Raw genomic sequence first — 144,179 nt, forward strand, 5'->3', positions numbered from 1 at the left:
GAAATAGCAAAGCATCCTTTATGATACAGCCTGTTTGTTTGTTTTTTAAATGTAAACAATCTCCTGAATTTATCTGGTTGAAGATCAGTGCCAGGACAAGCTCATTGGAACGGCTGCAGTGTCATCATTGGCATAGTTCAACACACAGATGAAATTGCTCTAAAAAGCCTGTATGGGGAATAAATGCTTTGAAACAGGCAAAGAGTTACTCAGGCTCTGTCTACACTAGCACTTTTGTTGGTATAACTTATGCCGCTTAGGGGTGTGAAAAAACACCCCCTTGAGCAACACAAGTTACACTGACAGAAGTGCCAGTGTGCACAGTGCTATGTCAGCGGAAGACGCTCTCCCTCCAACATAGCTACCACCGCTCATTGGGGGTGATTTAATTATATCGACGGGAGAGGTCTCTCCCATCAGAATAGAGTGGCTACATGGGAAATCTTACAGTGGCGCAGCTGCATTGGTACAGCTGTGCGGTTGTAAGCTCTCTAGTGTAGACATGGCCTCAGTGTTCCAGCTGAGGCCACATCTACATTAAGAGCACTTTGCCAGTATAGATGAACTATACCAGCAAAGCACTCCTAGGCCTAGTCTTCACTTACCGGCTGGTCCGGCGGCACGCCATCGATGTTCTGGGATCGATTTATCGCGTCTGGTTAAGACGCGATAAATCGATCCCGGATCGATCCCGGAAGTGCTCACAGTCGGCGCCGGTACTCCAGCTCGCCGAGAGGAGTACGCGGCGTCGACGGGGGGAGACTTCCGGCCGCGTCTGGACCGCGGTAAGTCCGGACTAAGGTACTTCGAATTCAGCTACGTTATTAACGTAGCTGAATTTGCGTACCTTAGTCTGAAGTCCGGACTAAGTGGGGACCAGCCCCTAGTGTGGACACGACTTCTACCACCAAAGCTGTGCTTATTCCACCCCCCACCAAGAGAAGGTCCTTAGAAAAGAGGAAGAGCACACACAGTTTTTGTACTCCAACAGCTATGTCAGTTAGGAGTGTGATTCTTTTCCGATACAGTTATACCCGTACAAAAATTAACCACACGGGGGGAGGGTTGTACTGCATTAGCTATACTGGTATAGATCAAGCAGTATAACTTGTGTACACACAAGCTGCCAGTGGTGATTACCAGGAGCTTAGCTAAACACGAGCACTAGAGAGGTTGAAGTAAGATACTAGATTGTGAGGATGGAAAGGAAAGGGAAGGGGGCAGCTCCTCCTGTTAAGTGCTTAGCATTCAAGCCCTGGAAGTAAATCCCTGCTTTTATGGAAGTTGCTATGACATCTGTGTCACCTGAAAGACCACGCTTGGCAACCTGGATATTGGAATGTTGAAGGAAATGGAAATTCCATAGCCAAGAAGGGCCCTTTTCTGTGACTGCTCCATCTCAGTCCCTGCAAGGGATATCATTGGTTTCACCCTCCAGTGTCCCCACGGAGTACAGCTCCCTCAGAGGGGTGTGGATAGAGAAGTCTACGTCCATTTCTGTGGTCTGAAGTCTTGCTCAGTGTGCGCTGCCCATTGGCTTATTCACATTCCCCGTTCCCCAGTTGTCCTCTTTGCAACCTAATTGTGTGGTCTGAGTGGTTGTAATTTTATACTGTTACACTGAGTTTGTTTTAGCCTCTGTTGTTTCACAGAATGCCACTCAGGTTAAAAAAATAGAACTTGCTAAATAAAAAAAGGACTATAATTATGACTTTACTATGCACAATGGTAAAATAAAATTAGAAGAAATTTTAAGATTAATACTTGGTATGTACTCCGTCCAAAAGCCAGAGCTGCAGTACATGCATTCAAAGAGAGTCTCCAGTAGGTGTCTCTGTTATATAGAGCCAGGCTTTGCTCTAGCTGTTACTGCAGATGGTAACGTGTTCCCAAAAAGCAAAGCATTTCCCATTTACAAAGCTGGGGTGGGCCAGATTTGGATCTGCTACACTAGTCGGAATCTGGAGAAATCCACCAAAGTCACTGTGATCAAAACCTGGTCTCTGTTCAAGTAGAGTTACTAGGATATTTCCATTGCTGCAGTTTGATAGCTTACACCCTCTCCTCTTGTCTTTCATTCTCTGATTCTGCTTTTCAAACCTTGCCCCTGGATCACAGAGATAAGGCTGGTAGTGGTGGTGCATTGCATTGGAGGGCATGCTGGGGTGTGTGTGTCAGCCATTGCCACCCACCAAGTGTGCACATATGAGAGAAACTTACATGCAGTTATTTAATCTGTATCGTTCCAATAAATTGAGAACAGGATTTTGTGGGCCTCTCCAACGTATACTGCCCAGATTGTTTGAACCCTTCCGTCGGAACCTTGATTGGACTTTATTTCAGTGTCACAAGCACTATGTCTATATAATCATATATAGAGATACCCTGTTACCTGAGATAAAGGACGTTGTATAGCACAGCACTGGGCTACAGATGGCACCCTAAGACTGCAGAGCACTCTATTCTGAACTCACGCTGCCCTGTGCAGCCAAATGTACTGAACTCTTTACTTACCGAATCAGTAGAAGAACACTTCCAGCACGTGAGAAGCCCTTACCTCTTCCCCTCTCTGTAGAAGGTAACATTATTTCACTTCTGTAGTTCTTCAACCTTCACAGCAACATCTGCAGACCTAAATTCAGAACAAGAGCAGGGTAACTGTCTGGATCACAACAGTCCCACTTAGAGGGCTTGTGTAGATGATCCACAGTACTGCTTGGTTGTTTGACATGAGCATTGTACTGCATCAGGCATCAACCCCACCCTGGTCACTATGCAGGCACTGTACTGTAATATGCTCCATTTGCTTCCTCTGTCCATAATGCTGGTGTCCTCCTTGACCCTGACTTTTCCTCCTCCACACCACCCATTTCTGCCATCTGCCTATCACCACCTCCCTATCATTTCCTGTGTAATGCCACTGCCTGGACTCCAGCTGAAAGCCTATCCATACCTTCATCTCCTCTTGATTTGCAATTCCCACCTCTCCAACTTCCTGCATGTGTGTAATGCTGCTGTCCACCTTTGCACAAATAAACACAACCACGCTTAGCCCATGCCCTTGGATTCTCATCTTATTTCAGGATCCATTAGAAGACTGCTCATTTTGGTTTTAAAGTCCTCCATAGACTTGTTCTACTTGATTTAACAGGCCTTTCTCTCTCCTTCCCTCCCTGCTCATCCAATGCTGTCCTTCTCTCTCCCTTCAGAGAACCGCATCTCTCCTCTTGAAGCTCCTATTGTCTGGAACATCCCACCAGTGCCTCTCCACGTCATTGACTCATCCTGATTATAGATTATTTGAGTATTGACATTGTGCTTGGCAACATATTCAGACATAAGAAGATAAGGATCCCTTCTTCAAGGTCTTCAGATTCTAAATCAGATGCAGGTTAAATCATTCAGACTCCCCATTTATTTTGGTTGATCATCTGAAACCCACTGTTCCTGCCTTACCTCCATCTCCCTCAGGTTTTACTTCAACACTGTAACTAGAGGTGGTTAAATTATTTGTGGTGAATTATACTGGTTGGGAATTTAGCCCTTTTTTGCTCATGAATCCTTAGCAAACTGATCCTGATTTCTGAAAAAGTATTAGATCCTCCTAACTATTGTGACTGGTCTCCTAGCCCACTTTGATTTCATTGCTCACTTGTTACATTGTCGAACAAGCATCTTTGCACTTTCTCCAGTGCTGCCTCTCCTGCTTGAGAGGAGCTCCCTGTAAACATCCCAAAAACCACCTCAATGTCCCCTTTGAAATTCCTCCTTCAAACTCTCCTTTGCTGTGATGCCTACAGAAAGCTCAACAACTGGTATGCTGTGATCTGTGCCTGTTGTTTTGACCACTATCATCTCATTGTTTCCTTCTGCTCCTCTATCTGTTTCTTTGGATCCACCTAAATCTTATACTTAGATTGTAAGCTCTTTGGAGCAGGGACTATCTTTTTATGATGGGTTTGTACAGTGCCTAGCACAACGGAACCATGGCCCATGACTGGGGCTCTTAGGTGCTACCATAATACAAAAAATAATGTTAATAGATTTGTTTCTGCTTCCTGCTTGGAATGGATGAAATTCTGAAACAGGACATTAACAAATAACAGGAATTTCCAGAATGAATCAGACCTGTGGTCCATCCAGTCCGCAGTCCTATGTCTGACAGTGGCCAGCACTAGATTCATCAGAGGAACATGCAAAAAACCTGATAATGGACAATTATGAAATAACCTTCCCATAGGAAAAGTTTCTGTTTAACCCTCATCTGCTTGCTAATGGCTGCCTTATGCCCTGTAATGTGAGGGTTTATAGCCCTTTTTAGTTAAAAAGAAATCCTTTCTAAGATTCATGTTTGCACGTAGATACTTTTGATTGCAAGAGATTATGGATGTTTGTATGAGGAACAGACATTCCCCAACTTTGGCTTTAATTTACTGTGCAAGAGGGAATGATGTACTGTGTGTAACTTTATAAAGCACTTTGGCACACACTTTGCATTAAAGAAGCTATTACAAATAATGTTACACACAGTACATCATTTCCTGTTTCACAGTGATCTAGCACTGTTCTAGAGTAAGTGTGACTGACACACCATCCTTCCCAAGTTTCTGATGTCAGTGAAACAGATCAGTCGGGAGCAATGGGATAGAATAATTTTTCAGGTTGGGTGTCTGGCTGGAAGACACTACTGAGGTTCTCCTCTGAGACTAAGATACACGCCTTCACACACCTATTGGGATCTTCCATTGGGTGTGATCTATCACAACAGAGTGAGAATGTCCTCAGAGATCATTTCACTGTGAACACATGCAATGCGATGCTCAGACACTGATTTTCATCCAATATTCCATAGAGACTGGGTCACCCTCAATGGACTGCTCTGCTCTTACCTGCATTTGCCCACTCATCAAAATGGAAGTGGAAACAGGAAAGAAGGTGGCAGAGCAAGGTGATATGTGTACTAAAACTTACAGCCAGGGGCATCCTCCCTCGAGCTTCTGTGTTGCTGATCCACATACAGGTGCTGATTGCCTTGCGATGAGTCTCCTTCAGCGCCATGCTCAGCTTCCAAAGAAGCTTTGGGGGTGGTTTTCTGGGGGAATCTCCTAGCTCAGTGGCATGTCTTTTACAATCAGACTGCTCTAATGAGGCCTAAAGCAGAGCCGGGTCCATGAATGCAGGTCAAACAGTTACCCCCCAAAACAGGTTTTGGAGAATCCCTAGAATAACCTACCTATTGCCCCCTTAATCTGTCCTTCCTAAGGTATGGGTCTCCAGGGTAGTTAAGGAAATACTTGAAGGACACAGATAAACGATTGACACAGTCAGTCTTCTTCCCAAAAACAAGGCACCTTTTTATTAATGTAACTAATAATCCCTAATATGGTAATACTTTAAAAATCTAAAGAGAACACAAATCCCTTATTGCCAGTTAAAGAGCATTTTAAGCCATAATAATGTACAGTTGAAATGATTCCAAGTGGATCCGCTCTGGAACAGATGGCCAGTCTGTTACAGATCACTGACAGCAGTTCTTAAATTCATGCATCTTTATTAACCTACACACATACTAATGCTATACTATACTATGCTTTGCTAGAATTAAAGCTGGCAGGTTTACTCTGTCCACTGATTTCTGCTGCTGCTGCTTTTCCAGGTCTGCATCTGTTCCGTTCTCCTCAGCTCCTGTTTCTCCAGCTGTTCCTCTCCTCTCTGCTCTCTTCCTTCTCGCAGCTCCTAACCTCTCTCTCTCTCTCCAAGCATCTGACTTTTATACTGTCCTGTTAGCTATCAGATCTTTCTATGCATATTCATATTCCAACATTCCAAGCATTCCATTGGCTATCTGTTACATCATCCTACTTGTTCACTGGTGGCTTTTGTGCTGTGGACCCTTGTTCACTGTGAATGGGATTGAGACTTTTATCTTCATGCTTGGTGAAGATCTCCTGCCACTGTGGTAACAGGGGTTGTGTACCACAACTGTGCAGCCATCGGTGTCCTACAAAGGTGTCAGGTCCCTCCCACTCCTGCCCTATATGCAGAGTCAGTGTTATACATTGGAGGTCGAATCACTCCTACGTATGGTGTTCTTCCCTGGTGGCTGTTCTCATGGCTGAAAAAGAATTAACAGCTGTCACCTGTGTCATGATATTAAAAAGAAAAATCAAAACACCTCAAGACAAAACTTTCCTCTGAGCCTCCACTGTGTTTAAGCTGATGGTTTACTTTGCAGTGGCAGGGACCATGTCTTCTCCTGGACCTTGGCCAGTGCAGAGAACACTGTGGTAGCTTAATTAGTAATCTGTTTAAGGGAGACAGATCCCTTTAAGAATGAGGTTATATGGGAAAGCAGGTGCAGGGTATAAACACTGACTGCACCTGAACATCAGCGGTTGAGTGCTTACAATTGCACTATAGGGGGTGTGCCGGTGGTCTGCTCCCTGGGCGTGTGTAGGAGGCATTGCTGATACCTGACTCCAGATTGTGCTAACTTATGTGGGTTTAGCTGTTCGTAGGCTTTAGAAATGGAATAAGCTGCTTTGCATATAAATGGTCTTGGGAGTAGATCCCTTCCTAGCCTGTATCTCTTTGTGGAAGCCGAATGAGTGAGCTTTTAAATCCTGAGGTGCATTCCTGTCACGGAGAGGAAACATCTGCTGAACATGTGGATTGTGAACAGTGCCCTCCACATTAGTCACCTGGGCAGTGATTAATTGCAAGTAGACGACAAATGCAATTTTTAGCACCTGGAAGAAAACAAAACCAGCTTAAAGCTGGTCTCTTCCTTGTTGGATCTGTCAGCCTCCAGTTTAAATCGAAACATTCTTATATGATGGAAGACACTTGGTTGGACAAACTCTATGAAAAACGCCTTCTTGAGCAATGAACGGGGCAAGATCCAGGGTGAAAATTAACAGAGACATAAGAGAAAGGGAAACACACACATACTGAGGCTGGAGCGTGGGCATCACACATACACACATGCATGCACTTTCTTCTGAGGTTTTTAACCCTGGCCTCTCCCTCTTTTCTTCTTTTCCCTTCCTTTTTCTCTTTCTCCCCATCACTTTCCACTCTTTCCTTTTGGACCTTTTCCCCTCCTTTCTCCCCTGCTAGTGGTTGGCCTCTGTCCTGTCCATAGAGGCTTTGCCTCCCCTTCCTAGTCCTGAAAGGTGTGGCACTTTGGATGCCTACTTTAGGAGGGCAGGACGGTGGGTCAGTGCAATCTCTCTTGATGCCAACGCTACTGCCAGGATCCTGATTTTAAGAACTATTACACTAAATCAGGGATGCGGTTGCTTTCCTGAAAGAAGAGTCTCTGGAGGATCGAATGCTTGTGTGAAAACGAATTGCCAAGTTATTTTAATGAATCTTTCAGGCAGCCTCCATAAGAATTTTTCCAGTTCAGTATTTGCGTCAAGTTGCGAGAGTGACACACCTCCCTATCTGGCCTAATGGAGAGAAAAGGAGGATTTTTTATTTATGTTTTTTGGTAAAGGAGCAGCACGAAGAAAACTCATCCTACGTCCTGAGCTTGGATAATTGCTGCCATCACTGAGCTTTGCACTTAGAAATTTTAAATGGTGTCACCCCTCACTCTACCCCTTTATTCCGGCCCCTCTCAGGAGCCTGGTGCTCACTGAGAAATATGGTAGGTGCTTTTCAAAGGTCACTGCAGGAAATCCCAGTCACCACAGCTCCACTTAGGGTTGTCAATTTTGGTTGGACGTATTTCTGGAAGTTTCATCACATGACATAATCTTTAATTCTGGGGACTCCAGGACAATCCCGGAGGGTTGGCAACCGGTGCCCCACTCCAGACTTAGTTAACAATCTCTTTCTTTATTAATGACAAGTAAACCCATGAATGAACTCATTTACTGTTCCTCTAGAGGGGCGCTCTTTATCCTCCCAAGCACAGGGAAGTCTTATTACAGATCCCAGTTTCAGACATCGTTCTCAGAAGCTGCTGGATCCTACAGCCTCCAAACGTGGTCTTATGGCCTCCTTCTCAGTAACCTGGACCCACACAGTGCCCAATGAGACTAGTCTCTGGTGTCTTGAGAGTCCATTTCTGGCCCCTTCAGCCAGGTCCTGGAACAACCCATCTCTAGCCGGCAAGTCTCAGCTTTCTCTTCTAACAGTCATGGCCCAACTGCCAGCATTTGAACGAGCATCCCATGGTGTAGGGGCGCCGGAACGGGGGCAGGGGGAAGCCTTAGGACCATGGCTCTCCCACTTTTGAAAGTGGACAGGTCTGGCCCATCCACCTTTTGTCAGGGGCCTGGGCCACTCCCCCTCCTCTTCCCCCCACGGCCCTGCCCCCCTGCCAGCAGGGCCCAGCCCACAACATTTTGGCACCTGAGGCAGGGAGCTCAAATGACGCCCCCATGCCCCCTCGCTTGGGCCAAAACTTCGAAAGGTCTCTATTTTGCCTTCTTCCTGTTCTACTTCTCTCATGGTACTGCTCTGCTACCTACCCCAATAAAGGAGAACTAACAACTTAAAATGCCTTGTTCAAAAATTTTAAGTAACACTTAACTTTCAAATGCCTGAACAGCGAATGTAACTTTTCTTGTCTGCATAGTAAACACTGGCATTTTTATCTGTTTGAATAATCAAAGTAGTGCTTTCAGTGCCTTCTTGGTTTTAAAGCTTTGAACTGCTTCCTGAAGGTCCACAGTCTGGGCCAGCTCATGCTCAATTGAGATTGTTGCAAAGCCGACCAGCCTCTCCTGTGTCATTGTGGATGTAGATGTGTTTTTATTAACTTCAGCTTGGAGAAACTGCGTTCTCCACTGGCAACTGTTACAGGAAGTGTTAGAAGTAGGCGCAGAACAACAAAAGCATTTGGAAAGACGGTGGTCACCTTATTTGTGCACATATATTCCAGAACAACCTTTGGAGTGGATCCTGCTGAAATGTATCTTGAAAGGGCTTTCAGTTCATCACCTAAATCACTTGCATCAATATCGCGCATGTCATCATGTGTCAACACTGTCTCTAGTGCCCTGCATTGCTGGAGTAGATCTTCTTCAGGTATAGTGAGGAGTTTTGGAATATCATACAACATCCCAAATATACTGCTGTGTTCCTTGAGCTGCATGAAATGTTCTTCAACTGACTGTATTGCACAATCTAGCACCTGGTTAAAGAATTCAACTTTGAATTGTTGTTTGGGGTCTCTTATGGGATTATCCCGTGCCTTGTAATCAAAATGTCTTCTTCTTCGGTAACTCTTGTATTCTTGAATGGGTGGGAAAAACTTCAGTGTGAAGTTCCTCTGCCAACTTCCGTGCACTCTTCAGAACGTTTTGAAATCCCTCATCTGACCGGTAAGACTGTACGTATGACTTTGCTTTGTCCAGTTGTTTCATTGCTCCAGATATATCAAGGTCAACACCTTGGAGTCTCTTGCTTACAATATTTATTTCAAACAGTATGTCATGCCACAACATTAAGCCACACAGAAATGTGAAGTTATGTATGTTTCTGGTGATTCCATTTCCCTCTGCCTCTGTTCTCCCACAAACAGTTCCTGTCATAGCATTATCCTCCATAATGGCAACTATGGCATCATCTATCTTCCCAAGTTGGTGTTTGATAGGCTTTATCGCCTCCACTCAACTTTCCCATCATGTGGCACTCAGTGGTTTTGGTGTCAGCGAGGATGTCCCCAGATGTTGCTTCAAAATTTGCCATCTATGAGTTGATGCAGAGAAAAATAGATAGATGCTTTGAATTATATTAAAAAATTCAGCAGACTCACTAGAAGCTGATGCTGCATCACTGGCCACCAAGTTCAATGAATGAGAAGTGCATGGGACAAAAAAAGCTCAAGGATTTAACTCTCAGATCTGTGTCTGCACTTCTCTGTTCTTTCCTCTCATGTTGGCACCATTATTGTAGCTCTGACCTCTCATGTCAGCTATCGCAATTCCCATATCTTCCAGCTTTTTAAGAAGCACATTTGTCATACTAGCTCCTGTTGTATCATCAGTGTCAATAAATTCTAGAAAATGCTCTCTGACAGTCACCATTGCAGGGACTTTTTCATTAGGTTCTGTTGTTGTTACAAAACGCACCATTAAAGTCATTTGTTCCATATGGCTGATGTCAGGTGTGCAGTCCAGAATAACAGAGTAATATCTTGCTGACTTCAGATCTGCCACAATCTTCTGTTTGCCTTTTGTTGCCAGTAAGAGTATGATCTCATTTTGAATTGTTTTTCCAAGGTAGTGGTGTGTGTACATTTCTTGGGTGGTGACTCTTCTTAGATGCTCCTGGAGTACAGCATCAAACTCAGCCATCAGCTCCACAATTTTAAGGAAGTTTCCGTTGTTTGGCACATACAGCTGATCTGAAGTGCCATGCAGTGCTAAGTTTTGGTTAGCAAGCATTCTCACAATGGCAATGAGCCTTTTCAGAACATTTTGCCAATAAAGAGACTCTGATGCAATCTTCTCTTGATGCTGGCCTTTAACCTTAGTCTCATCTCAAGCTCTTTCCATCTATGGAATGCTCTCTGGTGATTTGCTGCCTTCTCATGGCATGCCAGATTTCTAGCCAGATTTTTCCAGTCCTTTGTTCCTGTAGAACCCAGTGTGGCTGGAACATTAGACTGGAAGAGTTTGCAACAAAAACAGTATGCAGCATTCTGGGTTTTTGAGTACATAAGCCATGGCCTCTCCACTTTGTCACCATTGTGGATTTCACGGCAGTAATGTGTTGGATGGAAACTTCTATTTTCATTGTCCTTGGGAAACAGGAAGTTTTTCACTTGGTGTGGCTCATGCAGTACAAGGAAATCCTTCAGGGTACTGCTCATGTGGGTTCAAAGTCCTGGATCATCTAGACTTAAGGAACTAAACTCAGCAGCAGCTGTTTCTTGCATCTCCACCACACTCTTCTCTGATCTACACTTTTCTTCAGGACTGTGCATGGTTACATCCATTTGAGACGGAGATATGGATGCTGCAGTAGCTGCCAGGTCACCTGCACTCTGACTAACAGGCATCTCCTCACCACTCACATCCTCACTGGGGCCGGAAGGCTCACCGTGAACATTTGTGTCTATGTATCTCAGGAGAGCTCCTTCCTGCTTAAATAGAAACGCTTCCTTTGCTTTTTTCTTTTTCTGAATGCTGCCCCAGAGGGGCGTTTTCTTCTTTCACTCATGACTGCTGTTCTGTGCCAGCTATATTGGCTCTCAACACTCAATTGAAGGGGACAAATAAGCAGGCTGGTAGCAGGGCCTGAGTGAGGGAAGATATCAGCGTCTTAAGGGCCTAACTGGCTCCTACTAGTTCAGCTGACTGCCTGTTCTCCTCAAGTGGGTTCAGGGAAGCAGCAGGAAACAGGAAGCTCCCAGAGAAGCTGGTGTTAATCAGTCCAGGCTCCTAGGGGTGGTAGAGAGGTACATAAGAGGCTCTTCCTCCTCTCTCTCCATGCAGCTCCTGCTGCTTTCTGTTATTCCCTCTCCCCTTTTCTCCTGCCTGCCTGTTATGTCTCTTGTGCCCTCCTTCCTCCAGCACCACACTCCACCATCTCTATGCATCTAGAGCAGAAAGAATACAGCAGACACAATTTTCTACATTCTAGGTCCTAGTGGCGCCTCCCCACAGTCTGGCACCTGAGATGGCCGCCTCAGTTCGCCTCATGGTAAGGCCAGCCCTGCCAGCCAGCCTGGAAGCTGGAGCCTAGCCTGGGTAAAAACGGCCTGGGGAGCTGCAGACCCTCCAACTTCCCTGGGTGGGAGGTCCGGGCAGCAGGGACACAGGCCGGGGGCTGCCCTCGGGTCCCCCCACCCCAAACAGATGGAGATGCCCAAGCTCCCCTGACGAGCTCTGGCTTCTGGCTTGGCCAGGGGGTGGGGTCTCGGGGGGAAGCGGAGGGACGGGTGGAGCCACGGAGGGGGTGGGACCTCATAGCCTCTCCACTTGTAGGAAGAGTCCATTGCCCCTGCCATGGTGGCTCGTTGAAACCAAATGGACTTCAGAGTCCTCAGAAGTCACATCACCATCTCAACTCCAACTGCAGGTTTTACTTCCCACAACCCCTTACATAAAATTTAATTCAGCTCATCACCTAACGTTCTCCACGCCATGGAATAACATTGTGCTTGATGCCAGACTGACTTTTATTTCCTGCCTCTGTCACATGCCATCAGGTATTATCAGGGCCAGTGCAAGGAAGTTTCGCACCCTAGGCAAAACTTCCACCTTGCCCCTCCCCCCCGCCCTGAGCCACCCCCCCCCCAAGGCAGCTTCCCCACCCGGGGAGCCGTGCGGCAGCTCGTCACCCCAGCTCACCTTTGCTCTGCCTCCTCCCCGAGCAGGCTTGCGGCGCCAAACAGCTGATTGGCACCACAAGCCTGGGAGGCGGGAGAATTGGAGCAGCAACAGCGTGCTCGGGGAGGGGGCGTAGCAGAGGTGAACTGGGGTGGGGAGCCCTGCGGCAGCTCCCCCACCCCGCCTTGAGGCACCCCCGTGGCAGCTCCCCACCCCCCTGGCCCGGGGAGCCATGCGGCAGCTCCCCACCCCAGCTCACCTCTGCTCCGCCTCCTCCCTGAGCACGCCGCCCCCCGCTCTAATTCTCCTCCCCTCCCAGGCTTGCGGTGCCAAACAGCTGATTGGTGCTGCAAGCCTGGGAGGCGGGAGAAATGGAGCGGCGACCGCGCGCTCGGGGAGGGGGTGTAGGAACGCTGTAAAAAAATTAATTGGGGACACCGCTTTTTGGCGCCCCCAAATCTTGGCGCCCTAGGCAACCGCCTAGTTTGCCTAAATGGTAGCACCGGCCCTGGGTTTTACCCCTGTCACATGGCCATGGTCAGTATCCCTTGACATCAGGGGCTAAAGTTGCAGTGGAGAGCCAGAATAACTGTATTGTCTCAGACTTTGTATATGATCAGTTCTCTTCTCTCTAAGATACGTATTTTCATAGTCTTGTCAGCAGACACACATTAGAGATCTTTTCAAATGTCACTGCTGCCTTCTTTAGGAAAAACAGTTCAGAGGATAAGGCAGAGGGTATCTCTAGTGGATCTTTTCTTGACCCAAAGCTATTCAATATCTTTGTCAATGGTCTGGAAGAAATATCAAATCATTTCTGGGAAAGTTTGCAGATGACACACAAATTGGTGGAGTGGTAAATAATAATGACAGTTCAGTTATACAGAGCGATATGGATCATTGGTAAGCTGGGCTCACTTGAACAATATATGTTTTTATACAGTTGTAACCCTTCTGCCCATCTAAGTTGGCAGCAACAAGGGCCGGGTTCTGTATCTAGGGGTTCCGTTTCAATAACGCAATGCAAAACCGGCTCGAGCCCCCACCCAGTGACCTGGGACAATTACATACCACCCCCTGGGTGTCTCTAAGAGGCAATACTTCCCCTCTCGCAAGCACGGAGTCTGAGTGTAGCAGAAAATGTTTAATAACATGAGGTAAACGACATCAGCATTAAATTGGAAAAAACACCACAAACCGGATTCCTAACACAAACCATGAGCAAAAGGCCCAGCCCAGCAAATTGGGCTGTGTTCTTTCCCTTTGGTTCTTGAATCCAGCAACCCAAAAAATCACCCAGAGTCCCCAAAGTCCAACACCCCCAAAGTCTCTTGGGTCCAGCAACCACCCAAAGTCCCAAAAGTCCAACAATCCCCAAAGTCTTTGTCCCTAGTCAGTGCCGTCCCAGAGTAAAAGGGAGGCACGCAGGATGTTAAGGGGCACCTTACATGATCCGAGGCCGGACGTCTCTTTGTGGGGTTCCGCTGCAGCCTTCACCTGTGAGCCGCTCCCACCATCCCCGCAAACAGCTCCACTCACCATTCCTTGGGCCGCTCCAACCATCCCCACAAGGCTCTGCACCACTTGCTGCTCCTCCAGTCATCCCCACAAATTGCTCTGCCAGCTGCTTAGCAATATAGCTTCAGCCTCCCCCACTAGTTAACACATCACTCAGTGATTTCAGCTTTTTTATGATTTCAGCTCATAGTAGAGGAGCCCCAGTACTGGTACATCATTAGCCCAAAGTGAATTCAGCTCAGCAGCCTGTAACTAGATTCCTAATGGACTCAAAGCTAGCCCTAACATTCAACAGTGGAAAGAGAAGATGGTACAATTGGTATTGCAAGCCCTCAAAGAGACATCCCCCTCCCCTACACTCAGGTACAAATACCTGTCCTCAGCCTCACTTGGTTTTGTAACCCATGACCCTTGTCAAGCAAGTGCTACTTAGGTAATGGCGAGTCCTTCTGTCATACAACAGTCACACTGGCCTTGATTCACAGAATCAGGGTAACAAACCTTTATTCTTCCTGCCCCAATAATAGAGAAACTGGGGATCCCACACCAGCCAAAGTAACCACTTTCAGTTGCTGTTCTTTCATGCCAGGCAGGTGGGTGTGGCTATGCAAACAAGATCAGCCCCTGGAGTTCTTTTCCACACTTGCCATAATTCACCACCAGATGTCAGGGTAGATCTCATCCTGACTCTGCTTACACAGTCAATTGCAAAGCCTATATATATGAACAAAGAATGTAGGTCACACTTACAGGATGAGGGACTGTATCCTGGAAAGCAGTGACTCTGAAAAAGACATAGGGTTCATGGTAAATAACCAACAGGCATGAACTCCCAGTGCAATGGTGTGGTGAAGATGGCTAATGCTATCTTGCTATCTTTGGATATATAAGCAAGAGAATATCGAGTAAGATTAAGGAGGTGGTATTACTTTGGTATATGGCATTAATGAGACTATTAATGTAATACTGGATTTCTGGCATCTTTACTTCGGAAAGGCTATTGAAAAATTGGAGCGGGTTCAGAAAAGACCTACAAAAATGATTTAAGGGCTCCTTAATCTAGCAGACAAAGGCATAAGAAGATCCAGTTCTGGAAGCTGAAGCTAGACAAATTCAGAGTAGAAATAAGGAGCATTATTTTAAGCAAAGGTAATTAACCATTGGAACAACTTACCTAGAGACATGGTAGATTCTCCAACACCTGAAGTGTTTAAAGCATGATTAGATGTCTTTCTAAAAGTTATTACCTCTTTTGACCTGAGTGTTTGGCCAATATTAGGAGTCTTGCAGGTTATTTCAGTGAAGAGGAGAAATTGATGATGGAGTCAGGTATTTCTTTGATGCAATCCTGAATATTTACAAAAAATGTAGAAAGTTTTGTTTCTCTGAGCACAATAGGAATCAAACAGCAGGAGACAGTTTCTTTGCTCACAGTTACAAACCTCTTTCAGCCAGTACTCCACCCAAAAAGTTCTCTCTCTCTCTCTAGGCTTTTTCTTAGATCCCGTTTCCTATGCTTGTTCTGGCTGTCCCCTTGGATTTCTGCTGCTTCTCTCTCACATGCACAATCACACAGTTGCAATTAAATCAATCCTCCATCCCAGCATTTGTTAACAGATTCCCAGGAAAACACTTGGACTGCATGGTGCAGCCATTGCCCGGGCTTGCATGTGGTCTAGTCCTTGGGCAGTGGTTTTGCATTGTTTCAGCTACCACTAAACAAAGGGACATTTAATTGCTCCCTCATTTAGTGTGAATGGAAGGCAGCTATCCTACTCAGCTGTTCCAACAAGGTGGTGGTGTGATTGCCTAGCCTCCATCATAACAATAGGCTCTAGCTCAACCAGAATCTTTGGGCTCGATACAGGAACTATTGGGTAAAATTGTGGCCTGTGACAGACTAGATAGTCAGAATGGTCCTGTCTGGCTTTGAATCTATGAAACTTGGATTGTAAACCCTTTGGAGCAAGGGCCTTGGCGTAGATCCTCTGATGTGGATGAGCAACTCTCAGTGCAGCACTGAGATGGGGTGTGGGAATGGTGGCTATAAGATATCTTTATGGTCCCCTGATACTGGGCACTGGTGGGCCCTGGGCTGAGTCCCAGCATAAGTAAGAGTAGCCTTTGGGCTGCTGCAATTGATGCCTGGCTGCTTATGGTGCCAAGGAGCCAATCCAGTAACCAAGACATAGAGATGCTCCATCCATCCTCCCTTGGCTTGGCCCTGTTCCTTGTATGGGATAGCGGAGAAGGAGGGGCCTAGGAATGCAAAGCGGCTGGAATGTCCACCACCAGGATCTCACCCTTTATCTTTCTATATTCTTCTACGCCAGGCACACAGAGTATGCTGTAAAAAAAATAACATTAACGTCACAAACATTAACAACCCAAAGCAGTCCAGCGCCCTTGGGAGAAAGGACAACATTATCCATATTTTATAGGAGAGGAAACTGAGGCACAGAGTGGCTAAGTGACTTCATGAAGGTCAAACAGGATATCTGTGATTAAGCCAGGAGTGAAACCCACATCTCTGGACTTCCAAACCATAGGTCCCATCCTATGAACAAAGCAGTTAGTGATGATAAGACCTAGTAGAGTATTGATTTCCTCTTGGTATGCTGAGCCACAAGTACTTTAGTTTGCTGGGTTGGCAGGCTAAGAACACTTCCACACAGGGGCCTGGGAAAGATAGACAAGTTCTCCCACAGTACACTGTGGAACGATTCCTAGCGTGGCACAGCTCAGTGCAGCACTAAGAACCATGGGCTACGCCCCAGAAATCCTAGCACCTGACTCAGGTTAACCCAGCGCCAGCGTGGACGCAGCTACAGGGGTATGACTTGAGCGTGGCTTAGCAGGGTGGACATTCACACCCAGGGTTGGCTCACCTGGCTGCCTGGACTTGGGTAAACTGCAGTGAAGACATACCCTGAGAGCAGGATACGTTTCCCCGACTGGGGACATATCAGATGTGAAACTGATGTTACAGCCTTTGATGTGTTGTAAGAAACCTTCAGTATGGGGGTTTTTTTTCTACAGAAGGGATAAGGTATTTGGGGGGAAGGGAGAAAACTGCACGGTGGGGGAAAAATCCTAGGAATGTTATTCACCATGACAGGGTGAGGGGGGAGAGAATATTCCTGGGAAGGCTGCAGAAAGGGAGGGGTTAATATGTTTCCACTCTTTCCAAATCCTCCTCACTGAAGCCCCTCCCCTAGTGCAGCCAAGAAGCAGAGGAATTTCACAAAACTTAAAAAAAAAAAAAAAAAAAGTGGGAAAATAAAAAAAATAAAAAGTGCTGATTTTTTTTTCAAAATAACAACTAACAAAGTTCCTCGCTTTCCCCAAAAGGAGGCGCCTTTGATGAGACTAAAACAAACTGCTGGCGGGAGCTCTGAGTAAAGAAGGAATTAGCTGTGTCGTGCCTGTGTCTCATATGCTGACTCGGTGGCCGCTTGCTGCTGCTCTTAAGTAGCTTGGTGGATATTGAGTCCTTTGTAAACGCTCTGCAAAGAAAGCGTTTGGGGGTTTGGTTTTTTCCCCCCCTCCTCCCCTTGAAAGGAAGAATGATTCCTGAAATCAGAGAGTTTTCCTTTTTCCTGGGATTTTTGCTGCTTTTTATTGCCTCTGAGATTGAAGCCAGAGCTCGTAAGTAAAGAGCGATTAAAAAATAAGATATAAAGGAATGATTAAGGATGAGAAGTATGGGAGGGAAGGAATTCAATGATGGGGACCAGGACTGTGCAGTTGTGTGCTGGGGGATTTTTCCCCGAGAGATTCTGTCTCTGTGTCTGGAAGGAATGATCATCATGGATAATGAGTGATAATTAGGAAAGGCTGCATTTGGCAGGAATAAGTGCAGAGATGCATGTATTACTAGCATGTGGTCTCCCTTATGCTGACAGCAGTGGGTACCAGGTCTGAAAACATAGGGTCAGATTCTAATCTGGGTCCCACCTGCGTAAATTCTCTTCACTGGCTCTATTGCTGCTTTCCGCTGGTGTAGCTGAGATCAGAACCTGAGTCACAAGGTTGTGAACAGCTCAGTTGCTAGAGACAGCTTTGCCTTAAAGAGCGTGAGCTACTGATTGATGCTCCGGATTGTACTAACCAGGCATCCGTACTCAGGTGACAGAATGCAGTGTCAGTAACATGTCAATGAACCTCTTGCCCCAGAAGAGACTCTCAGGTGCGGGGAGTTATGATTTTTGAGCAATCAGCTTTTGCACCAGTGATGTTCCAAAGAGAAACGAGCAATGGCACAGCAGCCCTGCTTGTGGCAAGTCTGTGGTAAGGAACTCAGAGCACGGTGTTCCAATGGATTGAAGCTGGGAGGCTTGTCCTTACAGCTATGGAGGAAAAAAAGGTGCCCTTCTGATTAGATTGCATTACTAGCATGCAGGAGAGCTGACCCCTATTCCCAGCACTGCCAGAGGCTTGTTGTGTGTGGCCTTGGGCAAGTCTCTTTACCCCTCTGTTTCCCCATATGTAAAATGGGGCCAGTAACACTGTGGTGTTCTGTGTTTGAGGTATAAGTCATTACAGTCTCTAAAATGCTTAGAGATCCTGTCTTTAGGGTATTGGCTTCATACTTGTCCATAAAGTGCCTTGCATGCAGGCATCAGTGATAATAACAGAAGTGCTAACAAAGTGCAAAGGTTTGTTAATAAACGGATAGAAGTATTTGCGTTGAAAACTAGTGTGGATGCGTTCTCTTCTGCCTAGCTTCTAAGGGAGTTGTTACCTGTAAAGCTTTTGTTTATAATGTCTTCTCTCTCCCTCCCGTCCAAAGTGAGTACAGTGCAGGCTCTCATTAAGTGCAGCGAGCTACTGATGCTCCTTTTCTAGAGGGTCTTGTTTTCAGAACCCACATGCTTCTGGTTCACCTGCAAGCGTTTTCGATATCCCCCTAGCAATAGTCTCATGCTCGCCCTCGCTGCTTTTGCTGAATATCCTCCATGCCTGGGTCTTCCTCTCATGGCAGATACAGGGCTGGTAAGGAAAGTTTTCCAAGGCAAGCCCAGGCAACTGAGAATCATTCCACTTTCTGACAGAGCTAATCAGAAGGCAAAAGTATCACTAACAGAAACAATTCCTAGTATTGTGATAGTTGATACTAACCGAAGAGCTTGGGAAGGGATTTGAAGCCCCATGCTTCAGGGTTTAAGACATTCCCTACCGATTAGGGATTAGGATGAGATTTTCGTGGGAGGGAGGTTCTCCCACATCTGCCCACTGTGGGGTTTCTTGCACCTTCCTCCGACACATCAGGTGCCGGCCATTGTCAGAGGCAGGATCTGGTCTAGCTAGAACTCGGAACTGATCCAGTTTGGCAATCTCTACTTTGCTCTTGCTTCTCAGTGCAGGTAGGAGCTGCAGATTTCCACTGACTGGCGAATAGCCTTTAGAAACAATGGGCCAAATTCCTCTATGAGGCAACACCACAGAAATCAGCCATTATGCTAGGGATGAGTTTGGTACCAGGCACATATAAGATTCTGTTACTTACCTTGCAGAACTTCCTATCCCCACCCACTCCCCCAAGGAGATATTTTTTCGGAGCAATAGTTCCGACTGGAAGTGTGTATCTGAGCCTGGTCAATTGTCTGGCTGTCCTTTACTACTAACGACCTGATTTAGGAACAAGGGCATGGGTGACTTCTTTTTCTAGTCTGCCGTCTTCAGCTTTCCCCTCTGCTCACATTATACAGCAAGCCTACGTTGTGCCTTCATAAACTCATCAGGGAGGTTGTTGTGCAGTGGGACATGAGCATGGGCATCTCTCTGCTGGCCATAATGCAGGAGGAGTTCCTTCTTTGGCATCTAGTCCACTGACATGGGAAAGCCCTATACTCCAACCCCAGCAGCTCCTCGCTTTACCTCTGAGTTTCAGTGAGACAGGCTATATTATTGGTAGGGGATGTTTATTTAATTCACTAGTATTTACTCACCAGATGCAATAACATCCCAACATGCAATTTGGAAACTGGTAAACTACTGGTAATGCAGTTTAGCATATTGAAACTAAGACATAGAGTTTTGTGCCCAAAGCTTATGGCTTCATCTGCTTCTTCTTCTTCCTATTCCACAGCATATAAAAGTGTTAGGGCTTAATCTTGATCTGAGGTATGTGAGTAGATGTTGCTCAAATCAGCGGAGCCACTTCACACATGCTTTACAGCTGATTTTGCAAGGCACATGGCAATTCAAAGCTACATCTCTGAGATCAGTGCTAACTCAGCGGAAGGCTCTCCCAGGTAGCAATGATGGAGGGGCAATGCTAGCTGGGGAGCTTACAAGGTAGAAGTAGGAGCCTTTAGCTGGTGAGCTAAAAGAAAGCAGGACTGACTGTAGACATAACTCTCCTCTCTTTGACCAGAAGAGGTCTCTCTTATACGCAGCTAGACAGCGGCTACTCCAGCTCCTGCACCTGTTAACTTGTCTGCTTTCAGCTGTCAGGCAGCGAACAAGTTCCAAAGGGTTAGATGTTGTTCTAGCCAAGGGCTTCAAAAGTGATTCAATGGCAGCACAGGCTGGTAGATTTTAGTCTGAGTGCATAGACACGGGTATGTACCACTTACTGTGAATGTGTGTGCTGTGGGTTCACGCACCTAGGTCCAGATTCTGCCATCCTTACTCCCAGTGAAATCAGTGGCTTAGATTGTTCCCTCCCAGGTGAAAAGCTGTAGGAGGGGATTTCTTGGGAGGAAGCCTACACGGGAATTTCCTAGCTGAGATTGCCCTGAATCGTTCTCTCATGGGGTGGTAGAGTTTGTTCCCCTGCGGAAAAGCTGCCCCTGGGATCTGCATGAAGCCTTGTAGCTCTGCAGCAGCTCTGTCCCCTCCTGCCCCCTCCCCCCACCAATGCAGCACTACTGGAGCTTTGCTACTGGTTATTATCCCTCTGGCTGAAGTAGCTCTCAAGGATCCGCAGGGGGATCCAGAGCAAACCTGGCAGTTTATTAACTTCAGAGCGTAGATCCTTGGGGTTGGAATGTGGACAGTGCACATCCTCTGCAAATCCTGTCCCTGGCCCACCCCCTGCACCCCGGTGCACCCTGACTCCACTTCCTCCCCAGCAGGGTCGCAGACAGCACAGAGAGGTCTCAGAGTGTGGGTACGGTGCATTGGAGGCCTTGAGCCCCTCTTCGGAGAGGAGGGCTGGTCCAGGGTTAAGGCACTAGTCTGGGATCCAGGTGACCAGGCATCAAGTCCCTGACCTGCCACAGACTGTGTCACTTAGCCCCTCAGTTCCTCATCTGTACAATGGGAGAACAGCACTGCCCTGCCTCACAGGGGTGCTGGGAGGATAAATACACTGAAGAGTGAGACGGGCTCAGATACTGCAGTGTTGGGGGCCATGTAAGCACCTTCGCTTGATCGATTCCACGTGAAGGAAGGAGGATCAGTGCATGGAGCTAGCTGGGATGATCTAGAACGATGAGATGACATGAAAAGTGAGGCGTTACTCAGTGTAAGGGTGGCGAGTCTGGCTGTTAGTGTGATGATGATTTAAGAGCCCAGCCCAATGCACTGCGCTCCCTTATACAATGTAAACCCCACGCTAGCACAAAATAACAAAATCAATCCAATACATACGGTTATTAGCTAGCGAATCTACAAAGAGCCCGGTCGAAACTGGTCATGCAGAGATCCATTTTTAGTGCGCGTGCAAGATCAGAGGGAGCGGCTCCTCGTGCTGGGATTTGGAGATTTCTCCAAACCGGGAAATATTTGATGGACTGGAATGGAGGTTTGTGGTGGGAAATAAGATCCCTCAGAGCTTGCACAAATAGCCTGGAGATGTGTACAGAAGAGGAGGGATGGGCCAGGCGTTAGGATGCTGGCCTGGGACTCAGGCCAAGTGGGTGTTGCACTACAGAGTGTCGCTGCAGAGATGGGAGGGGCTGGCTGCCCTGCGGATGTAGCTAGCATTTCAGATGGGTACATACTCGGGGTAGCCTGCCTCCGAGGTTATAAATCAGTCAGAACTAACTTCTCCAGCTGGAATTTACACCTCCAACTCAAAGTGTAGATGTGCCTGTAGCCTGGTCTACACCTCAAATGTAGGTTGACCTACCTATGTGGCTCAGGGTGTGAAAAATCCCAAGAGACGTAATTAAGCCAACCAAAGCCCCATTATAGACACTGCTAGGTTGACGGAAGGCATTCCAGATGGTGAGCACACAGATTACTGAAACAGGGTTCAAGCATGGTAAATATTTATCAACACATCGCAAACAGTGCACAGCCATTTAAGGCAAGAAGTGCGGAGTAGCTTATTCATTAGAAATGAGGACCAGCAGCTGAGCAGAATGCAGTTACCTGCATTGAAATTAGCGCAGGCCGCCAGGATTTGTAACCATGTTGTTACAGAAAGTGCCACGAGATTTATAATGACCCCATGTGGTCATGATCACAATTTTCAGTCCTTTGAAGGGTGACACCACCCCAGAAACACAGCGCCCCCTAACACCCTGCCAGGGTATTGCTTCAGTGTTGACTCCAGGAGGAGCGTGCCAACTAATGAAACTCCAGCATTGCTTTCTGCAGTGCTCCGGGTTTCTTTAGTCATCTTCCGGTTGGTACAGATCCAGGCCAAACTATCGGAACTGACAAGATCACATCTCCTCATGCATTGTCATCGAAGTATTGCTCACACCACTGTAGTTAACTATTGCCTGGCACAAGAATGTTAATCTGTGCTGGCATAAGTCTTTCATGGAACACGTAGCAAACCTAGACATGGTCCAGTGAAAAGCAAGAAAAGACATGGATTCCCCCATGGGGAGAGGTAATAACGTTTAGGGCAGTTCAGAATAGCAAGGAGATAAATAAAAGCTGATGTGAATGAGGTATATGAAATCTGAGAGGCAGAGTGGTCCAGTGATAAGGTGTTAGACTGGGAGTTAGCAGGCCTGGGTTGTATTGTCTGCTCTGTCACAGACCTGTGGGGTGACCTCGAGGAAGTTACTTCCCCTCTGTTTCCCTTTGTCTTGTCTAGTTACATTGTAAGGTCTACAGGACAGGGACTGTCTGTTGCTGTGTGCTTACACAGCGCGGCCTAGCACAGCAGGAACTCCACTGGGGCTTCTAAATGCTACTGTAAAAAAAAGAATGTCTGGCAGGGGCACCAGAACAGGGTGAACCAGGGGCCATGGCCCCATCACTTTTTACCTGCCGTAAGGGCGAGTGACAGGGGTAGAGGGTCTTGGGAGGAAGAGGTAGTGTGGGAGCGGGGTCTTGGGTGAAGGGGCAGTGTAAGGGCAGGGATTTGGGGAGAATGGGCGGTGCGAGGGCAGGGTCTCGGGGGAATGGCCAGCGGGAGGGCAGGTGCTCGGGGGGAAGAGGTGGTGTGCGGGTGGGGCCTTGGGGGCGGGGCACAGGAGGGCGGGGCCACGGTTCGGGTGCCTATGCCTCCCCCGTTTTAGGGTGCTTCTGCCACTCCTGATGTCTGGTCTAGAGGAGGTCAATGAGGAACACTGATGTATCCTTCCTCAATCCACAAAAACAAGGAGGCACCCTGTGAAATTAAAAGTCAACACACTGAAATCTGATAAAAGGATGTACTGTTTGACACAATGCACAATTAATCTGTGGAATACCACTGCCCTGGGATACCACTGAGGCCACGAACTCAACAAGAATGTGACTGTGGTCGCATGCACTTTGCTAATGTAGAGTGAAACAGAGCCTGTTTCACATCAGTGTCACTGGAGAATCCAGGAACTATTATTTTACCACTGAGCCTGGAAGTCATTTTGACGTGTTTTTTTTTTAAAGACCCCCTTTCCATAAGGCCTGATCCAGCTTCCATTAAAGTCAACAACAAAACTCCCAATGACTGCCTTGGGTACAGGGTTAGGCCATCAGCTGGGAATGGCCCTTTAATGGGGCTGTCCACAGGAGTGCTCCAGTTAAGAAGATTTCACTTTACACTAACGCATCCATGTCTGGTGGGGAGCAGGTCATGAGGCCTCATTAACATGCTTTGAGATCCTCCAATGAGACGTGCTGTGTACAAGTGCAAAGGGAAATTGTTTCCATGTATGTGCGGTAGCTACAACCCGCTAGAAGCTCGATGGTGATGTTTAGCACCAGGACTTAGTGCACGTGTAGAAGTCAGCGCTGATACAAGAGTAGCTAAGATGCAACAGGTCAAGAACCCAGCCTATTTTAACAAGTCCCCTTCACAGCTTTTTCTATACTTTTCCTTTGAAGCCCTCCGTAAACACAGGGCTGTCAGATCAGCTCCTGGACTTTCTGTACCAGATGGCGTTTTTTACTTTTTATTTACAACTGCGCTTGAAACACTGATACTGATCAACACACACTTAAAACAAGGTTAGCTGGTGAGGGCATGACCCTGATGAAAACCTATGGCAACTAAACCCCTGCTCATTTGTCCCCTGCTCTGAAAAGTGAAGAGGGGTGTGGCATGAATTTACAATCTATGGGCATAACAAGGATTGACACAAAAGCCTGAAAAGGCCCAGAAGAGGATGGATTCTTTGTGACTATTGAAATATACATGAATAGAAGGCCTGATCCAGTGCAGTCAGTTGAAATGTGTCCATTGATTTCAATGGGAGCAGGATCTGGTTCACAGTTACTCTGGATTTACCTCAGTGTATTGCCACTGAACTCATTTCATTGATTTCAGATTTTGAAACATTAATTTTATGGTCCTTAGAGATTCCATGGCACTTTTCACAAGAGTATGAACCCCAGCTAAATTCTAATGGCTGCTTACCTAGAATTCCCCATCTCTTTTCCATTCAATACAGTATTTTTCTTCAATCCCTCACCTACACATTAGTGTGCGGTAGCTGCCCATTGTTTAAAGGCTGCTGTGATTCTCCCCAGAAGTGGATGCATGTGGTGGGGAAAGTGAACCTTGTAGCTACAGTAGCTTGTAAAGCACTTCAGGGTGAACAGGGCCAAGAAAAACGTAAGAGATTATTACTACATTCTATTTGAGAAGTTGGGAGTGGAGGTGGGGTAATCCCCTGGGATGTGTTGGGCATCGGGGGGGGGGAGGGGACAGCTGCCCAGTGAAATATTTTCAGACACATGAATGGAAGAGCTGATCTCCATGTAGAATTTATGGGCCTGTTGGCTGAGAAGGGCTCCCCTCCCAAGTCAGGAGGTCCCTTGTATTCTAATAGGTCTAATCCCTTTGCAAGAGTAAGGAGAAAGTCTGTGTGTTTGGCACCCCTTGTGTGGATAATGGGTTTAATGAGCCCAGTTATCCCCTCCCTCACACTGGGGTAACCCCACAGAGTCACACCAATGTGACCCCGGAGTGAGAGGAGACTCAGACCCACTTATCTGCGAGTGAGCACGAGACTTCTCCACAGTCTGATACAGGAGGGGCTGGGAGTGTAATACAGAATTTCACGTGTCCCAGCCAATCCCCTTGCTAGTGTTTGGAGGAACCAGAGGCAAGGGGTTGTGTGTGTATGTGTGGGTGACGTGGACCTTCAGTAAATTTTATTCTTGATCATTTAATATGCCCAGACAGAAGTAAAATGAAAACACAGCTCACCCTGAGTAGGTCGACTCTTTTTATAGCCATAACATTATGTTTCAATAACAGCTACACACACTTTTTTTGTTAATAACCTGGCATGTGGGCTTGGGAACCTGCCCAACAGGGCCTCTCCCCTAACCGCCTGGCCACGTCTACGGACTTTCAGTCCAACCATGCCACTGTCAACTCAGCACTTGCTACAATGACAGACAAGCTGACCAATAAATGCACATTCGTAGACAGTCTCTTTCATTTGGCTGGCCCAGTCCATAACTCGCTGGATACAGGAGCAGCATTGGAAATGGATGCACCGCATTGTACGTGCTTTGGGCCTTAGCCTGAGCTTATGTAAACTGATGAAGATCCGTTGAAATCAGTGGAGCTATGCCATTTACACCAGTTGAAGAGCTGGTCCATTGTGAAGAATTATTGGATTGCTGGATTTCTGACTTGCAGAAATGTAGGACTGGAAGGGACCTCGATAGGTCATCCAGTTCAGTCCCCTGCACTGAAGCAGAGCTAAGGTGGGAGGGATAGCTCAGTGGTTTGTACACTGGCCTGCTAAACCCAGGATTGTGAGTTCAACCCTTGAGGGGGCAAAAATCTGTCTGGGGATTGGTCCTGCTTTGAGCAGGGGCTTAGACTAGATGACCTTCTGAGGTCCCTTCCAAGCCTGATATTCTAAGTGTTATCTAGACCCTCCCTGATAGGTGTTTGTCTAACCTGTTCTTAAAAACCTCCAGTGATAGAGATTCCACAACCTCCCTAGGCAATTTGTTCCTGACGGTTAAGAAGTTTTTTCTATTGTCTAACCTAAGTCTCCCTTGCCGCAATTTAAGCCCATTGCTTCTTATCCTGTCCTCAGTGGTTAAGGAGAACAATTGATCTCCCTCCTCTTTATAACAACCTTTTACCTACTTGAAGTCTGTTATCCTGTGCCACCTCAGTCTTCTCTTCTCCAGCCTAAACAAACCCAATTATTCAGTCTTTCCTCATAGGTCATGTTGTCTAGACCATTAATCATTTTTGTTGCTCTCCTCTGGACTTTCTCCGATTTGTCCATATCTTTCCTGAAATGTGGTGCCCAGAACTGGGCACAATACTCCAGTTGAGTCTTATCAGTGAAGAATTGCTTCTTGTGCCTTGCTTACAACACTCCTGCTAATACATCCCAGAATGTTGTTCAGTTTTTTTTGCAACAGTATTACATTGTTGATTCATATTTAGTTTGTGATTCACTATAATCCCCAGATCCTTCTCTGCAGTACTCCTTCCAAGGCAGTCGTTTCCCATTTTGTGTTTGCACAACTGATTATTCTTTCCTAAGTGTAGTACTTTGCATTTGTCCTTACTGAATTTCATCCTAGTTATTTCAGACCGTTTGTCCAGTTTGTCCAGATCATTTTGAATTATAACCCTATCCTTTAAAATGCTTGTAACCCCTCCTATCGTGGTATCATCCGCAAATGTTATACGTGCACTCTCTATGCCATTATCCAAATCATTTATGAAGATACTGAGTAGAACAGGCACCCAATCCCTGCAGAACCCCACTCGATATGCCCTTCCAGCTTGACTGCGAACTGTTGATAACTCCTCTGTGGGAATGCTTTTTCAACCAGTTATGCACTCATCTTATAGTAGGTTCATCTAGGCTGTATTTCTTAGTTTGGTTATGAGACGGTCATATGACATCGTATCAAAAGCTTTACTAAAGCTGAGATATGGGTCAGCAAAGCTTAACTGTGAGTTTCTCCCATGTCCCCATCTCAAGTCAGCGGTAACGGTACACAAACCTCCAAACCTTCAGAGATTTGGTGGGGATAAACTGCTGAGAGCTGTGATCATGACTTCTGTAACCCAGAGTGTCAGGGACCAGACCAGCCAGGACCAGCTGCTGGCCTGCTCCCACTAACTTCCCTGCTAGCTGCACTGCCTTGGAATTGACAGAATGGCCCAGCCCCTGACTGGCTGCTGGTTTAGCAGCCCTGCTTATAAGCCTGGCTCCTACACCAGATCAGTGACTGCTTGATGCGTACCATGCCTTTAGCTGTGCTTGCCCTTGTTCCAGTCCCTCCAGCCCCCACTTCCCTCCAGCCTCAGACTGCTATCTTTGATCCCTGTCTCTGCCTCTGGCTTATGACTCTACTTAACCCTCTGGTTCTGGCATTTGGCTTCTGTCAGGCCAGTAGTGATCCCTGGCTCCACCTCTGCCTTACGACTGGTTTAACCCCCAGCTCTGGCATTTGGCTCCTGTTGCTCCGGTACTCACCCTGGGCTTGTTTCCTGAACACTGACTGTTAGGCCAAACTCTCACTTCCACCACTAGGCCTGCCCACCATGGCTCGGTCAGTGACATCGAGCTCTTTGGGATCTGGTCATATTTCACAGGCGAAAGCTAGGTTTACATTCCACTGCAGACGATGATTTAGGAGATGAAATGAAGGCTTTGTAGGTTCAGCTTAGAGCAAGAGATTGTTGCCCCTGAAAGAGAAGCAATACTGAGGGCCAGATCTTCAGCTCTGGTGAAGTCAAGGAATCATGCCAATTTGCATCAGCTGTAGACCTGATGAATGTACGACCTCCCGCAACCTAAGAAAGCGGCACATAGAACCCAGGTCTGCACTAGACAGAGAGGAAAAAAGCAAATCAGATTCTTTCCTTATTATAAATATGAGCACCATGTCTGTGACTGACAAACAGGTTAAGCTTAGGGAAGGCTCTTTTCCACACCCACATTTGAATGGTTTGTCACTGAGAACACCCCTTACTGAACTGGGCAGTCTTCCCCAACAGAAGCCATGATTATGCTACATGGGCTCTGCCGATCCAGCTTCATGGGTATAGTTCTAGAGACAGAGTTCCCGGGTGTAGATACAATGTATGCCAACAGCAATAGTCCAACCGGTGTAGTAACACCATCTTCCTGAATGACGTTAGCTATGCCGACAGAAGCACCCACTCAGCGAGCGAGTCTCAGAGCCTGGGTGGAGAGATTTGCTCATATACCAGCTGTATATGTTTAGGCTCTGAAGCCTAGGGAGAGGGATGGGCTTTAGAGACGGATCTCCAGACCCAGCCCAAATGTCTACACAGCTTTTTAGCACTGTAGCATGAGCCTAAGTCTGTTGACCCAAGCTCTGAAACTCGCTACCGCTCGCTGTGTAGATGCACCCTCAATGGCTAGAATAGCAAGTATTGACCAGACACGTTGATTTGAACATTCACATAGTACGGGATCTTCTTCAATGCACTGGTTTCTGCTTGCTGTAGCTGTCCGTCATGGACATGGCAAACAGCAGGGAGAGCTTCCCCTCTTTTGATATTTCAGTTTCAGACCTCATAGGCTATTGTTACGTTCCTTGCAGGGGCTAGTCAGCACTGAACATGTAGAGGTACTTTCCTGACAGCTTTACCTGGGTCTAGAGGGAGGCCATTGTTTACTCTGCAGTTCTCTCTGTCTTCTATTTGAAGATCAAAACCACTTTACCAACGCTAAGGAATTAGGATTTGCAACTCCCCTAATTTAGAGATGGGGTACTGAGGCTGTGATTCACTTGAGGTCACACAGAAAGCCTCTGGTAGAACTCCAAAATTGGTTTCTAATCAGAGATCTATCCAGGAAGCCTAGGTCTGAAATAGCAGTGATTATGTTGTCTTTGTTTTTCCCCTATGGTTAATTATTATTCATTGAAGGGCAGAGGGACAAGCATGGGCATGACTGAGATATGGGATGGCCTGTTTTTACCTAGGATGTTTAAAACATGGGGATACATGGGATCACATTGGTGGCAGTGCTCAAGGTCTGAGAGACGTTTCCATCCAGCATGGTCCATTAGTCAGAATCAAAAGCAATGCCTCCCCAGGCTTGCCATTCAGGAGGCAGTCAGTGACCGCTGTGTTTTGATGAAGAACTTGCTCCTTCTTGAAGCAGATGGAATTCCATCTTGAGAGAGCCAAAGGCCTTTGCTGGAGTCAGACACTCATCTCACAAGCTACCACAGGATGATTAAAAAGGGCCAACTTCTGTGTGCTGTTCCCAGCACAAGGAGCTCTCACCTGCTTCCAGAGAAATCAATGACAAAACTGCCATTGACTTCACTGGGCTCACCAGTGGGCTGGTGAAGGAGCGCACTGCCCCTTTAGGGACAGGCTGGAGCTTACCACCACGACAGCCCGGTGTGGAATGAAGGAAGCCCCGCCCTGCCCTAGGGCTGGGCTATTTAAAGAGGCAACTAGGCGAGAGAGAGGGGAGTAGAGGTGGGTGGTGGGTTCTCTCTCAGGCTCCCGGAGACCAGCCTGATCCAACTCAGAGACTTTGTTTGGTGGACGTTAAGTGTGGCAGCTCTGAACCAGGGCCCTGAGGTGAGGCCCTCATGAACTGTGTATTGTGATTGCTCCTGTCCTGAACCCTCATTAAAAGGGGATGCGCCATTTTGCTAGTGTGTGGTGGCTTCTCCTTGCCACAGGCTGTTAAAGCGAACCCACTGCTGCCGAATCTGGGTAAATCAAGGTGGGGCATACCCCACTGGGACACAAAGGGGCATGCAGGGATGGTACAGGCCTTTACACGGCCCCAAAGGATCACTCTCAAAAAAACACGTGACCTGATTAAGAAGACTGTTGAAGGACATAGGACTGGAAGTGGCCTCGGGGTCATTGAGTCCAGGCCTCTATGGCGGGGAACAGGTGTGAGTGGCACCTTAATTATTTTGTTACATTTCTATAGTCTGCAACAAGGAAGCCATGTGTGGGGCTCTGGGAGGTAACCTGAACACTACAGCTCTTCTTGAAGCTTCTCAGCTCCTTGAGTATGCTACCTGGAGCAGACACAGCCACTTTCTGAATTGGCTTCCACAGGTGCCTTGGCTTCCGTCTCCTCAGCTGGAAGGTGGGGCTGCCAGTACCTTACAGGGCTGTGACATTGCTTATTTATTACATTATCTTTTCAACGTGGACCGAAGAATGTATTCTACCTAACAGGGGCACACCCTCTACTGGGCATCCGGACAACAGGTAAAGCGAACCACCTGGAATCATTGCCCCATGACACTAATAGCAGGCCGCTCCATCCATCGTAAATAAATAGCTGCCACCACCTCCCCTCAGGATCCAACAGTGAACAAACCCCCCTCCATGCCTAAAATGCCCAGGGCTTGTAACACGAGTGGAAGACTGGAGATTCTTGGAGATTTTTAAGAACAGGTTAGACAAACACCTGTCAGGGATGGTCTAGATCAGGAGTTCTCAAACTTCATTGCACCGTGACCCCCTTCTGACAATAAATATTACTACATGACCCCAGGGGGGGGACTGAAGTCTGAGCCCACCAGAGCCCCACTGATCTGGGTGGGGGGGAACAAAGCTGAAGCACAAGGGCTTCAGCTCCAGGCAGGGGGACCTGTAACCTGAGTCCCAGCATGCAGGGCTGAAACCCTCAGGCTTCAGTCTCAGGTGATGGGGCTCGGGCTTCGGCTTTGGCCCTGGGCCCCAGCAAGTCCAAGTCAGCCCTGGTGATCCCATTTTAATCCACTTTGGGGTCACAATTTGACCCCACAATTTGAGAACTGCTGGACTAGGTAATACTTAGTCTTGCCGTGAATGCAGGGGACTGGACTCTATGACCTCTTGAGGTCCCTTCTAGGACTACGATTCGATGATTCTGTAAGATTAACAAATCTCATCTCTGATGGACTGAGGGGCTTGGTGGGGAATCACTGGCTGAGTCTTGCGGTTCTATGCAAGGCATGTCCATTGGAGCCAATGGGAGCAGCAGTAGGGAAGGGACCTGATGCTTGTAAGGTGATCTGTAAATGCTAAGGGCCCAATTCTGCTGTCTCTTACACTGGTGTAAATCTGGAGTAACTCCACTGAACGACACCCAGTAAAGTTGATGAAAATGAAAGGAGGCGAGTCAGTGTTACTGTTATCACTGCCTGCGAAGACGAAGAGGCTTGAACAGCCATTGCTTTAAACCTTGTGGAGTTGTTTATGCTGGCACAAAGTGGGAGTAAAATGCTCCCTCACATAAGGTGGCTGCTCTGTGGCTATCCATGGTGCTACTCAACATGAGCACGGGGATGAGAATCTGGCCCAAACTATTTGTTTTTCATGAAGAATTGTCATCCTCCCAACTCAAGCTCTCTTTCTGCCGGATCCTGCCCTGCTATCATAATCCTGCCCTCTGGTGTCAGCAAATGGACACCGATCTGGGCACATCTCAGATTTGGCTTTGGGACTTCCTTGCAGAAGGCTGCTGGAGCAAGACCTTATTTAAACATTAGCCACACTGGGAATTAGCATGCCTTGGGCCATATGCTACTCTCCTGCGGAAGCATAAAACAAGCACCCCAAATGCAGTAAGGTAGCAGGTATCACGTAAAGACACAGGTTCTCCTTGCTGGTGAGAAGGGAGGATTTTGTGCCAGTTACGCCAGTGAATCTGCAGAGAAATCCACACAGAACAATGTGGACCCTGGCGTACCACTGAGTGGGTCTCTGACCCTCACTTCACTGTGAGGCCTTGGGATTAGGCAGACTGGGAATCATGAGAGCTCAGTGTGTGAGTTTGGGCAAGTCACTTAACTCTTCTGAGTCTCAGTAGTCCCATTTTACAGATGGGGAAAACGATGCTCCTTTGCAAAGTGCTTTGAGATCTATGGAGGATAATTGCTAAGTATTATTCTTGTTCCCCTGCTGCACATCCTATTGGCTTTGGCTCCCAGGACCATACCATTCTACCCTCTCTCCCAGCCGGGCTGTGAGCGTAGAGGGAAGATGTCCTCATCTGCAAAAGGGAGTTTGCCCGTCCAACCATTGCTCTCCAGCTCCAGACCCTGAAGTGACTCCTCCAAACCTCCGCAGCCCCAGCTCCACAGATCATCAGAGAGAGTCCCATGGTGGTGCTCCCACTTGTGCTGATTTAAGGGTGAAGGCCGTCCTGTTTTCTCCTCCTTCAGAGGGGGACATGTGGGCCGCCGTAAGGAAAACCAGTGAAAGCCATTGGAATGGGAAACCAGGTTACGGTTTTTCATTTGGTACTTAATATTTGAAAGTCTTCACCATGAAAATCCTCTTTTTGTAAAACAACGTGACTTTTGTGAGGGTGTTATTGCTGAAGACGGCAATAAATAAGGAGACTGGAGCCCAAGTGGCAATTTACAGCCACAAATGGCTTTTCGCTCAGAGCAAATTGGGAAGATGTCCAACATTTGACCTATGAAAATGAAATTATTATACTGGCATGGGAAAAAATGATCTGAACCTTGAAGCTTCTAAGCCTCCTCCTTCATTACATCTCTGGATCACCTTTAACCAAACATCCATGCGCTTGCTGCCAACTATGCACTGGAGTGCTGCTGAGATGCGGACAAGTGTCTACGGGTGCCTGAAACTACCAGTTCTTTGTAATTTTAATGGCAGGACCTTTACAGACATTAATCAGGCTTGCTTTCTAGGGCTGGATTCAAACCAGGGTTCCACTTGTGAAAGACGAGTGATTAAACATTTAAACCATCCAGCCAATTGGCATGGGGAGCCTGCTAGCTTAGCAAAGCTATGTCATATTAAGGTAACTATATTTCTTCATCTTCAGCATAATTCATTAAGATGCTGCAAGCAGGGAAAAATGAAGTCATTATTCACCCTTTTGAAAATTATTTTTTTTTACTAGTTTCCTGCAGTTGCGTAGATAAACACAGTCCTTGTGCCATTGGTCATTTGCTCTAAGACCTCGTCGTTCCGAACCATCGGGGTGGGAAAGATGAGTTTGTTGATTTGTCTGGTTTGGCGTGAGTTATGTGAGTGGTTTTGGGAACTGAACGACCACAGACTTGGAGAGAATGGAGACCCCCAAAGATCCACCCAGAATGCAGTGCAAACGTCTGCATCAACACTGAATGCCATTCTGTTTGTAATGGAATTTTCTGCTGTAATTGACAATGCGGCCATTGTATCACATTAAACATGGACCGTAAAGCCTGGTTTTTGTGCAGTCACTTAAGGGACTAACAAAAGGTGGTCTTAACACAGAGGTGGGTTTAATCCTCAGGAAGCTCTAAAATCCACTATGGCTCCTGCGGAGACGCATTCACATGGAAATAGAGTTGCAATTCAGTGAGGTGAAAGAGGGTTACGCTGTGCTTGTAGCTCCATTTTAAAACCTCACTTCTGTCTCTGTTTGGTTCTGTGTAATTATAGTGCTGTATATACCAGGTATCTCCATGGCCCTGTTCAGTTCAAGGAACCGAGGGCAACTGTGGCTCAATGTCTGTCTCTATTTTTAAGGTACGGTGCAACGGATAGAGGTCATCCACTTTACCCATCACCACAGTAAGGTACCTAGATGCCAAATGTTATACCTAGAACAGCAGGATTCAGTCAGAAGGGACTTCCACCGCTTTACTAACTGGTTGTTATTACGTGTCTGGAGGCCCCATTGTGATGCAGTCGCCAAACACATGATGAGAGACAGTCTTGGCCTGAAGAGCTTATGCTCCAAATAGACCACCAGACAAAGGGTGAGAAGAGAAGCGGAGGTAAAGTGAGTTGGCCAAGGTCATGGGCAGATCTGGGACTAGAACCAAGTCCTTCCAAGTACCCAATCAGCAGCATCTCCACCACATTACCTGGCCTTCCACTCCCAAAGTGCAATTCATAGATTCATAGAATCATAGGACTGAAAGGGCCTCGAGAGGTCATCTAATCCAGCACCCTGCACTCATGGCAGGACTAAGTATTAGCTAGATCAGTGGTCCCCAAACTGTGGGGCATGCCCCACACGGCGTGGAGGAACTTTTGGGGGGGCGCATAGTGGGGCCCGAGCAGCCCCCACAGGGGGCAGGGAGGGAGCACCACCCAGTCCTGCTCCAGCCCCTGCTCCGCTCCCAGCCCAGCTCTACCCCATTCTCTCTCCACCCCCAGATCAGCTCTGCCTCTTGCCCCAGCTCCTTCCCCATCTCCAGTTCTGCTCGAAACTCCACCTTCAGCTCAAGCTCCCATGCTGAGCAGTAATGGGGGCGGGAGGGGGCATAGACAGATTCCATTACTGGTGTGCGGGGGACGACAGGAAAAGTTTGGGAACCACTGACGTACACCAGTGTCTCTCAACCTTTCCAGACTACTATACCACTTTCAGGATTCTGATTTGTTGTGTGTACCCCCAAGTTTCATATTACTTGAAACCTACAAAATCAAACATAAAAATACAAAAATGTCACAGTGCACTATTACTGGAAAATTGCTTATTTTCTCATTTTTACCATATAATTATAAAATAAATCAATTGGAATATAAATATAGTACTTACATTTCAGCGTATAGTAGATAGAGCAGTATAAACAAGTCATGGTCTGTATGAAATTTTAGTTTGTACTGACTTTGCTAGTGCTTTTTATGTAGCCTATTGTAAAACTAGGCAAATACCTAGATGAGTTGGTGTATCTCCTGGAAGATCTCTGCGTACCCCCAGAGGGCTGCATACCCCTGGTTGAGAACCACTGGCCTACACCATCTCTGATAGGTGTTTGTCTAACCTGTTTTTAAAAATCTCCAGTGATGGAGATTCCACAATCTCCCTAGGCAATTTATTCCAGTGCTTAACCACCCTGACAGTTAGGAAGTTTTTCCTAATGTCCAACCTAAACTAGCCTTGCTGCAATTTAAGCCCATTGCTTCTTGTCCTACCCTCAGAGGTTAAGGAGAATAATTTTTCTCCCTCCTCCTTGTAACAACCTTTTATGTACTTGAAAACTGTTATCCTGTCCCCTCTCAGTGTTCTTGTCTCCAGACTAAACAAACCCGTTTTTTTCAATCTTCCCTCTCATCTGTTACTGCAGCAGCTTCCGGGCAGGTACCTTTCTCCAGATACTGGTCCTGAGGGGGATGCCCAAGCAGAGAAACGATTATCCACTTGATGCTGAAAGTGGCAAGATTTGAGCTCATCTTGCTTTCTGCTGGTAGGGGAATGTGCCTACAAGGTGTGACACATCCCTCCATGTACAAGGCAGCTTCCCTGGTGCAGCTCCCCAGACTGCAGCACGGGTGTTTGTTCCACAGGGAGGATATAGGGCCAGTTGGGGTGTTATGTCAACATGGGTGTCGTGCGCTGTGGAGCAGACGCCAGGGCTCCTCATGGCGGAACAGGCGCTAGGACATTTTAGGAGAAGAAGCAGCCAGGCAGCTCACCTCTGTTCACGAAAAGGGAGGCTGGCTTCTGAGCAGCTGGGCTTTGGGACCAGAGCTGGGTCATTTGTATCCTTCAAAGGTCCCTGCTGCAGCCTAAAGGTGAGATCCTGGCGAAGTCAATGCCATTGACTTCAGTGGGCTAGGATTTCACCCCAAGTGCTGAAAGGGCAGAGTTTTAAAGGCACCTGACTCCTGCTGATGGTCAGTGGGGGTTGGGCACGGCGCCTTTGAAAGTGAAGACATCAGTCAGTACCTCCTGGAACCATCGGACAGCCCCAGACTGGGGTAAGATTTTAAAGCATTGTAAATCCTTAAGGTGGCATAAGAATTTCAGCTGCCCTATGGCAACATCATCACCGGAGCCACCTTAAATCCTCCTGATGACATAACCTTTTTAATCACCTGAAATATGTAGGGTGGCTTAAGCACTTTTAAACAGCTAATAACATACAGTGACAAGTGTGTACTTATTGATGACAGAGCATAAGCCACTCGGTCTCTAGGACTGCCTGCCTGTTGGCATGCATTGAAGTGGGCATGCTTCTAGCCAGATTCTGATCTCAGTTACGCCAATGTGAATCTGGAGCATTTGCACTGGTTCTGGTGGAGAATCTCCAGATTTACACAGGTGTAACTGAGATCAGTCTGACTCGGATCAAGTGATCATATCAAACAACGCATGCACACACATGTGTAGTATCTTTTTACTATACTATATGGTAACAGAGGTTGAATCACATTTTCTCCTGGCCATATGCAACAGTCAGTTTTCAGTCATTCATATGTACTATTATCCAACCAATATGTCTGTCATTGGGGAAAATTCCCATTCAAGTCAATAAGAGTTTTGCCATGGACTTCAACGGAAGCAGAATATGGGCCCTAGCTTTTAGGCTTCTGCAATATATAGACCTGTGAGTTTAATGCTGGCTGGACAATGGCTTTTTTCCTGAGGACAATTTAAACTTTTGATCAAAAACCTGAAAATGTTTTTTTGGTTTTCAGCAAATCTCCGTCCAAAAATGATTGATTTTTCAGGGGGGTTTGGCTGAACTTTTAAAGCCAGAAATTGCCCCAAACTGAAAAATGTTTGAAAATCAAAAATGTTCCAATTTTTGGCCATTTTTTTTTAAATGGAAAAGTTTCCAAGAAAACAGACACTTTCCACTCAAAAAAATTGTTTTGTCAAAACCCCAATTTTCTGTCAGCACAGTTTTGGCCAGCCCTGCTGTGAATATTATTATTTCAGGGTGTATGGGCATTTCAGACACTGGTGCAAAAGTGTGCTGTTTCTGTGCTCCGTTTCCTGTATTGAAATCTAAGAAGAAACACTGGGTGGAAAAGAGTAGATGAGATTCTAAGCCACGCTCTAGAAGTGCAGACAGGCTGCAAACCTGGTATGAGAGAACTGCTGATGATTCCCCCCGTACATGAGAATCATTTTACAATCTAAGTAGACAAGACAGGATTACTGGCCCTACAGACAGGGAACTGATGCTTATATGTGACTCAGCCAGGGTCACTCAGGAAGTCTTTGGCCCTCCTCCGTCCTACTCCACTGCTTAATCCCAAGACCATCCTTAACTCTAGTTTATTGAAAGACATTAGTGTTGTACGTGTAAGCAGGGTCTGAATGAGTTCTCTCCTGACAGCGAGCTGGGAGGGGGAGAGACTCCGGGAGCAAACTGTATTTACATGAACACACCTACTCTGCCAAGATATCCAGCAGATAGAGCTGTGTTGCTCAAAGTGATTGAATTTGCCTGGTGTTGGGTTACAAATCACTTTAGTGCTGAATGCCGGAGTAGTGAGATGCTGTTATCAATGGTGTTGTCTTTATTGTATGAATACAGGGAAGCAGAACTGTGCTTAACTAGTCCCAAATGAGGGGGTCACCCTCAGCTGAAAGTACCTCATTAAGCTGGGGGCTCAAATGCCAGAGCCCTATGAAAGTAAGAGGGGTGGGGACATGGGTCCCAATCAGGAGGTGGGAACCAGGGGTAATAGTGGAAAGGGTGCAGGGAGCCATGTGGTGCAAGGAGGTGCCATTGAGTGTTAGTGAATTGGGCCCATTGAACGTATTCTTCAGGTTATCCTGTCCCAAATGTAGCTGCTGTAACTGCTGACAAAGTGTCCTCGGAGGCACAGTGAAGATGAGGGAAGGAGGCTCCAGTCCTGTGGCTGAGTGGCAGCGCTGAGCTCAGTCGGGTGTCTGATTCCTTGGTCTCGGCCTCTCCCTTCCCAAGCTGGCAGAGTTCAGGAGCCTTGTGGGAGTGGGTCTCAGTGTGCTGCACTGTTCAGCAGCCATCCCGCTAGCCAATGCTGAGTGCAATGTGGGGAGCCCCCTCCAGGATTCTCCCCATGCGCAAGGGAGGCTGCAGTGCTGGGCTTAGAAGTTTGGAGCGAACCCAGATTAAAATACCAGAGGGCTCCTCAGTCCAAGGGTCTGACTGGTCCAGGTGGTGAGTGCAGCTCTTTCTCCTTATCCATTGGCCGGTTCCCTACGGCAGCTGTTAAGGGGTTAAACCCGGATTCTGGATGCTCCTGAGCAGAAAAGACGCCACCTCCCTCTTCCTGTGCACCTGCAGGGAAGAGACCCTGCGCACAAGCAGCGGGGGTCAGGACTGCAAGTGGGGCTGCGCAGCCAAAGGACATGGGGGATGTCAGGCTAGGCCGGAGGGTCAGGGCTGGGAAGGAGGAAGTGCTTGCTGTCCCTCCAAAGCGCACCAGGGCTCTGGGAGCAGCTGCTGGTGTGGTCCCCGGAGCCCCTTGCAGCATGGCTAGGCAGGAAAAGCCTCAGCAGGGTCCTTAGCATGTGACAAAGTCAATGACTGTCCTGGGGTCCCAGCTCTGCCATTGACTCCCTGTCTCTTAGGCCAGCTTTCCCTGATTTCTCCGCGTACTGAGGGACTCGTGACTCTGCTTGAGGTCTGTGGCAGCTGTGTGGGCTCAGTGCCTCTGAAAACCAGGCCCATGGAAACTGAGGAACACAGAGACTCAGACCCACTTGTTCAAAAGGGGCCTTTACTCGTGAGTGTCTCAATTTGCAGGGTAGTTTGAGACACTGCAGCTACTCTAACGTGATACCCGTTGCTGACATTGAACCTTAATAATCCCAAGGAAATCCGCAGGAGCTAGGGGATCGGAATATAGCCCCTTTCTAAAAAGACACTGATGAGGGAAAATTCTTCCCTGAAAATGTCAGGGGACGGTAGATTAACCATCGCCGCTTGTGGTATCCTGGAGCACTAACACCATTTATCCTTGTGCATTACTACTGTTATTATTATTTGTGACACAGCAGCAGCTAGTTGCCCTCGCTAAGATCAGGGCCCCATTGTGCTCGCTACTGTATGACCTCACAGTCAGCGCTAGTCTAAAGAGACAAAGAACAGCTGAAACGTAACAACCTTCAGCTAAAAGTGGTTTCAGATCACCCTACTGAGGTGAAACAGTCATGAGCCAGAAGGCTACGCTGACTAACGGTCCCACAACTGCAAGGCTCCTTTTACCATCCCACAGCACAGAATTCTCTTTACATGGAGACAAGTGCTGGGCCAAATTCACCTGCACTCAGTGAAGATAGTGGAATAACCCGAGGGATGAATTTGGTCCAACTCCAGTGAAGTCATTAGAGTGATGCCAGGGATGGATCTGGCCACTACATTTAAATCTACAGTGACTTCACAGCATGTTATGGGATGGAGTGAGAGAGCAGTTTCCCAATCTCAGCAGCTCTCGCTCCCACAGACGTCCACATTGGCAGAGACTGGCTGGCTCTGTTAAGAAATGCTTGGGGGGATGGAACAAATCTCTCCTAACTGCAGAGCCAGTCTGATCCCTGGTAAGGCCTGTCTGTGCTGGGGGCACATATGGTGCAAAGGATCAGACAAAGGTCTGCACTGTACACAGCAGTGAGAAGGTCCCAGTGGTTTGCAACTGCTACTGAAAAGGGGCCGGGAGAATTATCTTGGGTTTAGAGCAGGGGGCTACAAGTCAGGACTCTTTTGTTCCCAGTGTGTCAGCGATTATACCCACCTACCTCAGAGGGGGTGTCTGGAGACATTAACTGCTTGTCCACAGCTTCGTAGCTGCACAGCACCAGTTCTTATTAGAGGCTGGGGCAGCTGAAGTTTTTCTTTCATAAAGTGGCTTTTCTGAAGACGTGAAAAAAGTTCTGAAAAACATTGTTTCCTCGAAATTTTCTGATTTTTGACCAAAAATCCCTAAAAATGAAACCACAAAAATAAAGAATAAAAAAAATCCCTGCACCCCCAGAAATTTTCAGAACCAAAAAACCTGACAAATGTTCAGTTTTTGATTCTTTGTTTTTTCTTCAAGGAAAACCTGAAAATTTTTGAGGAAAAATTTCCATGGAAGCAAAACCATTTTCATTTTTGTCTACATATTTTGCAAAAAAACCTCAATGTTTTTTCAGCTGGCTTGTCCGTTCCTATCTTGCTTCTTCATCTGCCCTCTGTCCTTCTCTTTCTCTCACAGTATTGCCAACCCCAAATGTTCAAAAATCATGAGTCAGGCTCGCCAAATATCATACGATTGGCTTTAAAATCATGAGATTAAGTACAAATAATCAATTTGGTGTTCTTTTTATTTGCCTTCTGCTTTTTGAAACTTTAGGGGGCACTGGAGTCACATTTTGAAGCTTTCTGCAAAGCCACGAGGGCTAGTGTAGTAGGGTCACGCCCCGCGGGGCTCTACCCTCCGAGACGGAGGGGTGCCACACCGGCTCACTATAGCGCAGACAGTCAAAGCTCAGGTCCCTTTACGTGGGGCTGAGCGGCCTGCAGTTCAGGGAGCTCAGGCCCTTAGGCAGGGGCTGAGCGCTAACCAGCAGTTTAAGCAGGCCCAGGCCCTGGATTAGGGCGGGGCACACACAGTCACAGCTCAAGCCCTTTGGGGCAGGGGTTGAGCAAACAAGCAGTTAAGGAACTCAGGCCCTCTGGGGCAGGGCGGGGCACAAACAGTCACAGCTCAGGCCCTTGGATGCAGGGGCTGAGCAAACAAGCAGTTAGGGTAAGCCCAGGATCCTACACCTGAGCATCGGGTGAGGGGGAAACCTGCCACCCGTGCAGGGTGGCAGGGGGGAAACGCAGGCCCACCCACTCCACTGCGTTCCAGCCCGGGGCCCTAGCAGCGGTTACTACCGGTGCTGGTCAGTGGGGTATCCTGACCGAAACACACTGACACTGGCTCACATGCGTCTGCAGCCTGACCGGGGTCGGCTACCCCCGGGCTACTTCCATGTTCCCCCTCGGGGCCTACCTCATTGGTGATGCTGGGTTGGGGCCAGTCCAGCAGCATCGGTTCCTCGGGTGCGGGGCTTTGGGGCCGGTCCGGCAGCTCTCCCCCAGGGTAGCTGGCACGGGGCAGGCTTGGCTCCTCCTCGGGGTAGATGGTCCGGGGCAGGCTTGGCCAGTCCTCCTCGGGGTAGCTGGTCCGGGGCAGGCTTGGCCAGTCCTCCTCGGGGCAGCTGGTCCGGGGCAGGCTTGGCCAGTCCTCCTCGGGGTAGCTGGTCCGGGGCAGGCTTGGGCAGTCCTCCTCGGGGTAGCTGGTCCGGGGCAGGCTTGGCCAGTCCTCCTCGGGGTAGATGGTCCGGGGCAGGCTTGGCCAGTCCTCCTCGGGGCAGATGGTCCGGGGCAGGCTTGGCCAGTCCTCCTCGGGGTACCTGGTGAGAGGTAGGCTCGACTGGCGGGGGGGGGGGGGGGAGTAGCAGGCGGCTCGCGGCCTGCGGCTGTCTCCCAAGCGGGAGCGTGGCCCGGGACGTCTGCTCTCTCTGGCGGTCTGGGCCTCACTGAGCTCTGTGACCTCAGAGGGGCGGGCCCCGGACCTGGTGGCTCCGCCCATGCTGGGGTTGGAGGAAGCTCGGCCCTATCGGAGACAGAGGGGTGCCACACCGGCTCACTACAGCTAGAAATTTATTTTTTCTTTAAGAATGAAGGCTGAAATCATCACATATTCACTTGACTCCAGGAGCTGGGGCTTTAAGGAAAACAATAATCATCATGAGTCTCATGACAAAATCATGAGAGTTGGCAACACTGCGTCTCACTCACTGTCTGGATTAAACCTTGCATGTCCTGCAAGCTGAGACACTCTGAAGTTGACTCTGTTCTGGCCACGTGTCCCAGTCTGTAACACTGATGGCCCATACATAATGCCATCTCAGATCTCTCTACCCGACACCTTATCCTGGTGGTGCTGCTGGGAACACAGCACGGGGCATCCAAGATGAGGGTGAAAAACAGCCGGTTGGAACATTGCCAATGAAATGAAATTTCACCACAAGATGTTGTTTCATTGAAGCCTAAACGTTGTACAGAGATGTTAGAGTGACAAGGTGGGTGAGGTAATATCTTCTATGGGACCAACTTCTGTTGGTGAGGTAAAAGATATTACCTCACTCACCTTGTCTCTCTAATATCCTGGGACCGACACGGCTACAACAACACTGCATACATCCAGAGATGTATCAGTTTCCACAGTTTCTGGTAAAAAAAGACTGATGTTGCATGGCTGGGTGGTTAAGGCCCTGATCTGGGATGTGGGAGATCCTGCTGTGCCTGATTTAGAGCGATCTGGGATGGAAAACCCTGTTCTGAAGCAGGCAGAGCAGGGACTTGAATGTGGGTGTCCCACGGGTCAGTGCCCGGACCACCAGCTTACACACTCTGAGTCGAAAAGCTTGGGTTTGCATCTTAACATGGACCCTAGGAAGTATTGGCTCAGCCCTGCTGGTCAACTGGGGAAGGAGAATGCGTTTCCAAGAGCGCTCCTGTCTCATGCATAATGTCCATCTGTTTGATTTTCAGGTCCAGATATGTTCTGTGATTTTAATGGCAAGAAGTACGGTCCAGGAGAGAGCTGGCATCCCTACTTGGAACCTCAGGGGCTGACGTACTGCATCCGATGCACCTGTTTGGAGGTATAGCTTCACAGTCTAGTCGGTCGTGCTGATCTACAGTATGAGAACAGGTGTCAATGGTGCTGTTACCAGACTTGTTTATAGTGGGCCGCTGGGCATTAACCTTGCTTTGGCGGCCTTTAATCAGTCCAGTTATGGTGGCAAACTCTATCAAAGAGAAGGGTCTTGCAGTTGCCTTAAGGGTGACCAGCTGCTGGATTAGCCTAATCCTTTTTGGAAACTCATTCCACAACTGAATCCCCTGGATGGTGAAGCTTTATCACTGGCTCTCACAGCTTCGTAAGCTGCATTGTCCCAGAGGCGGGAAGCCACGTTGGTGGATTATGGGTGGAGATGCGGTGGGGTCCTGACCCATTGAGGGCTTTGATGTTCAGGGACAGGGCCCTGGACTAGCAATGGAAGTGGCCTGGGAGCTAATGGAGGGACTGGAGTACAGGGGGTGATGACCTTGCAGCAGCTCATCCTGCTGAGGAGATTAGCTGTGTACTGTACAAGCTAGAGCTTCTGCATTTTCTCCCATGTTCAGTCCTCCTAGACACAGGAAGATCCTGTCTAGAGTGACAAACACATGGGTCCCTGGGGCCAGGGCCAGGAGCAAAGGATGACATTCCCCAAAGAAGACTGAGGCTCCATTGTGCTAAGCCCTGCACAAACACATAAGAGAGAGTCCCATAAACCTGACAGTCTAAATAGGCATAAGAACATAAGAATGGCCATACTGGGTCAGATCAAAGGTCCATCTAGCCCAGTATCCTGCCATCCAACAGCGGCCAATGTCAGGTGCTTCAGAGGGAGCGAACAGAAAATCATCAGGTGATCCATCCTCTGCTTCTGGCCAAGGGTGGGAGGGGAAGCAGTGCCACAGAGATGAGAAGTGCCTGGCCTAAGGTCACAGGCAGAGCGAGGAGTAGATCTCAGGTCTCCTGAGTCCCACAGCAGTGCCCCAGGTACAAGACCACGGAGCCTATTGGACCAGATCAACTTAGTGAAGAGTCAAGCAGTGCAGAGGCTTTGCACCGTTTGGATGAACAGGGAGATCTGACAGGATCAGTGCATGGGGCAGAATGTTTGCAGGCCAACTGGCCCCTCTAGTAACTAGTTAGACAGTCTCATAATCATTGTACTTGTCAAGGATCATACGCTGGTTAGCAGCTTGTGGTGCTACCCAACAATTTAAATACAATGGCCCAAACCCTAAGCTGGGGTAACTCAGCCTAGTTCCTTCCACTTCTGGCTCAGTCCAAAAGGCCAAATAAGGCAGCATCTTCATAAAGGCCTGCAGGGGAAGGATTTTTGTCCCTGAGCAGCCCTGTTCTCTCTCCCTGCAAACAGAATGTGAATGTGAGCTGTTACCAAATCCAGTGTCCAGCCCTGCATTGCGTAAAGCCTGTCACTGACCCACAGCAGTGCTGCCCTCGCTGTGCAGGTAAGTGGATTTCTGGAGCAGATTTCTTTGTTCCACATTTCTGTTTCTCTGGGAGCTCGGTTTCTCTAGATGCTTCTGCTTTTGGACAGTCAGGGCGTGAGGAAAACAGGAATTGTAACAACGCTCTGCACTTATAACATTGTTCTTAGCTCTAAATATTTATATTAGGAGAGGGTCCAAAAGCCCAAGCGGGAATGGGGCTCCTGTGTGCCGGGATCTGTATAAACCCAGAAGAGACAATGCTCAATAGAGCCAGATCACTGACTGCTGTCAGCACAGGACATTAATGGAGCTGTGCCAATTTCACCAGCGGAGGGGCTGGCGCACAGAGCCCCATTTGCCCCCAGCGATGTCAAAACACTTGGTGAAAGCGGGCACAAATTGTTGTCCCCATTTCACAGCAGCGCAGGGTGGCCCTGAGACCCACTCAGTGCCTCACAGCGAGGCAGGGCTGGAAATAGCACCTGGATCACAGGACTTTTTGCGGGGAGGCAGTGGGCACACGCCCACCCAGGCGAGGCTGAACTGGATGTGCAAAGCCAGGTGCCGATCTCCCGTATTAACTCTGCAATGAAGACACACCCTTAGCCTCTCTGTCCCAGTGTATGTGGGGACCGTCTCACGGGGGTACTGGGATTACTGTGTGTAACGAGCTTTCATGGCCAACATCGCTGCAGAGGAACAAACTATTATTATGCCACCTCACTGTTTGAAACAGACGCGCCGTCCGGGCCGTTGTGTGAAAGGACGGGAAAACGTGGAAATCTGAGCCAAAAACCCTGTTGGTTTTCGTCACTCCCCTGCTCCAAACTTATAGCGCTGCATTGTGGCTTAGAGAACGTGCTCACATAGAGATGGATGTGGGGTGTTAAGAATCCTCCCTTACACCTGTGAGCAGGCTACCCGGGGCAGATGGGCCACGTCTAGTGCATTGGTGGGGGTAGGGGACAGAATCAAGGCTCCCCTCATTCCCTGCCCCCTTCCCTGCATTGTGGGGAAGAACGTGCTGCCGGGGCAGGGAAGCAGCTGCTCACTCCCCTCTGAAGCCAAGGGGAGAAAGGGAAGGAATGTGGCTTCCTTATCCACCAGTCCTTCCCTTTTACTATGGGCGTGTCTTTGGCAATCTAACTCTACTTTTAAGATTAACAATAATCTCACAGAGAGGCAGAGCAAACTGTCTTTATGGGCTCCCTTCCAGGCGGAGATGGCCCAGGCCAGGCTGGATCCAGGGCTGAGGGAGGGCTGATAAAAGTGTTCCATGTTTACATCTCCCCTGGAAGATGGTCCCAGCTTCCCATTATTCAGAGCAGTGTCAGTGGAGGGGAGTGGATCTGTTTAGCGTCAGGGTTTCAGGTCCTGCATGCCGGGCCTGGGAAGTGACGAGACTCAGCCGGGCTGTTGCTGTTCCTCCTCTCCCCCTGTAGAGCCGCACACGCCGTCTGGTCTCCGGGCGCCTGTGAAGTCTTGCCAGTACAACGGGACAACCTACCAACCAGGGGAGATGTTTACCACGAGCGAACTCTTCCCTTCTCGGCAGCCAAATCAGTGTGTACAGTGCAGCTGCTCCGTAAGCTATTTTTGAATCAAAGGGAGTCGCAATGCTTTATCTGTCAGGTGGGCCTGGGTTTGAAGGGGGAGGACGTGGTCAGGGAATGCCAATCGTTGTGTTTTAACCTTTATGTCGCTACAGCAGTATCACAATAATCTGACCAGCTATTCCAGCTCAGCTCCGTAAGGGGTGCTCCCACCGGGCACGGCTGGCCTGGCAATGTTATTCCCCATGAGCTGATTCTGGTAGCCATCCCTATGTTGAATAGTACCTCGCTCCATGAGTAGTCCCATTGGCTTCCGTAGGACTATTCAGTGGCATCAGGTAGTGTATCAGAGCCTGTCCCTTTGGATAGGAATTCTGATCTTATGCTGGTGTAAACTGGAAGATCTTCCATTGCAGTCAATGGAGTCACAATGGAGTAAAACCTGCATAAGTGAGAGGAGATTCAGATCCTTCCCCGTTACATGAGAACGATCAGACTTGATGAGAGACAGGAGTTTTCTGGCCGACCGACACCTAGGACTGGATTCTGATCTCTTACACTGGCGTCAATACAGAGTAATCCCATTGATTTCAGTTGAGTCTCTTTGGGTTTACAACACAGTATTGAGTCAAATTCAAAGTCTCAGTCCTTGTCTTCAAGGTGCTCGCTCAATGGCCTGGGCCCATGTCACTGGGTTGGTACACCCCACCACCCTTTGGGGAGAGTGGTGGGGTCATTATAACCCCATAGCTGAGTCTGGATGACTGCCCTTGGCTTCTGAGCAGTACAGTCTAATGGTTGGGGTTAATAGTGTGCCCTCCCTCGCAGAGCTGCATGGCCTAGTGGCCAGAGTCAATATGGATGCCCTCCTCTGCAGGGGTGTGTGGCCAGTGGCCAGACTCAGTAGGGCTACCCTTGACCAGCAGGGCAGCGTGGCCTGGGCCAGGAGTGGCTGGAGAGGTGGGCTGTGCCTTGGGGTGGTGGCAGCCAGGGTAGGGGGATCTGGGCCCTCCCTACTCCACTGGGTCCCAACCCAGGGCCCTGGCGGTGGTGGGGTTGCCCGCCACCTGCTCTGTGGGGATCCTACTAAAACATCCTAAGCCAAGCCCCGGTTCTATGTCTGTTTCCCTGTTAAGTTCCCCAGGGTTATTTCCTACCCGTTCCTCCATGGCTAGTTGTCTTCGGAGTCCCACGGCCTCTCCTCTCTCTGCAGCATTGGGTGCCTAAGGGTCATTGGTCATCCCTTGCTGGCTGGCCTCTGTGAACTGGAGTGTCAGCGGGTCCCTCCGCAGGAGCATGCAGCGCCTTTGCTGGTCAGCCCCGACTGAGCTGAGTTGCTCCCTTTAATATCTAGATTCCAACTGGAGCATGCCCAGCAGAGATGAGGGGGCATGGTCTCCTTGGCACACAGAGTGTGGTTAACCCCTGCTGAACCAGTGTGGGTTTGGTTCATCCCGTCACAACCCAGGATATCTAAAAGAGCCTAAAGCTCCAGGATGAAGACCAGGGTTGACAACTTCACCCTGGCTCGAAAGAATTTAAAGCTCATCTATTCAGAACTTTCTCAGGCGGTGGTCCGGGACTGTGAGATGAACTCCCCCAGGATCGAAGATTGATCGCAAACCTCACCACCTTCTGCTCCCAGTGCAAGATGAACTTCTTCCACTTGCCTTCTCTGATACGAACACAGAGCAGCATGGACATTGCAAAAAATGCCCCCACAACACCCCCAAACAAAACACTGCACTGCACACACAATTCTCCCAATGGGGAGAGGTTGAGAGAGAGAGAGAACGGGTCACACATAACACATGTTGGTCACATCACTTAATGCCCGACTGGAAGGCGCTCAGACACGACAGAGATCGGGGGGGATATGAATCTGGCTAGAACAGAATAGAAATAGAATAGTAACCAAGAGCAGAATCTGCCCATTGAGTGTGAAGATATGAAGAGTGTATTAGGACCAGATTTTAGCCCCCCTGCTTACGCTTAGTATTTTCCTTCCACAAGCAGTCACCATTGTTTTCAATGGGATTACTCGTGAAGTAAGGTGCCACTCAGCGTGAGTAAGGATGGCAGGTCTTTTCACCTGGGAAGACGAAGGGCCCTCCAAAAACTTCTGACCATACCCTGACTAAATAATAGCTTCTTAAAAGATCCAAAAGATCTACCCTGCTACCAGTGCAAGATTGCTCCTTACTGTCCGTTTTCTAGCGCCTTGTCCATCTGATTGTAAACATCCAAAGTTAAGACCAGCAGAGGGGATGGCTTGGAATCACCCATTGGAGTTTACCACAGAGACCTTGCTGGGATAGAAGCATTACTGTGTAGATGGAAGCACTTGGAAGAGGAGGCTTGGCCGTACACCAACGCCTTCGCAACACGGCTCCTGTGTGCTTAGAAATCCACTGAAGCCATTACGTTACCACGCTGAAGTGCAGATTTCAGTGAGAAGCAAGTTACTGACGCCCAGAGCAGCACTGCATACCTTAGTAAGTTACATTGCTACCCAGGGCTTGCTTTACAGCTGTGAGTTTGGGACCATTTGTGGCAGAAAACCCTGCAAGAGGCTGTATCTTTTGCTTTCAAGGCCGATTCTATAGTGAACTACTGTGATTCTCCTCAACTGGTGACCCCAGTGTTGTGGGTGTTATGACCCTCTGTCATTATGAGGCATTGGCTGTGAACAGACTCCTGTCATCAGAGATAGTCTTAGCTACTTTGTGTGATCTCTGTTTAGCTGCTGAAGAGCAAACCATTGGTAGTGGATCATCTTGTCTTTCAGTTTGCAAACATTGCCAATGGGCATTTGATTAATATTTTTCTTCCCAGAAAGCCTGAAAGCCCAGGAGCAGACTCAGACAGGGACTTGGCTTGACTCTGGTAGCCTTCTGCCACAGGGTTTTACCCTGTCTTTGCAACAGATAGTGTTAACGGCCTGTTGAAAACCGCATCCCAACTCCCGTTTGCTTTTCAAACTCTTTACTAGACTGGCGAGCGCACAGTTTGTCCATTGTAAGGCCCAAAGATGGATGTCTAAGGTGTGATGATGCCAGTAAGCTGAGTGTCTGGGGATAGATTGAGTGGCTTCTTCTCATCTTTCCCATTTCTCCAGGAGTAGAACATAAAACGGCAGAGCAACAACCACTCTAAACTTGGAAGACATATGGTAACATTCCAAGCATCAATAACCTCTCTCTGCATGTCCCAAAGCCATAAAAAGGAGACTTCTGTACAGAGATTGCTTTCATTCCATTTATTATATAAAGATATTAAAGGGGGCCAGATGGCTTATGGGGTTGTAATAGGGTGTGGAGCCTTTCAACTCCAGATCAAGTTCAGCATGAGAGCATCCAGAAGTCGTTACTACTTGAAGGTTCTTGGGAAGACTACGTGGAATGAGTTCTTGGTCTCAGACCAGTTCCTAATGGATGGGTCTCCTCATCACATTGGACAGTAGCTCCCTTGTTGGAAGTCTCTGTGGAGAAGCCAAGGACTGAGTAAGCCATGGACAGTGGGGATAGTAAACTAGTGCTAGTACTGCCTGGGTGTTGTTGCTCTATAGATAAATAGAAGGGCCCAGACTTCCGGACTGTCAATTTCACATCGATCAACTGCAGTGAAGTCACGCAAAAATTCATTTGAAAAAATATGAGGGCTTGATTTGTTGTTGTCTTGCACCATGTGTAGTCATTTACCCCTGCGCTAACAGGGCCAGGTCCTTGGTCCTCACTAAGGTGCCTTACACTTAAACTGACTTACTCAGCATGAATAAGGATGGCCAAACCTGGCACATAGAGATAGACAGATAGACACGAGACATACAAATTATATAACTGATGGGGCTGGTTCTTCTCGTATTTACACCAATTTTATACCAGCATAACTCCTGATTGATGCCCTTGCTGATGAGAGGAGAACCAGACCCAAAGGTTGTGTATATATTTGTATGTGTGAAATATATACAAATGGAGAGGGATGCTTCTGTCAACAATTATATATCACTGCAGCATTTGGTTTTACTGTCTCATCTGCTTTTTGTGACACTGCTGATCAAGAACTCCCAGGTTTGTACGTACTTGCTAGATGCATTGGATTGCTTTTCTCTGGTTCTCTGTTTATTCAGTGGGATAATGTCTTGGACGCTAAGGGGAAAATAAAATGATCACAATGAAGCCAGGCACCAGTAGGATTGTGATTGGTCTTGTCTAATATTGCCAGTTGCTGAAACAGCTGCAGGAACAGCTGGTCTAACTAACCTCTTTGAAAACTGCACCAAGTGCATGGCCTTTGGCATAAATTCTTTTATTTATGGCATTTGCCTCTCTTCCACTTGGCCCATACATACGCAGCTTTAAGCAGCGACCTGACATTCTCAAGGGTAAATAAGGAAACAGTCATCCGTGACCTAAAAACAAGCAAGGGCCAAATTCCAGCAGCACTGAAGTCAGTGGAGATAGTCTGGATTTACATCCCTGACCCAAAAGCAGCGTTTGGCTCAAGGCTGTCTTTGCTGAGTGGAGTCCCAGGATATTAGAGAGATGAGGTGGGGGAGGTAATATCTTTTATTGGACCAACTTCTGCTGGGGAGAGAGACAAGCTTTTGAGCCACACACAGCTCTTTTTCAGGTCTGGGAAAGGTACCCAGAGTGTCACAGCTAAATACAAGATGGAACAGATTGTTTAGCATAGTAGTTACCACGTATTCTAAGGGACCATTAAGATAGCGTGGCCTGTTAACATCTCTGAGGTCCTAAAACAAAAAGAGGGGGTTAGTGGTTACCGATTGTTGTAATAAGCCATAAATCCAGTGTCTCTGTTACATTCATAACTCTGCTAGACACAAAAAATCATGGACTGAACAGAGACACTGGATTTATGGCTAATTACAACATTCTGTACCCACTAGACACTGAGGCCATGTCTACACTAGCAACCTTACAGTGGCACAGCTGTACCAATAAATCTTCATTGCTGTAAGATCGCTCATGTAGCCACATTATGCTGATGGGAGAGAACTCGCCCACTTCCACGAGCGGCGGTAAGAGAGCGTCTCCCGCTGACATAGCGCTGTGCACACGAGTGCTTATGCCGGCGAAATTGTGTCACTCTGGGGTGTGTTTTTTCACAGCCCTGAGCTACAGAAGTTTTGCTGACATAAGTGCCAGTGTAGACATGGCCTAAAAATCATGGACTGAACAGGGACACTGGATTTATGGGTAATTACCACAATCTAACCCTAACTGGCTTTTTCACATCCCCGAGTGAGGTAGTTATCCCGATTTAGGTCTGTAGTGTAGACGAAACCTGTGGCTTGAAAGCTTGTCTTTCCCACCAACAGAAATTGGTCCAATAAAAGATATTACCTCATTCACCTTGTCTTTGTTGAGCCCTGGTCTACACTACAGAGTTAGATGGATGTAAGGCAGTTTATGTAGACCTAACTCTGTAAGCGTCTACACTCCAATGTTGCTCCCGCCGATGTAAGTCGCCCACTAAACTGACTTACTAACCCCACCTCCAAGAGAGGCATAGCGTTAGGTTGGTGTAGTTAGGTCGACGTAGTGTCAGTGTAGACGCTGTGTTGACTATTCTGGCTGTCAGTGCCTGGCAGTTGACAGGCAGAGCCCCGCCACCTGGCGCTGACAGTCGGAGCTGGGCTCCAGCTCCCGGGTATCAGCCCGGCGGGGCTCCAGCTGTCAGCCCTAGGCGGTGAGGCTCTGGCTGTCAATACCCCACACTGACATCCGGGCCATGCACTCCTGGTGAGGTCGTGCACCGCCGACAGAAGGAGCTAGTGTGGACACGCAAAACCAATTTAATTACTGCGGGGACTGTATATCGACGGAACAAAGTCAACTGAGTTTTGTAGTGTAGAGTGGTTCAGTTCAGATCCATTGATTCACAAGACTTGCTTTCTTCTTATCCCCATTCACCTACACACCACACCCTTGTCTGTTCTCACCTGGCAGTGGAAGAAGCTGTCAAAGGATCTAGAGACGTTCACAGTTAGTTTAACTATCCTCAGTTGGGATGCTATAGGTACAATGAAAAATATCCCTGACCCAATGCAAGGGGGAGAGGTGCCTGATATCTAAGGGGCTGGGATGGTGTAAAAGCCTCATACCATCTCTCTCTGATTTCTAACTTGCATTCTGCATAATGGGCCAAATTCAGCCGTGGGTCAAATGGATGAAACTCCATTGTCTGCAGTGGAATTGTGCTTGCTTACAACAAGGCTGACGTTAGCCCATTATTCAGATTTATCCATAGAGCACTGATCTTTTCCAGGCCACCTCCTACCAATAATAAGTATTGGTGAGTCTAAACCACAAAATCCATCTCTGGATCCAGATGACAGATTGTTGGAAGCGCTTGGTTCTGGGGGTTTGGATTGACCCAATATAGAGATAGAGCAGAGCTGTGAAATTTGGATCCAGATCTGGGCTCAGATTCCAAACTCCATTTCCCATTTGGATTCCCCACAAATCTGGGGGTGAATGGATATGGAATGAGAACGTGGCTGGCTATGATGCTGGTTACACATGGCTGTTGCTAGCAGGCGTCTAGCCTGGTTTCCCTAGTCAATTGGGCAGAGACGTTTCCCCCTGAGAATAATGCTCCTCAAACCCGGCTATAATCGATTCCCTTCTGTAGCAAAGCGAGACTCACCGGCACGGCACCTCCTGCTGGTCGTCTGGGAATTAGCTCTTTTCCAGCATACTGAGTGGCCTCTGCAGGCCAGTGGCTCACTTGCCGCTGGCCCCGTATCCCTCCCGGATCCCAGTGCCTCTTTACCTCGGAGTTCTGCTCCCAGCAGTACCCCCGTACTCTAGGTTTCCCCTCCCGGGGAACCCCCCCAACCCTCTAAACCCACCTTGCCACAGTGGCTACTGCTAGTCATCATGTAGCCCCCGCTCACTGGGGCAGACTGCAGTCTGTAATGGCCACTCATCATTGGCAAGGAGGTTGGACCAGCTGCTTCTGCCTAACCCCGAGCTACACCTCTGCAGCCCCAGTACTTCCGTAGGCCTTCACCAAGGCCTGCAGCCTGGGGGTTTACCAGGCTGGAGCGCCCCAGCTTCCTTTGCCCTTCCCCAGCACTGCCTCACTTCAGGTACCTTCCTCTCAGGCAGCTAGCCCTTCCCACTCTAGGGCTAGAGTGAGACTCCTCCAACTTCTGGCCCACAGCCCTCTGATCAGGGCCAGCTGGGCCCTGATTGAGCCGACCACCCCTGTGGCTGCTTCCCCAATCAGCCTAGCTTGGCTGCTTTTAACCCCTGCTCTCCATCATGCAGTTTTCGTAGCACAGTTCTCAAGCCCAAGATCTAACCACACTCATCAGAAATATGCTAGGACCCTGCTAGTGAAATCTATTTATACAGTCGCATGGTGGCAATTGTTGTTGATGTGATGGCAGCGCTAGGGGTGTACTAGGCACTGTTCTCACACTGTAGAAGATCAACCCTGTCCCTGCCCCAAAGAGTTTCCCATCTCAGTGTGGGCAGGGCCCTACCACGCACACTCATTTGAGCATGTGCTATACAATACAATGCAACACTGCTTGATTCTGGTCCTGTCTGGTGGCTGGGGACTGGTCATGATTTCTTTCCCTAGTGGACAAAGACTGCAGAGCCTGATCCTTAGGTGGTGTCGATCAGTTAAGCTCCATTGAAGTCAATAGTGTGCTATCAGTTTACACTGGATATGAGGCAACAGTGTGCCCTTGTTGCCAAGAAGGCTAACGGCATTTTGGGCTGTAGAAGTAGGGGCATTGCCAGCAGATCGAGGGATGTGATTGTTCCCCTCTATTCAACATTGGTGAGGCCTCATCTGGAGTACTGTGTCCAGTTTTGGGCCCCACACTACAAGAAGGATGTGGGAAAATCAGAAAGAGTCCAGCGGAGGGCAACAAAAATGATTAGGGGTCTGGAGCACATGACTTATGAGGAGAGGCTGAGGGAACTGGGATTGTTTAGTCTGCAGAAGAGAAGAATGAGGGGGGATTTGATAGCTGCTTTCAACTACCTGAAAGGGCGGTTCCAAAGAGGATGGATCTAGACTGTTCTCAGTGGTACCTGATGACAGAACAAGGAGTAATGGTCTCAAGTTGCAGTTGGGGAGGTTTAGGTTGGATATTAAGAAAAACTTTTTCACTAGGAGGGTGGTGAAGCACTGGAATGGGTTACCTAGGGAGGTGGTGGAATCTCCTTCCTTAGAGGTTTTTAAGGTCAGGCTTGACAAAGCCCTGGCTGGGATGATTTAGTTGGTGTTGGTCCTGCTTTGAGCAGGGGGTTGGACTAGATGACCTCTTGAGGTCCCTTCCAACCCTGACATTCTATGATTCTATGATTCTATGACCAGCTGAGGATCTGGCCCAAGGACTGTACACTTAGAAACAAAGCTGGGGAAGGGTGCTTCATTATGACAGCGATACCTAGCTCTTCTATAACACTTTTAACCACTACATCTGAAAATGCTTTACAAAGGTTAGGTTCATTAGCCCCATTTTACAGATGGGGAAATTGAGGCACAGAGCGGGAAGCAATTTGCCCAAGGTCACCCAGCAGTCCAGAGGCAGAGCTGGGAATAGAATGCTGGTCTTCTGAGTCCCAGTCCACTAGGCTACATAGATTGAAGCTGGAATGGAGTAATTGCTAATTATACAACAGCTGCCGTTATTGCTATAGCAAATTGAGAGCCCTATCAATCCACCCATTTTTAAGAACTTCCCACTGAAATCAAATAGAGAAATCTGCTTAAAAATCAATGGCACAATTTGGCCCCTGGCTATTAAACACTAAGGCCTTGTCTTCACTTACCGGAGGGTCCGGCGGCACGCAATCGATGTTCTGGGATCGATTTATCGCGTCTGGTTAAGACGCGATAAATCGATCCCGGATCGATCCCGGAAGTGCTCGCAGTCGGCGCCGGTACTCCAGCTCGCCGAGAGGAGTACGCGGCGTCGACGGGGGGAGCCTTCCTGCCGCGTCTGGACCGCGGTAAGTTCAGACTAAGGTACTTCGAATTCAGCTACGTTATTAACGTAGCTGAATTTGCGTACCTTAGTCCGAAGTAGGGACTTAGTGGGGACCAGGCCTAAGTATCACTGTACTTGTCAGGACATTGTTAATGCCGATGATGCATCAGGTTGTTTTTTGTGCTTCCTAGGAAGGCCAGATTTACTGCGGCTTGGTGACCTGCCCTGATCTGCTGTGCTCCTCTCCTCTAACTGTGCCAGACTCCTGCTGCCAAGTTTGCCAAGGTAACATGGGAACCAGTCCCTGCTGCTAAGTGAGGTCTGCTGTCAGGTCAGTGGATGGGAATCGCAACCCTGGCCGTTAGCCAGGAGGGGGAATGTCGCACTTATTAAATACGACTTTGAAAATCCATGCTGTAAATTGCACAAATCTCTGCCTCCGTGTCACCAGCAATGGTCAGAGAGTCTGATGCCTACAAAGCCTCTTGGGCCAAATTCTTCTCTCTTCCAGCAGTGCCCCTCCGCTGTGTACTTGTGTGGAGTGTAAGTCGGATCGGTGTCACGGCCTGAGTCGTACTCCTTGTTTTACTGGCGCTGTGATATTATGTTAGTGACATGACAGCCTCACGGAAGTTCATTTGTCAGGCTGGGGAGAGGCTGCTTTGATGATGGAAGTACGACTGGTTATGACTATTATTGTCATTGCTCTGATAAACTGGTGAAAATGCCGCAGTGGCATAGTCATTCTCAAGGGATAAAAACACCCTGAGATAATTAAGAACCTCAATGGCATTTTCTGCTCGATTCTCCTCACACTTGATTCTCCCCGGTGTAGCTCTAGTGACTTTACTGTCATTCATCTAGATTGACACCAGGGTGAATGGGAAGACAATCAAGCCCTGTATTTATATGTAAAATTCAGAGCAGGGAATCAGGCCAGCAGTTTCATATCACGCTGTTGCCTTCTACTGAAATAATAAACAGCTGGAGGCCCCAATTTTGCTCTGTTACACCAGGGTAAATCTGGAGTAACTCCACGGAAGTCAGAGTTAGACAACTGAGAGCTGAAACTGGCAGACGTGTTGCCAGCAGCAACCAGAACTGGTGTGAGACAAGCAGGGTTTTAGATAGAGAGTGCCACCGTCCCCTTTTCATATGTAATTATCAGGGCTACTCTGTACCCAAACTTTTAAGATGCCAGTAGCGTGCCCAGTATACCGTGTCTTGGAGGCAAGCACTGTAGGTGCTTCAGGTAGGCATTAGCCCTGGGGGTCTCCATAACCACTCAGACCCACGGCTAAGGGAAAGGTTTCTGATAGATAGGACTGGAAGGGAGAAGGTTGTAAATACCCGAGGTGCAGAGGTTTAAAGTTACGGCTCAAAGGGAGCAATAATGGCTCCTGTTTGGGTCCCTGGGGCAGTCCAATGGAGTGAGGGTCAGGGCTTTTCAGGTCTATTGCCCAGGGAGCTCTCTCCCATCCAGTCTCTATTCAAGCAAATAAGCATTGTGGGTCTCCAAGCCAGGCTCTGTTAGTGTCTCTCACTGGGGCCCCTCTGCACTGGCTCCCTCCCATCTGCTGCTGCTTCCCCATAAGTCCCACGCAGACCTGTACCCAGCTGTGATGACCAGCAGTCACAGCCTGTTCCATATGTGGCTCTGTCCACAGTTCCTGGGGTCTCTCTCCAGCTCCCTCCTGCCATGCAGCTCCCACCCCCAGACAGCCTGGCCACTTCCTGCTTCAGGACCTTTCCCGTCCCTGGCCAAGGGAGAGGCAAGTGCTATGGGGATTGGGCTAAGGGGAACATAGTCCCTTCTTAGCCAGGAGGAAGGGGATGTACAGTGGGGAGGGAGCTGCAATCAAAAACCTCTGGGACACTTTAGGGGCAACATTTTCTAAGGTGGTGGAATGCTCGCTATAGCAATACGTTTGGAACCGACTTTTGTAGCTATAAAGAAAAACAACAGCAACAAAAGTTTGGACTGATGAAATGAAAGAACCAGGACATTTCAGGAGTGCTTGGGATGTGGTGACACAAGGACTGTCCCCATAAAACCAGGATATATGGAGACATTAGTGGAAACTAATATGCCATCCCATTGATGCTCACATTGTATCTGTGCCCTGCGGCCTCCTGTAGTGATTCTCCTTTTGGGAGCCTCCTACACCAGAAGCCAGGTGTTTGTTGAGAGTAATTCCTATCTTAACCTTCTGCGTTTCCTGTTGTAACGTTGTGTTTTACAGACGGTTCCTATGAGAAGTCAATGGACGAGGAGCCCCTGCAGTTAAACAGAGGTGTTGTACGTGATGTTTACATTTTAACAATCCAAGTGTCCCTTCTAAAATAGACCACATCGCCAATTCATGGAAATCCATGTTTCTGCAACACTTGCCCTTTAAGCTGTTCTTCTACCAACACCCAAACCAAACCCCCAACAATAACAACAAAATTCACCCCAGGCAGAGACTTTATCCCAAAAAGGGAGACGTGTCAGAGATTCCATGAAATCCGCTAGAGACTCCATTATGCTATTTATTTTACATGGAAGTTGCTCGGATATTGTGGAGATGGGCAGCAGGATACAACCCTGGAACAAACAGTGGCCTTCACACTTCAGAAATGTCTGGAAGCCCTTTCTGAATGCAAAGGAGCATAGAGATGATGGCCCAGTTTTAGCTCTGCTCACCGCTCCAGACCAGTGGTCCATCTAGCTCAGCATCCTGGCTTCTGACAGTGGCCAGTGCCCAATGCTTTAGAGGGAATGAACAGAGCAGGGCAATTATCGAGTGATCCATCCTCTGTCGTCCACTCCCAACTTTTGGCTGTCAAAGGTTTAGGGACACCCAGAGCATGGGGTTGTGTCCCTGACCAGCTTGGCTAACAGCTATAGATGGACCCATCCTCCAGGAACTTACCAAATTCTTTTTTTAACCCAGTTATACTTTCAATGTAACGTGGGAGCAGAGAGGTGTCAGTAGTTGCACACTTGGTTACTGGTAGGATTGGGAATAGAAGCCAGGTCTCCTGACTCCCAGTTCAGTGCCTTAACCACTTTACTGCTGATGTAAAAAGAAAAAGCGCCGCTGGCCCCTGGCATAGTCGCCATAGCTCAGAACAGGTTTAAATGATATGGTGGTTTAAATGCTAGAGGCAGTCGGAGCCTTGTCTACATTAATGCCTCCCATTGGTGCTGCCCCTATTGGAGTGACGCCAGGGTTAGCTGCAGAAAACAGCCAGGGGCAAACACAATCTAATTCCCGTGCAGTGATAGCAATTGCTTTTGCTCAGAATACTGGGTTCTCCCTTTCCCTCGTACAAATGTAGCCCATTCCTCCCAGAGCGTGGCAGTCAGAGCGTGAGCTGGATGGGAGCATGTTTTCCTACTGCCTCTCTGGCTAGTCTTTGTATCCACACTACTCGGGAGGAAAAAGTGAGCTCCTGGCTCCTTTGGGTTGATTCATGACGGCGTTTCGAGTTGGATGACCAATTCCAGGTTTGCGGGATTAGGTCACTTACAGCTTCTTGTCCTTACTCTTTCCAAAGCCCCGTGGCCAAAATGCCAGCACCACACCTCTCCAATCTATAAAACTCCAGAAATAGCCACAAGGAGATCCTTTGTGCTATGTGTCTTGTCCCGTTTTTCTCTGGAATCCCAAAGCCAGGAGCAAGGTATTCCCATGCAGTGCAGGATTACCAGCCTTGAGAGAACATTGACTTTTCTGCTGGCCTGTGGCCTATATTGACCTCGGGGCTGTGTGTGTGTGTGTCCCGGGGTAAACACAGAATATGACCCATTGACTAGGTTCAGAAGCCAAGAGTAGCTTTGCTGATGTCAGACATGGTATTTGACTTGACGCATGTCCTGTGGGAGTGGGATTGAGTGGCAGGAATAGAGGAAGGGTAGCAAATTTCAACTCTACCATTATTGTGAGTGTTACGGTAGCACTTAGAGGCCCCACCGAAGATCGGGGCCTCATTGTTGTGGGCGCTGCACACACATAGTAAGAGAGAGTCCCTGCGCCAGAGAGCCTGCAATCAAAACAGACAAGACGGAAGGAGAAACAGAGGCACAGAGAAGCGAAATGATTTGCCCCAGGCCACCCAGTGGCAGAGCCAGGAATAGCACCCAGGTCCCCTGATCTCTATCCACTAGACCATGCTGCCTCTTTAGATGCTCAGCATTTCCCCCTCACAGCAAATGTGTGCGTGACTTTGAGCTAGCATTTCCCATAAAGCGCTGCAGACAGAGCAGCCGAACTGCCTGGTACTCAATAGTATCCTTGTTTCCGGCCTTTCACAGAGACACTCTCAAGACCAGTGCTCGGGGGATCTGGTGAGCAAGAGATTGCTTGGCGGGACGGCTTCCACTGTGATCAGTTCCTCGCTGGAGTTCATTCCCAGGGGCTTCAAGCCAAAAGGAGGCGGAGGTGGCACTACAGTCAAATTCATCTTGAAAGAAAAGCACAAGAAAGGTGACAAGCTGTTCATTCCTGGGGGCGAGGTTTCTGCATGCTCCCCGGGAAGAGGGTATGTGGGGGGAGGGATAGCTCAGCGGTTTGAGCATTGGCCTGCTAAACCCAGGGTTTATGAGTTCAATCCTTGAGGGGGCCATCTAGGGACAAAAATCTGTCTGGGGATTGGTCCTGCTTTGAGCAGGGGGTGGGACTAGATACCTCCTGAGGTCTATTCTATGATTCTCAGCTGGCTTCTGGAGCGCAGCAGAATCCAGTCAATTGGCAGCCATATAAACAGCAGACTGGGTGGTGGGGGTGTGTGGGGGTGTGTCACGTCTGCCTGTGACAAGTCAGATTAAATGCCATGCTTGGAGTAGTGAGCCCCTCACATCTCTCTAAGGGATCAGCTCATTACTGGTGGTCAGCTGGTGCCTCCCAGATGCATCCTCCATTCAGGGAACTACCTCTTCCCAGGCAAAAGGAGAGTTTGCGGGAAGGGTTAGCTTCTGTGGCCTCCTGGGACAGGGATCCTTGCAGTGGGGAGGAGCAGGTATGGAACACAAGGTCCCTCCACAGGCTCCCTGGAAAACCTGCAGAAACATTTACACAGCCTGGGCTGGGACTGTAGTAACTTTTCTGTGGAGCTGCCCCTCACGTTAGTGGCAGAAGTGGGCTAGTTCCTGTCAGCACAGCCCTGCCTGGCGTCCGTCTCCCAGAGAATCTCTGGGGAAACTAGAAAGTGAGGAGAGGGTGTGAGACAACCGCTGCAGCCTCCTGGAACTGTGTGGGAAAACTCGGGTAACTTGGTGATGCTTTCCTCCTCCAGCTCCCTCCTGGGGATTTGTCTCTAGGAGGGGACATTCTGGCCCTTGGAGGGGAGACCGCCAAGGAAAAGTCAGAGTCCACAGCAACTTGTGTTGCAATTCAGTAGGTGGCGCTCTTCCCTCGGAGTAGTACTGAACAGATGCATGTTACTAAGGAGCCCAACCTTCTTTTTTCAGATACAGTCCTGACATGCTCATTAAAGATCTCAATGCAATTTATGCAGGAGTAGGGCTATTAGCCCTACTGTCCTGGCCAAGTTCCAGCTCTTGTAGCTACATTCAGCTGCTTAAATCCCCCTTATAGTTTCATTTCCCTATAATTTTCATACTCACCTTCTATCCTGAAGTATTCTGTAGTATTGCTGCGGCCATGTTGTGCCCCAGAGGGGGTTGCATTGCAGTGGTGGGTGTTGCAATCCCTTTGACATAGTTTGCCTGTTAGTTTGGTAGTTTTGCAAAGTGCTTTGAGATCCATCAGGACGAAAGGCACCATACAGAGGTACAATACGATTATTATTATTTATTGTTACCCTTCTCTCTTTCTCTTCAGCTTGTGTTTACAATGGGAAGACCTACTCTCATGGAGAAGTGTGGCATCCCGTCTTCCGACTGTATGGAGTCCTACCATGCATCCTGTGTACCTGCACGGATGGGATCCAGGACTGCCAGAAGGTTACGTGTCCCAAGGAATATCCTTGTGAATATCCTGAGAAAGTAGAAGGGAAATGTTGTAAAATATGTCCAGGTACGTGGGAGAACAGATAGACTATCCTCCCCAGCATTCGCTGCTCTCTCCTGGTGTTTTGCCTTCATTTATTGCTGGCTTCCCTTTCCTTTGGCTAGTTTTAATGCCCCAATCCTACGTATGCACTGGCTGAACTTCAAACAAGAGTAATCATGTGACTTCAGTGGACTAAGCACATGTATGTGTTAACAAAATTACGGCCTTACTACGTACATTAACGCATGGACTTTTGTGTCTCCTGATTGAATTCTGGTCTTTTTGTGAAAGCTTTTTGGCTTGAATCATAGGGATTAGAGATGGAAAAGACCTGTGAGGCCACCTGATCCGCCCCCCCCCTTCCAATGAAGGACTGTTTCCTAAGTTTAGGCAATGGAACTTCTCCCACTTCTTTAGGAGTCTACTTGGAACCAAGGGGCAGGAATTGCTGAGTGAAGTTGTATGGGCTGTGTTCTACAGGAAGTCAGGTTAGATGATCACAGTGGTCCCTTCTGACCTTGAAATCTATGAATCTCACTGCTAGGAGCTTTTTCCCAATGTACATTTACTGCAACTTAAATATTTTGCCGCAGCCTAAATAATTCCTCCTAGGCCCTTCCATTACTCGTAGGCTGTTATCACATCCTTCCCACTTTGTCACTGGTTAGACATGTCACATGATTTTGGTATTGACTTCCGTGAGGAGAGGTTGGGAGCTAGGGTTCTTGGGTTCTAGTCCCAGCTCTGCCACAGATTCATTGTGTTGTCTGAGGGCAAGTCACATTCTGTGCCATAGGCACTCCCATTTGTAAAACCTTGCTGTGCCACAAAGGAGTGGTTGGAAGGCTTGCTTACTTGTTGGGCAAAAGCTCTGAAAGGTGCAACTGGGGTGTAGTTTGCTATCACTAGAATCAGTGCAGTACAGATGGTGGTGCTATGCCTCCTCTATTGGACCGTCTTGGTCAAACATGCACCGATTTTAATGGGGGGTGTGCCTGCTTTAGGACTATGGAGGCCAGTGTTGGCAATGGTGGAGGAGGGCAGGCTGGGTACACCCCTGTTAGCATCATGCTAAATCCAGACAGCTAGCTGAATGCTTATGTTATGGTCATTGCAAAACACCGCTCTGCTTTTCTCTCTCTCTCAGGATTCCGATGTCATTTATATCAGTGTAAATTCATTGCAGAGGAGGGAGATACATCAGTGCAGGACTGGTGTGAGAGCAGAATCAGACCCCATATTCTCACTCCTAAAATAAACTCCCTGTGTTTATTTATAACCAGACTTTCTCTGGAGTAGTGTGAAAAGCTTACCAGCCAAAAGGGCGAGAGAACAAGGCGAAATTCAGCGGTGGGAGGGAGTTCCTCTGAGTTCCAGGGACCTCAACCAAATGCAACAAACTGGCTTCCAAATCTGAAAGCGAATTCTTCATTACTGCAGAAGCCAAAAATTGACGGCGCACGTTCGCTTGGGAGTGTTAAAAATTGCCCAAGGTTGTAAATATCCCTCCAGCTACCACCCTCCCAACTGACAGGGCAGGCCCGATTCAGAGGTGACGTGTAAGGGAGTTTGGGTGACACCTCAATAAGTGGGTGTGAGTGAATATAAAGGGGGCTGATTCTGATCACACTTATACCTGGGGCCCGATCCTAGATCTACACTTGACGCACCAGCCAAAGCTCTAGCCCTGATTTTACTTTGGGGCCCTCCCATTGGTTTAATTGAAACTATTCCTGATTGGCTGGGGAAAGTGAGATCCCAAGCAGGCCCAGTGAGTCTGAACTGGTGGAAATGACATGTCAGTGGGCCAGAGGAGAGGGGTGCAGCCGGAAAAGCCCCTACCAGGCGGGTGTTTGGAGGTGCCAATTCAGAGTGGCTATGCCCAGGCTGGAGTCTCCTCTCAGATACAACTATTTAAATCAGGAGTCACCCCACTAAAGTCAATGGCATTACTCGTGTAAAGCCAGTGTAAGAAGCCCACAGCTACTTTAATATACACCTTCCTCTCATTCACTGCTCAGGACAGGAAGATTTGCTTTGTTTCCCTGGAGCCCATGCCCCAAAAGCACGAGTGACCCCATTAATAACACTGTACAAAGCATTTGTCTTCTAAAGTCTCAGTGCCCCTCTCCCTTCCCCCACAGGGAGGTCCAGCAGATGACCTGCAGATGGGGACTGATCAGTCCCACATGGTCGGCCAGTGTGTTACATACACCTCCAAATGACTAGTGTAGACTGACATAGCTTTGCTGACTTCAGTGGAGCTGTGCAGATCTACAGCAGCTGTGGATCTGACCCAAAGTTTGGAAAATCATCCCCCACATTGAAGAGTGTCCAGATCCCGGGGTTTGGTTTGAGCCCTACTTTATCCCCGCTGAAGTCAATGAGGGTAGGTCTACACAGCATTTTAGAGCAAGCCTCCCAGCTCGGGTTGACAGACTTGGGCTGGTGGGGCTTGTGCTAGCAGGGTAGACAAGCTGTGTAGACAGCGCTTGGAAGTTGTAGCTCGGGCTCTGAAGTCCCGCCCCCCTTCCCTAGATATACCCTAAGAGACCCTCCTGGGTAGAGAGAGCAAATCAAGTTTGGGGGGAGGGATAGCTCAGTGTTTTGAGCATTGGCCTGCTAAACCCAGGGTTGTGAGTTCAGTCCTTGAGGGGGTCAGTTGGGGATTGGTCCTGCTCTGAGCAGGGGGCTGGACTAGATGACCTCTTGAGGTCCCTTCCAACCCTGATATTCTATGATTCTAAGTTGAGACCCACTGCCAGGATCTGAGATGAGAATTTTGCCCAGTTTTGCTTTGGGAAAGTTTTCAGTTTGCTGCTACCCGATCCCTATCACCTTCTGTGTACCACACAGAGGCTGTGAATCGGAAAAATAACGGTTTTTAACAATCCACATGGCAAATAACAGAGAACTTAAAAAAAATCTACCTTCACCATTGCTAATGCTAGGGTACGTCCCTATCTCAGCATTCAATAGCGTTATGGTCATGGTCTCCATCCACTTACAGAAAACTAAATGGTCTCCTTTTAAAACTCATCATAATATTCGGTGCTCCTTCTTTTCAGATAGTGCCTTCAGACTCAATTCTACCACACTCAGAGGTGTGACTGGAGCCTGAGTAGGCATAGCCATGCTAGCTTTGCTCTAGCTAGCATGGCTAAAATTAGCAGTGAAGACACAGGCACGGATCCTGGCATGGACTAGGAATGTGAGGACATGCTCAGGGTTCTGGGTGGGCGTGAACAGCCCACACTGAAGCCAGTGGTGTTGCGTCTTCACTGCTAACTAGATCAAAGCCAGCTCAGGTATGTCTGCTTGAGCTGTAATCACACCTCTGATTGCAGGGTGGACTTGCTCTGAGTCATAAATAAAAGGCCTGGTTTACATTCTTTGTGCCACTCTTAGGCCTGGTCCCCACTAAGCCCCCACTTCGGACTAAGGTTCGCAAATTCAGCTACGTTAATAACGTAGCTGAATTCGAAGTACCTTAGTCCGAACTTACCGCGGTCCAGACGCGGCAGGAAAGCTCCCCCATCGATGCCGCGTACTCTTCTCGGCGAGCTGGAGTACCGGCGTCGACGGCGAGCACTTCCGGGATCGATTTATTGCGTCTTAACCAGACGCGATAAATCGATCCCAGAACATCGATTGCCTGCCGTCGGACCCTCCGGTAAGTGAAGACGTACCCTTATTGACTACATAGCTGCGAAACAACTAATGCTGACTTTGTTTGTGCCTAGATGCCAAAGTCAAGCCCACGGATGAAATAAATACCCCCAGATGTGCCAAGAATCCGAACAGGGTATCGGTCTACATGTTTGTGCCACCCAGCTCCGAGAGCCCCAAGGAAGACCTGAGAAAAATTGCAATCGAGAAAGACTCTTCTGAAGAGGTGGAAATTTACAGCTGGAAACTGGTAAAAGGTGAATCTGGTGAATGAAACCAGCAAAGGATTTTTAAGGGTTATTTGAAGGGTCATTGCCATACCTGTTTAGTGTCCTCTCCAGCTTTGGCAGGAGAATCATGTTTTTGGCTTCTTTCTGCAATGCTCCTACCTAGGTAACCTCAGTCTGCTGATTTGGAGACATCTCCATGGTTAGCATTGGTTGTAGGTAGATGTGTCTGGTAACCCCATTGTACCATAGACCTGATGCATAGTAGTTGAGTAAACCAGTCTGGATGAAATCTGACCCTCCTTCAGCCATTGCCCTTGAATTCACACCAAACCCAAGGTGAACTCTTTCTGACACTCAAAACAGTTCCATTCATTCTTTTTCATTTTTGCCTGAGCTGTGTCCTCTCCATCTTCCACCCCAAACTGAAAGAGCAAACATTGCAATACTGCAATAAAGCTCTTCTCCTGACTCGCATACTGACTCAACAGGAAGCAGCAAACACTGGAAATCAACATCACACAACATGTCAAATTCTCCAGACTCGATGGTTTTGGATCCAAACTTTTGAATACTGATCTGACCCAAAACTCTCACTTTTTGAGGTTGAAGTATAGCTAATAAGCAGTAAAATGAGAGGAGACCTCAAATTAAACACTATACATATAGTACGGTACCATGCAGTTTCCTGAGCTGGTATAAGTCAGCGTCACTCCACTGACTTCAAATGATCTACACCAATTTACAAGGGGACTGGAAGTCCTTTCCAGTCCTACATCCTCAAAAACAATGAGGAGTCCGGTGTGACCTTAATGAGTAACAGACTAACATCCTACGTTCCTATTTACACCAGCGGAGGATCTGGCCCACTGGACCTGTTAGCCACTGTCCACTGCCCATTGTAATTCAGATTCTTGATTTAGTAGATGATTGCTCTGTGGATCACGCATAATAAACTGGAACAGGCTAGAAGGCTCTGGGTGCTTGAAAATGGAGGGTATTATTATATCAGAAGATCTCCATTTCAGTTGTTCCTTATGGTTCACTAAGCTCATTATCTTCTTCGAGTGATTGTTCACGTCCATTACACATTAGGTGTGCGCGCGCCGCGTGCACGGACATCGGAAACTTTTTCCCTTAGCGGCTCCCGTTGGGTCGGCAGGGCCCCCCCTCCCGCCAGAGCAGCGCCCCGCTCTAGGGTATATATATCCCTGCAGACCCGACCCCTTCAGTTCCTTCTTACCGTCCGTGGCGGCGTTGGAACAACTCTGTCTCTCGTCTGAGAGTGTCCCTTAGCATAGTCATTAGTGTTATCTGAACAACAGTTATCAGTTCTTTAGTTGTTAGTGTTAAGCTTAGTAGTTAACAGTTCATTAAGTACTTGAAGTTCTTGCTGTGGTTGTTTGGTCAACCCCGGCACCGGCCCTGGGTGCGGGGCATGCCGCAAGCCCAAGGCTTCAAGGCTTGTGCCACGTGCCGTAAGCCTATGCCATTGAGCGACCCCCACGACTCGTGTCTCCGCTGCCTGGGGGAAGCTCACCAGAAAGAGCGCTGCAAGATCTGTAAGGCCTTTAAGCCCAGAACTAAGAAAGAAAGAGACTTTCGCCTCAAGCAGCTGCTCATGGAGACGGCGTTACAGCCCTCCACTTCGACGGCACCGTCTGCCTCAGTGCGGAGTGCCCCGGCATCGGTTCGGGAACCGGCGCCGGCGGGTCACCCTAAGCCCACGGCACCGACCCAACGGGGGCAGTTACGGCACCGGTCGTCTTCGCCAACAAAATCAAAGGGCCAGCCCAAGGCCCGAGGACGCTCCCCGCATAAGAGGGCAGCGCCAGCGAAGACCTCGAGTGCGCCTAAGGCCGGCACGGCCCCGGCACAGGCCCCGGTAGTGGCTCCGGCGCCGAAAGGCCCGTTGAGCCCCGGGATAGGCGCGTCGAGTGAGGAAGAAGGGCTGGAGGAGCTCTTGGAACAGCCCTCCACTCCGGACACGTTTGAGGCAGCAAAAGACCTCATTGCATTGTCCGTTGAGGGCCCTCCATAAACTAAGGACGCTCCGCTGAGACTGCCACCCAGAGGCAAGCCAGCGATGGTGCGCCCATCACAGTCGCCATCCCGGCACCGTTCAAGGCACCGGTCCCGGTCGAGTTCCGCCTCGGTGGACTCCCGGTTGCCCTCCGTGCAGAAAGCGCCACAGCCGTCGGGCCTCAGTAAGCAGTCGGCACTGACTCAGCAGCCATATGCGAGTCGGCACCGGGATGTGTCGGCGACACGTTTCCCGAGACCGACCACCCGTAGTCGTTCCCGGTCCTGTGGTCACTGGTACCGATCCAGGTCCAGGTCGGCGAGACGCTGCTCCAGGTCCTGGTCGCGGAGACACTACTCCCCAAACCCGGACCGGAACCATTCCACGGCTCCGCCGTGGCCTTCCAGATCACCATCCGTGGTGTCGGAGACTGACTCGGGCCGGTACGGCTGGTATGCCCACAGGGCACAGGCTAGTAGAGACTATGAAGCCTCTGGTCATCCCCAATGGGGCCAACCAAGCCAATGGCCATTCTGGACACCCTGGGCCTACCACCAACAAGGGCCCCCATCTAGGGCCTCGAGATCTGGGCCATCAGGGTACTGATCCCGCTCTCCGCGGTACCGCCCGCCCTCTCACAAGGAGGCAACGATCTCTAGACCGCAGGAGCGGGAGGGAGTGGACTCGGCACCGAGCACGGTACCGTCCCAGTCCCACACCGTGGGACAGGCCCCAGAGGAACAACCAGTCGATGATAGGTTGCAGGAAGGTGAGGATGGGCAAAAGGCCCCGACCTCTTCCTCCTCGCCGGATGAGGCAGTGGCGGGCACGACAGTGTCTGGCCCTCCCCCGATTGGTCATCTGGCGCACCAGAACCTGCTTCGCCGGGTAGCCCTCAACCTTGGCTTGCAAGCAGAGGAGACTGTAGAGCAGGAGGACCCCATGGTCGACATCCTGAGCCCGGAGGGCCCCTCCAGAGTCGCTCTCCCAATTATACAGACAGTCCAGTCTAACTATAAGACGGTATGGCAAACGCCGGCCTCCAGTGCACCAACTGCAAGAGGCGTGGAGAGAAAATACTTCGCCCCATCTAGAGGGTTTGACTTCCTCTTTCTGCACCCGTCTCCTTGTTCGCTGGTAGTCTCTGCGGTCAACGAATGAGAGCGCCATGGCCAGCAAGCCCCTGCGCCCAAGGGCAAGGAGGCGAAACGATTGGACTTATTTGGGAGGAAAGTCTATTAGTCTGGGGGCCTCCAACTGAGGATCACTAATCAACAGGCGATTCTAAATAGGCACAATTTTAATTCTTGGGCATCAGTCTCCAAGTTCAAAGACTCCCTACCTCTGGATTCACATCCAGAGTTCACGGCCCTCGTGGACGAGGGGATGGCGGTGGCCAAAACTTCATTGCAGGCCTCCCTCGACTCAGCTGATGCAGCGGCTAGGACAATCGTGTCAGGGGTAGTGATGAGGTGCTCGGCATGGTTACAGGCTTCTGGCCTCCCGCCAGAGGTGCAGACCACCCTGCAGGACCTCCCGTTTGAAGGGTCAGGCTTGTTCGCAGACCAAACGGACGCCAGGCTACATAGCCTCAAGGACTCGCGAGCAACCCTAAAGTCGTTAGGAATGCATACCCTGGTGACACAGCGCAAGTCCTTTAAGCCTCAACCACCACAGAGGCAGTACCACCCTCGCCCTCGGCACGAACCGTACCGCCGTCATGGCAGGGATAACAGGCGGAGACGTAACAATACGCCTAACCAAGGCCAAGGTCACGGCCAGGGCAAGCCGCAGCCAGGGAATAAACCAGGCTTTTGAAGTTACGCTCGAGAACAGCGTACCACATCCCATGCCGGATCCACCTCTAAGTTTCAAGGACCGCCTGTCCCATTTCTACCGGGCATCGTCGCGCATAACATCGGACCGCTGGGTCCTGTGCACAGTGAAGGCAGGTTATACCCTCCAGTTGTCCTCGCTCCCTCCCTCCCATCCCCCTTCCCCGTCCCTCTTCAGGGATCCCTCTCACGAGCAACTTCTCATGCAGGAGGTGCAGACCCTCCTCACAGTGGGAGCAGTGGAAGAGGTCCCACCAGACCTAAGGGGAAAAGGATTCTACTCCAGGTACTTCCTGATTCCCAAGGCAAAAGGGGGCCTCCGTCCCATTTTGGACCTGCGTAAACTGAACAAGTTCCTGGTCAGAACGCGTTTCCGTATGGTCTCCCTTGGAACTATTATCCCATCCCTGGATCCGGGGGATTGGTACGCTGCCCTCGATATGAAAGAGGCGTATTTTCACATCGCCATCAATCCGGCCCACCGGCGGTTCCTGCACTTCACCGTCAACCAGCGCCATTTCCAATTTACGGTCCTGCCCTTTGGCCTAGCATCGGCACCGCGAGTGTTCACGAAATGCATGTCCGTGGTAGCAGCCTTCCTTCGGAAAAGAAGGATGCGCGTGTTCCCATACTTAGACGACTGGCTCCTCGCGGGCAGGTCGGAGGCCGAGGTCCGCTCTCACGTGACGCTGGCCTTACGGATGTTCGGCAGGCTCGGCCTACTGGTCAACGTGCCCAAGTCCACGTTAACGCCCACACAGAGACTGGACTTCATAGGCACAGTCCTGGACTCGGCGACCGCGCGGGCAAGTCTCCCAGAGTCGCGGTTCTTGGCAATTCAAGGGGCCATAAGCTCCGTCCAGAAATTTCCCACGACAACGGCAAGGTGCTGCATGCAGCTCCTGGGACACATGGCAGCCTGCACGCACGTGGTCAGACATGCCCGCCTAAGGCTCCGGCCCTTGCAGTTGTGGTTTACCCAAACGTACCGCCCCAACAGAGACCCCTTGGATCTGGTGGTGACGATCCCGGCTCGGGTGTTGAGCTCGCTCCGCTGGTGGCTCGATCAACAGCAGGTCTGCGAAGGGATCCCTTCGCTGCCTCACAACCCACTCTGACGTTAGTAACAGATGCATCGGACCTGGGTTGGGGGGCACACCTGGGGGAACTGCGGACCCAAGGATTGTGGTCCAGGGAAGACAGGTTGCTTCACATCAATCTGAAGGAGCTGAGGGCGGTTCGCCTCGCCTGTCAGACCTTCAACGCCACCATAGAAGGTCACAGCGTGGCAGTCCTGACAGACAACACTACCGCCACGTTCTATATAAAGAAGCAGGGCGGGTCTCGGTCCTCTCCCCTCTGTCGCGAGGCACTCCACTTATGGGACTTCTGTATAGCCCATGCGGTCCATCTTATTGCAACGTATCTCCCAGGGATCCAAAACAGGTTAGCGGACCGCCTCAGCCGATCCTACCACACGCACGAATGGGCTTTGAGGCAGGACGTCCTGCATTCAATCTTCCAGAGGTGGGGCTTTCCCCGGGTGGATCTTTTCGTCACCAAAGACAACGGACAATGCCCTCAGTTTTGCTCGTTTCAGAACCTCAGCCCGGGATCGTTGGCAGATGCCTTCGTGATTCCGTGGGGAGGGAGCCTGAGGTATGCCTTCCCTCCATTCCCGCTCATCCACAAGGTCCTCCTCAAGACCCGCAGGGACAAGGCCACAACTATCCTCATCGCCCCGGCGTGGCCGCGGCAGCATTGGTTCACGACCCTGCTGGAATTGTCCATAGCCGACCCGATTACCCTCCCGCTCCATCGCGACCTAGTCACACAGGACAGGGGTCGCCTACTCCACCCGAACCTATCGTCGCTACATCTCATGGCGTGGTATCTCTCTGGCTGAACGATGCGGAACACAGGTGCTCTCACCAGGTTCAGCAAATTCTCCTTGGTAGTAGGAAGCCCTCCACAAGAGCGACCTACCTGGCCAAATGGAAGAGGTTCTCCCACTGGTGCGAGCCTCAGCACATACAGCCTCTACAGGCCTCGGTTCCATTGATCCTGGACTACTTACTGCACCTCAAGCATCAGGGGCTCGCCCCGCCTTGATTAAAGTTCATTTGGCTGCCATATCAGCGTTCCACCTGGGGGAGTTGGGAGTGTCAGTGTTCTCCAACCCCACAGTAGCCCGATTCCTCAAGGGGCTGGAGAGGGTGTTTCCCTACTCGCGCCCACCGGTCCCTGCATGGAGTCTGAACCTAGTCCTAACTAAGCTCATGGGGCCCCCCTTTGAACCCCTAGCCGCTTGCTCCCTCATGCACCTCTCATGGAAGGTGGCGTTTCTCGTGGCCATCACATCGGCCAGGAGGGTATCGGAATTGAGGGACCTCACTTCAGAACCCCCTTATACAGTTTTCCATAAAGATAAGGTGCAACTGAGGCCGCACCCTAAATTCCTCCCAAAAGTGGTCTCGCAGTTTCACATGGGGCAGGACATTTGTCTACCGGTGTTCTTCCCTAAACCCCATATGGACCCTTGCCACCGCAGCCTCCATACCATCGATGTTCGGAGGGCATTGGCGTTCTATCTGGAGCGGACCAGATCGTTCCGCAGAACACCTCAGCTCTTTATTGCCGTTGCGGAACGTATGAGAGGCCTGCCTATCTTGACACAACGCTTGTCAGCATGGATTATGCATTGTATACGCACGTGTTATGAGCTCGCCAACGTCCCGGCCCCAGAGATGCGGGCTCACTTGACTAGGGCTCAAGCATCCTCGACGGCCTTCTTGGCACAGGTTCCTATCCAGGAAATCTGTAAAGCAGCCACCTGGTCGTCCGTGCATACGTTCACAGCCCACTATGCGATCCACCATCAGACCAGAGAGGACGCAGTGGTTGGACGGGCTGTGCTACAATCAGTGGTACCTTGACTCCTACCCACCTCCAATGGTAAGCTTGGGAGTCACCTAATGTGTAATGGACGTGAACAATCACTCGAAGAAGAAAGAACGGTTACTTACCTTCTGTAACTGTTGTTCTTCGAGATGTGTTGTTCACGTCCATTACACTTCCCACCCTCCTTCCCCTCTGTCGGAGTCTCCGGCAAGAAGGAACCGAAGGGGTCGGGTCTGCAGGGATATATATACCCTAGAGCAGGGCGCCGCTCTGGCGAGAGGGGGGGCCCTGCCGACCCGACGGGAGCCGCTAAGAGAAAAAGTTTCCGACGTCCATGTACGCGGCGCACGCACACCTAATGTGTAATGGACGTGAACAACACATCTCGAAGAACAACAGTTACAGAAGGTAAGTAACCGTTGTTTCTATCCATACCCATAAATGCCTTCTTTCTTACATTGGCCAGGTTCTTCTTCCTCAGGTGACCTCTATAATATATAATATAATATGAAGGCTGTACCGATCTAGGTTTTAATAAGGACACCCATCACCATAGTATCTGAGCTCCTCCACTGGAGTACCCATCCCTCCTAGGTCTGTCTCTGTCTCCAGCCATGGATGCTGAGATTCACAGGCACTGAAGGATTGTCACAGTCTGAGACATTGACTCAGGATATCGGGCCAAGTTCATGAGCAGACACTGGCTGCTCATCATTGGTTGGCAGGGGTCATTACCAAAACAGTGCATGGTGTGGTCCTCCCACCTACCAAGGCCAAATGCTTAATGCCTCCAGGGAGCTTGCAGCTCTGCCAGCCAAGACAGGGAAATCCCTCATCCAAGAGTCCAGCTCTGCTCTTTTGCTTGGCAGCATAGAGTGTTACTGCTGGGAGACTGTGTGAGCTCAGGCACGTATGGATTCCACCAGTACGCTGTATTTCACTTGAGTAACAGAAGAAGATTTGTGGGTGCAGGGAGGCTGGGAGCAGACCATTGGAGTTCATCCACCTTACTATTGTGTGTGACCTATAGTATTTCTCACCCCTAGGCGGTATTATTTATTCCTGCTTTGGTACAGTCTGTGTCTACACATCACTTCAATTATAAGAGTATAGGGCCTGATTCTGGGCCTGTGGAAATCAGTGCAAACTTTGCCATTGATTTCAGAGGGCGCAAGAGGACACTCTTCATGTGTTTCATCTGAGGATCTCAAAGCACTTGTAAATACAGAATCATAGAAGTGTCCAGCTGGAAGAGAAACCCAGAGGTCATCTAGTCCAGCCCGCTGTGCTGAGGCAGGATTAAGTACACCTAGACCTAACATCATGTTAATTTAGTAAGCATGGCAACACCCTTGTGAAGCAGGCGAGTGCTGTTATTTCCTAAGGCATTATAAAGCACTGGCATTGATTTTTAAGTTGGGTTTCTATGCACTGGGATGGGGCTCAGAGCTGGGGGCAGAGAGCAGAAAGACGTGGGCTTTGAGGAGACTGTTGCAGGAGCCGGGGGATGGAACTTGCATGGTATAAACGATCCGTCCTTCCCTTAGCCCCCTGCCGCCATTGCTGTCACTCCCTAGCGGGACTCCTGGGGAGCAGATAAGAACGTAAGAACGGCCGTACCAGGTTAGACCAAAGGTCCATCCAGCCCAGTATCCTGTCTACCGACAGTAGCCAATGCCAGGTGCCCCAGAGGGAGTGGACCAACAGGCAATGATCAAGTGATCTCTCTCCTGCCATCCATCTCCACCCTCTGACAAACAGAGTCTAGGGACGCCATTCCTTACCCATCCTGGCTAATAGCCATTAATGGACTTAACCTCCATGAATTTATCCAGTTCTGTTTTAAACGCTGTTATAGTCCTAGCCTTCACAACCTCCTCAGGCAAGGAGTTCCACAAGTTGACTGTGCGCTGTGTGAAGAAGAATTTCCTTTTGTTTGTTTTAAACCTGCTGCCTATTAATTTCATTTGGTGACCCCTAGTTCTTGTATTATGGGAATAAGTAAATAACTTTTCCTTATCTACTTTCTCCACATCACTCATGATTTTATATACCTCTATCATATTCCCCCTTAGTCTCCTCTTTTCCAAGCTGAAAAGTCCTAGCCTCTTTAATCTCTCCTCATATGGGACCCGTTCCAAACCCCTAATCATTTTAATTGTCCTTCTCTGAACCTTTTCTAATGCCAGTATATCTTTTTTGAGATGAGGAGACCACATCTGTACATAGTATTCAAGATGTGGGCATACCATCGATTTATATAAGGGCAATAATATATTCTCCTTCTTATTCTCTATCCCCTTTTTAATGATTCCTAACATCCTGTTTGCTTTTTTGACCGCCTCTGCACACTGCGTGGACATCTTCAGAGAACTATCCACGATGACTCCAAGATCTTTTTCCTGATTCGTTGTAGCTAAATTAGCCCCCATCATATTGTATGTATAATTGGGGTTATTTTTTCCAATGTGCATTACTTTACAGATAGATGAGCTGAGCCCTGTAGTCACGTCACAGGGTGGAACGCACACACTGGATTTTTCTGTCCCTGTCTCTTTTTATTCAGGCTGTTGATAAGACTGTTTTAGGGAGCATTTTAGCAGATTTTCACTCTCTCTCTCTCCCCCCGCCCCCCCTCCGGAATTACTGGGTGAGTTCTCTGGCCTTTATGCAGGCCAGATTAGCTGATCAAAATGATACGTTTTGGCTTTGAAATCTGTGATTCTATGACAAGTAGCAATTCTCACTGTCTCAGAGACACAGACATATGTACCTTGTTGGCCAGGCCTGTGTCAGCTGCCATTCTCTCTCTCTCTCACACGCATGTATGCTGCTGTCAGAACTGTGTAGCACTCTCTATAGACACACGCTCGGGGCTGTGTCAGTTCACACACAGACGCGCACACGGTTTTCTCACATGGCTAGGACTGTTGCTGGCCTCAGGAGAGCGGAGGGCCCTTTGCCCACTAGGAAAGGTGAATGAAGGAGAAAAGCAAGGATCCCCTCAGGAAGCTGTGCTCCTTAAGAGGACAGGACGTCTGTCTCTCTCCACCTATCTGCTAACCCTGCTGGATCCGCTTAGCCCCTCACACAGAAGACTTCTTCTCTGTGAAGCCCCTGTGGGTCCTACTGAAATGGATGCTCCAGTGTGAGCCATAATCTACTCTGATCTTTTATAGCTAAGGAAGTTCAATGTTTTCTAGTTATCTAACTAAGGAACTCACATGGCCCCCATCACCAAAGAAACCGAGCATCTTCAAACTCCCAACGTGTTTCTCCTCACACCACCCCTGTGAGGTAGGGCAGGGCTGTTATCCCTGTATTACAGATGGGGAACTGAGGCCCAAAGTGGCTAGGTGACTTGCCCAGGGTCATATGGGATGTTTGTGTCAGAAGAGGAATCAAACACAGGTGTCCCACAGCCCAGGCGAGGTCCCTATTCACTGGACCATACTTCATCAAGTCATTAATTAAGCCTCTAAGCACTCTGGTGAGGGAGGTATTATATCCATTTTATACAGAGAGTGCACTGAGGCTGCCCAAAGCCACAGATCAGCTCAAAGGCAGAGCCAGAGCTAGAAATGGAGGCCAAGAGTCAGGACTAAGGCTGGGTGACTTTTTATTTTGGCTAATAGTAAACTCACCAGAAATTGCATTTCTCTGGGCGCTGAAACTATTTGTGAATTTAGGTCAAATTCGGCAAGTAGCTTCGACTGAAAAAAACGGAAAACAAAGGATCTTGGAACGTTGAGCTGAAATGACAGTTTTTAAATATTTCGTTCGACCTGAAGGAAATGTTTTCAGGTTTTTTATTTCATTGAGAAGAACTGAAAAAAACCCAACACCTCAATTTGGGTTTGAAATTAACTGATTTTTTTCTTCGGTTTTTCAATTCGGCCACCAAATCGAAAAATCAAAAATGATTCACTCAGCTCTAGTCATGCCTTTGAGTCCTCTGCTTCAACCACTAGCAGACACTTCCTCTCACATCCCAAACCAGTGGACACAGAGGCTGCCCTTGGCAGAAGAGTGAGCTAAGTGAGAGGGTGAGGAAGGATGTTCCAGGCATACCTGGCACGTTTGTCAGCACTTCACTACTTAATATGAACGTTATAATACCTAATCCATTTTAAAGGTCATTTCCATTGCTAAATACATGTTCTGGTTTTCTTGAATTAAACAATTCACTCAAACGCCTCCGCTCGCATTCTGACTCTGGCACAAAAGAAGCATAAATCTATATAGAAATATTTTTATATTTCCTAGTCAAGCTACATTTCTAAACTGGGGGATTAAAAAAAAATGTTGGCTGCTGAATGCCTAGAAAAATGAAATATGAATCAGCATCAGCCAGTTCCATGGACATGGGAACGAGGGTATCTGAAAGGAGGGGTGCAGAGATGAGGCTGGAGATGTTTGTCAGGAGGGCAATGAGAGAGAGAGAGCCCTGTTATTGTCTGTGTTATGGTAGCAACTGGAGGCCCCAGCTGAGATCAGGTGCTAGGTGCTGTACAGCTCAATGGGGCCTTGGCCTTGGCTGGGGTCTCCAAGTGCTACTGTTATTAGTTATTCCTATTATTACAGAGATATTTTGAAATCATGATAACTCAATGCAAGTTTTTTTGTACCTTCCTCTGAAGTATCTGGTGTTGCGACTTTTGGAGACGGGATAATGGACGAGATAATGGGATGCGAGGAGTTACAGAGGGATCTCTCCAAACCGGGCGACTGGGCAACAAAGTGGCAGATGAAATGCAATGTTGATATATGCAAAGTTAGGCACATTGGAACAAATAATGCCAACTATACGTCTAAACCAGCTGTTACTACCCCAGAAAGAGATCTTGGAGTCACCAGAGATAGTTCTCTAAAAACTTCTGTTCAGTGCACAGCGACAATCAAAAATGCTAACAGAACGTTAGGAGCTGCTGGGAAAGGGATAGATAATAAGACAGAAAATACCATAATGCCACGATATAAATCCATGGTGCACCCACATCTTGAATACTGCTGCAGTTCCGGTTGCCCCATCTCAAAAAGAATATAGTGGAACTGGAAAAGGTTCAGAGAAGGGCAAGAAAGATGATCAAGAGTATGGAATGGCTTCCATATGAGGAGAAACTAAAAAGATTAGGGGTGTTCAGCTTAGACAAGAGTTGACTAAGGTGGGATCTGATAGAGGTCCATACAATCACAAATGGTGTGGAGAAAGTGAATAGGGAAGGTTTATTTACTTTTTCCCACAATACAAAAACCAGGGACCACTTGATGAAATTAATAGGCTGCAGGTTTAATACAAACAAGAGGAAATACTTTTTCATACAACGCACAACTAACCTGTGGAACTCATTGCCATGGGATGTTGTGAAGGCCAAAAGTATACCTGGGTTCAAAAAAAGAACTGGATAAGTTCTTGGGGACAAGATGGTCAGGTGTGCAACCCCATGGTTGAGGTGACCCTAAACCTCTGACTACCAGAAGTCAGGGGTAGAAGACAGCGGCGGATCTGTCCATAATTGCTCTGTTCTGTACATGCCCCTTGAAGCTCTGGTAAAGGCCACTGTTGGAGACAGGGTACTGGGCAAGATGGGCCATGATCTGACCTACATGGCAGCTCTTGTGTTCTTATTAGATGGACCACAGGTCTGATCCAGTCTGGTGCTTCCACGGTTCCTGTGTTTTTACCTTTCTAATTAGCTAACTAAAGAGAAGCGTTTTTTGTTGGTGGTGGTGGTGGGGGGGTTGTTCTGTTTTAAAATGGAGCTGATCTGTAAGCTATAACTGGCTATAAAATATTCATGCCGCCAATCATCTCTGTCCCCAGGAATATTTCATTTGATACAGATCAAGAAGATCAGGAAGCAGGAGTTCAACCCAGAAGCACAGAACTTTAGGCTGATCACCAGAACAAATGAAGGTACAAATAAAAAGCAAATCTTTACTTCTGTAATCTCCTGGCAATAGCAGACTGGGTTCTACCGATATGTGTTCTGGACTCATTAGTCATCCCGTAAAGATCTTTTTTACCCCACTGAGCAAATGGGGGGAAATGAAATACAATGTGAGCAAACTGACTTGTCCACATTTAACGAGGGGCACAGACTAAGTGTCTTTAAACATGTGCACAGTCTGCTTTGTTACCAGTCACATTTTCACTTTATAATAATACTTGAAAGGCCAGCCAAGTTCCTTCAAGTGGACACATGATTACGCAACCCAAAGGTTACATCTCTCCAAAGTCCGTAAAACTGTTTGATTTTTATATCGAATCCATCTGGCATTACCGGAAAAAGTGATGCAATGGCTTTGACAAAACACTCCCCGAAATATTGAAATCCTCCTTAATGTTCCTGGAAGTGTGTAACTGTTGTAATAACCTGGCACCACCAGGCCACATGCTGACAGAGAGTGGTTGTGGAGGGCTTGAGCTGCAGTCATTCACGGCTTGGTCCAGGCCAAGACTGATCATCTGATAGCTGTTCAGCAGCCGGTGTAACAGGAAAGTGAGGTCTCCGCTCAGTGGAGCCATGTCAGAGAATCCTAGAAATGTAGAGCTGGAAGGGACACAAGACCAGCCAGGAGTGGAGGGGCCACTGGCACCCAAACCGTGCCCCCCCCGCCACTCCCTGAGGCCCTGCCCTCACACCACCCCTTCCCCCCAAGACCCCACCCCCTGATTTCTCCTCTCTGCCCCCTCCCCTTGTCGCTCGCCCTTACGACCGGTAAAAAGGGGTGGGGCCATGGGCCCCGGGTGCCCCCTGTTCCGGTGACCCTGAGTCCAGCACCTTGGTTTGTGGCAGGACCTAGTCAACCTAGACAGTCCCTGACAGCTGTTGGTCCAACTGTAGCGAGGCGCAGCTGGGTCCCTCTAGCTTCTGCCCCTGCTGCCCTCACAAACCAGTCAGGGACGCCTCAGGTTGATGCAATCGCCAGTGTATTTTATTTATATCTATTTCCCACCACTACCACCTTACTATCTATATACAGGATTTTACAGCCAGGCTTCACAAGCAGCAGACCAGAGCCACCAGTCCCTCTCAGCCTCTGGCCTCTCCCTGTATCTCCCTCCCAGCCTTTATAGCCCGTGGCTACTTAGGCTGGCAGGTGTTTCTAGTTGCCAAGCAGGCAGGGCTATTCAGCCAGTCCCGATCCATTCCCCTTGATTGGGGCTGGCGTGGCAGGGGGCTGATTAAGCATTTCATGCCCGGCACCCTGTCCCACCAACCTGTTCTTAAAAACCTCCAATGACGGGGATTCCACAACCTCCCTTGTAAGCCTATTCCAGGGTTTAACCACCCTTAGAGTTAGAAAGCTTTTCCTAACTATCCTAATTTCTACCTCACAAATCCTTCTGTTACAATTAGCACTGATGGGCACTTTTGTCAGCAAAGGGGCCAGGGACTGAATGCATAGTGCAGGTGGAGATTCCCGCTCCACCTGGAGAGGGTCCAGCTAGGAGAGAGATGAAGTGTATATCAGGCCTTATCCAAAGCCCATTAAGTACATGGAACGACTCATTGAGTTCAGAGGGCTTTGAAGCAGGGTTGTGTGGGATTACTTGCCATCTGTCTGGTGGATAACTAGAAGACTTTAGTGTCTGAGGCCATCAGTCCATGTTTCCCTTCTTGGTCATTTCATGCATCCAGGTAGAGTTCCTCTAGGCAGCATCAACCAACTCCATGAACTCCATTGCAGAGCAATGGTGCTGTCGGGAGAGCTCGTTTTAAACCTTTGACCCTTGCGCCTGTCCCTGATTTTCATTCTTTGTCTTCCGTGTGCACTTAAATCCTGGGTTATGTGGCCCCTCCCTCACCTGAGGAGACAGGGCCTTTTGTTGATCTGGTGAGCTGTGCTCACAATCTCTGGATTTAAATAGACTGGCACCTTTTGTGAGCACTCACATTCCTGAGTCATGCACAGCGCGCCATTGTTTAAAGTCACGCACAGCGGAGATTTCAAGAACAAAAATTAATTGGGCTGCAAAATGTCCAAGGCAGAAATGCCTAAAATAACTGTTTAAAATTCCTTTTGTTCATCCTTATTTCGCCCACACAAGGATTAACACCATGTCATTGTGATCCTGTTTTTCCCCGATGAAGCTTCCGATGACCTAAACACCCTGCCCGCTGCGATTTCACAAGTGTGCTGCTCTGAAAGGGTCTGTGGTGTGAAAAAATAGCAATGCTGTGAAATCATCAATTACAGTTACCGAGATTTCTAGGAAAGCCTTGGCCAGCAATTGCCCAGTGACAGGAGACTAATTCAGCTAGAAAATATTCCTCCCGGATATGACAGTATTAGGGATACACAATCCTTCCTGGGATTAAAGGGGCTGAGATCAGCTACGGGGAGAATAAGGAAGGTAGCTTTTGGGCAGAGGGGCCAAGGTCTTTTTCTATTTTGGGTTTGCGGTTCCAACTGAAAATCATAATGGAAAACTGATGTGGAAAGCCCCTAAAATCACCGCAGCGGGGATGGTTTCAGGATCTCCCCCTCGCGTTTGAAATCCCCATGCTCTGTGGAATCCCAAGATGGAGTCAGGGTTGATGGGGCACTACATTAACGCAAAAAAAAAAAACCTAATGATAATGTAAGTTCATTATTGGCAGGTCTCTTTGGTGAGATCTTACAGACGTAAACATCCTCCGTGAAGCATGGATTGTGAAGGCCTCAGGGCACAGATCAGGAGTTTAGCTCTGGTCTTCCTTAGCCACCTTTCTCCACCAGAGGTTTCTGAATGCTACCCTCTACCCTGTGGATGGCTAAGTTTCAGAGGCGATGTGATCCATGGAGATATTTGTCTTTACTCAGACCCACTTCCATTGAAGTCAGGGGGCTGAGCACAGACTGCAGGATCACGTCCATAACTTCATCGATTTTAGGGCCAGCAGGGATCACTCTGATCACCCTAATCTGACCTCCTGTGCAAAACAGGCCATAGAATTTCACTCTGCAGTGGAAGAAACTATTCTTCTATAATCTATCCTTTGCAAAATCCTCTCCTTTAGGACCTTTGAGGATGGGAGATGCAATATTAATGGTCTCATTGTTAGGGCCCTACCAAATTCACAGTCCATTTTGGTCAATTTCACGATCATAGGATTTTAAAAATAATAAATGTCATGATTTCAGCTATTTAAATCTGAAATTTCGCGGTGTTGTAATTGTAGGGGTCCTGACCCAAAAAGAAGTTGTGTGGGGGTCGCAAGATTATTGTAGGCTGGATTGCAGTACTGCTACCCTTACTTCTGCGCTGCTGCTTGGGGTGGTGCTGCCTTCAGAACTGGGCAGCTGGAGAGTGGCTGCTGCTGGCCGGGAGCCCAGCTCTGAAGGCAGAGCTGCCACCAGCAGCACCACAGAAGTAAGGATGGCCTGGTATGGTATTGCCACCCTTACTTCTGCACTGCTGCCTTCAGAGCTGGGCCCTCAGTCAGCAGCTGCCACTCTCTGACTGCCCAGCTTTGAAGGCAGCAGCACAGAAGTAAGGGTGCATGGTATGGTGTTGCCACCCTTACTTCTGCACTGCTGCTGGCGGGGTTCTGCCTTCAGAGCTGGGCTTCTGGCCAACAGCCACCGCTTTCTGGCCACCAGCTGCCACTCTCCAGCCACCCAGCTCTGAAGGCGGTGCCGGAGCAAGGGTGGCAATACCACGATCGCCCTAAAATAAATCTTGTGACCCCCCTGCAACTCCCTTTTGGGTCAGGACCCCCAATTTGAGAAACTCTGGTCTCCCCCGTGAAATCTGTATAGAATAGGGTAAAAGCACAGAAAAGATCAGCTATCACAGGGAGATGAGATTTCACGGTCCATGATGTGTTTTTCATGGCTGTGAATTTGGTAGGGCCCTATTCATTGTACTCCCCCATCTGTCTCTTGTCTTATACTTAGATTGTAAGTATAAGTTAATACTCTCTTTTTGTTCTGGGTTTGTACAGCGCCTAGCACATGGGGTCCTGGTCCATGACTAGGGATCCTGGTGCCATGATAATACAAATAATAATTATTTATTAGTATTACATTCCCAATAGGGCAAGTGTCGGAGAGTCATCTGTAGTGAATATCCATCTGTCTTCTCTTCTCATTTAGGTCACTGGAACAACTTCAGAGCCCAAACCTCAGGGCTTAAGATGACAGAGAGTCCAGAGAAAGAAACAAAGAACTTGTAAAAAAAAACCGAAAACAAATATATAGAGAAATGAAAAAGTTGCATTATTAAATAAACTCGCACAGCAATAAAAGGAAAAAAAAAGACGGATGTAAACTAAAAACTCAAGTAATCAAACCAGCGATGACAATAGATCTGAGTCTGAAACACGGCGACAACCACGGACGTGACACTCTTTGGAATGTTCCCAGCGATGGGTTGGGGGAGCCAACCCCTCGTCTCCTGCTTGTCCACGATTTCAGGGGGTGCAAGAAAAGGAGGAGAAGACAGGAGGGATGCGTTGTGAAGAGAGAAACTATGGGCTCTGGTTCCCAGCTGTTTTGTATCGCTAATCAGTATCATGGGCTATCAGTAAACCAGTACAGGAGTCTTGTTGCTTCTACTGTTATCATCTTAAAGGAGACCTGCAAAGAGAGAAAATCGTCATTGTTTCCTTTGTATGCATCGTTGTGATGTACAAAGCATTTAAAATACAAACTATGTTACTTTAGAAATATCAGCGCTTGAATCTATTTTAGCCGGAAGACTCCTTGGAGGACTGGAGAACTAGTGATGTTATAATCTGATCATGGCAAACCTCCCAGGGATGTAGCCTCTTTGCAGACTGACCTAGGCCCTAATTCAGCCAGGAGTTCAAGTACAAACGTTAATCCTGTGAGTAGTCCCACTTCCTTCAGTGGAACTATTCATGTTCTTAAAGTTAGGTGACATGCTTCGGGTTCCTGGCTGAATCAGGGTCCTACATAGGGATGACAGAGCGGGAAGAGGATTTTTAGTTCAGCTGTTTACAGAGCTTTATATCTCCTTTGATTTACTTACCGCCTATTTAACTCAAACTCCTGACAAAGAGTAAGGAGGAAAAACCCTCCTTGTGAAGGATTTGAACATCCTTCACCCTCTGTCTTCAACTGATAGACAAAGAAGCTCCCACTCCAGTTCTCTCATCCTCGGAGACCTCCAGCGACAAAATAGAGACGACAAGATTTGATATTCTTGATATTTCTAAGGTGGAAAAGGAGCACATTTTTTTTTGGAAAACACTAAGGGTGAAAATGGCTAGGCCTCCTTTATGCACCATAAAGAAAAAAATGCAGAACCAAGAGATTATTTTTTCTCTTTGCAGGTCACATACATTTACTTTTCGAGGCCATGTGGTGATGTACAGCTCCAGGCTCTAAAGATTATAAACCATTCATTACACTGCCCATGATAGCGAAGGGCCCAATTCATCCCTACTGTAACTGCACCACCGTCAACAGCATTACGGCAGGGTTGAATTTGGCCCAAGGTGTGAATTTCCAACCCCCTATATTTTTTCTGTGCTCATGTTTTTTTACTCTCCCCATTGAGTATTGCAACGGGCCTAGTGCTTTCGTTTGGTTTTATGAACTGTAGGAAATTCCCTGCATAGCTGCCCTCCCAGATAGGCATTACCTTGGCAAAGCACTGGCTAACACAAGGATGGGCACCTGATCCTTCACACAGCTTTTGCTCCAGTAATCATACAAGAATGTTCCCCCACCGCTGGCTAACCAGACACCATTGTCACTTGTTTATTGTCCTTTATGCACTTTTCTCAGCCCCCCTACTCCTCTCCGAGCACACAGGTGATACAGTGCAAACCATACTCTGCTCTCCATTACACTTGTGTAAATCCAGAACAAACCTACTGAAATCAATGGTGCTACTGCAGATTTACACCGGTGTGGCTTAGAGGAGAAGCAGGGCCATCATCTGTGCAGTGCCTAGATCAGGGATCTCAAACTCAAATCACCACCAGGGCCACATGAGGACTAGTACATTGGCCCGAGGGCCGCACCACTGACACCTTTTCATATAAAGGTACAAAAGCCCCACCCTGCCCCGGCCCGGCCCCCACTCCACCCCTTCCACGAGGCCCTGCCCCTGCCCCGCCTCTTCCCACCCCTTCCCCGCTCCCATTCCAACCCCTTCAACAAAGTCCCCACCCCAACTTTGCCCCCTCCCTGCCCCTATTCCAACCCCTTCCCCAAATCCCCACCCCTGGCCCGCCTCTTCTCCGCCTCCCCCCCTGAGCCTTGACTCCCGCACCTCCCCCCTCCCTCCTGGAAAGCGCTAAGTGCTGCCAAACAGCTGTTTGGCAGCGAGAAGCGGCTGGAGGTAGGGAGAGGAGCGGGGACGAGGCATGCTGAGGGGGGGCGGCGGGTGAGGGGAGCTTGGGGCCGCAGGAAATAGCTCTGGGGGGACAAGGGGGGACAAGGGGAACTTGGCGGGCTGCAGCAAATAACTCTGCAGGCCGCATGCGGCCCGCGGGCTGCGTGTTTGAGACCTCTGGCCTAAATGGCTCCTAGTGTAGTGGGTGAAGGGGCTTAACAAAATGAACGTCACTGAAATTCCTCTGGGGTTAAGTCCAGACCATGAGAGGGCAGCAGAAACAGTTCCTTGTATCCATCAGCTGGGAGTTACACAGGATAGACTGGGACTTAATCGATTAGCACAGCCTTCCACAAGGTAGCCAGACTTTGATATGAATAATGCCAGTATAAAGCCAGAGCAATGACATTGGCAGTGTAACAGAGATCTGAGTCTGGCCTATTGACTGTAGCTTGTACATTACCAAAGCCAGCTTAGACACTTGCATGGAGGCGGTGTCAGGCAAAAATGTTCAAACTTGAGTGCCTAAAGCCGAGCACACAACTCCATGGTTAGGTAAATAGATGACCTGGTTTTCAGGAGTGCACGGCTCCTCTGCTTGCTACTGCATCCATGTGAGGGCCAACGGAGTTAGTCATAACTCCTAGGCTACTGAGGTTGTCTTCAATCACCAAATCCATCTCAATGCAGTTCTAAGCCCAACTTCAAATTCTGGGGAACCAAAGACAGTTAAAGGCACCAAAACGAGCGCTAAATGCCTCAGCACCTACCAGCAAAACCCTGAAAAATTCAGCGTTTGCCAACGATAGTGCTTACTGCGACTATACCGCATGATGCTAAATCCTGAGGCATGTCTGATACCGCTGGGTGGTCACTGGTGGCTTCTTACTGGGAGCCACAATACCCACCTGAATGGGTGACAGCAATTTAGACACCTTCACAGGTTCTTGCTGTTTGCACATGTTTGCAAACGAGACAAACAGCACCACCCTGAACCAGCCCCATATTTCACCCCCTCAGAGGAAGAGTCTCTGGGAGTCCCAGTCCCTGCTTCCCCCTGGCTCCAGGGGAGGAGTAAACTAGACCAGCCTTTCTCCTAGTGCAGGTTACTCCCCCTCCGGGCTGTGCCGGCCATTGCCCTGGGCAGGGGGAGCTAAGGCTCTGCCTACTCGTGCGAGATGGGGAATTGGGGACCATCAGTAGCTGCCCTCCCCTCTTGCAGGGTCTGGAGACGCAGCTAGTCCCCCCACAGGGGAGTGAGGGGGTGCCTTACACCCCTTTCCTCCCCTGCCTGGGCTCGCAGCCAGGCTCACACCTGAGCCCTGTCAGTTTGCAGGTGGATGGAGATCGTGCTTTGCCTGACCCACAGTAGCTGAGCGTGAAGCGCTTTTTCCTTGTGCCCAGCCTCAGGTGCTGCCTCTGCTCTGAGGTAACCGCAGCCCCATAGTGACGACCTCGGACACAAGGCGCGTAGTCCTCTCCGTTGCTCAGAGTCAGTCGGAGCTGAGGGTGCTCAGTGCTTCCGGGGAAGAAAATGCTGCAGCCGTGAGCTTTTCAATGAGGCTTCCTCGCTTCCCATCCCCATCTCCCATCCCAGTCAAAATGGCCTGGAGGTCCCTTCTGCTCTATCTTATTTCTTAGGAACTGCCAGGAAACTTTAAGCAAGACTACGTGGGGCCAGGGAAATCCTTCCGACCAGGGGCGCCCACGTTATGTGCAGGGGGCTGATGCAGCCCATGGTGGCATATAACGTGGCACCCAGCCATGCTCTCCCTATGGCGGCTGGGTGAGGACTAAGCCGATCAACAGCAGGTTTGCACTGCTGACGACTCCAAGCAACAAGCCATTTCTGGCCCTTGGTCCAGGCTGATCGGGGCAAACGCTATGGTTGTACTTATTTTCTATTGAAACTTGATGTTAATTTATAGGCAAATTAGGGGGCTGATCCTGCTCCCACCGAAATCAATGGCAAAGCTCCCAGTGGCAGAGGGACTGAGCCCTAGGCGTGGCATGAGGGAGCCTGGTGAAATGCCCCAGATTGGACATCTTGATGCCACACAGATTGGACATCCTCTCTCAGCTTACTTACACGTCAATGGAAAACATTTCCTTGCTAACATAGCCTGCAAAGATGGAACCTCTGGAGTTCTCAGAGCTCTGGGGCTGAGAGCTAAACAATGCACTAAGGTAGCTCTTAAACACATTATTATGCCGGCATATATATATATATATATACCTCTCTCTATATACATATCTTACATAATATCTACTGACTATATTCACAGGAGGGAGCATCTCCCAAAGGGAAAGCGGAGCCATTTCTTCTCTGTCCATACGAGGATGGTGCGTGGTAGCATTGATGTGTACACTGCCCAGCAATAGCTTTGGGGGATTTTCAGATGGTTTGGTATAGGTATTTATCCCTGGGTTTGGTTTTGTTAAATCTATTTATTTGGAGATCCATATCTGTCTGATGAAGCTGATTAAAGTATTTCTGAATCCACATGCCTGGCACCTTCTTTTATTTTCTAGGGTTGCTCTGGTATTTTTCATACCTATGCAGCATAGACCCCACACTGCCTATATTGAGCTAAGGCTCCCGTTACCATGGTACCTGAGCACCTTTATGACACCATTGCTGTACAGATGGGGAACTGAGGCAGACAGAGTCTGAGGCCCAGATCCTCAAAGGTATTTAGGTGCCTAACTATCATTGAAATCAGTGGGAGTTCGGAGCCTAAATGACTTGTCCAGGGTCACACAGGATGTCTATGGCAGAGACGACCACTGAACCCAGGTCATCTGCATTCCAGGCTCGCGCCCTGCTCACCAAGCCATCCTTCCTCTTTATAAAATGTAGATAACGGAGACTCGCCTTTGCTGCATGTGGTGGGGGCTTGGGCTTGGGGGGGGGGGGTCAAATTCTTTCCCTGCTTCTGCCAGCGAGTTCAGTGGCCCACATGTAACAGTCACATCAGTGACGCTCTAGGGCAGCAGGGCTTTGCTGCTCTATAACTTTATAAAGTGTGTGAAAAACGAGCCCGGTGCACGGCACACCCATTGCTAGCAAGGGAAAACTGGCTCAGGATTACAATGAATTATTATTTGTATTAGAGGCGCTGCAAGAGGCCCCAATCCAGATTCAGGACCCCATTGTGCTAGGCGCTGTATATACACAGGAGACAGGCCGTGCCCCCAGAAGCTTGCACTCTACAAAGACATGACAGACCAAGGCTGGGAGGGGGAAAAGGGGCACAGAGAGGAAGTGACTTGGCCAAGATTACACAGGACGTTATTGGTCAAACCAAGACTAAGACCAGGGCCGTCCCTAGCTATTCTGGAGTCCTACGCGTTCCCCCCGTGGGGGCGGTGTGTGTGGGGCCCCAGGCTTCTGCGGGGGTGGGGAGCTGGCCCCAGGCCTCCATAGGGGTGGGGGGGCTGGCTTGGGGAGACAGGGGGGAACCACCCCCCAGCACTCACCAGCGGTGTGGCTGGGGCCGGGTCCCTGCACTTCCCACCGCTGGTGAGTGCAGGGGCCCGGCCCTGCTGCAGTCCTCAGGGAAGTGGGAAGAGGCGGGATGAGGGCGAAGCAGGGGCGGGGGCTTTGGAGAAGGGGTGGAATGGGGGCGGAGCTGGGGTGGAGCAGGGGCGGGAAGAGGTGGGGTGGGGGTGGAGCAGGGGTGGGGGCCCTGGAGAAGAGGCGGAGCAGGGGCTGGAGCAGCACGCAGCTGTGTAGGGCACCAGGAAATGTGATGCCCCAAGTTTCCTGGTGCCCAACGCAGCTGCGTACTTTGCGTATGGGTAAGGACGGCCTTGACTAGGACCCCAGTCTTCGGCCTGCTAGGCTAGGAGCACGCAGGGCTGGACGTACATTCTGACGTGAGGAATGGCGGGAGCAAGCTGCAGTGCAAATGGTACATGAACCATTCCTCAGTGACGCCTCCCAACGCGCTGCAAGGGGAGGAAGATTGGCTAAGCCCATTCTACAGATGAAAGCAGTGAGGCATAGCCAGACTCATGGTCTGAACCTGCCACCACTTCTTAACCTCCCAGCAGCAGCAAGAGTGATGTCGTGTGTCCCCTGTCAGTTCTATGCACCAAGCAGGTCCTCTTCACTCCAGGGCCAGTCAGCATTTCTTCCCCCCCCCCCTCCCCGGGGCTCTTTCTGTGTCCATCCGTGTTGGGGCCTTCTACAGCGCCCATCGCCTTCGTATCCAGTTTGTTGGGGTTAAATACCTAGATACTAATGGAAATGAACTAGTAATAATACCAAAGAAAAGACAGCGTATGCTTTGAAGAGAAAATTGCTCCAGACTCTGTTGCATTAACCTTTGCTGTCTGGTGCCACCAGATCTCAAACTCAGGCTTGTGGGAGTGGTCAGGTCAGAGCCATACCACCTGCACTGCCACCTTATAGGCTCAGATGAAGAAACTGCAGCAGGTACCCCACACCCAGGAGCTACAGCCCTTGACTCCGTGGGATCTGCTGGCTAGCAGCAGACTGCTGAGTGGACACCTCTTAGTATAAAGCTTCCTGTACTTAATAGATAGAGATATCCCTATCTCATAGAGCTGGAAGGGACCCTGAAAAGTCATCAAGTCCAGCCCCCTGCCTTCACTAGCAGGACCAAGTACTGATTTTGCCCCAGACCCCTAAGTGGCCCCCTCAAGGATGGAGCTCACAACTCTGGATTTAGCAGGCCAATGCTCACGCCACTGAGCTATCCCTCCCCCCACACTTGTTGTCTATACAACTTGTCACACCCCTTGTCTGTATAACTTGTCTCGTAGGCCTATTGCTGCCCACACGCTCCTTGTCTCCCGAGATCAAGGTCCTCCTCATCCAAGCCAGTCTTCTGGGTCTGCCCATTCCCCACGTTGGCCAGCACCTTGCCTGCTCACCCACTGCCTTTCACCCCGGACTGACACCCGGCGGCTGAACCTGTCTGCACCATGGTCTGTGCAACCCGGTTCGCCCTTCAAACAGCAACATCTCACTGATCTCTTGATGGGCCCCAGCTGGTCCCCGCCCACATGCATGGAGCATGCCCACCAGCCACCTGGCCTCAGCCCGGGGCTCAACTCCGTGGCCCAGTGGGCTGTGAGAGTGGACAAGGGATCGGTCCTGCTACCTACCCGAGTTACTGCAGCCTCTCCATCGCTGCATTCATCCATGAGTGTACCTAGGCCTTCTGGGGGCACATGCCATTGGCCATTGCGCTGCTGTCCACCAAGCCACTCTATGAGTCTCTCCCAGTGACTGGCAGGGGAACGTACCTGCCTTTTGGGGCACCCAGGGGGAATTGTGGGAAGGACTAGGAGGACTATGAGCCCTCGAGTGGTTTAGCCTGTGTCCTCACTCCAAAGTGGGTGGGTTACCAGCCTGAGTGAAAGCAGCACCCGAGCTGTAACCCAGCCCCCAGTCAGGGCAGCTAGTCTGGGTGGAAAGCCTGAAACTCGGGGGAGAGGGTTTTGTGTGTGGACAGGAGGGGGATTGCGGGAGCCCAGGCTAACTCTGCAGTGAAGGAAGAACAGCTTCCTTCCTCAGGGAGAACCGCTGAGAGCCACAGATTCCAAGGCCAGAAGGGAGCATGGTGGCGATCTAGACCCAGACCATTTCACCCCATGATTCTGCCTCCAGCTCGTCAACGTGTGTTAAACTAGAGTCACCCAAGCGTGATGTTAAGGATTCCAAGTGGCAGAGAAGCCACCGCCATTCCTAGGAAACCTGTCCCAGTAGTTAATTACCCCTGGTGCTAAACCTGTGAGCTTTGGGGTTGCACCATGGAGGCTGAGGCGTGTCTACACTTACAGCGCTGCACCAATGCTACCCGTGCTGACAGAAGAGCTTCTCCCATTGGCGTAGGTGCTCACCTCCCTGAGAGGCGGGAGCTATGTCGATGGGAGAAGCCCTGCAGTAGACAAAGCCAGGGCCGACGAGGGGCGGGAAGTTGGTACAAATTACTGGGGCCTGGCAGTCCGGAAGGGGGCCCGGGGCCCGGCTTCCCCCCCGCCTCGTCGGCCCTGTTTAGCCGGTCTGCCTTTGCTGGGGGGGGGCCCGAAGATTTTTTTTCAACGGGGCCCGAACCCACTCTTGGCAGCCCTGGACATAGCGCTGTCTACACCGGGACTTTGGTCGGTGTAAGTGTCACTCGGGGGTTCACCACACTCCTGAGCAATGGAGTTATACCAATGTAAGCTTGTAGTGTAGACCGGGGCTAAGTAAAGATCTAGTTTGCTGGGAGCCGGGTGAAAGGCTGAGGCCCCAGGACAGGGACCCCATCAGCTCTCTGTGTGAAGCCGGCGCCTCGCCAGTAAATCTAATCTAACGCTCCGATTGGACACTTCAGTAATTGACAGCGAAGTAAATGCCAGTTTAGATGTAGTTACCGTAGCCGCTGACATTTGAAAACTGGGTTCCCCATTTGATTCCCAGGTGTAGCCTTGTTGCCAGTGGAAAGTCAGGGCTGCCCCACAGTACCTAACTGCATTCTGTACCTGAGAAGCAGCGTGCTCTTTCTCCTTTACTGGGGTAGCCTTCATTAGCTCAGTACAGTACGACATTTTACTCATGGCTTCTGAGGTAGCCTTGCAGGGTACAGAGCAAAACACACTGTAAGGGCCGTGCAAACTCCAGCTCATCACGTATTCTAACCCACTCAGCAGATCCCAAACTAACCACCCTCTGCTCCAGAAACCGGTCGTTTCAGATCTCGCTATTCAATGTCTAAACACATGCTCCATTCCATGGAACTACAATGCCACCATCTGGTGTATTCGCTTGGAGATACAATAGGAGCGTAGGCATGGCCAGACCAGACCAAATCACTGGTCCATCTGGTCTTGTAGCTCCAATAGAGACTGGTAATCCACAGGACGTTTGTAAGAAACCCTGTAGTGAAAAATTATAGAATAACATGTCCCTAGAGGAAATTTCTTCATAACCTCATTCATTTAGTGGCTAGTTTATCCCACCAAACATGTGGCTTTATATCCCTTCTAAACAAAAATATTGTATCCTGTCTGGTATACCTGTGGAGTCTTATTATCTGTATAAATGACAAATCCTTCTCAGAAACCTGCTAAGCTTTTGCCTTCATCGATGGCATGTGGCGGTGAGTTCCCCAGGTAAATTATGTATTGTGCAGCAAAATATTGCCTTCTATCCATTTTAAATGTCCTGCCTTTCAATTTTGTTTGGCGCCCCCTTATTCTTGTATTATAAGAATGGATAAATAGGAGTGCATGATTTACCTTCTCTGTCCCATTCATTATTTTCTCTTCTTCTTTATCTCCTCACTTAACTAAACAGTCCTGTGATGAAGCAGAGAAACTGTCTGCCAGCACAGCAGGGGTTAAAGAGAACCTTTGACCCCAGCTAGCCCTGTCCTTGTTCTAACTGCAAGCAATGCCAAGCCTGGAGGGGGCTCAGGTCGGGGCTGACCGACAAAGAGGCCGGAGCTAGCTGCCTACCTGAGGGAAAGAATCACTAGCCCGCCGGCCAAGGCAGTCCCTGGGCGTAAGCCCTGTCTCCCCTCCCGAGGGAGACTGCGGGAGGAGACGGAGCAGCCTCTGACAGCGAAGACAGAGACACTGCGGGGCTCGGCCTCACCAACTTGTGGCTGCCCCACTCGAAGGAGCCTGGGACCGTGGCAGGGCGCTGCCCAAGATCCACAAGAGGGCGCTGTGGGAGGCAAGTCACCCAGCGAACAGGACTAGACGGGCCATGCCCCAAACTGAACAGACACTGGTAGGAAGTAGCCCAGGTCAGTGGATTTAGACTCCCTGCTGGGAGGGCCACCCCCTGGTCACAGGGCCGTGAGCTGAGACCCGGTGGAGAGGGCGGGCCCGAGTCCACCTATCCTCCCCGGCCTTAAAGACTGAGGCGCCTCGACCAAGCAGGGGGCTGAAAGCCAAGCGCTCTAACCACTAGGCTGCCCGGCCCTCCAAGCCCCCTGTCACAAGTCCCAGTCTTTTCAGTCTCTCTTCATATACCATACGCCCTGCATGGAACATTGCACAGAAATTCAGTGTCACTCCATGGTACATTCCATGGAAATACAATGCCCCTGCATGGTATATGCCATGGAAATAGATGTAATTTATTTATTTATTTATTTATTTATTATTATTTTATTATTATTGCAGCTCCAGCCATGGACCGGGCCCCCATTGTGCAAGGCATTGCACAAACGTAGAACAAAAAGTTGGTCTCTGAAGCGTCTAATCATGACTTTTGCACTGTGTAACTGACGTCGTAACTAGCCCATATTCCCTCATGGGTGAAGCTTTCTTTATTTTCTAGCTTCATTGCACGGCCATTTGCTGACTGCCCCCAAAACTGCATAGTGCTTTCTCAGCTGCCTGTGTGTCCCCTGCAATCAGAAACCTGCCTTGGGACCCTTACAACGCTGCCGCCAGATCTCCGTCGCCTTTACCTCAGCCTCTGTGATGTGTTTTATTTATCCTTTTATTGCAGCCATACCTTGGGATGCTGTCATAAAAGCCACCCCATAAATTTTATATTGAACAGTAAAACACTTTCCTTTTGGCTGCCGTTCCTACCGTTCTGACACGGTAACGCAGGCCAATGAGCTTGCGCTGTGGTGCACACATTAATCATGGACCTGGGCTCGCTCTCGTAAAGTGCTATAGTTTTGCTACTTAACAGCTGGCAGGTTATCTTGTGCCTCGGCTCACGCTGCACTTGCACAATTGAAGAAAACCCAAGTGACATCTCTGTTTTTTTTAGGAGCAATCCTGACAGCTAATCACTCAGCACTTGGCAGCTGTAAAATGGAAATCCAATGCAGGGAATCATCTTGCTGCCCCAGTAGGGCTACGGTCTGCCCCTGGAAGAGTACACAGATGAGCTCTGTTTTTCCCCATGTGGCCCCTTTGCACTGCCTTACTTCATTGGTGCTGGTGCTGTCCCTGTTATAATAATGATCAGGCCACACAGGGGGGAGGGATAGCTCAGTGGTTTAAGCATTGGCCTTCTAAGCCCAGGGTTGTAAGATCAAACCTTGAGGGAGCCATTTAGGGATCTGGGGCCAAAATCTGTCAGGGATGGTAGTTGGTCCTGCTGTGAAGGCAGAGGACTAGACTTGATGACCTTTCAAGGTCCCTTCCAGTTCTATGACATACAGAGGCAGCACACTGTCATTCATTTGTCATCAGAGCACTGGTCATGGGCTAAAGTTATTTGGAAGAAAAATTCCTGAAGTAGTGTACCCACAGGGATGCACATCTCAAAGGATCTCAGATACTTCTCTTCTTAAATGGGGAATGTACTAAATTTAACTAAATATGATCACCACATACAGGCCAGTAAAGGCCTTTATGTTCCTTAACAGTAGCTCATGAAATATTATCTTAGGGCAGGTCTGCACTACAGCTGGGATCAACGCCCTGAGATCGATCCACCGGCAGTCAATTTAGCAGGCCTAGTAAAGACCCGCCAAATCAACTGCAGATCACTCTCCAGTTCTGTATTCTACCCAAGACGAGAAGACTAAGGTAAGTTGATGGGAGATTTTCTCCAGTCGACCTCCTGCGGTGTAGACCCCGCGGTAACTCTACTTAAGGTACGTCGACTCCAGCTTCGTTATTCACATAGCTGGAGTTGTGTAGCATAGGTTGACTTACCGTGCTAGTGTAGACATAGCCTTAGGGCTAGAGAATATGTATAGCTCTGCCCTCTAGTGGATGGAGTCAGAACTGTACAACTGTATGTGTATGTCATAGGCTAGTGGGTTCTCAATCTTTTCCATGTGCAACCCTTCTAGGCCATAGGCCATAGAATATTAGGGTTGGAAGGGACCTCAGGAGGTCATCTAGTCCAACCCCCTGCTCAGAGCAGGACCAATCCCCAGACAGATTTTTGCTCCAGATCCCTAAATGGCCCCCTCAAGGATTGAACTCATAACCCTGAGTTTAGCAGGCCAATGCTCAAACCACTGAGCTATCTCTCCCCACCTTCTTCCATACTGGGACCCCACAGTCGCATAGCAATATGGGATGGCATGCTGGTTGTGATCCTCTGACACCTGTTCTCCCTCCCCATGAGTAAGGTTGCTTTCTTATAGGATTTTTTTCCCCAGCATGCTTCTCTAGGGACTGTCCCTTTAAATCTGGCACATATCAGTATCTGTAGTTTTTAAGTAGCCATTTTGCAACCTGCTGTATATCCCAGCCTTCTAGCTGGTAAGTACTTTTGTTATGTCCCTGTTATATTTTCCATTTCTTGTTCCTACAAGAACTGGCGCATACTCACAATGCTTAGCAATTAATTCATTTATCTTTAAATACAGTTGGCACCAAATATTAACAGGCCTTTGGTCAACTGAGATTATAAATTCTTTGGGGCAGATATTGCCTCTTTGTTCTGTGTTTGTACAGCGCTTGGCACAATGGTGGGCTAATCCGTGAGTGGAGCTTGTTACTGCAGTGCAAGTGATTATTAATAATGATCACTTTATCAAAAAGTACCTAAAGCAGCATTTTCAAAATGGGCAACCCATCCTCTGAACCTGCCCCCCACCTCCCACAAAACCATCCCACATTCCTCATGTATTGATTATTGTTTCATTTAGTGTAAAGCAAAATGGAAGGAAAAAATCTTGCTCTGCCCACCCTACAATCCCATCTCATTCAGGTCTTGGCTGCTGTGTGTTTTGTGTACAAATTTTGAAGCACATTTTGTCTTTAAAAACCTTGTTGTGACTCTGTTTCACCCAGCTCTTGTTACTATGGGGGGCACAGTGAGAGTACAGGTTAGGTGTGTGCATCTGCGTATTAAGCATTTACATTTTGACAGCACTTCTAGATCCCAAACCATGTTACAGAAGTGAGTAAGCCTCATGATCAATCCCCCTTTTCTTTCTTACACCGGTGGGTTAACTGTAGTACACAGAGCGTAAGGCCAATTTTTTTCTTAAATGGCCACTGACTGTCTCAATTTTGGGTGCCCAACTTAAGACACCTGGGGTCCGATCTTCAGCACTGCTGGGCACCTGCTGCTCCTATTGACTTCAATCAATATGAAACAAGAATAGCCAGCACTGGAGCTGTAGCGCTGAATGGAAGGGATTTGCTGCTTTGCTTTGAACGAATTCCTTATCTTTTCTTGCTACAAAATTCAAACCTAGATCTGGATTTCCAGCAGCCCAGCATTCACACCCTTCACATTTTGGCTTTTGAGTCAGGCCCATCTCTCGTTCTGTCAATCAGTGTGACAAAAATGACACTTCAAAGCCTGTCAGAGTTCATGGAGAGGGCCGCTTAGGGAACAAAAATGGTCTTGTGGTTACAGCATTAACCTAGGGCTTTGCAAAACGTGGACTTTTTCTCTGGCATGCACTTTCTTGACTGTGGAGAAGCCCCATGATTGTTTTGGGCCTCTGTTCCCCTTCTGCAAAATGGAAATAAAGCCACTTCCTTTCTCCAACCTGGTGTCTTGTCTCTTTACAGAGTCGGGTCCCTGGGGCAGGGGCCATTTTTACTGTGTTTTACATACAGAACCAGGTACATTGGGGCCTATAACACCGTGACAGCTGCCCACTTGGCAGACACACAGGGATTGAACCCTGGGTACCTCTAGAACAAAAAGCATGAGATATTCTAGCTTGAGCCATGGCTTTGTAGCTGGGGGTTGTAATAATTCATATCCAGTGCACCTTGGCACAGATCCTGTAATGTGCTCACCAGTGGGGGGGTTGCACTACCATAATACAAGTATTTCATTTTTAACTAGTATAAAATATTGTAGTAAATCCATTTGCCTGTAGGAGCTTTAAAGTCATGTTGTTATGCTGCACATCACTGCCAGTTAAAACTTTCAGGCAACAGCAGTGATAGAACGTATCTCTTGTAGATTCCAAAGCGATTGTGATCCTCTAATCTGATCCCCCCCCCCATAACACAGACCACAGAATGGCCCCCAAATAATTCTTGGTTGAACTAGAGAATATCTTAAAAAAAAGCAACAACATCCGATCTTGATTTAAAATTTGGCAGTCATAGAGAATCCATCACAACTCTTGGGAAGTTGTTTCAGTGGTTAATGAATTCCCCTCTCTGTTAAAAAATTTCACCTTATGTCCAGTCTCAATTCATAGATTCATAGATTCATAGATTATAGGACTGGAAGGGACCTCGAGAGGTCATCGAGTCCAGTCCCCTGCCCGCATGGCAGGACCAAATACTGTCTAGACCATCCCTGATAGACATTTATCTAACCTACTCTTAAATATCTCCAGAGATGGAGATTCCACAACCTCCCTAGGCAATTTGTTCCAGTGTTTAACCACCCTGACAGTTAGGAACTTTTTCCTAATGTCCAACCTAGACCTCCCTTGCTGCAGTTTAAACCCATTGTTTCTGGTTCTATCCTTAGAGGCTAAGGTGAACAAGTTTTCTCCCTCCTCCTTATGACACCCTTTTAGATACCTGAAAACTGCTATCATGTCCCCTCTCAGTCTTCTCTTTTCCAAACTAAACAAACCCAATTCTTTCAGCCTTCCTTCATAGGTCATGTTCTCAAGACGTTTAATCATTCTTGTTGCTAACAGAAAATGTGGAAATGCAAAGTGCTCCATTTAGGAAGGAACAATCAGTTGCACACACACAAAATGGGAAATGACTGCCTAGGAAGGAGTACTGCGGAAAGGGATCTGGGGGTCATAGTGGATCACAAGCTAAATATGAGTCAACAGTGTAACACTGTGGCAAAAAAAGCAAATATCATTCTGGGATGTATTAGCAGGAATATTGTAAGCAAGACTTGAGAAGTAATTCTTCCTCTCTACTCCGCACTGATTAGGCCTTAACTGGAGTATTGTGTCCAGTTCTGGGTGCCACATTTCAGGAAAGATGTGGACATTGGAGAAAGTCCAGAGAAGAGCAACAAAAATGATTAAAGGTCTAGAAAACATGATCTATGAGAGAAGTTTGAAAAATTGGGTTTGTTTAGTCTGGAGAAGAGAAGACTTAGTGGGGACATGTTAACAGTTTTCAAGAACATAAAAGGTTGTTACAAGGAGGAGGGAGAAAAATTGTTCTTCTTAACCTCTTAGGATAGGACAAGAAACAATGGGCTTAAATTGCAGCAAGGGAGGTTTAGGTTGAACATTAGGAAAAACTTCCTAATGGTCAGGGTCGTTAAGCACTGGAATAAATTGCCTAGTGAGGTTGTGGAATCTCCATCATTGGGGATTTTTAAGAGCATGTTGGACAAACACCTGTCAGGGATGGTCTAGATAATACTACCCTGAGTGCAGGGGACTGGACTAGATGACCTCTCTAGGTCCCTTCCAGTTCTATGATTCTACAATTAATGAAACTTGTAATCTCATCCAAACAAGATATCAAGTTAGTTTGATAGGTTCTATTTTCCATAGAGAAAAACAAAGACCACTATACATAGCTTTCATCAATCTGATGAAGGCGTTTGATACAGTCCACAGACTGGGCTTTTTCATTGTTCTGAAGAAACTGGGGTGTCGCCCCAAATTATTGAAAATCATTTGTTCATTTCATCAAGGTATGAGGGCAACTGTAGCCTATGAAAATATGGAATCAAATGCCTTTGACATCAACAACAGGGTGAAATGCGGTAGGGTGTCTTAGCCCCTGTGCTTGTTAGCATCTACATTTCATTCCTGCTTTTTCATGCATTTAAGGATAGCAATGATGGTGTTTATCTTCAAACCAGAACAGATGGAGGTTTATTCAACATCTCAAGGTTTAGAGCGGGGTGGCCACATGCGGCTCTTCAGAAGTTAATATGCGGCTCCTTGTACAGGCACCGACTCCGGGGCTGGAGCTACAGGCGCCAACTTTCCAATGTGCTGGGGGGTGCTCACTCTTCAACCCCTGGCTCTGCCACAGGCCTGGTCCCCACTCCACCCCTTCCCACCCCCTCCCCTGAGCCTGCCGTGCCTTGGCTCCTCCCCCCCGAACCTCCTGCATGCCGTGAAACAGCTGATTGGGGGGTGTAGGGAGAGAGGGGGAGGCGCTGATCAACGGGGCTGCTGGTGGCCGGGAGGTACTGGGTGGGGAGCTGATGGGGGGCTGTTGACATATTACTGTGGCTCTTTGGCAATGTACATTGGTAAATTCTGGCTCCTTCTCAGGCTCAGGTTGGCCACCCCTGGGTTAGAGTGAAAACCAAGGGGAAAGAGTTCTTAGACTGATTGGTTCTGAGAGATTTCCTGTTTGTGGATGATGCAGTCTTGGTTGCTCACAATGACTCTTGCCTGTAAAATCTCTTGGGTAGATTTTCTGTGTCATGCAAGAGCTTCAGGTTGACAAGTAATTTCAAGAAGACTGTGATCATGTACCAAGGAGTGGAAGAACCGATGCTTGATGTCACTCTGGAGGGTAAATCTCTTGGCATTGTCGACAGCTTTTGTTACTTGGATTCTACGATCAGCCGGAGTCTTGACCTTCAGACTGAACTGACTAACAGAATCGGAAAAGCAGCTAAGAATTCTGGGCTATTACAAAAGCGGATATGGAATAACAGCAAACGATCGACTAAGGTGAAGATGCGAATCTACGCGGCTTGTGTGCTGTCTGACCTGCTTTATGGTTCAGAAACGAGGACTACATATGTTAGGCACATCCGGAGACTGAACAGCTTCCATATGAGATGCCTGCTCCAGATCCTGAAAATAAAGTGGGAAGACAAAACACTAAACACAGAGGTGCTGTCAAAGAAGAGGAGGTTGCGATGGCTCGGTCATGTCAGGAGAATGGGAGGAGACCATATCCTCAAGAATATTTTGTACAGCGAGATTAGAGTTGGCTCTAGAAAGCAGGGTTGGCCTTCATGGCGGTACCAGGATGTGTGCAAACATGATATGAAGTCGTTTAACATCAATGTAGAAAGCTGGGAGGAGTGCGCAGTGTCCCGTCCAATCTGGAGGGAAGATCTGGCCCAGGGTGCAGCTCAAGCGGCTTTGATCTAGAGGATGGAAGCAAAGCGAGAAAGAAGAAAGCAGCGTGCTGTAATCTTGGACTCCAGCTCTGACAACACATGGATCTGTGAAATTTGTAACAAGCTGTGTGGCTCCCAAATTGGCCTTGTCAGCCATAAGTGGACTCATCAGGCACCTGACTAGACCTTTTACGTGTACACCATGGTCCAGTAGATCCATGGTTGCCTATATTTTCCATAAACCCATGTTGATTGGCATTCATTATATTACCCACCTTTATTTTTTTATTAATCAAGTCACACATTAGCCTATTATCTTGCCTGGGATCAATGTCAGACTGAAAGGCCTATAATTACCTGGCTCATCCCATTTATGGGCATGTCACCCTACTGCTTTAGCTGAAGGGGAAATCTCTCTGTCAGTTGTGTGGGGCCCAGCGTGTGCATTTGTGCAGTTCTAATTCCATCCAGCAGAGGGTACACACTAGCTAGCTAATTAGAATATTTATTTGAAATTTGCAGCAAAGTGAAAAATATGTGTGTAACTTGTACAAATTGGTGTTTTCTGCTAGGCTGCATCCATTTGATCAGAGTCAGAGGTGAGTGTTCTGTCTGTCAGGGCTAGGAGGAGTTCTTGCTCCTGAAGAATCAGCCCTGCCTGTCCAGTGGTTCTGCAACAGTGATTCGATTAGTACCTTACTCTCGCGCCTTTCATTTCCAAAGGTCCCAAAGCATTTTGAAAACTAAAGAAACAAGTATAACCGGATTATTGGGAGGGGTTTGGTAAACTGGGATCCTATGTCACCCTGGTGGGATGAGAAACAACCTGTCTCTTACCACCCCCAGTGTTACCAGAGGAACAGGCTGGGCCTGGTTCCCCACCTGTGAGAAGGGTCAGGACATCAGTAATGCCAGGGGACTTCTTTTCACCCTATCTCCTAGAACTGGAAGGGACCCCGAAAGGTCATCGAGTCCAGCCCCCTGCCTTCACTAGCAGGACCAAGTACTGATTTTGCCCCAGATCCCTAAGTGGCCCCCTCAAAGATTGAACTCACAACCCTGGGTTTAGCCCGATCTACCTAATGAGATTTCACCAGCAGGGCCTTGCCTACTGGCTCCCCAGAACACGTTGGGATTGGGTTTAAGGCTGCAACCCAATTACCTTCCCTCTTGAGGGACATCACAATTGCTGGTGAGAGGCCACGACTGAGCCTGAACACTGGAGACTATGGCAAGGGAGCTTCCAAATCATCTTGCCCTCTCACCATGGAACCTCCTGGCCAGTTGCTCCTCTTACCTGCATCAGTTCTGTCTGTGTGGTGGAATGCTCCCACCTGACTACTAGGTAGATTCCTAATAACATACCCCAAACAGCTTTAGTTGGAACTAAACTGTTAAAAAAGGCACAGACACAAAACTCTAAATCCAATAAAACTGATTAATCTTTCTCAGGAACAGCCTAAAAATAGGAAAAAGCTTTTAAGCAAGTTTCAAAATACTCTAAGCCGTTGAAAAGTTGTAAAATATACTAAGCAGCCCTGGCACTACTTCCTACACCCAAATGAAAAAACATGCTAGACTATTTACTCTATATGTGTACATACAAAAACCACTTTAAACAGCAACAATCTCTTTTGTGGGTGTGACGTTCCCCTCTGGTGTTATCTGGACCGGTGATCTGCTAGGTCACTCCAATCCTTGACTCTGGAAGTCAGCCTTACCCTGCTCTGCTGTGAGAACCCCCACTCCTGAGCTGTTCACATACAGCCTCTGGCATGTAAACTGCTCCTTGGATTGTGCAACCGAATAACACTAGCCAATATCTCCGGTCCCAGACACAACCCTATGAACCTCTGTCTTGCAGTGTTCAGTTATGCCCGCTGGACGCTGCAAGCTTATATGAGTTCGTCAATTTAACAAAGAAATTGATATGTACCTGGCTTGTTATCCCAAGGGGAAGTTTCTGACACACTTCAAACTGCTTCAGGTAGACTAAACAAACAGATTTATTAACTACAAAGATACATTTTAAGTGATTATAAGTCAAAGCGTAACAAGTCGGATTTGGTCAAATGAAATAAAAGCAAAATGCATTTTAAGCTGATCTCAATACTTACAAACTTGCCCTTACAAACTTAGATGCTTCTCACCACAGACTGGCTGATTGCCCTTCAGCCAGGCTCTCCCCTTTGCTCAGCACTTCAGTTGCTTGGTGTGGTGTCTGTAGATGTACGTGGAAGAGAGAAGGAGAGCATGGCAAACGTCTCTCCCTTTTACCATGTTCTTTCTTCCCTCTTGGCTTTGCCCCCTCCCTTCAGAGTCAGGTGAGCATTACCTCATCACAGTCCCAAACTAGCCAAAGGAAGGGAGGGTGACTCACTTGAGAGTCCAACAGCGTCCTTTGTTCCTGTGAGGCTGGGCTGGGTTTGTCCCATGCCTGCCCTGATGGGGTGTGAACTGCCTCTCTGCTCTTGGAGAGTTTTTGCCTGGGCTTATTTTAAGCGATGAGGATACCTTTTCAGCCTCATAACTACATACATGAAATTATATCCTATAACATGGACTGTAACAACAATGCTCAGTGCATCATGAACCTTCCGAAGATACCCAACATGACAAACTTTGCATTGGATACCACACAATCATTTTACAAGGATCAACATGGGGGTGCTGGGTGTTCCCCCAAGGTACAGAGCGTCACAGTGGGGTCATGAACTCGGCACATTGGTTGGATAGTTCCGGAAGGGGTGTGTGATGAGTGTAATGCCCCACCCAGCAGGTTATGTCTTCACTTGCAGTTCCACATAAATTATCAAAGCTGTGTCCAGATCACCCCTTTTTCTTTTTGTGCAAGCCCCAAATCTCCACCTAAGTAGAGACCCTTGTTCGAAAAGTCACTAGATGTTGTTCCCCAGTGAACTTTAGTGAATGAAGAAGACCCACCTCCAAAGCAGGTGAATGGCCATACTCACCATGGGACATAATCCACTCCCCACCTTTCCCCCGCTAATCAAGGGTCAAGTGAAAAGGAGAGAAAGAGACAAAGAAAAAGTCATTCTCCCCTGAGCTCTGGACTCCTGTAGCAGAGCGGCGTGGCCGCCATTGGAGATTGACAGCGAGGGATGTCCAGACACCCCCTGGTGGGCGAAACCAGGAAGGCCACACTCAGTACGCTGGAAACAGAGGGGCGGGACAGGAACAGGAAGTATAAAAGGCAGACCCTGTAGCTCAGTTGGGCTGGAGCTGCCAAGGTAGATGGATGTGTTCTCCCCACTGCTGGCACAGGAGCCTGCAGAAGACTTCTGCTGCCCTGAGGACTCTCCTGAGCTACCAGAGTTGCCAGACCTGGCCGACGCTGAGGAGCTGCTGGGATTGCCACTGGCAGTGTATCCTGAGGAGACCTCGTTCATGTCTTCTGTTATTTGCCTCCTCTCTAAACTAAACAGTTCTAATTTTTTCAGTTTCTCCTCATATGGAAAACTTTAATCTAAGGTTTAGATTTAGATTTAGATTAAACTTTAATTTAACCTTTAATCATCTCTGTTACCTGTCGCTGGACCTTTTCTGTTTCTGCTATATCTTTAGATGAGTTGAGAATTGTATCTAATCTAGTGTGCTTATCATCATACTATCTAGTAGAGATGTTTGGAATTTTGTATTTTATTTTTTCCTGGAGAAAATGTCAACTTTTTGCCAACCCTCCCACCCCCCAAAAAAAACCCTGAAAACCCCCAACCCAAAATAGTTTCAGCTGAAAAACTGTCCAAAAACAAAATAATTTTGGTTTTCAACTTTAAAAAAATTAATTCTGGGAAAAAATTCTTCTATTTGAAAAAAGGTTTGATGGAAAACTTTTCACCAGCCCTAATATCAAAACATAATATAGGCTGCACCATGTCAGCTAATGAGGTCTCCCATTGTTAAAAGGGAGTTGCAGAGGGTAGGAGGTTCTTCTGATGTACTGTGTGATCATATAAGAAAGGCCGTACCGGGTCAGACCAAAGGTCCATCTAGCCTAGTATCCTGTCTACCGACAGTGGTCAATGCCAGTTGCCCCAGAGGGAGTGACCCCAACAGGCAATGATCAAGTGATTTCTCTCCTGCCATCCATCTCCACCCCGGACTTAACCTCCATGAATTTATCCAGTTCTCTTTTAAACGCTGTAATGGTCCTAGCCTTCACAACCTCCTCAGGCAAGGAGTTCCACAAGTTGACTGTGCGCTGTGTGAAGAAGAACTTACTTTTGTTTTTTTTAAACCTGCTGCCATTTAATTTCATTTGGTGGCCCCTAGTTCTTGTATTATGGGAACAAGTAAATAACTTTCCCTTATTTACTTTCTCTACATCACTCATGATTTTCTACACCTCTATCATATCCCCCCTTAGTCTCTTCTTATCTAACCCCAAAGAACTCTTTAAAAGGCCTGGATACGCTCCTCTTAACCTACTGACACTACACATCTGCTAGCCTCAGGAGGCTTGAAACTGGGTTATTGTTTCTGTGGGGTGAATCAGGGGCCAGCTGAGATTCGATGAGGGTCTGTTTCATGACAGAATGGAGACTGGTTCCCTATATATACCATAAATAGATTATATCAAAAACAATTAGAAAAGCATCATGTGGCACTGTAGCTTGGCTATTACCCATGGGGATGCCTCTTCCTTTGAATTTGCTCTGTATATTTTCATACATACGGGATGATATTATACATGTAAAGTCAGATCCTCCACAGCTGTAAATTGACTGAACCAATGCAGCTCTGTAGATTTGCACCAGCTGAGGACGCGACCCAACACGTGTGTATTCTAAACAAGTGAAGGGTTTTAGAACAAGCTTGGGGCATTTTTTGGATGCGGCGGCATCGGAGGATGAAACGCTGCTGAATTGTTACGAGTGGCACATGACAGGTTTCCCCCTTGTTCCTGTGCTGTTGAGTAGGTCACCTTGCAGGCCTGGGAGCTGATACTGAATAATACTGCCCCAGTGGTGAGAATGCGGTGTGTGTGCCCTGGATAAATCCAAAAGAGGCTGTATGCGAGTCCTTCTCACCAGCCTTGCCAAAAGATCACGATTCAGTGCTTTTTGCAGAAATGAATTAGTTCAGGGCCATCACAATTAGCTAACTCAATGAGCACAACAATAGCCCACTGTTTAATAGTTGTTCATGGTCATTTAGCGCCATCTGGGTCATCTGATCAGTGGCTTTGAAACATTTGAAAATGAAGCAATAGAGAGTGTTTGGCCTGTACTCCCCTTCCGACCTCCCAGCTGCACAGATAACAGAAGTCATTCTAATAGGCACATTAGACACAGAGAGGAGGAATATGTTATGCAGGAGGCAAACAGGCCTGTGCTGCTGAATATGCCCAACTCCCAGTGGAAGCTGAAAATGGGAGACACCTTGCAGGACTGGGCCCATCCAATCTGACTTGCAACTAAATCCTAGCTGTGTGGGTGACACTTACATGCAGCAGGACAGGTTCAGCTACTCTGACAAAGGCTATCGGGGGCCTAAAGTGAGGTCCTGAGGAATTCCTCCCAAGGAACTAGCACAGACTATTTTGAGGAGCATCTCTCTTCCTCTGAATCCGTCACCAGGTACTGTCAGACACCAGACTAGCTGGACCATCATCCTGTCCCATGTGACAAGTTGTATGTTACCCAAGCTGGACTCTGGGCAGAATGTTGGAACTAAGAACAGTTCCAACACCAAAGTGCTTGACATGAGGTGTCATGTGCTGTGGGGTGGGGGCAGTTCCCCCTCGTCCTCACCCCCAGACTTTTCAAAGCTCCTTGTCCACTGGCACTGCCATGTCTCCCCTCGGCCTGCTGTGAGGTGTGCCAGGCCGGAGCTTGTAATTGCTATGTTGTCAGCACTGTCCCCTTCTCCGCTGTCTGGACAGGAAGCAGTAGTGGTGGCTGGGGCTGAAGATGAGCATGGAATCAGCTGGGCTCTGGTCCCTGCCCCAGGCTGGCCATTAGTGACACATACCCCATCTTCACTGCCTCACCGCCCCCCCCACTCCCTGCGATAGGACTGTCCTGCCACCTCCCTGCCTCCTCTGGGATGGAACCAGCCTGCTAACCTCTCATGAGTAGCAGAGAGGTGGAAGCAATATGTTGACACAACTTTGCCTCTCTCCCACAAATTTTTCTGCAGTGATGCCCCTGATCTTGGGGAATCTTTTGTGATCACTTCTTGATGACATGAGTTGGTAATGGAAGATGATAGGAAGGCAGAGCTGCTCAATGCCTGCTTTGCTTCGGTCATCTCACAAAAAATAACATGTGGCCAGACGACTAGCGAAGTTACCACAGACAATAAAAGGGGACGGATGCAGATTGGGATAAGTAACGAACACGTCAGAGATCTTTTGACCAATTTGAATGAATTCAAATCAGCGGGGCTGGGTGCTATTCAGCTGAGGGTACTGAAGGAATTAGCTGATGAAATTTCGGCGCCACTGGCAATAATATTTGCAAATTAATGGATGAAAAGAGAGGTTCTGGAAAATGGAGAAGGGCCAATGTAGTGCCCATCTTTAAAAAGGGGGAAAAGGAGGAGCTGGGAAATTGTAGACCACTCAGCCTGACTTCGATACCTGGGGAGCTACTAGAGCAGTGTATAAAACATTCTATGTGTGAATACCTGGAGGAGGAAGGGATGATCACTAGCAGCCAGCATGGATTTACCAAGAACAAATCATGCCTCACCAGCCTGATGTCCTTCTTTGACAGGGTAACTTATTTGGTGGATGGGGGAATGTGGTGGATATAATATACCTGGACTTCAGCAAGGATTTTGACACAGTCCCACATGACATTCTGATAAGTAAGTTGGAGAAATGTGGGCTGGGCAGAACTACCATTAAGTGGATACGTAATTGGTTAAGCAAATGCAAACAAAGAGTAACTATTAATGGAATGATGCCATGTCAGCTTGGAGGGAGGTCTCAAGTGAGGTTCTACAGGGATCTGTTCTGGGCCCAGTGTTGTTTAACATTCTTATGAATGACCTGGATGTAGGTATAGAGATCATACTGATCAAGATTGCAGATGACACAAAGCTAGGGGCCGTTGCCAATACGTTGGAGGATAGAGCTAAAATTTAGAGGGACCTTGATAAAATGGAGAACTGGGTTATAGACAACAAAATGAAATTCAACAAAGACAAGTGTAAGGTGCTACACTTAGGAAAGAAAAACCAAATGCACAAGTACAGAATGGGGGATAACCGGCGTGGCAGCAGCACTGCTGAGAAGGGTCTGGGAGTTGCGGTGGATCACAACCGCAACGTGAGTCAGCAACGCAATGCTGTTGCAAACCAAGCAAATGCAATTTCAGGTTGCATTAACAGAGGCATAGCATGCAAGTCATGGGAGGAGATAGCACTGCTCTACTCGGTGCTGGTTAGGCCTCAGCTGGAGAACTGTGTCCAGTTTTGGTCACCAATGTATAACAAGGATGTAGAGAAACTGGAAAGGATCCAGAGGTGAGCGACAAAGATGATCAAAGGGATGGAATGAAAGTCGTATACCCAAAGGTGGAAGGAACTGGGTATGTTTAGTTTGGAAAAGAGGAGATTAAGGGGGGACATGATAGTGGTCTTGAAAGGCTGCTACAAAAAAGATGGAGAAAAGTTGTCCTCTTTTGCCACAGAGGGCAGGAGAAGAGGCAATGGGTTGCAACTACAGCACAGCAGATTTAGATTAAATCTCAGGAGAAACTTCCTAGCTGTAAGAACAGCAGGACAATGGAACAGACGCCTTGGGAGGTTCTGAAAGCTTCTTCACTGGAGGTTTTCAAAAGGAGGCTGGAGCCATCTGTCTTGTAGGGTTTAGACACAACAAATCCTGCATCTTGACAGCGGTTTAGACTAGCTGACCCTTGCAATCCCTTCTAACCCTATGATTTTATGATTCTAGATTGGTGCTGTGCAGACTAAAAGTGTAGCCCACGTCCTCTGAAGATGATATAGGCCAGTCAGAGAGAAAGCAATTTATTTTCATTTAGAATAGCACTTAGGGGCTCCATCAAGCTCAGGGTCCCCTTGTGCTAGGCACTCTGTGTATGCTGATGGTTGTATTTATATTGCCACTTGACACTGATGGGCTGCAACCGTTTCTTAGCATACGAATCATAACGCTTTATTCTTTCCTTGTGCTCCATCTGTCTGTCGTATCCATCTGTTGCCTCATCTTATACTTATGTAACACCGACAGACCCCAGTTGTCGGCGGGCAGGCTTGAACCTGGGACCTTTGGAGCTTGGTGCATGAACCTCTACCACATGAGCTAAAAGCCAACTGGATCTTAGCTAAGGCTGTAGAACAGACTCATTTTCTCTCTCTCTCTCCGTGGTCCTGGTGCCACTAGATGGGACAGAACACCACACCCAGGAGGTGTGTGGGTTACACTTAGATTGTAAGCTCGTTGGGACATGGACTCTCTCTTTGTCACAGCACCTAGTACAAAGGGGCTCTGATCCTTGATTGGGACATTTAAGTACAATACAAACAATAATAACGCTCAGTATACTCTACATTTTTTCCAGAACAAGGTATAAACCTTTCCAGGGAATAGTCTGTTTGGTAGCTGAAGCTACCTCCCTCCTTGCTTATTTTTTATTACAAAGCATTTTTCTTTAATTAGGAAAACAGTTGAGCAAAGTTTCCTAGTTGCTTTTCCCTCCTCCCTGGTGTCACATTAATCCGGAGCCAGGGGGTTGATCAAAAACGACAGGTGACCCCTTGTGAAAATGGATTGAAATATTTGGAAGAGCTCACAACTCTATAGGCAACATGGAGAGTTGCAATGAAAAGTCGTTGGGTTCAGACTGCCTCGTTTTGGAACGACGACACCTTTTTATGCAAAACTCACGGGGGTAGGGAACAGCTTTGGATGGATGATAGAAAAAATAATCAGAACTAGAGGTGAACAATTCAGGGCCAGGTTCCCAGAACAATTCGGGGCCAGGTTCCCAGCAGCCCAGTGTTCTGACCCCAAATGCAAACACCAAAGCACTAATCTTAACCGGGTATGAACCCAAACCTGCCACGCTCACCAATGTTCAACAGGAGACTGCTACTGAGGGGTTTCTCAGTGTTACTGCTTTCGAAGGGACACACTGAAGTACAAATTTCCCCTACGCTTAGTGTGATCATGGCCGTGGAAAGAGCTGTGTACACATGGGCCAGACCACTGTGCAGTATCAGCAAGACCTAACGTTCTTATTGGTTGTAGTAAACTTTTTTTCTAGTCCCATCACTTGGCCTCGTGCTTTCTAGAGATGGAAAAAATGACTTAGGCCAAAATTTTATAACTTGGATGTCTAAAGTTAGGCTCTGGGGAAAAGTGGCCTGTTATCTCAGGGGCACGGGGCACCGTTCATGCTTCCATTGAAGTTAACATGACCTGGAGATACTTAGGCCCAGATCCACAAAGGTATTTAGGCTCCTAACTACCATTTATTTCAGTGGAAGTTAGGTGCCTAAATACCTTTGTGGATCTGAGCCTCAGCTCCTTTGGAAACTGGCCCTTTCTAGTTAGGTGCCTAAATGTAGATTGTAGAGTCTAACTTCAGGCAGTATGGGGGCAGCTCAAGCTGCAGACCCGAGTAAGAAGATCTGGGCAGTGCAATATGGACATGCTAGCGTGGCTGTGAGGCCTGGGCCCACCCATTGTAAGCCCAGATTTACAATGCAGTGTGGACGCTCAAATGCAGGCTTGGAAACACAGGGCATGTCTACATTGCAATGAAAGACCCGTGGCGCGTCCACGGCTGGCCTGGGTCAACTGGTTTGGGCTCACGGGGCTGGAGCTGTGGGGCTATAAAATTGCAGTGTCAACATGAGGGGGAGTGTCTCAGAGCCCAGACTCCAACCCAAACATCTACACTGCAATCATATAGCTGACCCGGGCTCTGAGACTGAGTGCTGTGGGGTATCCTAGCGCAGCATAGCCAGAGTCCACAAGCTCAGATCCCACAGATCCAGATTTACAATGCAGTGTAGACATACCCCAAATCCTACTGCTTCCAATGTATAGGTGGCAGTGATGCTTATGGGGAAGGCTGCCTGACACTTTCCATTAGAAGCCCGTTTTCATGTGTGCGTATATAGTGTTGGAGAATAACAGAGTTTTTATTTTTTGTTTGGGTATAGCAAGTTAGATACTTTATTTTTTTTAATAATTGCGTAGAGGGAGAGAACTAAATAGGTTTTTTTATAGGTAAATAATTATAGTAAATGTTTATATTTTTTATTATAGATAATAATAAGCAACAGTTGCATTTTGTTTATATATAGGCTATTTTGATGTTTTATTTTTTTTATTTGTTTTGATTTTAGTTTATATATAATGTTTTTTATATATTATTTATATAAGGTCGCAACAACTTTTTACACAGTTTTTTTTTACTTGACTTACACAATTTTTGCTTCTACAAATTTTGTGTTATTAGGGTTACAGTTAGCCTGACTTTTGCTAATGAACTGTCATGCATTGCATTCCCTTCCTGTTCGTTTTTTTTTTTGCTTCCACAACCGCCCCCCCTTTTGTACTACTAGTACAATAAACATTTTTAAATTTTTATTTGCATTAAAATTTGGAATTTAGATTTTATATTAGATGCTTTAATTTTAGGGGTTTTGATTGGATGTAATGACAATGCAGGATGAGCATGGATATGAAAGGTATTATTATTATTACGTTTTTTATAATAACAATAACATATTTTTACATTAGCTAACAACAACATAAGCACTAACATTTTTATAGCGATAATATGATGGGGTTGTTGTATAATTTTAATTATAAAACACAATACATTATATTTAGTATATAAGGTGGATACTTTATAAGCTGTTTGAAAGGCATATTTTTTAATTTGATATATATTTTGAAGCATGTGAATTTGCTTTTGTACTTTAGAGATTTTTTTGAATTTTTGGTAATAGTGAAAACAAATTTTGAAATTTATTAGGTACTAAACTAGTTTAATTAAAGGGTATTTGGAACCTAAGGGCTATTTGCAAAACTTTATTTGCAGGGCAGTAGATAATATGATTGCTTGCAGTGATAGTGAGATTAAAATGTATGTTTTGCGATGTGGTGGCATTAACATACACATAGCTGTTATTATCTTGAAAAAGTAAGTGTTTTGTTAGGGTAGTTTTTTGTTTTTTATCTTTTTAGCAAACGTAGTTATGAACATTGACAATTTTTTTTGGATTTAGTTTACGTATATATTGAAGCTGTGGGGGTTTTAACGGCCAAAATGTTTATTGACTTTTTAACCCCATTTAAATGTTACGTGTAATTTTAGGAGCATTGACTAAAAATTGATTGGGCATATTAGGTGGTTTAATTTTTTAGATGTTTTGGTGAATTATTTAATTTTATATGCATTTTTTTATGGACCTGGCAGGATTTGGTATGTGGGAGCCCATACTTTTTTAATTGGTTTATATGCTTGGACGGAGCACTGAGAACGTTTGCACTTTTATTTAGAAAGTTTTTAAGTATGTTTTTATGGCTATAGATTAGATGGTATTTTTGATGTGTTTGTAAGGGCAATGGGCTAAGCCTGATGCTTAAGATTATTTTGAATGGCCATTAGCTGGTTATTTAGGAAATTTTGAATTTTTGAACATGCTAGATTTTATTGCAATGCTTTTTTAGCTTTAGTTAGCCCTAACTAATTGGGGATAAAGAGGAGCAGAAGGAATTGCTCGAGCAGGAAGGCATTCGGATGCCTTACATTTAAGTTGTAAATTGTGTACTTGGGTTTTTAATTTTTTGGGGAGTTTTTTAGACTTTGCACCCGAGACTTATAGAGTCTCTTTGTTGCTTTTTTTTACCAATAGACAAATTGCTTCCACTGCGTATTAGAAGCTTTTGGTGAAGCTAGGGTTTCTTTGAGATATGTAAGTTTATTTAAATTTAGGTACCTTTTAGTGGGCATTGTTTAGATGGATTTGCACGCGTGTAAAGATTTTAATTATTTAAATACCTGCAGGTTGTCGGACCGAAATGTACGTACATGAAATAAGCTGGGGTACCCTCAGGGGGTGAGAGGGAATCCTTAGACTGTCCCCCACCCATTTTTTAATTACACACACAGGGAGGATGTCCTGTCCGCTAGCGGTTCATAAACTAAGGATCTTTCCCTACAGGGTACTTACACAGGAGAGGCTAACGAGGATGGCCATGACCCTCCTACACCTCCCTTCAGCAAAGAGCGTCGGCTAGTCTCAGAAAGACGGCGCCGCTTACTCTGTTGCATCCAGTGAGATGATCAGACTGTCAGTGGCTTACACAGAGAGGAAAAGGGGAGGGAAGATGGGTTCACACACTCCTAGACCCAGGTACCCTCCTCGCCGGACGATGCCAGGCCGAGTTAGCCCACCGTGGGTCGGATCTTCTAAAAGAGCCTCTAGTTACTGGGCTTGCGTTAGATTAGTTCTGGTCACGAGCCAAAAGACTTTGCAGAGTACTCTGGGCGTCTTTTGGTAACTCTCAATTCACACTGGTGTACACACACACACACACACACCAAGGCCTTTATTTTCATGTACTACGATGCATTTACACTATGAGGTGGTAACAGCCCCTCTTGAGGCGGTAAAAACCCCTCAGCACCGGTGCATACCTATGCATCTTTTATATGCATATGGGGGCGGCCAAACTAACAGGTCCCCAGAACCGCATACAACTACCTTAGTGGGGGCGGCAAAACAATTCCCCAGAACCGCTCTGCAGGGCCGGCTTTAGGCCGATTCAGCCGATTCGGCTGAATTGGGCCCCGCGCTAAGAGGGCCCTGCGCTGCAGCTCTCCACCCCGCGCCCAGCTCACTTCCCCCTCCTCCCCTCCCCTGCACGCTCCGCCCCCTGCTCCTCTCCCGCCCCTGCTTCCCGTGAATCAGAGGTTCGCGGGAAGTCTGAAAAGAAGCAGGGGCGGGCAGGCAGCACCTGGTAAGCTGAGTCAGGGGTCTGGGAGTGGGACGTGAGAAGTGCTCCGGGGAGGCGCGGCCCAGTCCGGCCCCGGCCGAGCACCTCCGGCCCCAGCAGCTCTGGCCCCAGGGCGTCGGCCCCGGTTCTGGCCGAGCGCGCCGGCCCGGCCCGCTTGACTCGGCTCCGTCCCAGCCCCCGCGGCTCGGCTTGGGTCCGGCCCAGGTCCTGCAGCTCGGCTCGGCTCCGGCCCGGCTCCCTTGGCTTGGGCCGGGCCCAGCCCCTGCAACTCAGCTTGGGCCTGACCTGGCTCGGCCCGGCCCCCGCGGCTCAGCTCGGGCCCGGCCCCCGCAGCTTGGCTCGGCTCGGGCCCGGCCCGGCCCCCCAGCTCAGCCCCCCGGCCCGGCTCGGGTCCGGCCCGTGTCCGGCCCCCCGGCTCGGCTCGGGTCCGGTCCAGCTCGGGCCCGCCCCCCCGGCTCAGCTCCAGCCCGGCCCCAGCTGAGCGGCTCCAGGCCAGACCCAAGCCCCACGACCCCGGCTGGAGCTCTGGCCGGAGCGCAGCCCGATTCCTGGGGGCGGGGCTTGCGGCAAGCCACGCCCCCAGGAATCGGGCCCCGCTCTTGCTAAAGCCGGCCCTGCCGCTCTGCATCTGACCTTGCTGCACAGTCAATAAGTTTGGATGGCGTGAGCCCAACAGGGACAGATGGCCCCACGGACAGTCCTCCTCCGACACCCCAATAGAGATTTTAAAAGGTCTTTTACCTCTATTGTGGCGGCATGGGATTCAAAGGGGAATGATCCGTAGCAGCTGCCGGTGCCTCTGCGGGTGTTGCCATCCCGGACGAGCCCCCAAATTGTCGGAGAATAACAGAGTTCTTACTTTTTGTTTGGGTACAGCAAGTTAGATACTTTATTTTTTTTAATAATTGCGTAGAGGGAGAGAGCTAAATAGGTCTTTTTACAGGTAAACAATTACAGCAAACCTTTATACCTTTTATTACAGACAATAATAAGCAACAGCTGCATTTTATTTATACATAGGTCATTTTGATATTTTTTTTATTGTTTTGATTTTAGTTTATATACAATATTTTTTACACATTATTTACACAAGGTCACAACAGCTTTTTACACAGTTTTTTTTTTTACTTGCCTTACACAATTTTTGCTTCTACAAATTTTGCGTTATTAGGGTTACAGTTAGCCTAACTTTTGCTAACAAACTGTCATGCATTGCATTCCCTTCCTGTTCGTTTTTTTTTTTGCTTCCACAATAGATAGGTTGATCATAGACTAAAGAATCCAGCATGGGGTATCTCCACGAGGAGATTTTTTTTTTATATAGTAGATTCTCTTTAGTCTAGCAGACAAAGGTACAATGAGATCCAATGGCTGGAAGCTAAAACTAGATACACTAAGACTAGTAATAGGCACACTTTTTTTTTTTTTTAACAGAGAGGATAACTAACCATTGGAACAAACTACCAAGGGCTGTGGTGGATTCTTCATCATTCACGGCTGGACAGCTTGCTAAAAATATGTCCGGCAGCTCAAGTAGAAGTTAGGGGTCTTGATGCAGGAATTACCGGGTGGAATCCTTTGTCCTGGGTTATGCAGAAGGTCAGATTAGCTGCTCCCGTCTGGACTAAATCTATGAAACATGTCATCAAACCCCAAGGCCAAAATTAGAATCTCCAGATGAGGTTGATTTAATGTCTAGTGACCAGTTGCCATTTTGATAATCCGTTTAGTCCAATTATTACCGTGGAAATGAAGCTTTTAATGTACATATGATAACCATGTAATATGCAAGAAAATGTCATTGTCTTGTGATCATTTCCTACTAAATCCTTTCCATTGACGACGTTGAAGCAATTTGCTTCCTTTAAAGGTTAAAGCATTAAAAGGAGGGTGCTCTCTTGTTTTCTAACAAGAAGGGAAACAGCAGAAATGAGCAGGACTTGTAAGCTACTAATAGTAATAATGTAACTTGGAATGGGGCACAGAAACTGATGGGAAAACAAAGCTACTCAGCAACAAAACAAAGCAATAACCAACTACCCCAGCTGTTATCCAGTGGCTGAAGTGGAATGAGTTTGATGGCCATTTCTTAATGGCTAAGGGTATGTCTTCACTACAGCTGGATCGGCGGGCAGTGATCGATCCAGCGGGGATCGATTTATCGCGTCTAGTCTAGACGCGATAAATCGATCCCCGAGCGCTCTCCCCTTGACTCCTGTACTCCAGCTCAGCGAGAGGTGCAGGCAGAATCGATGGGGGAGCAGCAGCAGTCGACTCACCGTAGTGAAGACACCGTGGTAAGTAGATCTAAGTACGTCCACTTCAGTTACGTTATTCATGTAGCTGAAGTTGTGTAACTTAGATTGATTCCTCCCCCCCCATCCAGTGTAGACCAGGGCTAAGTGGCAACATAAAAAAAATACTCACCTCTACTGTCATTGGCATTCATTACAGTTCCAGCAGAGAGGCCAACAATTAGCAGACCGCTCCAAAGCATTGATTTCAAGGGGGTTTGGATCAGTCCCTGAAAGAACATGGAAACGCATCTCACCTCATCTTCCAAAGCTGGTCCCTGCAGAACAGAGATGAAGCACATTGAAATGGACTTTTCTTTTGCCACTGAGAAAATGTGGGAAAGAAAACAATTATTCTCCGACCCTAAGAGAAAAAAAAGTCCTGGATGAAACATCAGGTGTTTGAAAGCTATTATTCTTTTTATAAGCTGAAGTATTTTGTCTGGCAACAATGGGAGGACTGGCAAAAACATCTTGTGCTTCAGACCTTACTGGCTCTCCTAGAGATTTGCCAGGGAGGACAGAGTTCAGCAGTTTCTTTGCACCAACTCCATTGCTGTAGCGCTCATTCTGCCAGCTGGAGCAGAGCTTGGGGCCTGCACAGCATGGAGGCTGCATGTGTTGTGTGTTCATCGAGGAGAAGGGGAAGATCCAAAAGCCTACACTACAGAAAATAGCCCATGCTAGGGAAATAGCTGTATGATCAGTTTCTGCAGGTGTGGTTTGCATGGTTCATGATGTGGGTAGATCTGTTTCGAAACAGTCAGAGTGGCCATCTCTGCATTAGGTAGAGATGCTCTTGACACCTCCTGCTAGGAATGGCTACCCCTGATTCCTGCACTAAAACACTGTCAATGCTTGTGCCACTGGGAAGGCCAGATTCGGTCAAGTCAACACCCATGATAGCAAGTGTTCTAGATGCTTCCACTTTGCAACTATGGGTGTGGAACTCACCAGACCCTGCCAGCCACGCTCTGGGGCCGATGGGTTTTGATGCTGGAAGGGGCTTATGGGAAGTGCTTTTTCATATGCCAGATTTTTTTTCCCAGATGTGGCCTCCATTTTTATAGGCAGATATAATTTCACCTGTACCTTGTGCCCACAATGAATTCTTAATGCAAATAGTAGTGGTTTTGCATTGCAGGTATTTAGACTTCTTCTCATAGACTCGTAGACTTTAAGACCAGAAAGGACCATTGTGATCATCTAGTCCGACCTCCTGCACATCGCAGGCCACAGAACCTCACCCACCCACTCCTGTAATAGACCCCTAACCTCTGGCTGAGTTACTGAAATCCTCAAATCATGATTTAAAGGCTTCAAGTTACAGAGAATCCACCATTTACTCTCGTTCAAACCTGGAAGTGACCTATGCCCCATGCTGCGAAAAATGTTCTAAGTCTCTACCAATCTAACCTGGGGGAAAATTCCTTCCCATCCCCAAATATGATGATCAGTTAAAGCCTGAGCAGGTCAGAGAGACCCACCAGCCAGACATGTGGGAAAGAATTCTCTCTAGTAACTCAGAGACCTCCCCCTCTTGTATCTCATCTCCAGCCATTGAAGATATTTGGTACTAGGAGTCGCAGAACGGCCATATGCTGTTGAAAATAATCTCATCATACCATCTGCTCCATAAGTTTACCAAGCTCAGGGCTTGTCTTCACTATGGGGGTAAATTGACCTAAGTTATGCTACTCCGGCTACATGAATAATGTAGCTTAGGTCGACTTACCCCGGTGTCTTCACTGTGCTGCGTTGATGGGAGACACTGTCCGGTTGACTTCCCTTACTCTTCTCGGAAAGCTGCAGTACCGGGGTCGACCGGAGAGTGCTCTGCCATCAATTTAGCAGGTCTTCACTAGACCCACTAAATCGATCCCTGCTGCATCGATTGCAGCAGCGTTTATCTCCCCGTAGTGAAGACCAGCCCTCAGCCTTAAACCAAGTTAGGTTTTTTGCCCCCACTGCTCCCCTTGGAAGGCTGTTCCAGAACTTCATTCCTCTGATGTTTAGAAACCACTGTCTACTTTCAAGCCTAAATTTATTGATGGCCAGTTATATCCATTTGTTCTTGTGCCAACATTGGCCCTTAACCTAAATAACTCCTCTCCCCCCCGGTGTTTATCCCTCTGATGTATTTATAGAGAGGGATTATATCTCCCCTCCACCTTTTTTGGTCATGTTAAACAAGCCAAGTTCCTTAAGTCTCCTCTCATAAGGTTCTCATTCCTCTGAATATCCTAGCCCTTCTCTGCACCTGTTCCAATATGAATTAATCTTTCTTAAACTCTGGAAACCAGAACTGCCCACAGTGTTCCAGGTGAGGTCTCACCAGTGTATTGTATAATGGTGCTAACACTTTCCTGTCTCTACTGGCTATACCTTGCCTGAGGCATTCTAGGACAACATTGGCCTTTTTCACGGCTGCATCACATTGGTGGCTCATAGTCATCCTGTGATCAACCAGCACACCCAAGACTTCCTCCTCCTCGGTCACTTCCAAATGATATGGAAGCTTATGGCACAAATTCTTGTTTTTAGTCCCTAAGTGCGTGACTTTGCACTTTGCACTACTAAATTTCATTCCATTTCTATTACTCCAGCATGACCTGTTGTAATCTCCCATTTAATCCATTTCTCGTCCACCTTTCAGATCTTATATTAATCCCCATCTTCTCCAATTTAACTAATAAATTTCCCATGTGGAACTGTACCCAATGCCTTACTGAAATCTGGGTAGATTCGATCTACTGCGTTTCCTTTGTCTAGAAAATTGGTATTCTTCTCAAAGAAGGAGATCAGGTTGGTCTGGCATGATCTTCCTTTTATAAAACAATGTTTTATTTCATCCCAATTACCATTTATCTCTATGTCCTTAACTATTTTCTTTTTCAAAATTTGTTCCAAGACCTTGCATACAACTGAGGTCAAATTAATGGGCCTGGATCCTGTTTTTTCCCCCTTTCTTAAAAATAGGTACTAGATTAGCAATTCTCCAGTCACAGGGTATGATCCGCAAGTTTATGGATTTATTAAAAATCCTTGTTATTGGGCTTGTAATTTCATGTGCCAGTTCCTTTAATATTCTTGGATGGAGATTATCTGGACCACCGATTTAGTTCCATTAAGGTGTTTGAGTTTGACTTTCACCTCAGATGTGGTCATTTTTGCTTCCATAGCTTCGTTCCATTAGCTACCCCATCACTACCCCAAGCTCCTCCTTGCCCTTATTAAAAACTGAGGCAAAGTATTCGTTTTGGTGTTTGGCCATGCCTAGATTATCTTTAATCTCCACCCCATCCTCAGGGCTTAGTGCTCCCACTTCTTCTTTCTTTGTGTGTTTTTTTTTAGTATGGCTAAAGAACCTTTTACTATTGGTTTTAATTTCCTTTGCAAGGTCCAACTGCACTTGGCTTTTGGCAGTTTTCACTTTTCCCCAACACTTTCTGGCCTCCAGGAGGTAGCTCTCCTTGCTGACCCATCCCTTCTTTCATTCCGTGCAGGCTTTCTGCTTTCTCTAAATAACCTGTTTGAGATGCTTGTTCTTCCAGTTTGGTCTGCAACCCTTCCCTATGTTTTTTTCCCCTTGTCTGGGATGCAGGCTTCAGATAGCTTCTGCAACTTTGATTTAAAGTAATTCCAAGTCTCCTCCACATTCAGATCTGTGAGTTCTTCAGTCTGGTCCACTTCCCAAACTAATTCCCTTAATTTTTTAAAGTTTGCCCTTTTGAAATCAAGGTCCCTAGTTGCAGACCTATTTTTGTTTATCCTCCATTTAATTTAAACTGAATCAAGGTTGTCCTCTATAATCGGTTTTTCTGTAAGGTCCTCATTACTTACCAAAACTAAATCTAAAAATGACATCACCTCATGTTAGTTCGGTGACTATTAGAAATCTTTCAGCTACCATCTCCAGGAATATCTGGGGCTTACCATTATTAGTAGCACTGACCCTTTTCTGATATTTGCGTCCTTAAAAATCAGTGACCATATGCTGTGCATTGTGGGAAGTATATAGCCCTGAATGTATAACCTGGCTGTGCAAGTGGAATTCGGCCCTGGTCCTCCTTAATAAATTTGATTGCATGGTTTAGAGGAGGGTGAAACTCCCTCGTAACAAAGAATAGGACCTCATAGTATTAACAGAGACTGGCTTGGGTCCTGATCTAGCAAAATACCCACCCCGTGCAATGGGACAACTCACTTGCTTAAAATTATGGAGGCACTCATGCACTTTGCTGGGTCAGGATCTTAGTGTCTTCCTCACACAGGGCCAGCTTTTGTGAGGGGCTGCGCACTCTCAACTCCAGTCACTTGGGTAGGAGTGGATGGGGCTCAGCGCTTTTCAGAATTGCAGCCACAAGCCCTGATCCAGTCTCCATCGATGGGAGCCTTTCCATTGACTTCAGCAGGCATTGGATCAGTCTCATGGCACAGGCCTTAGTGACAGAGGTCTGCTTCCACTGCTGGAGAAAGTGGTAAAATAATCCCACGCTTACCAGGCCACACTATCAGGCAGCATAGATGCCTACTTCCCCACTTTCCCCTGGCTGCTCGACCCACCCTCTGCCCCAGGCCCCGCCCCCACTCCATCCCTTCCATGCAGCCCTGCCCCGCCTCTTCCCACCCCTGCCCTGCCCCATTCCAACCCCTTCCCCAAAGTCCCCGCCCAGCCCCGCCTCTTTCCCGCCTCCTCCCCTGAGCGCGCCATGTTCCCACTCCTCCCCCTCCCTCCCAGCACACCATCAAACAGCTGTTTGGTGGTGGCCAGCCAGTGGGAAGCGCTGAGAGGTAGGTGGAGGAGCGGGGACGCGGCGCACTCAGGAGGAGGTTGGGTGGGGGGAGGGGAGCTTGGCTGCCAGTGGGTGCTGAGCTTTAAAAATCTACCAGGTAGCATTTCAATTTAGGATTGCAGTGGAGCTCACAGAGGTTCCTGTGAGTCTGATCAGGCATCTGGCTCCTGTTCCATGGCAGAAGAACTGTCACTAAATCATGGACAGAAATGTTCATCTGGCTCCAGATGATTTTAACAAATTCTAAGTTAAACATAGGGTCTGCATTGACCTTTCTCATTTTCTGCAGCTGAAAATATTTCTGTCAGGTCAGGAAACTGGAATTTATGAATCAATAGCCCAGATATGGCACAAGCCAAAATTGCACTTTATTCTCCCAGGTGACCTTCACCATAACTCAGAAGGACCTGTCAGGGCAACGAGAAGTTACACAATGGATACATGCTTTCAGCAAAAGATCCCAAACCATATAATTGGCTGGCACTTATCTGTGGTCATGATCTGAGCAAAGACTGTTGTTTTGGGGGAAAACCATAATAAACTATTTACTTAGCTTAGTGTGGACTTTTGTGCACCCTGAAACTGAGCCCAGATCATCAAACCCAACTAACAAAAAACCATGGAGTTGGATGTCAGTTGGTACTACTGTCAGATAAAGGTAAATCTGGTATATATTCCATTCAACACATCACCCAATGGTATCACTCATAGAGTCCTAGAAATGTGAGGCTGGAAGGGAACTTGAGAGGTTCATAGATTCCCAGGTCAGAAGGGACCATTGTGATCATCTAGTTTGACCTCCTGTATAACATGGACCATAGAACTTCTCCAAAATAATTCCTAGAGCAGATCTTTTAGAAAAACATCCAATTTTGGTTTAGAACTTGCCAGTGATGGAGAATCCACCATGACCCTTGGTAAGTTGTTCCAATGGTTAATTTCTCTCACTGTTAAAAATTTATGTCTTGATTCCCAATCTGAATATGTCTAGCTTCAACTTCCAGCCATTGGATCGCTGGATGGAAGAGCCCTTTATTAAATATTTGTTCCCCATGTGGATACCTATAGCCTGTAAGCAAGTCACCCGTTAACTTTCTCTTTGTTAAATTAAACAGATTCAACTCCTTGAGTCTGTCATTATATGGCATGTTTTCTAATCCCTGAATCATTCTCGTGGGTCTTCTCTGAACCCTTTTCAATTTATCAACATCCTTCTTGAATGGGGGATACCAGAAATGGACACAGTATTCCAGCAGCAGTCTCACCACTGCCAAATGCAGAGGTAAAATAACCGCTCTACTCCTCCTTTTAAAACATTGGCACAACATTAGCTTTCTTCCAGTCTTCTAGAATTTCCCTGGTTTTCAAGACTTATTGAAAATCAACATTAATACTCCAGCAAGCTCCTCGGCCAGCTGTTTTAAAACTCTTGGATGCATGTTTTCTGGATCTCCTAATTTAAAAATGTCTAACTTTAGTAGCTGCTGTTTAACAGCCTCCTGAGATACTAGTGGAATGGAAAGAGTGTTATCATATGATATGACAACATCATCTGTTTTTTTTCACAAACAGAACAGAAATATTTATTGAACACTTCTGCCTTGCCTGCATTATTATTGATAATTCTAACATTTCTATCAAGTAATGGACCAATACCAGTGTTAGAATTCTTTTTGTTCCTAATATACTTAAAAAACGCTTTCTTATTGTCCTTAACTTTGTTGGCCATAGATTTATCCTTGTTTCCCTTTGCTTCCCTTATCAATTCTTAACAATTCCTAGCTTCTGATTTACATTCATTACTATCAATAGCCCCTTTCTTCCATTAATTATAGATTATTTTGTTTTCATTTCCCTCTAAAGCAGATGGTGTTTTTTAACCAATACAGCCTTCTACCTCAATTGTGGGATTGTGAGCCTGTAGTAAAGTGTTCTTAAACAATTCCCAATTAACATTCATATTTTCCTGATTAAATTTTTCCTCCGAGATGATTTGGATCATAATTGTTTTCAGCTTCATGAATCTGCTTCTTTTAAAGTATCATAGATGTAAGCAGAGTCAGGATGAGCTCTACCCTGACATCTGGTGGTGAATTCTGGCGAGTGTGGAAAAGAACTTCAGGGGCTGATCTTGTTTTCATAGGCACACCCACCCCGCCTAGCATGAGCCCAGGACAGCCCAAAATGGTCACTTTGGCTGCTGTGTGATCCCCAGTTTCTCTGTTATTGGGGAGGAGGAATAAAGTGTTGTTACCCTGATTATGTGAATCAAGGACAATGAAACTGTTTTATGACAGAGGGTCTCACCATCAACTAAGTAGCACTCGCTAGACAAGGGACATGGGTTCCAAAACCCAGTGAATTGAGAGAGGTTGGGGACAGGTATGTGTATTGGATGGCATGGGCCCCTTCTGAGGGCCTGGAACACCAATTGCACTGCTCTCTCTCTCTCTCTCCCCCTCCCTCTTCTTCTCCCTCTCCCCACTGTTGACCAGCAGAGCTAATTTTGATTCCATTAAGAGTCTAGTTGGAGACTGCTGAGCTGAATTCACTTTGGGCCAGTGGTGCACCAGCACTGGGGCTCCCCTACTACAAGCTGAAATCACTAAAAGAGCTAAAATTACTGAGCTGAGATCGCTGAGTGCTGTGTTAACTAGTGGGGGAGCCTGAAGATATATTGCTAAGCAGCTGGCAGAGTGGAGCAGTTTGCAGGATGGTTGGAGTGGAGCAGAGCTAAGCAGTTTGCGGGGACAGCTAGAGCGGTTCATGGGACGGCTGGTGGAGTGGAGTGGCTGGCAGTGCGGAGCAGTTTGTGGGACGGTTGGAGTGGCCCACGGAACAGTGAGCGGAGCAGCGGAGCAGAGCAGTTTGCGGGAGCAGCTCACGGGATGGCTGGAGGAGCGGCTGGTGGAGCGGAGCCATTCGTGGTGAAGGCTGCAGCAGAACTCCACAGAGAGGCAGGGCAGTCGGCCCCAGACCATGTAAGGTGCCCTTTAGCACCCTGTATGCCCCCCCCCCCATTTCCACCCAGGCTCGGGGGGTTTGTGTGTAAAACTCTGCAGATAAACTTTTGAACTCTGGGGCAGCACTGACCAGGGACAGAGACTTTGGGGTTGTTGGACTTTGGAGTGATTGGACTTACGACCCTGAGGGGAAAAGGACACTGCCAAACTTACTTGGAGGTGGGTCTTTTGCTCATGGTTTGTGTTATGAATCCTGTTTGTGGTGTTTCCCCAACATAATGCCGCATTGTTTCCCTCCTTTATTAAAAGGCTTTTTGCTACATTCAGACTCCGTGCTTGCGAGAGGGGAAGTATTGCTTCCTAGAGGCGCCCGGGGGCTGGTATGTAATTGTTCCAGGTCACTGGGTGGGGGCTCGAGCCAGTATTGCATTGCGTTATTGAAACTGAACCCCTAGATACCCCTTGTTGCTGCCAACTCAGAGGGGCAGAAGTATCTCAGAGAAGATCCCACGAGATATCATGGGTCTGGACTTTATTCTGTTTTCACATTCTAAATGTGAACAAGTCATGATTCCTTGTGCCTAAGTTATCATTAATTTTTAGTTCTGTGATCAGTTCCTCTTTATCTGTCAAGATGAGGTCAACTATAGAATTGCAACACTTTTTGAGTTAGGAAATTGTCATCTATTATATTTAGAAATTCCAAGGATGTTTCAGTCCTGGCAGCATGAGACCTCCAGCATATGTCACTCAAATTGAAGTATCCAATGATCACACAACTTTTTTTCCTGTGCATGATAGAAGGTGCATAAGGAGGCAGTCACCCTGATCCCTAGTGTGATATGGTGGTCTGTAGCAGACACCAACTAATATCCCCATCTTGTGCATTAGTCCAGAAGCATTCCGGAGCACTTTCTTCTCTCTTTTTGCTCACTAGATCCTTCCTAAATAGGTTACTTTTTAACATTCTAATAATGGGAATCAACCCACCAGGTTTCAGTAATACCAACTAGAACAAATGTAGGCTCATCAGTGAGTAATTCCAGTTCCTCCTGTTTGTTACCCAGGCTCCTAGCATTGGTGTATAGGCAATTAAATAACTTCTTCTCTTCATGTCCTTTGGTTCCTTGATTCATTTTGTTCTCAACATTTCAACAGTGGAGTGCTCATATCTTCCCTTTTATTAATCTCCCTTTTTGTTATTACTTTAATGCCCTTCTGACTACTCTAGTCCTCGAAAATACTGATCCTCTTTCTGCCGAGGTGGAGGCCATCCAAACTGTACAGCCCCCTCTCCCCGCCTGTTGGGGTTGATCGCAAGCTACCTTGGCCTGTTGTTACAGAATGGTTCAGGGGGAGCTAGTAGTGAACTGGCTTTGACCGGCCGGCTGGCTTGCAGCCACTCGATTGGATAAACAAGAAAAGAGATAAGGAGGGTTAAGTGTGGGAATAGAAAGCAGTAGTGTTTCCTGCCAGAGCCTGCTTGTGGATGTATACGCCCCCCCTTTAGAAAGAGATGATGATAAAAAATGGCTATGTGAATTGCTTTAGATGAGCAGTCTCACCTGCACACCCTGGACTTGTGGGTACCCAGGAATTCCTTATGCTGGAGCAGCGCCTGCTACAAGCCCTCAAGGACAAGGCTGGAGGGTCTGGGACTGTCCATAGCAGAAGGGGCGTAAGCATTGATTCTTGCTTGGTTGCTTGGTTGCTGGAAAGCACATATTTAGTAACATGTGAAGGCTGGGAAGCTTATTATACTTTGGCAATAAAACCGGTTATACTTATGCACCTGGTGTGGCTTCTTTGAGTGTATCCGAGCCCCCCTCTTTGGCCCAACACCACCAAAGGTGAAACCAATGTTCCACAAAACCAAAACCCTCCACCAATCATCTAGTCAGTGGTTCACTTCAATCTGCCTTTTGTCTCCCTTTGCTTCTGAAATAGGAAGGATCTCAGAGAAGATCACGTGAACATTCTTCTTCTTCAACCTGCTTCCGAGTTCCCTGAAGTCATCTACAATTAGTGAGATAGCCCATGACACGGTGTCATTAGTGCTCATCTGAACCATCAGCAATGGATCCTTTCCCATCAACGTCTAAAGCCTATCCAGTCTTAGAGTGATAGCTCATGTCTTGGCTCCAGGAAGGCAGCACACCATCTGCTAAGGCAGGACCAAGTATACCTAGACCAGCCCTCACAGCTGTTTGTCTAACCTGTTCTTAAAAACTACCAAGGATGGGGATTCATCAACCTCCCTAGGTAACCTGTTCCAGTGCCTAACCATCATTATACTTAGAAACCTTTTCCTAACATCTAACCTAAATCTCCCTTGAAACTAGATTAATTACTTTTTGTTTTACCCTCAGAGGACCTGGAGAACAAGTGATCACCTTCCTCTTTGCAATAACTGTTGACAGCCTTTTCCATATCACTGTACTGTACTGAAGGGTTGAATACATAAGCTAAGGGTGAAATCCTTGCCCCACTGAGGTCTATGGGAATTTTGCCATTGATTTTAATGGGCCCAGGATTGGTGTATAAAAGGACTACTTAGATAGGCTTCGTCTTCACAAATATCTATTCTTTTCTTAGGTTATTGCATTATTATGACAAGGATTCTCCAAGAGCATTTTGTGGGGTCATAGCCATAACGTCCTGAGTGGGGTTTTATCAGCTTTCACAAGCTAGGCAGCACTGGGCTGGTAGTAGTTGAATGGCAGTCCTACAAGACACACCAAGAAATGACAGGGGTGCAATTCCTGCTGAATCAATAGAAAAGTATCAGGTTAGTTGCCTGTCAGACTGGTTTCCAGAGCTGCCACGGGTCCCACTAAACAAGAGGTGCCTGATTACATGACTACACATGGCTCTTAAATGAACCCTTGCATGATGACCTCACTTACAAATGGTAGAAGCATGACTTCAAATGAGGAATGTGTTTCTCCAGCCTTGGGAACCCCTACAGGCTGCAGAAACCTCTCTAGGGTCTTTTTTAATGACAAAAGAAATATAGGTCGAGCGATCTTTGTCTCCCCAACTCTCATCGCCAGAGTTCATAGTTCACCCCCAGGCTTGTGGTGGCCTGTTACATCCTGGTGAGTCTGCACAATCCAAGCCCAATCTTCATCTCTTCTGACACTCATTAAACTTGCCATCGATCATGAAAGCTGACCGGACCGTTGATTGAGGTCTCTGCAGAAAAGCAGCTATGGGAAGGGAAAGGAACAAGTCAGAGAACAAAAAGTTACTCTGTGGGCCAGAACCCAAGTCTCTCAGCTTGGAGTGGCCTTTTGTGGATCCTCATCCCGTTTTATACACACAGAACCCAGAGCTTTATTTCGTTTATATAACACTAAGCAGTGAGACAGCCCCCGTTGTAACCAAACCCCAGTCGATTTTTTTCCATGAAAGTAAAAGAAACAAACAGGAATTTTAAAAAGACATAAACATCGTTCAGATGTTTAGCTGTGTTTCAAATGGCTGAGGCCATTCCAGGCCACGGGTGGGGAGGAGACTGGTGAGTTAACTGCTGTTCCATAGACTGGAGCAGAATTTGGTTTGATGAGATGCACGTCGTGCTCAAACGGGTGAATTCAGAAGGGAGGCCAAGTAACCTAAATCAGGCTCGTCTATACCTTGCACATTTTTCTGCGCCTTCCCGGCAGTGTGTTCGTTCCACCCACTGAGACTGTTGCTCTAACCCCGTGGCCCTCCTCACTGAGACACACACCCACCTCCCACCATGTCACCAGGCAGACCCCCCTGACTCAGATGCCCAGGTGCTTCCCCATGTGTAACTTCCCCTCATTCGCAGGCATTTCTGGAATGTAAATATTGAATAAAAAAAATCAACACTAGTTCTCCCCCCGGGGTTATAATTTTTGGTGTGGGCAGACGGCCCCTTCACATCTCCTGTCATAGCCCAGGACAGTGACACCCACCAGCCTGCCCCTCCCCGAGGTGATGGGAGCCAGCCACCTTCGCTCTGGCAGGGGAGTACTGCATGAGACACAGGCAGCGAGTGAAGCTTCCCCTTCAGGAGGCTCACGTCCTGCCCTGCCTCTTCCGGCCGAGGCCATGCCCTGCTCGCTGCTCTCAATCTCAGCCCCCCTGGCCGGGGTGGAGTTGGGGGGGCTGAGAGCTCAGTTGCGGCCCTGGCTGGGGTCTAGCTCTCAGTCCTGGCCAGCACCATGGCGCCACCCCATGGCCACCACCTCATTCTGTCCCTTCCCCCTGGCCACACCCCCATCCCGCCCCCACTCTGCTTCTTCCCTGTGAGGGAAACACTTTGGGGGCTATGGTAGAGGGGAGATTTTTCTGGGGGTCCCAAATTGGCCGGGCCCCTGGGCATGGGTCCCATGTACCAGGCCGTAATTTGCCACTGCCCCCCCCACACATGGTGGCATGAGGTTTGGGGAGGCTTAGCCTCCCCCAGCCTCCATTACACACCACCCATGTATTAGAGTCACTCGGTATCACTCATTATCCGCAAGAGGGGTCTCCGGCGAAAGGCGTGCAGCATCTCTGCCAAAGCCAAGTGTGCCTCGCAGGCTCGGCCAGAGGAAGCCAGAGATCAGGCCAGCGAGTAGAACCCGGTCTCCTACTCGACTGTGCAGAGCGCTTACTCCTTGGACTGAGCCAGATTATCAAGTGGAATAAAAAGGGGCCAAATCCTGATGTCTTTACTCAGTCAGAACTTCTACGAAGGAAACAGGAAATTGTCTCAGCGGCCTTTCATCTGAGCAGCTCCAAGTGCTTTTCAAACACTAGCTAATTAAGGCACCAGGCAGGTAAGCGTTATCTAAACAGGATTCTGATCTGTTACACTGCTGTAAACCAAGAGTAACTCCTTTGGCTTCAGTGGCGTTATTCCTCATTGACACCAGGATAAATAAGATCAGAATTAGGCCCAGTAGATCTGTGGCCTTGTTGGGACAAAAATCCCAGGGCAGGAGCCTCAGCGGGTATAAATAAGCATCGCTCGATAGACTTAACCAATCTGTTGACAGAGGGGTGCCCAGGGCTAACTTTGAATGATGTTGCGACCTGTTGCAGGTGGTCGCAATGATGCTCAATTTTGGCCTAGCTGCGTGTCTGTGGCGGGGGGACATCTGAGGCGCGTCCTGTGTGTTCAAAATAGAAGGTTGGGAACCCAAGCTCTGTTGGAGTAAACAAGTGTTTCGCAAACCTTAATGAGTCTCTGAAGGAGGGAGGTATTATTGTCCCCATTTCCAAAATGGGGAACAGAGCCATGGAAAAATTAAAGCCAAAGTTGTTAATTTCCATCCCAGCTTGAGGTGCCTGGGGTCTGGTATTTGTAGCACTTCATTTGTTCCAAGCACTGCTCCTATTTACTTCCGTTGCTACTGTGAGTGCTCAGCATTTTTGTAAATCTGGCCCCACGTATCTCCGGTCAGAAGCCCAGAAAAGAAGAAACGCATAACTAGTGGCCATGTATGAGAGAGAGTTAATTTCTAGTGGCCATGTATGAGAGAGAGTTAATTTAAGTGACTTTCTCAGCATCACACAGGAATTCTGTAGCAGAGGTAGGGAGCGAATCCAGTTCTGCAGGGTGGCATTCAAGTGGGTGGAATTTCCTGAATGGGGTCTTGTGGAGAAAAACAGGAAGTGATCATGTTAATGGAAGACTGGCATAACACACAGCAACCTTCAGTCTAGCATTTCCTAACTTCTGAGTGCTTGAGTTTTGTAACTTTAATGTTCTTTACGTGTATTTTTTGCATGTGATTTATATTACAGCTGCACCCACCAAGATTAGAGACCCATTGTACTAGGCACAGTACAGACACAGAGCAAGAGACAGTTCCTCCCCCAAAGAGCTTACAATCGAAATAGAAAATCCAAAGGGTGGGAAAGGAAAGAGACGCACAGACTCACCCAAGCCACACAACAGGTCAGGGACAGAGCTAGGAATAAATCCAGGTCTCCTGAGTTGCAGTCTAAAGACTCGGTCCCTAACCCACAGTTCTATCAGAGCTCCTGCTACGACTTGCCTATCAATAGGGATTTACAAATTACTTATCACCACAGTAATGTAAGCATTGACTTTGCTGTTGCATATTGTGCTGCCTCCTCTGTGCAAAGACAGCTTCTTTATTTAAGGGGACTGTTGCCCCCTTACTAACACTCAGTGGGGGTGTTTTGGTTGCTAGCTCCCAGTACCAAAAGGAAGGGGGAGGGTCGATGGGAAATCAGGACCCTGAGACTGACAGTCCCCAGGAACAATGGTGAGAGGCCAACACTCCGGGTCAGCCTGATTGACAGGGCGGGCAGCTAATCAGGAAATTAGGAGGCCAGGTTGCGTCCCCGTCCTCTGTGTGAGCTGGAATTGCCTGGGTCAGACAGAGGGGGGCTGAGCTAAGGAGAGAGCCGGGGCCCTAGCTGAGCTGGGAGCAGAGCTGCAGCCGCAGAGCCAGAGACGCAGCCCCGGGAGAGCAGACCCTGTGCTGGGAGCAGAGCTGCAGCCGCAGAGCCAGGTGCAGTGAGCAACCAAGGGGAGATTCTGGGCAAAGGGCCCAGTGCAGAAAGACACCCCCAGCCAAGGGTCCTGGCAGGGCAGACTGGGAGGAGGATCTTAACCCGACGGGGGGTTGACGCTGGGAAGAAGGGTCCCACCACCCAAAGCCCAGAGGTGTGTGGCCACCATCTGAACAAGTGTCCAACCCGCAGCATCCCTGCAGCACAGCCAGGGTCTGAGAAGGAGGCCTGGGACCAACAAGGAACAGACTGTGAACTGCCCTGACGCTCCAGAGACACTGTTTGTGATGTTCCCTGCCACAGAGCGGGGTGATGTGTTTTCCTTTCACCTTTCCCATTTTTCCTTATTCTTTTTTTTAAAATTAATTGTTGATTAAACAACTTGTATTTGCTTTAAATTGTATGTAATGATCAGTGGGCCAGGGAGGTGCCCAGTGCAGAGAGAGCACCCCGGAGTGGGGACACCCTAGCCCCTGTCCTGGGTGACCACAGCAGGGTTGGGGGTCGAACCCCCCAGGAATCCTGGGCCCAGCCTTGTCGGGGTTACTCCAGACAGGAGAGTGGAAGGGGAGTCCTCCAGGGCAGAGAGACCTCTGGGTAAAGGAAGTGGGAGCGAGGACTCAGATCCTTCTGCTAGCCCACTTCACCAGGGTAGTGCAGAAGCCAGGAAAGTTCCCCACAATAGCGGGACCATTTCCCTGCTTACAATTAGTTAATTAGCAACTTGTGGGCTTTAACCTGCCCAAGCTCCTAATGCCCGAAGGTGTCTGCACAGGTACAAGAAAACAAAACCAGCCAAGCCAAGTCATTACCCAAATTCCCAGCCTGATTGATGAGTGTCTCTGGATGGCTGCTGCGGAACCTTCCGCTGGTAAGAGTGTGAACTTGCAGAAAGCCGAGAGGTTTTGGCTCGCCCGTTTTGTTCTGTCTTTTGTCACTCAGCACTCAAGGTAACACCGACCCCCAGCCAAGGAACATATTGTAATAACTGCCAACGGACACCAGTTCTCCAGCTTGGCACCTTGTGGGTTGAACAATGTGTTTAAATAAACTTGTACTGTTTAACTGCAAGCGCTCTGGCCCGCTGGGAGCAGATTCTTTGGAAAGCAGAACGGTGCTGTGCAAGAATTGAAGTTTTTGAGCCTTGGTTAGCCTCCATAAACGCAGGCAGACTGGGCATTCGGGAACCAAGTGGCATGCTCCCACCACCAAGTGAAGAATCACGTAGTCGTCAGAGTTAAAGAAAGTCACAGAAAGTGGCTAGGCTGGTAGCTGACACACAGGTCTCGCATTCCAGTGATTTGATTTCTAGTTTCAGCTCTCCCACTAACTCAGCGTGGCCTTGTCTTGCGACATAAACCTTAAAACACGGTAACTAACCCTAATGGAGACAAGGCAAGTGGTACGTTAGGCTGCCAGGGGTGAACCCTAGGAAGGCAGTTCTAAGTCAGTGGAACCACATGTTCCTTTCACACTAACCTGTGTCCTCCTCATTCTCCATCATTGCTACGCTTAACATCTAAATGAGCCTGTGGCATTTCTGGACAGGGATCTTGTCTTTTTAATTTGTCCTATGAAGCCCCAGGCACATTTGATTATTTTATAAATGGAGGCTAATAATATAGGCCCAAGTCCCCAAAGGTATTCAGGTGCCTAACCTCCATTGACTTTGAAGATCTGGGCCATAGCGCCTAATAGAACTGTTGAATTATAATTCAAAAACGAATAATGGATAAGTGATTAAGGCTAAGATTATTATATGGGTAAAATATGATTATAAGCAAAGTAGCCAGTACAAAAAAGGGCAATTTCCTCTTTATTTTTTAAAGTCCACAAAATTACGACCGCAAAATAAAATGTAGACACGAGGCTTATGAAATCTTCAGCTCAGACCAACAAGATGGCGATTTGGGAGAGTCATCCCTAATAACTACAGATCTACAATGAAAAAGAACGGATTACACAAAGACAGGAAAGCTGTTTGCAGTAAACCAGTCATGATAGGGTCAACTGGGTTAGCCAGAGTGTTATGGGATGGAGCCCTGCTCCATCCCGTCCTTACTTCCTGTTTAGTCAGCGGGATCTCCCCCCCAGCCCACCCACCCACTCACTCACTCATCCACCCACTCACTCACTCTGCTGTAATGCTGTTAAATAAAGCAGCAAGTCCCCAGCCTGCGGTCCTGGGAGTAGATTTATTTTGTGGCACTGAGCAGTCCCTTTTATAAAACTACCATTATTACTTTGTGCTGTGAGCCATACAGCTAACTCCTAGGTGACAAATTTCTACAAGCACAGTTAAGCTGATAATGCTAGGATTTGGAATGGGGAGGGAAAAAGACTAACGAGGAAAAGCAGCCATGTATCAACTTGGAAATGTTCAAGTTCAAACACCCTCAACAAACACATTTGAACCAAGTCACCATAAGAACATGGAGCTCCATCGAAGTGTCTGAATGCAATTCCTGATGTCAGCACATGGAGTTTTGTGATGGGGGGGAAAACAACCACTGACGTTCTCATTCCAATTCCATGTGTGATGTCTATGAGGCAGAGCCTGGCTGGGATCCTGTAAAGATCCAACTCATTCTCCTGGATGGACCACGGTTTGCGTGTTTGCCAGCCTTTTTCCTGAATAGAAGCAAATGTTGTGCTCAAATGTCATCTTCTCTGTCCCTCGTGGTAGGTTTCTAGTCGTAGTGGAAACAAATATCCAGGCACCTGCAAGCTGTTTTCAATAACTAAAGCTGGAATGTACAGTTTAATATTGTAGATGTGAATAATTTACAGAAGGTGTTAAAGAGATTGATGTGTAAACTCTATTACTGTCTGTGTGTCCTATGCAAGTTCTGTTCCGATGTGATGTATAATTATGAATGCACCTATACAATTTCTTATATATTCACAGACTCAAATCATGTGGCAGGAAGTAGTTAAACTAACAAACACCCATCTGGCTGCATGGCACCTCCCCGACTGGATGGGTCACGTGATGTGAGATTCCTCACCAATGCTCTTTCCTCCTGGCGTTTAGCCCCTTTTCCCTACTTCCAGGGACCTGCCCCTCTCTCACCGCTCAAGCCAAACATTACGATGCTTGGCTGGCTAGGGAGAGTTGAGGAGCGTGTCCCTCAGATTCCCTTCCATGTTCCCTCTTCCCTACGCACAGTAAAAGACAGAAGACAAAACCCCCACAAAGAGGCTATTGCTAGTGCTGGGACCCCAGGTATGAACAGGCTCACCCGCTGGGGAAGTTCAGGTGTGACCCAAAGTCTGCCACAGGATGGAGCAGAACATAAGAGCCCAACCCTCAGCCAACTTCGGGCAAGCTTGGAGCAGGATCCAAGCTGTCTTTATCTGACTGAGAGAGTCTGCAGCTTCTCTCCCCCAACCCAGCACCGGCTAAAATCAATGCAGGTCTTTCCATTGCCCCCCAAGGGTTTGGGACACTCACCTACGCGCACTCCTCTGTCCCCGTTAGCTTTAAACTGGGTTCATTCTTCACTGACGTCAGTGCTGGGGGTGGAGGGAAGGAACTATCCTTTCCAGTCATTATTTACAAAATAAGGCCCCCGAAGGGATGACTTGATTAAAAATAGAGGCGCTCCTGCTGCCAAGGCCCAGCCTGTCTGTTTGAGCGATGACTCGTTATTTGGTCGATGTTTCATTTATCAAACGTGTCATCGCACTTCGCTCCCCCAGTCCGTTCTGTGCCTAGGAGCCTGGCGTGCTAAGTCCTTCAGCGCTCTTGGTCTCTGAGACAACACGGCTCCCGGGCCAGCTATTAAATCAATAGCAGACAGCAACATCTCCTCTGTCCGCTCTCTTTAGATTATAAACTCTCGGGGCAAGCACTGTCTGACTATGGGTCTGCCCAGCACCTACTGCGGTGTGACCCCAGTCTCAGCTGGCCCAGGTGGGTGTTCCTCTGATACAAATAACACGAACCCCCCTGATCCTAATGCTTCTGAGAAAGGCGATGCCCTCCTGACGTAGTGGGGAGAGAAATGCAGGTTCTTCCTGACTCCAGCAAGCAATCAGCAGAAGAAGGAGCTTTGCTTCCCTTTGTAACCCTCATGTTGTCTGTAGCAAAAGGGCCGGGTTCGGTTCGCTAGGGATTCCTTCTGAAAACCTGAACAACGCCAGCTCAAGCGTCCCCCCTCCTGAAACCTGGGAAACTAAATACATCCCCTGGGTGCGCTTAATCGGCAGCACTTCCTCACTCCCAGCACTGAGACCATGTACAAAACAAGGACAACTGGGGGTGTGGGGGGAGGACGGGGAAGAAGGAGACACAGAATATACCTGGGAAAGCCAGCAGTGATAAGCCAGTCTCTGAAGATGTACATTGGGTAAGACTCCCACCATCCAGGGTGTCTTGTCAGTAGTTTTAGACTCAGTCCTGGGCTCGCAGTGCAAGTGTCCAGATAAGGCAAAGTGTTCCCCCCCGCCCCCTCTCTCCCCCCCCCCGTGTGTGGCCCAGGTTTAGCAGCATCCAGAGGTCGGGCAGGAAGTGCTGCTCCAGGGTCTCTGTCACCTAACTTAGCACTAGGGATTGCAGAGTCATTGATTGCTGGGTGAGAGGCCCTCACTGAAGTGCCTCAGCTGGGCTGCTGGCCTTTGAATCATCAGCAAAAGCCACCTGTGAACTGTCTCCCGCCTTAAAGCTGCCTCTCGCAAAGGCTGCAGAGAAAAGTCAGTGCCGTGTAAGACCCTAAGCAGAGTCCCTGTCACCGGGGATACGCTCTCACTGCAAAGGAAGAGCCCTTTGCCCCCTTTCTTTCTGGCACGTGGCCCAGCACCACAAGCCAGTGGTGGAAGACAGAGGCTTTGCTCAGGGTGACCCATTGCCCCGGCCGCAGTTGGTGCAGTTCTCTTCCCATTTTCGTTTCCAGACAGGGATAATAGCGTTTTATTGCCCCTCCCCCAGACTCAACACGTCCCTGCATTTTGACCCCAGTGTTCTAGGCTGTCACATAAGTGGGTGACTTCAAACTGGAGCAGATGCAGAGACGAGCTACTGGGCTGATTGGGGAAACAGAGGGCCTAGGTTGTGAGAGGAGACTGGAAGAGCTGGGTTTGTTCTGCCCCACCGAAAGAAGCTGAGAGGGGATCTGATTGCTGGGGGGGGGGAACCTTAGAGCGGGAAGAGCCAAAGGACAGTGTTGGCACAAGAACAAATCGGTCTAACGTGGTCGCCAATAAGTTCAGGTTGGAAATCAGAAGAAGGTTGCTAACCATCCGAGGAGTGAGGTTCTTCTTAACAACCTCCCAATAGGGGCAAACAACTTAATTAATGTCAAGAGAGAGCTAGACAAATTTGAGTGGGATTGTACAACAGGGTTGCTTATGATAGTGGGGGCAGGGCCTGGCAACCTTTGGGATCCCTTCTGGTTTATGTCTTATGTTCCTAAATATCATGCTTCAGGTTTTCAACCGGTCACCTGCAGGGGTCAGGAAGGAATTTTTCCCACCTCCTGCCCCACCAATGTATTCTGTAAAAGAACCAACCTCCTTCTTCTGAGGCATCAGGGATGGCCCCGGTTGGAGATGGGACATTGGGTGGGATGGGCCAGGGCTCTGAGGCATCATTGAGCATTGTCTCTCTCTCAGGGGCTTGGCTGGCTGGTTCTTGCTCACATGCTCAGGGTCTCACTGCTTACAGTATGTGAGGTCAGGAAGGAATTTTCCCCCAGGTCAGATTGGCAGGGTTGTTGGAGGTTTTTTTGCCTTTCTCTGCAGTATGGAATGAGGGTCACTTGCTGGGATTATCTCACTTAATCAGTTCCCTGCCATTGCAGGAGCCTCAGGCACTGGTGCACCTGGGTGCCTCCTATTCTCTGCCTGTGGCACAGGAGAGTCTAGTCTCTTGTGGGCTGGAATACTTTGGTCTCATTCTGGTTGCTGGGTTTAGTGTGCGGGTGCTGGCTGATGCTGGTGGCCTGTGATACACAGGAGATCAGACTAGATGGTCTCGTGGTTCCTTCTGGTCCTCAACTCTAAGACTCTGAAATGCAAACGAGGCCTGACTCATTGAGCCATTTCCCCTTGCTCACCAATAGAGAGCAAGAAAAAGCTCCTTCCCCTATGGCGCGTCAGTCCATGCAGAGCTCTCAGGCAGCTCTGGGCCACTCTTCTCCCTGTTCTCCAAAAGGGGTCAATAGCGAGCTCCCTACTCGCTAGGGGTTCAAGCCACGGGACTTTCATTATCTGCAGGGTCGGATTAACTCTCCTGTGGGCCCGGGATGATTAGATTTTGTGGGGGGTCATGTACACAAGTCTTTTTCCTGGGCGGGAGTTTGGTGCAGGAGGGGGCTGGGGCAGGGGATTGGGATGCAGGAGGAGGTGCGGGGTCTGGGAGGGAGTTTGGGTGCAGGAGAGGGCTCTGGGCTGGGGCAAGGTGTTGGGGTGCAGGAGGGGATGCAAGGTGCAGGCTCCGGCTGGGAGGCACTTACCACTGGTGGCTCCCGGCTGGCGGTGCAGCAGGGCTCAGGCTGCCTGCCTGCCTGCCATAGCCCCATGCAGCTCCCATCTCTGCGGCCCCTGGGGGGAGGGGGGCAGCGGGCCTCTGTGTGCTGCCCACGCCCGCAAGCACCGCCCCCATAGCTCCCATGGGCTGGGAGGCGGCCAATGGGAGCTGTGTGGATGGTGCTGGGAGTGGGGGGCAGAGCGCGGAGCTGTCTCCTCCCACACCAGGCACTGCAGAGACTTGCCAGCAGCCGGCCGCTTCTGGGAGCGGCGTGGGGCCACGGCATGCAGACAGCCTGCCTGAGCGCCCTTTTTAGCGTCCCGAAGATCGCTGCTTGTGATTTATTTTTGCGGGGCCCCCCTTGAGCCGGGACCCTGTGCTGCAGCCCCTAAAGCCCCTGCCTTAATCCAGCCCTGATTATCTGATGGGATCTTGCATAACAATTGCCGGTATTGGACATGGAATTACCCAGCCACTGCCTCTAACAGTGAATTAGAGTGAGATATTGCTGCTGGAACCAGGCATTTTGCAGTGGGCTCTCCCATTTGCATTTGAGTATCCAAATAAATACACAGGGTTTTGAACCCAGGTTGAAATTGGGCAGTCAACAGGGACAGTTTCCCCAGTGAGCTGCCTCAGAGCTGAGAATAGGTTTAAACTAAAACCCGAGCCCCGTGATGGAACTAGCATCGAATGGAGGAATGAGCGTGGATGCGTTCCATGGAAAGGAGATGCCGTGAATGTTGTGAAATTGTTTTATTGCTCGAATGAAGATAACGTCATTTCAACTGAATTCTTGGAATTCTGGGTCTTGGCACATGGAATCCACTGGAGAAGTCCTTGTGTGCTGCGCGACACGTTATCTTAATGCACTCTTGGGAGGCAACAGGCCTGCGTCCTTGCCAGCTGGATGAAGCTGTCACTTCCAAGTTCGCTGCCTTCCAAATACACAATGGCACTGTGGGCTAATGCAACGGGCTGTGCCAAAATTACATAGGATGAGATTCATCCCTGGCCAATAAGACAGGCCAAGGCCTTTGTGTAATGATGCCACCTTAGAGCCTGAACTCAGGATCACTGCAAGTATGAACTTCTATTGCTTCAGCAAAGGGATTAGCTCTATTAGCCGAGGCCAGTGGTTTCCCACCTGTGGTCCACAGACCCCGGGGGGTTCCGCAGACTATGTCTAAGGTTTCCAAAGGGCTCTGCACCTCCATTCAAAAATTTTTAAGGGTCCACAAATGAAAAAAGGTTGAAAACCGCTGGCCTAGGCACAGTAGCAGACTCACAAACGTCTACGCATGGCTTAGCCACTAGAGGGGGACAAAGACCCCCACTGTTAGCACTGGTTACAGACGCACTGCCCTACAGAGTGACACCAGAGATGAATTTGAACAGGGGTTCTTGGTGGGCGGAGACAGGCTGGGCTCATCCCTCCCGCCGGAAATCAGTGGGCGGGACAGGAAGTATAAAAGGCAGGTCTGGGAGCTCAGTTGGGCTGCAGCTGTCGGAGGAGCCAGATGCCTCCTGCTTGCTCCCGAGCTGGGAAACCGCTGCAGGTCCCTGGGGAGCTGAGGACTGGCCAGAGCCGCCGGAGCCATACGCTGACGCGACCATGGAGAGGTTGCCAGGACTACCACAGGCCTTCTACCCTGATGATCTGGACAACCCTCTCCAGACTCAGGTACAACCCAAGCGGGAGTTTGGAAGTGGCCTGGGGCAGCAGACCCTAGTCCGGCTGCAGCATTGCCTGAGTTTAGGTCACTGTGTTGCAGTCAGGATCCCCGTTGATCCAGTGGCAAATCCTACTGCCACTCTTAGCCCCCTGGGCCGGGGCGTGGTGGAGTGAGTGGGCCTGCGCCCCACCCTGCCACCGCAACCCCGGGGTGGCGATCTCCCCCTCTCTAGGCCAAGAAGCCTGCGCTTGTCGGCCATCTGCCGGAGCTAGGATGCCCGAACCCCTTGCTGCTCGACCCTGAACACAGGCCCAAGCCATAGACCTGTGTTGCCCCGCCCTGACTAAGGGCCTGGGGTCCTTAACTGCCTTTGTTGCTCAACCCTGACCACAGGCCCGAGTTATAGACTTTTGCCACATCGCTAATTCCCCACGATACGCGATGCCCAGAGACGCAGTGAGGCAGACTGGCCTCCCATGGACTCGGAGCGGGAGGAACCCCGCTGCTGATCCACTACAGAGCTCTAGCCAGGGTATTTGGCTGGCCCCCATCACCAAAATGCCTGAGCACCACCCAATCTTTAATGTATCACGACAGTCACAGAGCTATTCACCCCATTGTACAGATGGGAATCGGAGACACAGAAAGGCTAAGGGACTTGCCCAGGGTCGTACGGAGAGTCTGTGGTGGAGCACAGAATTGAAGCCAGGTCTCTCCCCTCCTAGGTGAGGGCCCTACCCGTTGGGCTATCTAGGAGTCAGAGACTGAGCAATGGATGCAAAGCTGTACAAGGCTAGGTGGTGTTAGTCTCTTTAATCTCCTCTTTTTGGGAGGCAGCACCTAGATATAAGCACAGAGAACTTTAAACAAGTCAGTTAGTTGAAAATCCAATAACGTAGCCACTCCAGCCACCAAGACCTCACCACCCCGATGCTCTGCTTACTATACTGAGTCTCTGCAGAGATTCAAGCTATGGAGCAAGGCCCTCCATGGAACGGGCCCGAGGGATCTAAGAAAGTCTATTTCTCGCTGCCATCTCCCTTGGCAGCTACCTTCTCCAGGAACTACGAAGCTGTCAACCTCCAGAGGGCATGCTCCTGAAAGCCAGGGCCAGGTTCTCAGTCAACATGGCCAAAGCGGGGGAAGGTGTATAAGAGAGGGAGAACAAGGAAATATATTGGAGGAAAAGAATACGCAGCCCTGACTGTTTTGAGTGAAGTAGGGAGGAAGACAAAGCACGGAGCTGGGGGGACTCTATTTATTTACTCTGTGGGAGTTTCTCCAAATCTATGGCAAAGGGTGACTTTAGTAAGTTCTGGCTAGCCGGCTGTCTGCCTGTCTATGCACATACGCACCCCACCCCGTCTCTGTCTTTTGCTCCTGGTGCTGAAATACTTGAAATTACAGTTGAAATAGTCCGCTGAGCCGCCCCCGTGTCATTGATTAAAGCGTGTTTGGATTCCGCGTTCCAAGGAGATGACATCACGCTAGTGCAATCTGCAAGGCTGACACTGGCAAATTGATTACTTGGCGGATTGGAGAGATGCCATCTATGATGCAGTGCTCAGATGAAAGACAGCAAGGATAGCACAGCTGGGCTATCAGGTGACAGCGAGAGCTGTTTGGGAGGGTGGTGAGGTGGGGGGTTGACGTGGGGGAGGGGTGAAAAGCAGGTTACAAAGTAAACCTTGACCAGTCAGCCATAGATAAAGAACCAGGGACCATGGGTAAAAATATAGACCAGAGCCCTTCACCTCTAGTTTTCCAGTTTGCTGCTAACCCAGATTTACAGACACTGCAAATCCTTCTCATCCAGAGGGCCTACGAGGAAAGCATTGATGGTAGTCACCATCCAGTTCAGAGTGACCATGACTAGAAAGGAAAAGGCTCCATTGGCAAATGTGTCCAAGATGGTCATATGAAACTAACCATTTGTTAGTCTCTAAGGTGCCACAAGGACTCCTCGTTGTTTTTGCTGATACAGACTAACACGGCTACCACTCTAAAACCTGTAACCATTTTAGTATGGTGTAGCGGGGTGGTCCCCTGCTCCTGCCTGGAAGGGCTTAAAACAGCTCCGGGGAAAAGCTGGGCTGATTGGGGAAGCAGCCGCAGCTGGGTCACGCCCCGATCAGGCCACAGCTGGCCTGTATAAAAAGGCTGTGAGCTGAGGTGGGAGATGGACCTGAGTGTTAAAGGGCACTGGACTGAAGCAGGGCTGGGGAAAGCTAGAGGAGCAGGGGAGCGCCTGGCTGGCAACTCCCCAGGCTGCAAGGCCTGGTTTAAGGCTTAAAAAGGTACTGGGTAGTAGAGGAAGGCAGGAGGTCCGAACCCCCTTGCCTGTGATGAGTGGCTTATGCTGCAGTCTGCCGCAGGGAGTGGGGCTAGATGGTGACTGGCAGTGGGTGAGGTGGGGTTAGTGAGGTGGGGATTCCCCTGGGGGGGAGACCTAGAACCTGAGAGTGTGGGGGTACCGCCAGGGGGCCAGCAACCCAGAGGAAGGGGCACCGGAGTCTGGGAGGGACACGAGGGCCCAGCGGTAGCAGATCACCGTCTGACAGGGGGTGCTCTGACAGCTGGAGAGCTAATTCCCGAGGCGACCAGCAGGAGGCGCCACCGGGTAAGTCTGCACACCTTTACATATGGCCTGGAACTGGGCATGCAGGTCACCTTGCAAGGATCATTCAAAGAACTTAGCCCCTTGCTCTGTTGCAGGTGATTTGTGAATAGGGCTTGATTTTTTTTTTTAACTTGTGGTTATTTCACAGATCATCTGTGGGAATTAATTGGAGCCCGTGAATCACTCACAAACTGTTCGCTGCAGGTATTCTCTATTCATAATTCCTTATTTGTAGCATTTGGCCGGTCACCTACATCGTGCCTCTGTGCCCCAATTGAATGGACTACCTCCCACTGCCTCTGCTTAAAATGAATTTCTCTGAGTCACAGAATGAATTGAGTTTTGTCACAAAACAGATCTGGTTTCTTCTTAAAACATATCTCCGCTACAGGCCCAAAATTCACAGTAGCCAAACGTGGCTGGTACAAACGTTCATGAAAAGTTTGCAGACGAGGCCAAATTGAACAGGGATTCAAATTTACAGGAATATTTGTGCATTATTTTCCCACTCTTTGACCATTATTTTTGTTGCTGCTGTACACCCGTGCGTGCACACACACATACAGAGTGTAGTATAGGGGTGGGAAAACTTTTTGGCCCAACGGCCACATCTGTGTGGGGAAATTGTATGCAGGGCCATGAATGCAGGTCTGGGGAACGGGGCTGGGGTGCAGGGGGGAGTGCGGGTTGTAGGAGGGGGCTCAGGGCAGGGGGTTTGGGGTGCAGGGGGGGGTGAGGAGTGCGGGTGGGGGCTCAAGGCAGGGGTTAGGGTCAGGGGCGGCTCTATGTATTTTGCCACCCCAAGCACAGCAGTCAGGCGGCTTTCGGCGGCGCACCTGCGGGAGGTCTGCTGGTAACGCGGATTCAGCGGCATGCCTGCGGGAGGTCTGCCGGTCCTGTGCCTTTGGCATACCCGCTGCGGGACCAGTGGACCTCCCGCAGGTATGCCGCTGAAGGCTGCCTGACTGCCGCCCTCACGGCGACCGGCAGGCAGCCCCCCACGGCTTGCCACCCCAGACACACGCTTGGTGCACTGGTGGCTGGAGCCACCCCTGGTTAGGGTGCAGGAGGGGTGCGGCAGGGGCCTCAAGGCAGGAGGTTAGGGGGCTCAGGACAGGGTTGGGATGCAGAGTGCGGGAGAGGGCTCAAGGCAGGGGTTAGGGTGCAGGAGGGGTGTGGCAGGGAGTTCAAGGCAGAGGGTTGGGGTGCAGGAGGGGGTGTGGAGTGTGGGAGGGGGCTCAAGGCAGGGGGTTGGGGTGCGGCAGGGGGTTGGGGTGCAGGATGGGGTGCGGAGTGCGGGAGGGGGCTCAAGGCAGGGGGTTGGGGTGCAGGAGCGGTGCGGCAGGGGGCTCAAGGAAGGGGGTTGGGGTGTGGGATGCATGAGAGGTTTGGGGTGTGGGCTCTGGCCCGGGGCCGCTTACCTCGAGCGGTTCCAGGGTGGCAGCGGCACGCAGTGGGGCTAGCGCAGGCTCCCTGCCTGCCCTGATCCTGTGCCACTCCCAGAAATGGCCAGCATGTCCAGCAGTGGCTCCTGGGGGTGGGGCGGGGCAGGCGGCTCTGCTGCGTGCTGCCCTCGCGGGCGGGTACCACCCCCAAAGCTCCCATTGGCTGTGGTTCCCCCTTCCCGGCCAATGGGAGCAGCGGGGGGAGGGGAGCGGTACCTGCAAGCAAGGACAGCGCATGGAGCCCTCTGCCCTCTCCTTCCCCAGGGGCTGCAGGGACGTGGTGCCGGACGCTTCTGGGAGCGGTGCGGGGCCAGGGCAGACGGGGATCCTGCCTTAGGCCCACTGCGCCATGGGGCTGGCAATGCCGTGGCCCGGATTGAAAGCGCTGATGGGCTGGATCTGGCCCACGGGCCGTAGTTTGCCCTCCCCTGTGTAGTATCTAGTGGGTCCAGCTGAGATCGGGGCATTAGGACTGTATATACACAGACATACACAAGAGTGAAATGCATGGAAACTTTTTAAAAACACCATAATAGAGGAACAAATTAAATGTATACCCCAAATTAAAAAAAAATAGTAACTCATAGTCAACCTGTGGAACTTGTTGCAGGGGATTTTGTCACAGCTAAAAGTATAACTGGGTTCAAAAAAGAATCAGATCAGTTCCTGGAGGGTAAGTCCATCAGTGGCTATTAGCCAAGACTTTCAGGGACAGTCACCCCATGCTTTGGGTGTCCCTAAGCCTCTGACTGTCAGAGGCTGAGACTGGATGACAGGGAATGGGTCATTTGATAAATTACCGTGTTCTGTTCATTCCCTCTGAAGCATCTGGCACTGGCCACTGTTGGATGATAGGATGCTGGACTAGATGGGCCATTGGTCTGACGCAATATGGCCATTCTTATGTTCTTCTTTTCTCAGATTAAGAGATACTCCCTGCCCCAAAGGGTTTACAGTCTAAATAGACAAATAAAGCATTATGATCCTATTGAACAGGTGACGAACTAAGGCACAGACAAACTTGCCCACAGCCTCTGAGGGAGTGTGTTGTAGGCTAGGCATTGAATCCATCACTCAAGCAAATGCTGTCCTCTCTAGAGGGTAGGGGCAGCCAACACCTGGAGAAAATGTTCCTGTTGTACCCGGGAGCAGCTCTGTGGAGGGGCTTACAAATAAGGCAATTTTGCACTGGCTCTGAAAATGCACCTGATCCCAATAAGGCTATTTGAGACTTGGGGTGATGTGATACTTGGTGAACCCCTATAGGAAGAAAGAGGAAGCGGCATTTTTGCCTCCATGCATTGGAAGCAGAGGCTGAGATCAAGCCCGTCACAGGCTCACCAGCCCCAAACCTGTGTGCATTTTCGCTCGCAGGTGCCATATTCCATCACTTCTCCCCTCGGGCAGCCTGCTCTGCTCTGTGTCAGAAGCCAGGGTATTATTCTTGGATTCTGGTCAATTTCAACACTCTGCCTGCACAGGAGTGGAGAAAACAGGCAGAGCGGAGGGGCAGCATGGGCCGCCTGCACGTATCTGGGAAAGCAAATCACAGCTGAGCAAGGAGAGTCTCGCTCCAGCGGAGTTTGTGCTGCCTGGGCAGAGTGTAACCTCTCTGGGGCATGGATCTGGCCCTCTCGTTAGTGAAACGCCCCGTTGGCATGCTGCTGGTGCCATGATGTGCAATTGCTTTGAGTTACTAGCCCTGAAGCCATTGAAACTGGAGGCTGGTTCTCCTGAGCTTCCTAAGACGTTTATTTGCCGAAACCCCACAGTAGGGGGAAATGGCTTTCAGGCTTTGCTACCATACCTGAAACACAAGCCAGGTTTGCAGAGAACTCTGAATCTTCAGGGGAACCTGCCTGAGTTATGGGAGTGGGATGAAAACAGATAAACAGCCTGATCTCATGTGGTTCTTGCTGATACCCAGGCAGCTGGAATCAAGCCTCTATTCTATCTAGGTTCTAATACCATGCTCATTGCCGTAGTATGTGAGACCCTTCCAATAGTGCCCTCCCGCGGACACAGCACTGTCTACACCGGGGCTGAGGTCAGTATAAGTACGTCACTCCAGGCGGGGCTGGATTTTTCACACCCCTGAGTGAGTTAGTTATACTGATATAGGCCTACCGTGCAGGGCCGGCGCAACCCATTAGGCGACCGCCTAGGGCACTAACAATTGGGGGGTGGCGACCACAGTGGTCGGATCTTTGGCCACCCCAGTCATCAGTGGCATTTCAGGGGCGGGACCTTCCGCCGTGTAGGGCGGCAAAAAAACTGGCGGTGTTCCTGCTACCGTGTAGACCTGGCCTTAGTGTTAGGCACAACAGGAGCCTACCAATGTTGCATGATGACAAGGTGCAATGGGGGATCACCTGCAGGGTAAGAGGGGACTTGATCACGGTCTAGCTGTACCTACGTGGGGAGGAGATTTCTGAGAGCGCTCTTTAATGCAACAGGAAAAGACAGAACAAGATCGACTGGCTGGCCGCTGAAGCTAGACAAATTCAGACAAGAAATAAGGAGCAATATTTTAGCAGTGAAGGTAGTCAACCATTGGAACAACTTACCCAGGGACAGGGGGATTCTCCATCACTTGAAGCCACTACGTCAAGACTGGTTCTTTCTAAAAGATCTACTCTAGCTCACAGAAGATGTGGGCTTGATGCAGGACTGACTGGGTGAGGTTCTTTGGCCTCTATTTTCCAGGAGGTCAGACAAGATGATCCTAATGGTACCTTCTGGCTTTAAAATCTGTGAATCTCTGTGACGCTGCCCTGTATGGAGAGTGTGTCTGTTCTGCAGGAATTCAAGGTTCCTCTCCTTGCAGATCCATAATCCCCCTATGAGGCAGTGACACACACACATACACAACACCCGCTGTACTGCACAGGAACTGAGAGGACTGACCCATGTGAATTCTGGAGGTGAGAGGAAAGGAATATGCTCATGATGCTGGAGTGAAGCTGTTTAATTGCCCTGCCATGTGATGGTCTCACCCTTGGCATAGCACACGAGGTGTGTGGTTGTTTCTGAAGTTGTTTTGGCCTTGTATAGATGGTGTTCAGTTTGCACAGTCATTTTAGCAGTAACATTCTGGCCTCGCATGTGTCAAAAGGCTTTATGGGGCCAGAGCGATGTGATTTGGTACTGCAGAGGGGCATGGTGAAATTCTGGGTAAGGTAAAAAGCCTGAAAAACAAAGCAGTAACAGCAATGGGCATCTGCGCCAGACCCCCCTGGACTGGCAGGGAGCAAGGAAGAAACATGTTCCTGGAGCAGCTCTCAGAGAATTACAAACCAGAGAGACTCGAGCTACCCAGATCTCAGCTGGGTAACAACCTGAGCAAACCAGGCACCACCGGAGCGTGTCTAAGGTTACCTAGGGGACAGCTTGATCCAGAAAGTAGAGACACTCCCTGGGGGAGAATTGAGGCATGACAGGGAGAACCAGCAGCACTGACAATCTGGTAGAACAAAACAGCCCTCTACTTTCCTCTACTGTCAGTGCTCTGGCCCCATATGTCCCCTATCTGGCATAGCCCCCACAGATCCCACTGCTTGGCCCAGGCAGAAGACCCAGGGTGGTGGCAGAGCAAAAGCCCCCGCGAATCTGATCACCAACAGCACAAGAGCTTCCTACGTAGATTCAGTCAGCAATTCGGAGGCCAGAAGGGACCGTTGTGATCATCTGGTCCAACCTCCTGTACAGCACAGGCCAGAGAACCTAACCCCTAGTGTAGACAGTGCTAGGTTTGGGAGATTTCTACCACCTCTCAAGGAGGAGGAGACCTACGCTGATGGGAGAACCCCTCTTGTCATTACTGAGGTGCTACAGCTGCGCTGATGCAGCATTTTAAGTGTAGACAAGCCCTTGGTCTGTTTTTAAAACGAAAGTGGAAATTCTCACCTCATCACCTGACTCCTGGAGCTGGAGCTTTAAAGGAAAACACCAAATATCACAAGACTTGATAAAATCATGAGAGTTGGCAACAGTTTGGCCCTGATTTGACGTTCTGTTTCTCTGGGCTTAGTGAACCTCTGGATTTTCTTTGGGGAGAGAAAAGGAGCTGGGCTGTTTCTTCCTTTTGCACTTTGAGGTCAAGTGCAGCTTCCATCTGCTTTGGTCCATCACAG

General features: G+C 48.6%; 1 protein-coding gene across 1 annotated transcript; it reads left to right on the top strand.

Moving 5' to 3' along the window:
• The first annotated feature begins 17,268 nt into the window (after window positions 1-17,268).
• On the top strand, window positions 17,269-81,603 carry CHRDL2 (chordin like 2). The gene is made up of 11 exons (XM_054018048.1): window positions 17,269-17,459; window positions 42,360-42,472; window positions 43,805-43,898; window positions 45,323-45,465; window positions 54,608-54,701; window positions 56,660-56,715; window positions 58,717-58,888; window positions 60,245-60,439; window positions 64,159-64,341; window positions 76,895-76,987; window positions 81,157-81,603. Exons 1-11 carry the CDS (start codon window positions 17,378-17,380, stop codon window positions 81,234-81,236), a joined length of 1,305 nt encoding a protein of 434 aa, XP_053874023.1. The 5' UTR covers window positions 17,269-17,377; the 3' UTR covers window positions 81,237-81,603.
• The last annotated feature ends 62,576 nt before the right edge of the window (window positions 81,604-144,179 follow it).

Source organism: Malaclemys terrapin, chromosome 1 (genome assembly GCF_027887155.1).
Source record: "Malaclemys terrapin pileata isolate rMalTer1 chromosome 1, rMalTer1.hap1, whole genome shotgun sequence".
Taxonomy (NCBI): Eukaryota; Metazoa; Chordata; order Testudines; family Emydidae; genus Malaclemys; species Malaclemys terrapin.

Bases quoted from the DNA above. Each gene is read 5' to 3' on its own strand.
- CHRDL2 (XM_054018048.1), top strand. From the start codon at position 17,378: ATGATTCCTGAAATCAGAGAGTTTTCCTTTTTCCTGGGATTTTTGCTG. The intron at 42,473-43,804 runs GTATAGCTTCAC...CCCTGCAAACAG, and splicing joins TCCGATGCACCTGTTTGGAG to AATGTGAATGTGAGCTGTTA. The intron at 76,988-81,156 runs GTACAAATAAAA...CTTCTCATTTAG, and splicing joins GATCACCAGAACAAATGAAG to GTCACTGGAACAACTTCAGA.